The sequence below is a fragment of the Conger conger genome, chromosome 4, assembly GCF_963514075.1.
Source record: "Conger conger chromosome 4, fConCon1.1, whole genome shotgun sequence".
NCBI classification, from domain to species: domain Eukaryota; kingdom Metazoa; phylum Chordata; class Actinopteri; order Anguilliformes; family Congridae; genus Conger; species Conger conger.
The window spans coordinates 21,567,107-21,711,285 of record NC_083763.1 but is presented as its reverse complement, the minus strand read 5'-3'; the positions used below and the strand labels follow the sequence as shown (position 1 = coordinate 21,711,285).

Genomic DNA, 144,179 nt, shown 5'->3' with positions numbered 1-144,179 from the left:
CCAGTTATTATTAAAAAGCAATTATCTGTATACAGCAGCTGTTGTGGTTGTGTAGTAAACATCTGATGTTGATTTGTTCTTTTTTTATCTGAACAGTACCAGATGAAGAATTTATGAGTGGTGATGGTTCTATTGATCTGTTGATTGAAGATCAGCTCCTCAAGCACAAAGCCCCACGCCCCAGGACCAATGGGAGGGTGAGGTCTGTGTCTCCTCCACTCACAGCGGCCAGAACAGAGAGAGGCGGGACTTCCGGCCCACGGTTTGTCCAGGTGCCCAAAACAAAACCTCCGACTCCGGAAACTGCCACCACACCTACAACGAGCGTCCCTGAGATGTTTTCAGGGACTACCGTAATTAATGGCACAGGGTCTACCATGGGGAATACCACCCCGGAAACATCCAGGACCACAGTGGTGCCCACCAGCAAGGAACCCATTCCCATGAGTACAGCGGCCCTGAATGCGATGACAGCGACTGTTTCCAGGGGCTTACCAGTTATTCCTGAGTCTACATCAGCCATTCCCGAGAGAACAGCAACCATTCTTAAGACCACAGAATCCAGTCTGGACACCACAGCACTCATTCCAGAAATTCCTATAAACAAAACAGACATTACCATGACAACCATAACCACTTCCAAAACCACAACAACAAGTCCAGAACTCACCACGTCCGTACCAGAAATCACAACTGTTATTCCTACAATCCCACTGACATTTCCCACAACCACAGTGGCCAATACTATTACCGCTACCGCTCACACCACCACTACACCGACACTCACCACCTCTCCCAACCCCACCACATCGCCCACTCCACAAACAGCCAGAATACAAAGAGAATCTACCACCTTGTCCCTGTTGACCACATTCCCAACATTAACAGAAAGACAAACCTCCACCTCTGCTGCTCCAACTACTGCAATCACCAACCAGAGAACAACAGCTAGACGAAAGTACCGAATCAGCTGGACTGAGAGAATGTCTGAGGAAAAGATTCAGGGGGTACTGCAGAGCAGCATTCCTGGTATGTTAAAACCCTGTGCTCACGCCGTTAGTTAATTTGATATACGAATAGCTTTAGTTAAATTAATACTTATTTATGGTGCTTATAGATTAACAGTTTCATAGTGTAGTCCACACACATACTAAGAAAGTATCAGCCAAAGAGCTGGGAGAAAATCCTCAACACAATTGTATGTATAAGTGGCCCATGCATGAAAAATACACTCAGCAAGCACTTATTTTTTAGACTTAAATGTTCTGCTGCTTTTTCCTATGCACTTAAAAGGTTTGATGCGTGGTGTGTTCAGACATGCTCTTCTGTATACCACTGTTGTAATGTGTGGTTATTTGCGTTACTGTCACCTTCCTGTCAGCTTTGACCAGTCGGCTTCGATCTCCTCTGGCCTCTCTCATTAAGAATACGCTTTTGCCTGCACAACTGCTGAACACTGGATGTTTTTTGTTTCTCTGCAAACTCTAGAGAATGCTGTGCATGAATATCCCAGGAGATCAGCTGTTTCTGATACTCAAACTACCCTGTCTGGCACCAACAATCATTCCACGGTCACTTAGATCACATTTCTTCCCCATTCTGACATTTGGTCTGAAAAACAGCTGAACCACTTGACCACGTCTGAATGCTTTTATGCATTGAGTTGCTGCCACATGATTGGCTGATTGAATATTTGCATAAACAAGCTGGTGTACAGGTCTACCTAATAAAGTGGACACTGAGTGTATATGAATCTCTCTTTTGTCTCTTATTGTGCAACACAGCAAATAGATGTTTTTGTTCAGGATTCCCTATGCAATCTTGAAAACAGAAACTTTATAGACATCAGCAGGGAGAGGTTGTACGCATGTCACACAGGAGCATTTTAAGTAAACCTTTGATGCGATCATAGTTCTGTACTGGGGTTCAAGTACACCTCCCCCTTGAAAACTGAAGTGTACCAGAATCCAGCTGTAAGCAGTGTTTTGTAAAGTGTAAATTTCCAAAGCATCAGCTCAATGACATAAAACCATTGTACATAGCTGTGTGTACAAAAAAACATGTTATATGTTGTTTGACAGATTATGGGACACGCTTTTTTAACAGAAGCAGTTTAAGATCAGCTACCTACAAGCTTCCTTCTCATTGTAACCATCACTCCTGACAGAAATATAGATAGTACTATATATATAAAATATATATATAAAAGCTCCTAACTATACAGTCAGGAGCTTTCAAAGGGTCTCACTAAATTGGTTTTGTTGTTCACAGAGGAATGTAAAGATACCTTGGCCACAATATCTGACCCCATCACGCAAAATACATATGGCCGAAACGAGGGTGCATGGATGAAGGACCCCAAGGCACTCAACGACAAGATCTATGTCACAAATTACTACTACGGGAACAATCTGCTGGAATTCCGCAATATGGAGATTTTCAAACAAGGTATTTCCATCTTCAATTAATATTTTTTTGATTGAAAAAGTAAAAATACTGAAGTTAGTCATTTCAAATGATATCTTGTGGGTCTTGGTGTAATCTTTATTTTGCACACCCCCCCCCCCTCCCCCTCCCCTTCCCTTCCTCTGCCCTCACCTCTAGGACGCTTTACCAACTCCTACAAACTGCCATACAGCTGGTTTGGCACCGGCCATGTGGTGTATAATGGTGCCTTCTACTACAACCGGGCCCACTCCCGTGACATCATCAAGTTTGACCTGCGGAAGCGGTACGTGGCAGCGTGGACCATGCTACACGACGCCTTGTTTGAGGAGACCACACCCTGGAGGTGGAATGGGCATTCCAACGTGGACTTTGCAGTGGATGAGAGTGGGCTGTGGGTGGTCTATCCGGCGATAGACGACGAGAGCTTCCATCAGGAGGTGATCATCCTGAGCAAGATGAACCCCGGAGACCTGAGCATGCACAGGGAGACATCTTGGAGGACAGGCCTGAGGAAGGACTTCTATGGCAACTGCTTTGTAGTCTGCGGTGTGCTGTACGCGGTCAACAGCTACAACCAGATGAATGCCAACATCCTGTATGCCTACGACACCCACACAAACACGCAGATGGTACCCAGGCTCCCCTTCGTAAACAACTACACTTACACCACGCAAATCGACTACAACCCCAAGGACCGAATTCTGTATGCATGGGACAACGGTCACCAGGTTACATACAATGTTATATTTGCCTACTGAGAAAGGCAGCTGGAAAACTATAGCTATTTGAAATGGTCCCAGCACATTTTTGTACAAAGACTAAAGGGAAAAAAAAGAATAAATTCTATATGTGTGAGTGGATTGTAGATCAGTCTACCCGTTTTATCATGCATCAACCATTTGTATAGCTAACTGTTCTGCCGTAAATGTTTTGTGTTTTCAGCATTTTTCATGAACTATTTAATGTTTGCTTTTTTTACCTCCTTAAGGGCTGGCAAATTAAATCATTCATTGAAGCATGGTAACAGGTTTATGGTATTGATTCTCAGAAATCTATCATAGTATCTATTATATACTGTACTGATATTCCTTAGTTACAAGATGGATTGAGTGACTTATCTGAGTAAAATAGAAAGAATATAACATATGCATAGCTAGAAAAATCTACTGGATTAGGGAGTTTAGAAATTCGATTGAAACAGGAAATCTACACAGTAAATAAACAGGATTAACACATTTTTAGATCAATTTAAATAAGTTGTAAATTATAATTAAATATGAATGACAAAATAGCAAACCGGGAACACATATAAAATACTACCATTACTTCGTTTTAACAAAGTTTGAATCAAAGGATGGCCGGTTTTATATATATAGTACTATCTATATTTCTGTATTTATCTAGTTAACATTGCTCAACGGATCTCTTTTTTAAGTTGTAAAAGCACTTATTCCTTTTGCATTGGGCTATATGTTTTTCAGTGTTTTGAGCAGGCTGCATTAAAAATGTCTCAAATCCTTCTGTAGTTGTTGGGCTCTTTCCTGTCACCGGACACTCTAGAAACAAATATGCATAAATCAGAGGGCGATAGAATTTCCTTGGAGATACTGCAGTCTAATCTGGACCCTGTTATGCTGGGATCACTCTGCATATCCACACAATTTATAAGCACCTCTGAGGCTGAATTAATGCTTTTCTTTGGCTGTGGTTTCAGTTTGGAATTTAATTTTAAGAGTTATTTTCATTTAGCCAAAAAAAATGTAAAGTAAAAGTTTACTTTTCCAAAGCCTGTGTTTTATTTTGAATATTCAGTTACTTTTACATTACATTACATTATTGGCATTTGGCAGACGCTCTTATCCAGAGCGACGTACAACAAAGTGCATACCCATAACCAGGGATAAGTTCGCTGAAAGACCCTAGAGGGAAGTACAATTTCAACTGCTACCTGTACAACAAAGATAAGGACAAGGGCCATTTTTTTTTTTTTTTTGAACAAACAAACAAACAGAGCAAAACTATCCAAACACTGCTTACCTAGCCAACTAAAAATACCGATACACAAAGCAAGTCACAGAGACAACAATTAAGGTTCACAGAGAGGTAGGGAGGGATGGGGAGAGGTGCTGCTCGAAGAGGTGTGTCTTCAGCTTGCGCTTGAAGGTGGGGAGAGATTCTATAGTTCTGACCTCAACGGGGAGTTCGTTCCACCACCGTGGAGCCAGAATAGATAGTAGTCGTGAGCGTGAGGTGGAGGTTCTGAGAGGGGGAGGTGCCAAGCGGCCTGTGGAGGCTGAACGAAGAGGTCTGGCAGGGGTGTAGGGTCTGATGATTTTTTGCAGATAAGCTGGGGAAGACCCTTTAACTGCTTGGAAGGCTAGCACCAATGTTTTGAATTTGATGCGAGCCATGACAGGCAGCCAGTGGAGGGAAGTAAGCAGGGGGGTGACGTGTGAGTATTTGGGAAGGTTGAAGACCAGACGAGCTGCTGCATTCTGGATGAGTTGGAGGGGTCTGATGGCGGACGCTGGGAGGCCAGCCAAGAGGGAATTGCAGTAGTCCAGGCGGGACAGAACCATCGCTTGGACCAGGAGCTGGGTTGAGTAGGGGGTGAGAAAGGGGCGGATTCTCCGTATGTTGTATAGGAAGAACCTGCAAGACCGGGTCACCGCCGCAATGTTCTCGGAAAGGGACAGTCTGCTGTCCATCACCACGCCGAGGTTCCTTGAACTGGGTGACGGCGTGAGTGTGGTATCCCCGAGGGAAATGGAGAGATCCAGATGGGGAGAGGTATTAGCAGGGATGAATATCATTTCAGTTTTACCTGGGTTGAGCTTTAGATGGTGGTTGTCCATCCAGCTCTGGATGTCCCTCAGGCAAGCAGAGATACGGGCTGAAACCTGCGTATCAGACGGCGGGAACGAGACGAAGAGTTGGGTATCGTCCGCGTAGCAGTGGTAGGATAGCCCATGTGCAGTGATCACAGGGCCAAGGGAGCGAGTGTAAAGAGAAAAAAGAAGTGGGCCAAGGACTGAGCCCTGGGGAACTCCTGTGGCGAGGGGCCGAGGTGTCGATACCGAACCAGCCCAGGCAACCTGGAAGGAGCGACCAGAGAGGTAGGACTCAATCCAGTCCAGGGCTGTGCCACAGATGCCCGTTGCTGAGAGGGCAGACAGGAGGATGGAGTGATCCACAGTGTCGAAGGCAGCAGAGAGATCTAGAAGAATGAGGACAGAGGAGAGGGAGGCTGCTCGTGCGGCATGGAGTGACTCACTGACAGAGTGGAGCGCAGTCTCTGTCGAGTGGCCCGATCTGAAGCCAGACTGATGGGGGTCTAGCAGGTTGTTGTTAGAAAAGAAGGAAGAAAGTTGAGTAGAAGCGGCTCGTTCTATAGTTTTAGAAAGGAAAGGAAGAAGAGATACCGGGCGGTAGTTCTGGATGATGGAGGGATCCAGGGTAGGCTTTTTTACTTGTTTGATGAAGTGAAGTGCACACACATGCTCACACGCAGGCGCTCTCACACACGCACGCACGCACGCACGCACGCACACACACACACACAGTTCAGTTTTCTTCCAGTGCTTTATTTCCTTTACTTATATCATTATTTAAAACAATCTGGCCTGAAATTATGTTTATTAAGTATATTTCATTTAGTTATACAGGTTATTTGTGCCCGACTCCCTGAATGTAACAGACAATAATTCTGAATCTCACGCATTTGAATTAAATCAAAGATATTAAGCTCAAAATCCAAACAAACACAGGTAAACAAGTTTAAGTAAAATAATGTAAAGGAAAATAAATAAATAAATAGTTGTTGGAACCTTTTAACAAAAAAATTGTTTACAGGTAACATGAGTTTAGACTGATAATGTTTAGCTTCATCTTCAAAATCCATGAACAAAAAAAAAAACATCCAGTTACAATACCATATTCAGAAAACTGAATTTCACCAAATAAAACTTTACTTGGTCCTGCTTTCAACCCTCCCATCAGCATTGACTGTGGCACAGACTACAGTACTATAACTAACAGTTAGACGACTGAATACAGCGAGCATCTTTAAGGAATACTCCAACATTTTGGGAAATATACCTTTTTACCCACTTACCCAGACCAAGACGAGATGTTCAATTTCATTTTTTTTTTTGCACATTCACTGGCTCGGTTGTGCATGTTAGCATAACGTGTTACCTTAGTATAAAGACTTGAAACCTATAGGAGTCAGTAGCCAACCTCCTTCAAAGTGAAGAAATACACCTTGTAGCAACTCTGAAGCTGTCTTATTTACGCAAGACATAATGTGTATTTGAAATATAACTAACTATAACCGCTGAACACACATGTATCCTTCCGTCTTCCACTGATTGTTTTGTTTACAAGTGAGTGAGTGCGCTTTGTTCTGTATCTAGCTTCACTGTCAGAGGGTGCGCGGATCACTGCGCTCAACCAGTGGAAGACAGAAGGATACATGCATGTTCAGTGGTTATAGTTCCAACCATCTAACTTCTCTAAAAACAACATTTCTCTTTTCTAGTAGTTTTTTTTCCCCCAACACATGTATTTCAAATACACGATACCTTGTGTAAATAAGAAAGCTTCAGATTAAAAAAAAAATGTTATTCCAACATGGAAACCAAGCCAGTGAATGCACAAAAATGAAATCGAACACCTGTTTGATGGTATAGGTGTGAAATCGAACACCTTTACCATCAAACAGGTATATTTCCCCAAATATTGGTGTATTCCTTTAAAAATAGTCAATAAATCATGTGACAATTCTTTTAAAATAAATTTTGTACAGCTCAAATGCATATAGCACAATATGCAAATTCTGTTTCCATTCTGTTGTTTCATTTCATTTAGATGTCCTTGTACACTGAAAGACAATTCCAAATCAAACTTTGTCTTTGCCAATTTGTAAAACACTTTTAATGAATGCCCAAAGCCATGAAGTACAAGTAATTTAACTTCTTGTGTCAATCAAAGTTTTTTTATGCAATAAGAATGCTCCTCACAAGGTGAGGAATATCCTGATTAATCGCTTTTTGAAGTCTGGGAACACTCTTCATGTTTCACGCTCAGAACACCAGTATAGCTCCTGGAGGGTTTCATGGAGGGTGCACCTTTGGACACCATAAGACCAGAGTCTATGAGGACTATGAGTCAGAACATCTGTATATTGGTTCATTTGACTGTAGCTGAAGGCTTTAAAATACATTTTCAATATCACAGGAGAAACGTGTGTGTGAATTGTGCACATAAATCATGCATTGACATTTGCTTTAGAATTTAATTCTTCATAATAACTTCCTAGAATATCTACTGAAGATACAGGCTTTTAAATGTATTAATGCCCATGTTTGCATAAACCTTCCACTGAAATTGAACCCAGAATTATAGTCACAGCTGTAATAAATAAATAACATTGGCAGAAATATTAAATTTTACCTTTCATTAACAAAACACAGTGCAAAAGCTGAAGAGGCGAGGCGATAGTCTCGAACACAAAAAAAACCTCATCACAACATAAATAATCTTTTCTCACTTTCAGGTTTTATACAGAACCCCAAATTATGTTTTAATAAATATTCCAGAAAGTAAAAATGTGGCTCAATACATGATGGCATTCTGAACAGGACGTGGGGGTGAGCAATACATTTAAATTATTTGTGCTTTGAAGGGGTTACTCAGGGTTCAATGCTGGGACCCCCACTGTTATTTACCAATTATCCTGATGAGGAGAGTCTGGGGTCGCAGCCAGGAAATGGCTTGTCCCCAGTAACTGTGATGAAAACAGGAGCTGAAAAGAGCACAGTCAGCTGACAGACCCCATTTCAAATATTCTGGAGGCTTTCAGATTTTTAGATTCCATATCAAGCAAGACTCAAACATTATTTTCACCCAAATAAGTGAAGAGACAACAGAAATTCAGTTCTGGGATTTGGTGCCAATATAAAAATAAAAAAGTCAATGAGCAAAATCCCATTGTTTTTCCAGAGTATTGTCAGTTAAAATAATTGTAAATATCTTCCTTCTTTATTCACTTGTAAATAAATAAATTCTGTGCATCTTGTTTACTTTTCTTAAGGTATCCGAGTCTAAGCAGAGCCTGTCAATACTCCGACTGGAGGTGTGGCCTGGCCATGGACTGGGCCCGAGTGATAGGAGGAGTCGGTGTGATTGACACGCAGGAATGGTGGGATGCTGGAGGACTTTATGTGGAGGATCCTGGTATCCATGACTTCACAGTCGATCTGCATCATTGTTTCATACTCTTTGTCTTTAATCACACTGTCTGTAATGAGAAACAACCATTTCAGATATGCATGCAAACAAATCAGTCACAGTTCATTTCAGATTACCCCCAACGTTATAACATTAATCTGTTGCATTGGTCTCAAATATTACTTTGTTCATTCAACATTCCAGTCCTGATTAGTTTAGGTGAATAAGCATAAAATACAAGCTAGTCAAAAAATCTCTAGTTAAAATTCAACTGAGCCTGAGGAGATGACTGGACTTCGTGGAATTCTTTCTTTAAGAGGCAAGTGAAGGACTGGAGTAATGCTTTTGATTCAAGGTCACTGAATCCACTGTGAAGTGGATTATGAGGGGTTAAACAGCACTGGGAGGATGGAGTAAAAGCAGATGGTGAACAGAAGTGAATCACCTTGGAGCTCCTCCACACAGATAAACAGAATTGCGCATTTAGAACGAGCCTTGTTGCATTAAGACCTTTGGATGATTAACGACATAGTCAGGTTTTTCCATCTCATCGGGCTTTGAACACAGCCTGATGGTCACAGCAAGTATCCAGAGAAACACCCAATTAAATCCGCTGTTCCGCAAAACAAAGATATTTCTCTAGTTTTTGAAGTGAAAAAGACATTCTTATTTGCTGTCCGTGTCCATTAACTGCAGGTCACATGGGAAAACCAAATACATTTGGGAAGCTAGCATCTTATTGTGGTACACGGGGGATCAAACCACGGACCTTGCAGGTCCCAGTCATGTACCTTAACCACTACGCTACAGGCCGCCCTCATTGCTTAACTAATATGACCTACACTATAACACACCTTACAATCATGTTGGATTAGTCACTCTGATACTGGGCTACAGAAGGATACATTTTTTTAAACAGGACTTTTGTCAGTCTTGGCAGAATTCAGAGACTGTGTCCTGTGATTGGTTAGGTAGGAGGCCATCCTGACAGATTGGCTCTGAAATGGCTCAGGCCAAGCCTTGCAGTCCACTGCTGGAAACCACATCACTGGGATTCCCCTAGCCTGACCTGTTGCCAGACTGTCATTCTTGGTGCTGTACATGATAAGTTTAATCAAACATGGTCGCACGACTGCTACTGACCCCACTGTATGAATGCCACTGTGGGGAAAACACTGCCTGTCCAACAGCTGAGGCCTAATCACCATCTGAACCTTGTGCAGCCTTCAGTGTAGCTTCTTAATAATGTCCAAGCCTGACTGGGCTGGGTAAATTCTGGAATACGCCTGGCTCCGTCTTTCAACCCCTGGCCAAGCCACAGCCTGACATTGAACGCAAGAGTTTGCGATAACTGCCAATTCCAAAATTATAAAAATCTGAGCGTCCCACATTTGCCAGAACATTTGCTGTTGTGATGTGGGAACATTCTTTCAAGTTATTGCCCATCAGTTTCTGCTAAAATGCAGTTTTTTAATCAGAGTTTTAATCAGAACTCTGTGAGAATACTGTAACTGCATATAAAAGCCTAAAGCCCATGAATAAAACATGCACATCTACATGCGATGCAATGGGGGGGACCATTAAGGATGACTTGCGGAAAAATGTTTCTGCTACAGCACAGTAGTGTACATTCGCGTATTCAGAAATATAACATGCATTCAAATGAATGTCTGTAATGGAGGTTGTGCTTCATTTGCTCTGACTGCATATGTGAATAATAAAGTATATGTATGGAAATCCAGTAGCCTATATGAAAAATCAACTGCAGGGTGCAATGTTATGTAAGAATTGGCAAGCATCAACATTACACTATTCTGACAGTTTATTTCAAGCAAATATTGAAGCACGATGCTGCAGCGTGAAATACATTTCAGTAAAAAAGAATTAAATAAGAAACCAAGATAATAACCTAGTCCATTTTGAAAAGAAAAATGAATTCCTGAATATTCTAGAAAAACTGAACTAAAGGATTTTGGCTTGATTTTGGCTGGAACAACAGAAAACAGGGACGTTTTTGTTTTGACTGTAATCTCAGGATCTCCGGGACAAGCCCAGATGAAGTTTGCTGTGCTGTACTGTGCTGTGCTTAGTGGCCACGTAGAGCAGAAGGGAATACGCTGGCATTCTTCTCACTGCTGGAAGCTAACTCCTTCTGGAAGATAACTGCCAGGGGAGGAAATAAGAGCAGCATGTGTTGCAATTTCGAAGGAACTAGCTGGATTTGTCAGGCCAGCCCAAAACAAAATAATAATAAACAAAATAAATACCCTAATGGTTCTAATGGCATGCCTTTGATGCACATGTATTCCTTTAATTAAATTGAGAGTGAGAGTCCATGCACTTGTGGACCCAGAACATCTGAATTTACTGATAGGCCAAGTGTAATAAATAAAAAATAAAAAAATAAAAAAATATATTTGGCTGATATTAAGTAATCCGTGAGACAAGATAGTGCTCCTAAGAGACAAATAACTATGATGGTGTTGATCAGCTAGGTGATAAGAACACCGAAAAATCAAAGTAATCAAAATCAAAATCTGTCATCTACTTGTTCTCTACCTATCAGGCATTTTGAATGTCCAAGCCTATGCACTTCCGTATAAACCAATTGTATGTCGCTTTCGATAAAAGCCAAATAAAAAGGCAAATGCAATGCAATGTAATGTAATGTAATGTCAATACTGCATTCTGGATTTTGTTGAAACTGCTGCAATGCAAAACATCATAGAATGCCTTGCATGACAGAATTTGAATTGATCATTTTTAACCTTCAAAAAAATGTATTTACAAAAAAATGATAAGTGGATTTCTATTATGATAAAGTTTTCCTGGAACTTGAGTGAATAGTTCCTTTCAAAGAGCTACTGGAATGGTATTTATTAAAACTACAATCAGCATAGAGATGTACAGGCTAGCAGTCCCAGGTGCTGTCTGTGCACTTGCAGCTAATCCTAATGACAGGGAAAAAGACCAGAGTCATTGGTCATAGATTTTCACTTCACTCATGAAACTGTGCACAGTAACCCGTAACACCTTACCACCAATAGAGCTGCATGGACCTTTGCACTTCTCTCAAATCAAATTTGCACATCTCTCAAATCACAACCCTGAATCTCCAGGAGTTAACAGGTCTTATAACACATACTGAATGAATAATATAACACTTTGCTTGTTTCTTCGGTTGCCTTCAACTTATCATTTCTGTCAGGCTGACTGGGCATAAATCAGGAAACTCAGTGAAAAACAATGTCATCCTTTTCCCATAAAGGTCAACTTTCTCTCGGCTCTCTGTGAGGATCTGTCCAAGATATAAGCAAAACAGATGGACATTGCTAGACAGAAATATCCAAGCAAACCTTTTCAATTAGAAATACCAGAAAAAAAAGGCTCCAGATGGTCTAAATACAGTATTGAACACATGTTGGAGCTAAGAAGGATTAGAATACACTTTGGAATGAGAGAGAAAAAAAAAGAGTTACAAAAGAGTGATTCCAACAAAAGATAATATAAAATTAACTTAGTAAAAACCAAGGTACCTGCATAAAGTTATGATCCAACATTTCTCCTCACTCCAGGGAGTGACTTCACTACATGTGAAGGATTACAATGGAAAGACGGCAATATCAATTTCTCATGTCAAATGCTCAACATTACATAGCAGCATAAATTGGCTTTTTATTATCACCAAGCAAGGAGATAGCAAGAGGGGAAGACCGTGTTCGAAGAGAGAAAGAGACGGTGGTGGATGGTCATGAAAGAAAAGGCTACTGGCTTCCCTGTCATCTAATGATGTTTTCACCAGAAGAAACATACAACTGTAAATAGAACCTTACGTTGGCTATTCATCAAATGCTTATGTCGAAGTATGAAGTCCAAAATACTTGCCAACAGTCAGCTCCATTGTCAGAAATCAGTGGCATGATTGACATGTCAATATACAGTTAAAATTACAGGTTTAAATGATTCAGAGGCATTGTAAATTTTGGTCGGATACAACTGTCATTTAGGAATTGTGCACTACGGCATGTATGCATACATGCTCTTCAGGTCACACTTAGACACGGCAGAAGCAGAAGAACCCCTAACTTGTAAATGTTAATTCACCAGAATATAATGCACAAAAACAAGAACAAAAACTTATTTGACCAGGCTAACGATGCAGGACTCAAATACATATCCACTAGGGTTACAGCAAGACCATATCCGGCGTTTCTGAAATATGGAGCAGCAAATCTCATGGGCTTATAGGAAAACCTCATTATGGTAGGGTCCAGTCTGTGAGGACCTAGCTTTGTGCCCTGGTGGGCTGACCAAACCAGCAAAACCCTAATTACTTGATTTCTCAAGAAAGGTTTGAAATGCACTGGAAAGAAATGCACCATCTACACCCTGTGAAATGTTCATCAGGGTGTAGTTCACTTCTCATGCATAATAATGCATAAGTATTCAGAAGGAAAAAACAGGCAGTAACACAAGTGGTCCAACACATCTGGTATCTGACAAAGTAATGGCCTGTTTTTTACAGAGGGACAGTATGCTCAAACAACCACATATGGATATATTTTAATGTTTTTTTTCTCAATAAACTCATTGTTTGTGATTCAAGACCAATTAGTCGGTTGTGGACGTGGGATTACACTGCTTGTTTAACATGAGCCCATCCCATTCCAGATACAGGCTGAAGACAGCTTTCACCTCTCCACAGTGTTGGCACATCCAACACATCAAGCACAGCTTACAAAATGCGCTATTCTTTCCTTCCTAGATAGAGTATAGAGTATATTCAACTGAGTCACTTGTCCCGGGCTAAATGAAAATCGAATGTTTCAACAATGAGGGCCGGGCCAGAGGAGATGGCATATCAATGAGCAACACCCGAGGGGAAAAACACACAAACGTTCATCCAGCTCCATAGTACAGTCACATCAGATCTCAGCGATCTCTCCTGCACAGCAAACCCTCATTTTATTAGCCTTGGGAAGCAATAACCCAACTGTAGACTGCAGTGAACAGTGAAACATCCTGAAGACCAATGATTTTTCCCTTACAAGGGGGGTGCTGCAAATGATGCATACTCCCTGAAAAAGGCTAACAGCTGAAACATTTACTTACTCCCTCTGTGTTTTCATGTGTCTTCACTGTTGATAAATCACTGGATATTATATTTTTTTAAGTGTGGACCCATGCTTTTTGAGCTACAAATAATGGTTAACAGACATGACATGTTCAAAATGCTCGATGTGCAATACGCAGGCGCTATATTCATCCAAATAATTTATTACTCATTATTATTAACAATAATAAAATGATTCATCCAAAGAATTTCTTGGCAGGCAAAAAAAAACTTTTTTGTCAGAAGGGAACGATACCCAATCACTATTTAGTACACCAACTTACTTTGGTTTTTGTGTTTAAACGGTTCACCAATCACCGGGTTGTGATTTTTCAAACGCCAACTTTTCAATTGGCTTAAAATCCTTTCAAGTCTGAGGCCATCAATTCTACACTCAAGCGATATTTGTACTTTGTATTAAAGGCTTTGAAGCTGCCTGAAATCTTAGTTGACACGTCCCTCAAACACATAGCAACCGAACAAAACATCTAATCAGAAGCTATGCTGCCATATAAGGCATGTTGGGATTTGAGGAACAGCCCTGGCTTTGAGATAGAAAGCCTGTGCAAACACCATACCATGTGTTTAATGGTGGAAAAAATAAATTGCATGAATCCACGTGGAATTTCAAGACAGAGCTACACCACCCTTTTCTAAGTTAGGAATAAAATTCATCTGCTTCCTATTGAGACAGTATCAATTTTCCAACCTGTATTTAAAGCAATGCAAATTCCAGCAGGAACACGCTTAGATTTTGCACTGTGTGGGAAGGGGAGACACTCTATATCATAATTCAGTGGGTGCCTTAAATGTGTCTGAATTCCAGACAGAAATCAATCAATAGAATCTCTGACATCAATAATTTAAAAGCATTTTGTAAAATACATCAGAAGAAGCTAAGATTGGAAAGAAAGATTTGAAAGATTTGAGTACAACAATTTCTTAAATGACAGCCTTTAAAACTTTATATCTAAAGAAATTGATAACTGCCTCATCACTCTGCACAAATCAAAGTTACAGCAGTGACTGAACTGCTTGCAAGTAGCAGACTCTACTCCGTACTGCAGGCCTAGCACTGTGGTCCTCCCAGCATGACCCCAGAGAAAGAAGGGAAATGACCCAATCCTCAGATCAGAGGCTCTCATTATAGGGCCGCAGTGATGACAGCAAAACAGAACTGAAAAGTTCCTTAGGCGGTGGTCATTCATGACGACAGACGAGATGCAAAGAGGAGTAATGTTTAGGCTAGAAAATCTTACCATGAAATATTGTTAATGAAATGTAAGTGGTAGCACATTTTTGTTGTTTATCATTTTCCTACAGTGAAACTATACATGACGTGAATGGTTGTAACCTCTATTATTAATTGAAAAAATATAAAATAAAATGCAAGAAAAAGTGTATAATATATTTTACTTGCCGTTAATGTCCATTGCGGGTAACACCACTGACATCTTGGGCCTGCTCCGCTTGTTGTGGTTTGTAGCAGGAAGCAGAAGGTGATCCTAAGCAAAGAAATTGGAATTAAATGTACATTATGGGTTTTAACTGAGTAATTCACATCACACAAATCAAGAAACACTGGGTTCATAAAATGAATTGCAGTGATACAAAAATGCATGAATGTACCCTAGAACCTTAAAGGCTATATCCAACCATAAATCACACCACTCAGTGTTGAGGACAGAAAGCTACAAGTTTGGTTAATCTCTTGCCGGGAGACCGAAAGCTCAGGTCAAGTCCCAAGATTATAATGTGGATAAGGTCACCCTCTGAACTCCATGGCAACACTGAGTCTAAAGTCTGCCTGACAGAATGAAGCCCAGCAATTTAATCAGGGCCACTCATACAAACAACTGCAAGAGCACAAGGTGTCCAATAGGCTTTCCATGAATCTGTTTTCTGAGTACAATTTGTTGAATTAAATAATTCAAAATAGGGCTTTTCTTATTGTTACACATGCTATGATTTACTTTGTGGCGTTCCATTGGGGAAATAATTACATCCTGTTCTTATAAAATAAAGAGGGGCTACTTTAAAAAAAAAAGAAAAGAAAAGTTAATTACTCACTGGAGCTTGGTACTGGGCCTTTTAAACGAAAGGAAAAGCTACTCTGCTCTAGAATCTTCAAAGGACCAACAGCATTTAATATATGTATTGGCACAAAGCGCCAAAGGGATGACAGGTTTTGGTAAACTTCAGCTCTGCAGAATCCGATTACAAACCCATCGGGTGACCTCACAACCTCGGCTTTACCCTCCAGTGGCATCAGTCAACATGTGCTACCCTTCATTTCACAGCCCTGTGTGTGCACACCAGATTGAGAGAAGCACACAATGCGTTTGTGTGACACCTGTGTTCATGAACTTCCTGTCACATGGCAGAGGTCAACCGAACCAGGAAGTTCAAACAGAGAGAATGCTGATTTGAATTTAGCCCTGAAAAAAGCAGCGGTCTAAAAGGAGCCGACAGAGGCAGAATATCAGTGGTGTGTAAACACGTGCAAGACAGCACTCCACACTAACACACTAAAGGCTCAGCTCATCCAGTCACATCAGGACATGCTGGTCTTCAGAGCACGGTAATTGAATAAGGATGTTTGGCTACATCTGAGGAAGGATTGTCAAGTTGCACATGCTGGCTGCCCACACAGGCCACATCTTGTCAATCTCAGCCAAATATGACGAGCAGAGCGAGTTCACCAACAGTTAAACCAATACCAGGACACTTTTGCTATCGCTAAGAATCTTTGCTTGCCTAAGGCTAGGATCTGTGTACAACAGAGTGGCTTGAATTAAAAATCTCTCAATCATAACTTCATAACTTCAATGTCACTTCATTATTCCAGAACTTCAGCTGAAAAGTGAGAACTGCTAAATACCATTAAACAAAATAAATCAGTTTCACAGATAAAACCGATACGTCTGAGTAAAGAACCTGGCCCACAGTTGAGGACTACAGTTGAGGACTACAGTTCCCAGCAAGCAAGCTCTGTTCAGTAGCTCCTAGGGTAAGCAGGCTGGAGGTATCAGATGATGGGGAGAGGGTTATAAGTCGCACCCACAGATCAGCTAGTGCTGCTCACCAAGAACACTGTTCCCTTAACAAGCAGCAGAGCTGTAACCTGCAATGCTTTTCGATGATCTGCCGCAGCAATCAACGGGAAACTCAACGACACTCAGGATTCAGAGGTCCCAGCAATAAAATGAAGACCAGACGATGGTCACTCATACTCATCCGGAAACAATCGAGGATTCCCGGCAGGCTGAAAAATTGCATTGTAATCAGAAAACACAATGGGAAACACACGCCTCAAAAACCAAAATTCGGCAAGAAACTCGGCAAAATAAGCCGCTGATGGAAGATTAGATGACCGCTGTCATCAAAACAACACAATTTTGGCAGGCGATTACAGTGAAATACTGATGACTCCAACAAGGACAAGAACATTCAAACCTCCCTGTGTAATGATATACCATGTTTGTGTCCAGGCCCTTGAAATGTTAGCAGGCTCACGCACTTTGGGTGTGAAGCGGTTCAATGTCCAGAAAAGCCAGGGTGACTGGATAGGAGCCCTGGAAATGGGAGTCAGAGGGAACACCCGGTGGTGGAAGCCAAAGGCGGACATGCGATCCCGGGACACATGACAGGGCCGGGCATGGGGATGACGGCAGCACAAAGGAATCCTATCAGAGCTGCCAGAGCCGATGGCTGCAATGAAGTGAGGAGGGACGCGTTTGGGATCGCCCGACTGGTGCCTTATCAGAGAAATGGGACTTGCTCTCTCACAATTAGTCAGCGAGCTGGAAGAACACTCAAGATGAGTCCCAAAACCTCAGAAGGGCTGGCCTCAGTGAGTCACTGAAAGGTATACTTATGATCTAGTTAGGGAAGGGGATTGTAAATGCTTTTTCATTTTAGCTCCAGGCAAGAAAATACTAACATATTTCGGTCTGTGGTTCATGAGCTGAACAGAAATGGTTTTCTCTTGACCAAGAAGAAAGTAAAGATCTGGAACATTTGCGGGTTGCGAAGTCACTGGCTTTCAAGCACAGGCGACGCAGGGCTGAATGAAAGAGAAGATGACAAAGGCACAGCTCTATGCTCAGGGCTTTTATAGGCTGCTGCATTAATACTTGACCTCTGGAGGGAGAGCCATTGTTACAGAGTACGCCTGTGGTCACAATGTCACCATTTGGGGTGATGCATGGCCACCATGGGTGTGTGACAATCAGTCAGATACACAAAGGACAATGACGTGAGAAGTGACTGCTAGTTCCGACCTTGCCTTTAGAAAACAGGCTGCTTCTATAGCACCTTTTTGTTAAGTAACACTCTAACTCCTGTCTTCTATAAATGTGACCCCAATGACCCCTTAAAACATGTAGAAATCTTTACATCAGTTTTTAAAACAAAAAATGCTTAATTGGATAAACCTAATTTTTTACTTGAATTTGTTACACCTATATCTTTTTAGTTTCTCTCATTCAAATGAAACTTGAAAATAAAAAATGTGGAATTGAGAGAACCTGAAAAACATGGGTGGCATGTTGAGATCTCTCCACAGATTTTACATAATATTCAAGCCTGGGGACTGTGGTGGCTATTCGTCTTTCCTGGAGATACTTCATGGTTGATTTTGAGGTATGCACCTCTGTTCAACATCAATGTCTGGACTTACCTTTGAACGTTAGCCTCTAGAATGCGTTAATATTTGGTGGAATCCATTCTTCCTACCACTTGCACAATATTTCCTGTGCACCCAGCAGCCACACAACCCCAAAGCATAATGGATCCACCTCCTTGCTTATTAGTTGGTAAGGTGTTCTTCTCTACAAAGGCTTCACCCTTTTTTCTCCAAAAGATACCTTGAGGTCATATGAATGGCTTCTTTCTGGCAACTCTGCCATGCAGGTCTTTTTTGTTTAAAGTACGTTGGATTGTTGTACTGTGAACATCTAGACCTGTGCCTGCTACTCTTTTTTGCAGCTCTTTTGCAGTGATGTGTGGGTTCTTCAGAATTTCTCACCAGGTCTCAGGCCATTCTATCTGAACATTTCTTTGTCTTCCAGACCTTGCATCGACTTAAACTGCTCCATTTATCTTCCCTTTTCTAATAAAACAGCGGAAATTGGCAGTTTGAAACGCTGAGTTTTTTGTAGCCTTCTCCTTCCTGGAGGAAATTAACCATCTTCATTCTGACATCCTTGGGCAACGGTTTAGAGGAACCGATGGTTGTTAACACCAGACACGATAGCCACCGCAGTTGGATACTTTAGAAGTCAATTCAGAATAAAAGGTTCAGCCCAGGAATTGTATTCACCTGACTTATTGAAGCCCTAACAGTACATCACCTGGGTCTGTGCCGTAGTAATAATCTTTTTAAAAAGTAATGAAGAAAAATCTCAGTAATAATAAGGGTTCCCAACTTTAGCACAGGGCCCTTTATCATTTGTAAACAGCAAAATTGAAAATAAAAAGCAATCTTGCTTTAAAATGAGCAGAAAGGTCTTATGTTAAACTATTTTTACAGTTCTAGTTTGCTTCTGTTCACCGAGATATTATTGTAAAAGGTTTTTTGACCAAGGATGCCAAATTCTTTGCATACAACTGTATTTATTACTATCCAATCTTAAAGTGACCCTTTTGAGCATATACAGTATGCTCCATAATGTTTGGGACAAAGATCTTGAACAGGAGCTGGGGGTCTTGGCAAGGCAAGTCAATGTTGACTTGCAAAGACTACTATTTGAGAAATTTAGCAACAACAGAACGACTGGAACTCAATGGTACACAATATCAGTGTAGTAGGTGTTCTTGGATGCAGCGTACAAAGTACAAAATTAAAAAGCCGCTTTCACTTATACCTGTTTTTTTTTTTTTTTTTTACTCAGCAGGCACTGATTCAAATACATTCAATTGAAACTTGCCTGTAATTTCACAAGGCATACATTTAAATTTGGAGCACACAAATGAATATAATGGCAACAAAAAGAACCCATAGAGCCAGAAAATGGCTGAATGACCAGATGCACCAGTTCAGTATCTCTTGGATCAACTGGGCTTGTGACATGAATTGGGCTTAGAATTGGGCTTTCCGAGTGAATGTAAGGATTGGAAAATTGGATGGAATGGGTAATTGGTAGGTCTAAATATTTGTTTCTGTACAATAAAATAGTATACTTAAATTATAGCACAAAACAAATTACAGCCAGCAGGTTCAATGGCATCTACGTATGACCCAGCTTGTACAAACAAATAACTTCTGTCTCTGTTCATTCAAAGAGGGGCACCCTTCTATGGAATATCTGCTCTTTTGCATGCCTAACATGCTGTGTCTTTGTCTTGCAACTAAAGACAGTTGCCATGGTCACTGGCAAGTTTACACATTCTGTGGGGTTTACACAGACTGTGCCTAATCACCAGCAGGTATCAGGATGTCTTAAAATATCCATGCTTTCTGCAAGTAGTAATTTGTGGTCATTTTTGTGAATTGGACACACCCTGTAGAGAGCTTAATTTGCATAAAAATGAGTCACTCTGGAGCACAAATTCATGCAGATAACACAACATAACTTAAATATGCATGACCTAGATGGTGTACTGTGTCACTATTTCCCTGGTTGGGCAATCTAAACCCACTGCAGCTGTTTTGTGAATCCCATATCGTGTTTTTATGGTATGAGCAGCAGTATACTGTAACAGGTGCAAAAGCATTGCAATCCTTTTGAGGATTCACGCTCAGCACTGGGGAAAATGATTCACAGTAGTATTTTTTACCCCCAAACGATACATTTACTAGAGGATATCAAATCCAACTCTATCCCTAATCCAACAAAATGTGGATTAGAGTTTATATTCAGGTTTGGAACCAATACGGGCATATGTCTCCCTGTCTGAACTCTACTCAAAATGTATTTTCTTTGAAATTAATATTGGACATGAACTCCAATATGCTTGGGTTTCACATCAGCCCCAATACTCTCATTCTAGCCAATTAAAGCGTAAATTGGATAGAGTTAATTTGTTATCCCCGATTTCAGGAGTTTACATAGTGCTGAAGACAACAGTAAATCTGAACAGGAATCTGCATTACTTATATTGAATGTTTCACCTTTTGATAATTCTGTACAATATTAATATGCCGCAGTGCATACAATATTACATTATTCAGCAGTATGACCGTATGACCGTATTTGTGCTCAACTTACAACTCTTACCTAGCCCGTTTTGATTTGGCTGCTAATTGGATTTTGCAAGCTTTTGGAAGCAAAATGAATTAATTCCTAATAACTTCTTTAATCTGTACTAGCAAACTGGAAACATAATATAAAGGAACCATGAAGCCCATCTGCTCATGAAGCTATGTTGTCACTTGGACAACATTTGGGTCTGGAATGGTGAATATGGCAATTCAAAGATGGGAATATCAATTAAATACCACATTGCTAGCTCTATTTGGCTGAGCCAAAAGCTGCAGTTAATCTCTACATAAACGGAACAACAATGCGGGAGTCTGAAATAACTGAAATGCATCTTAAATTGACGTAGTTTTTCTGTGGAGTGTTTGTCAAGAATCCATCCATCCATCCATTATCTGAACCCGCTTATCCTGAACAGGGTCGCAGGGGGGCTGGAGCCTATCCCAGCATACATTGGGCGAAAGGCAGGAATACACCCTGGACAGGTCGCCAGTCCATCTCAGGGCTCACACACTCACACACTCACACACTCACACACTCACACACTCACACACTCACACACTCATACCTATGGGCAATTTAGACTCTCCAATCAGCCTAACCTGCATGTCTTTGGACTGTGGGAGGAAACTGGAGTACCCGGAGGAAACCCACACAGACACGGGGAGAACATGCAAACTCCGCACAGAGAGGCCCCGGCCGACGGGGATTCGAACCCAGGACCTCCTTGCTGTGAGGCAGCAGTGCTACCCACTGCACCATCCGTGCCGCCGTTTGTCAAGAATGCCTACCACAAATCACTGTATAGTCTGATTCTGCACACAAATAAACTTAGTGCCTACAAGCTCTGCTCACCCTGCGAAAGGAAACAACGTAGAAGGTGTCCCCCCGACGGTGGATCTCCTCGAAGAAGTCGTAGTGACTGCGGTGTGGGGCGTAGTAGACCTGAAGTTCACTACCCTGACTCCTTGGGGAGAAGAGGAAATGGCTGTCAATAACCAAGCCACAATGGTCAAAACCCTTTAAAATCAACTGATACCAATTTATATCATGCCTGATCAGAAAGATGTGGAAATTACAAAGATCTTCTTCCTATCTACGAGTTCAATGCTGTGAAATGATCTGTAAGCTGTGAAACTTAGCAAATTAACATTTTCAATTAAAGGAAAAAATATATGTACAACATTATTTTACTACTAATTGATTAATTGCATGGATACTATGGTCCTGTTACTTCACACTGCATTTGAGCCATTTAAAAAGGTGGCACAATATCCCTTCCTATCTATCCTCTCCATTAAAACACAAAACACTATCGGCAGAGCTAAATGCCGACTGTAGCCAGAGGGAAATAATGAGGAGGAATACAATGTCGCAGGACCACAAGCAAGCCAGAGCAGGGGTCTAGAGCATTACTGGCACTCAGAAGAAGTGTCTGTTCACCCAAAAGCAAAAAGGGCACCATTTTGGGTTTACAGCAGGATTAAAACATAGAAGTGTTGGCAGGGTCCATTGCCCGAGGCACATAATTGAGGCCAGGAGCAAATGAAATCCACGCAAACACAGATTTTGGGGCGGACCAGAGCACAGCACACCTACAGGCATTGTAAGAATATGGAAGGTTAAAAACAAACTATATGAAACCCAAATATCAACAGTCATTGATATACACACCTATAACAGCAAGGCACATGAGACATACTTTGCCTGGAAGACATTACTGCGGGGCTTGAATAAGAACATACATTGATTTCATTTATTTATGCACTGGTTTGTTTGCGTGTATGTTTAATGGCATTGGAGCAGGTAGAAGACTCACTTTTCAGACATATCCGTGTACTGAACACTCACGATCTGAGCAACTTCAGCCTTCTCGTCTGGCGATTTCTGTGGAAGAGGAGAGAAGGTTTGGTGAGAACTGAGAATGGCCTGCTCGCAGAATGGAGAGGCGTTACGACCTCTGTCATAAGCGTTTGTATCTGGATGCACAAGTATCTTCATCTTACTTCCGGTTTGCCACAAATTGGCAATTTCCGCTCATTTCTTTTAAAAGGCCACCAATCCTACTGTTCTGGGCAGACCCTTTGCATTTGTGACTGATTAGTGATTGCTTCGACTTGACTTGCGTATGACCGTATTTGTGCTCAACTTACAACTCTTACCTAGCCTGTTTTGATTTGGCTGCTAATTGGATTTTGACCCTTGCCTCCCTTATGACTCTAATTTCTGCCCAGCCCTTTTTGATCTGTTCGCCCCAGTGCCTCACTCATGCTCGACCCTGTTAGCCCACCCTTACTGTGCCTTTGATTTGCCCTTCTGCTTGCCGTATACTGGCTCCGGTAAAGTTAGAGTGTCTCCAGCTGGATTGCATCCTTCCAACGGGACACTTTATTATTTTTCTTTGTTTTCTTTCCTTTATTATTTTTGAAGGCGATCCTGGGAGGAGACTTGATCTCTGTTGGGGGTTGGCTACATGCCACTTTGAGCCTGGTAAGCTTTTGAAGACTTGCCAAAGTTTATTGAGATTGGTTTAGGCAGACAGGACCAGAGTTACTCGTCGGTCTGCAGTGTTTGTTTCATTCCCCCCTCCCCATTCTACACTCCATCTCCCTATCCTTTACCCTGCCACGGCCTGACCCAAGACCTGGGTCGTAACAAGAGGACAGACTCACACTATGCAAATCTGTTATTAATGTATCACTTTCCAGCAAAAGGCAACCAACGGAGCAGCAGATTCAGAATAAAAATGAATTTAAATCTGCCAGTCTTATCCAAAGAAAAATAAGTGTGTTTTATAAAATATGCTTTGAATTCCACTTTAGCACATGTGGTCATAGAAATCTAATTTGAAAAAAGAACACATGCAGATCAACTGTCTTACTTTCATTGCATTGTGAATTCTATGAAACTGACAATGGGCATCACAGATCAGAAAAAAAACCTCTGCTCTCAGCATGTGTGACAGAAGGACAGCTGAACACACATTGCAAGGCCAACTTCCAAAAATCTTGCTTGCATATGCGACTGATGGAATCATTATCCCACACGTCTTGTAATATGCTTAATGTAGGCTTCCAGTGCACTGTTTTGGCTGGCTGGGTGAGAAAGTAGTCATACTCAAGTGGTCAGCTCAGAATGACGTCATAATATGTGAGCAGAGAGCTAGGGTTGTGCTCTCACTTTGCAGGGCTCTTGGGCTTGAAAAAGAAAAAAACATGTTCTCAATGGCCCTCCCCATGATTAAAGAACAGATGGGGAACATGGAACAGACTATTATTTTTTCTATACATAAAACTGAATATTCTTAGGGAATCAAGACAATAACTACTGAAAAACTGTCATAATGGCCAGACCATACACCATCCTTGGCGAGCTCTGAATAATGAGGGATCGGATCGGGAGAAAAGGAACTGGTCCCTGGAAAACGTCATCCCAATCCACAGCTGGAGATGAGGAAGCAAACTGCAAACTGTTTGATCCACCTGTTCCCCAGTCCACAAGGGCTTACATCCTCTCACAAACACATTACTCAAATCAGCAGAAATGTGTGATGGAGTGAGACCTTTCAGAACATCTCCTCTGCAATGAGGAGAGCCAAATGGAATCTTCCCCTAAGAGCGCAGAGCTTCAAAATCAACAGTTCAAAGGGAGAAGGTGTAATAGAGCTAATTGTCAGAGAGGGGCAATAACGGAGTCACACACCAATCAGCCGTAAAGTCCCAGAGTACACTCCAATCTACACATATACCATGAGCAATAATGACAGGAAACGTTCAGACTGCCTTCAATGTAACACCTGCTACAGCTATAAACATCTGCTGACGAATCTTCCCCCTAGTTAAAAGCACTTTTCCCAGGGTCTTCCCAGCAGAATAGCAAGCCTGTGAGATGAACTCAAGCACCATCTGGGAAAATGGCCATCAATGTTGACTTGACCCAACAAATTCATCATTATTTATTATATTAAGTTCAAAAATAATCCAGAACAACAGTTTTTGGTGCAGTGCATGGTTGCCATATGTGGTGCGGAGTAGGAGCGTATCTCGATGCTAAACTTGGGTAACAGCTAGCTCTCACAAACAAGTCATTTTTCAAAACGGTGTGTTTATGTAAGCCAATCAACAATAATGTGGACTAATGCTCACACCAAAGCATTCTCATTGACCGATACTACAAACATTTGAAATATACATTCATATTTGGAAGGAAGTTGTTAGTTATGAAAGATGTACATGCGTGTGTTCTTGTCTAATGGTAAAGCAAAAAAAAAAAAAAAAAAGACTCAAATGAGGTTTCAATCAAAATATTCAAGCAGTCTGCATTTTAAAATGCACCGAACATTTTAAAATTCACTTCATTTTAGCTGGTTTGTGTTGTTAAGAAAACAGAACACTAGACTGAAACAATGGCCAGTTACCCACATAATAAAGGCAGATGACTCCGTTTTGTTTCTGTTGATGCTCAATTAACAGTTAACATTTCCAATAACAATACGTTTGAAAGGGTCATGAGATGTTTACGGTTGAAATGTGTTACAAATGCATCTCTATAATAACTATAACAATCCAATTAAATTATTTGTTACATTTTTATTAGAATATTAAATAAACCACTGTTACACTTCCACTTCCAGCAAATGCCCCCCCACATCACCCCATGAAGTTGTGAGTTTGAAGTTCTGAAGTTGTGAGTTTAATTTAGACCAGGGAAAGCCCCGCCACAGACTGTAGGAAGTCTGGAATTTCAGGCTTTCAACAAGCTTTCTCTCAGCCTGTGTTTATCATTTTTTCACTACACATTACTGACAAACACTGCATAAGCCCAGAGTCCTGAGACCAGTGGGAACAGTCAATGATGACAACATTTTCTTTGAACCTACTTTGTGTGTGTGTGTGTGTGTGTGTGTGTGTATGCACATCTATGGCTGTCTGGATTTTAACAATTTCATGGGACAAAAATTAAGAGAGTTCACAATGTTGGTCTGAATCTGAAGAAAGATGGACTACATCAAAAACCTGCGGGGTCTAAAGCATAGAGCGGAAGATACAAACACCCCTTGGCAGCATACAAAAAAAAGATTTTTTTTTTAAACCTACTGAGATGCTCGTCACTGCTAAGCTGAAATATGGAATAACGTTTGGAATAACTTCCCATTGGCACATAAGTAGTGCAAATACAGTATATGCCAGCACTGAGAAAACCAAAAAATGCTTACTCTACTGAATCTAGAGACAAAATTATGCACCGAAAGCTCTGTTGAAAAAAAAATCTGTTGAAGCTGGTCTTCAAACTGTTATCCAAACATTTATCATAAACAATAAGGTTTCAGCTGTCCATTTATATCTAGGAAAGACCACCAATGTATTTTATTACCACTACAAACCAGTTCACCTCATTCTAAATATAGTGTTCATTTAGTATTCAGAGGCCAGTCAAATGCAAACACAAGGACAGACTCTTTTCCCTGCTGCCCCTGAGAATACTACAGACATGCAGTGCCTGTTCATAAACTCAATCTAAAAACAGGGCAATGCAAAGTGTTTACATCTGCTCGTTAAAAGGTTTTGCCTTTGAGCTCAAAGGCCACTTAATTCCAGTGAAACAAAATATACGAAGCAAGCATGGCCAAAGACCCTACTGGAGTTGCTATTCAATCCAACTTGGCCACCCTATTTCTGACAAACGCCTTGAAGCTTAAGGGGCCCTATGCTGACATGATCCACTTGGGACCAAATGACTCCCCAAATGACTGACTTCCTTCAGAGAACAGGATACCAGCAGCCTTGAGGGCAGGAACTGCATCAGAGATCAAAGCATTTCCTGTGCAAAGCTCCTGAAGCTCTTAAAACATGGATTCCCAATCTAGGGCAACCTATAAGAGGTGGATTTCAGTTTGGTAGCACCTTGAAACACGATGATGGGAGATCTTTCTACACAGATGTGGAATACTTTGGCATGTGCTTCAGTCTCGTGTGATTGCTGAAACACATTAGTTTTAAAACAGCATATTCCTCGATCATTGGTTTCCATTTGCCTCCACAACAACTATGACAAATGATAGTATTCATGAAAACTAAATACCTCCAAAATACTAAATGCAAAAAAGAGGGGGAAAAACTACCAAAAAAACTACCAAATTACCTACTGTCACTCATGGAGATCCTTTAATAACAGATCGTGTTTTACAGCCCCCTAACTGACATAGACAAATCTTCTCTTTCACCGGACACATTCTTCAGCTGAAACTCAATAGAGCCAAGAGGAGAGCTCTCCATGACAAATTAGATTAATCTATATCAGCAAAATATTCTATGGCAGCCCCATTAGCATCAATCTGTCAGTGTCGCGGCAGACACTGAAAGCTTTCAGATGATTCCAGGCAGCTGAAACAAAGCAGGAGAATCTAAAGGCAAAAATGTTTTTCACCGGCTGTTTATACTTTCCCAGGGCAGCTGGATCACTTTCAAACTCGCAGACAGCTATCCGCACGCTGTCCATGCATTGTCAGGCTAAATGTAAACAGACTTTGAAATCTATTTAGAGACACCAAGCAGTGCCAAGACCCAAAGAGCTTAATACACTTAGTAAGTATCATTCAATAAACATAAAGAACCCTGCGAGAAGCCAAAACACTTCAACAGTGTAGAAACTTTGTGAGTAGCATGGACTTGGTGGTGCTTCACAGTGGCTTTTCCAGCACAAACGAAGGTGTGAGGAGCAGTCGAGGCAGAGCCTTGTTCTGAACGAGTCCTTCGGTTGTTTTCACCAGCTTACCAGGATTGTTTTGATTTTGGGCTGGCTGTTGGTCATCCGTCTGGTCTTCGTCCTCTCCACTTCGTGCCGATGGACCCACCCCCGCAGCTCATGGGCCATCCTGCAGTGGACAAGAGCAGTCACTCAAACAGACTGTGCAGTGCACAAAGTATTATTGAGGTCTCACTGGTGACTAGTTCTTGTGAAGGGGAGATTATTGTAAATGAAAGCTAATACAAATAAAACATTTTTTATAAAGATAGACTGAAATGAATTTGCTTAATGGACAACAACATTAAAGTGATTAGATACGAAGGAATTAACTGATGTTGCTCCAAAAACTCTCCGACTTGTTTTTTCACTTAACTAAGGAAAAATGCACTGGGACAAATGATGGCTTTGATGTAACAAGTAGCCACAAGGCTTTGACATGTTTGTCCTGGCCATATGTGAGCCACCTGAAGAGGAGTGGGCAGTGGTAGAGGAATTATCTAACAAGTGATTGGCCAGCAGGAGGGGAGAGTCAGCACAGATGCTGGGAACAGGTTCAAAGGGAAGTCAATCAAGGGGGTACTGACTTGATAGACTTGGTCCTGTTTATGGAGGGCTGGCATGGTGGTGGGGGCCCAAGGAAGAGGGGCTCCTTCTTTACCACCATCAGGGCCTTCTTCTCTGGGGCCACATATCTGAGAAGAGGGAGAGAGGGAAGAAGAGATTGAGGAATGGAGGGAGAAGAAGCCAAGACAATAAACCCATTGTCTTGAAAGGAGCCACTGTGTGAACCCTGCCTACATTCCTCCTGATCGGTACTGTAGTATTAAATAGTCCAGCATGTTCACAGGACAGGGCAGAACAGAGCGAGTACAGCATCCGTTCAGCAGAGTGATCAAGTGGCTGCTCTAAAGCAATGCCATGCTGCTTATGAGACCTTCTTCTCCAAACTGTGGAACCAGCACCTCCAAGAACAGCTGCTCTCACAGGCTATGTCATGAATGCTAATTTTGCAGGAAGCTGAAAATGCATGGAACCAACAGCTTTTCATTTTAGCAATCATGCTTTTGACATGCAGTCTGGTTAAGTCTGAATCTGTACACATTTAATTTACTTTTATTTAGAACGATAAATGACTTTTAATATTACTTAGTTGCCATCAACTTATTTTAATCGAAAAGCCACCTCTGTGGAAATTACAGGGCTACCTGCTTATAAACTATATTCATGCTGATTTTACCCTGTTATACACAGCCCGGATATGGAGACAATGAACTGTGTTAATTCCCCACATGGATTTGAGAACATCTCAACATACCAGACACATGGGAGGACCATTGAATTCATTACAGCGGACTTGGAGCCAAACACAGTTTCTCCAGAGTCAATACTGGGTCTTAAACTGTATTGTACAGGCCTTTCTCGAAGTAAGCCCAAAATGTAGGGAGTTTCTAGCAGTGACATACACATGGGCCCAGAAGGAGAGGTTGACAACAGCAGAGGTTTAATGGTGTGTGATTTGAGTCTAAATAGGGGGAGTAAATGCAAGCCACAGACTAAACGCTCTGAAAATACTATCACCATGTAACACACAAATATTGGAAACAGATGCATTTGCAACATTGACAGAAACAATGTGGGTGCACTTGCTCCAGTGTGCCGTGTGATTCCCGATCGGGTTTACTCAAAACCATTATTCACTCAGCTTTACACAGAGCTTTTGCGGTCAAATAATGTCACTCTGCCACCAACAGACGTGCACTCCCGGTCAGTAGCAGTATTGCTATGTAAAAATAATAAATGTTATTCATGTACCATAAGAATGAGTGCTCAGATGTCTAAACAGCTTTTCATTAGTAAGGAAACAGACCCCAGTATCAGAATCTGGCAGAATATAGAAGCTGAGCCACGTCTCAGAGTGAAAACAGAGAAGAAACGGACACAGTGTCCCCTCCCACCAGCTTTAGTCAATATGCACGATGGTCTGCTGTGCTCATTTCATTGGGCCTTGTTACGCATTGACCTGTTTAAATGCTATAAATTAAACTGAAAGAGCCACTGATATTTAACATTTGACAAATGATTGTTAAATGACACATAGCTAAGGATATTAATTCAGAACACATTCTAACTGCAGCACACCATAAATCCAAATTACACATGAGAAATAAAATGCGTAGCACGTTTTAAGGACCATTTGGCCTTCCAGTGGGTTGAGCACAGCACACGCACAAGCATCACATAATTACCTGTTAGGGGCTTGGGGAATGGTGGTTTCAGGTGTTTCCCGGCCTATGAGGTTCTCTCCGTCAGGGGAGACGCCCAGCAGATGTCTGCCACTGTTCATGGTCCCGGCTGACAGCTTAGAACTGGAGTTCCCACGCAACAGCCTGGGGGAAACACAAAAAACCTCCAGACCGAATCTCAACCAGCTGCATGCAGTCTAACTCCCACAAAAGCCACGTTCAATAAAGACATATTCAGGAATTGTCAAATCTGGAATAAGGTAAATAGGAGGCACCCTATCACTCAAGCAATTGAAGCAAACTTGTTTTGCCCATATGATTGAACAAAGCAACACAATTTTGAACCAGGCCCAAATATACAATCAGTGAGCAATTTGTTAGGTAGATCTGTACACCAGCCTGATAATGCAAATATTTAATGTGGCAGCAACTAAATGCATAAAATCATGCAGATGTGGTCAATATGTTCAGCTGTTGTTCAGACCAAATGTCAGAATGGGGAAGAAATGTGATCAAAGTGACTTTGACCGTGGAATGATTATTGGTGCCAGACAAGGTGATTTGAATATCTCAGAGACGGCTGATCTCCTGTGATTGTCATGCACCAAAGTCTCTCAAAGAGTTGGCAGAGAATGGTGTGAAAAACAAAAAACATGTGAGCAGCCGTTCCGTGGGTCAGAGAAGGGCCACACGGTTGAAGCTGACAGGAAGGTGACAGTAATGCAAATAACCAAACATTACAACAGTGGTATGCAGAAGAGCATCTCTGAACACAGAACACATCAAACCACTTAAGTGGAGAGGCTACAGCGGCAGAAGACCAATAAGTAAAAAAATAAAATAAAATAAAAAATTAAGCCTAATAAATACCTAATATAAAGTGCTCACTGAGTGAACATGATTAAACTATTGTTTGAGGTGATACCTGTCCTTCCAAATATTGTAGATATCAAGTCTGGTGACAATACAAGTATTATATATGAAATATATGGGCCTCCAACAGATTTAAAAAGAGCTCAGGAAAGTGTCAAAGTATGCAAATCCAAGGATAAACTTGCAAAAGCTTACAAACTGACATGGGGTCCTGAACTACCCTGAACTATTATCAAACTAATATTATTTTAAAAAACATTCACAGGGCACAGTTGACTTGAGTGTAGTTCAGCAGTACCAGTGAAACACACCCACAATGACTTGATTAGAAAAATGAATGTATTTCTACAGCTTGAAAGTAAAGCTGCACATTTTGAGTCCTTCAAAGACTGAGAGCATGGAAAAGTCAAAGCTGCACTGCTCTCATCCAACTTTCCAGTCCTGCGCTTAATCAGCTCCATTTGAGTCAAGCCTGGCTTCCATTAAAATTAAAAGCCAATCAAACAGCATGCTGGGGAAATTATTAGACAACTGCAAAATGTATGCACTGTACACAAGCAACAAGTAATATGCAGTAAACTGTCATTAACTAGGTTAATGAAAATAGGTTTTAATTAATTTGCCATCCACATGAACCTACATCCCCAAACATTAGCATAAATGTCTGAAAACAACGAAAGGCGATACCCACACAGCCCACACAAGCTGTTCAGGCATGTACTTCATTGGTGGCTTTAGAGCCTCCCATCCACACCACCAATATTAGCTGTTAGGGAATGTTCATTCATGTAGACAGAGAACTCACAACAACAACAAAAATAAAATAAAAAATAAATAAATAAAACCTTGGTTGCATAGCACATAATTTTGACAGAATACATTCACACTGACTGAACTATCATTTGGAGATCAACAGAACAAAACTTAGTGCTTGACATTTGTCCATTACATCAAATTAAAAATGTATCGTGCTGCAATTACATGTAAGACTCACTTTAGAAATGTCATGATTAACTCCATCTGAGGAGCAACGACAGCGTCAAAGAATACACTTCCCCTTCATCGCTAGGTGCTACCTGGACTATGGTCTGTTGAAGACACAACAGTTAGCCCATTTGGTCTACAGTCACCGAAAATGGATTGAAAATTAGCATCATCACCGCAAGGTACCTGTAAGATTTGCGGGCTTTTTTTACATTGAGAAGTAAAATGTAGCGGTCACAGAGTTTCTGCTTATTATTCAATGCCTCTTAGTGCCTAATCTGACTTATCCAATCTCTGCCTAATGACCTTGGTCCAATTGTGCGGACAATGAATTCAGCATTCAGCACTGCTAAGAGGAGATTCATGCAAGCAGGAAACAATTTGCATTAGTGACCCCTAAGGTCACTAATCCAGACAGTTCTCTGTTAACACATGACTTTTCTAATTACCTCAGTGGGCCAGCATTCATCATGAGGAACACCAGGACCACCAGGAGGCACACAGTTCTCCTTTTGGGGGCTGTAGCTTTCAGAACACCGTTCTAGAAGGTTAAAAAAGGGAGACAATCCATCACATTGATTGATTTCTGTTTGAGACTGGCTGTCAAATGAACATTCTACAGACCACTCTCTTAGATTTTGGTCAACATTTACATCCTATACATTAACTCGTACGTCAACCACATGAATTAAGGAGAAACTCCGAAAAACAACTGACAGATCTCAGGCCCGTGTTTACAGAGCAGTGTCGTGCTGTTGGGTCAGTATTCCTTACCTCCGTCACCAGACCCTCCAGCTGCTTCTTTAGCGAGCCGTTCTCACACTTAAGCTTTTCGTTCTCAGACAGCGCCACCTTCAGCCTGGCCTCCAGGGTCAGCAAGTATTCCTTCTTCTTCTTCCGGGACTGCGAAGCTGACTCGCGGTTCTTTATCATGCGCTGCTGCCTCTGCTCAACGTTTGTCTGGAAGAACAAGGGCTTTTTAAGGATTTATGAAGGTCCTTGCGCAATGGTTATGCATGCAGAACAAGGACTGGTTCATGTTTTCTGCTTAGAGTCTAAGCTGGCGTCATAAACAAGGAGGGACTGAAGAATTGGGAGAGAATCTGCGAAAGATAAAAGAGTGAAAGACAGATAGAGATAGGGTGACAGAGATAAGAGAGCAGAGGAAAAGTACACAAGAACACATGAACTCAACATTTCTGGGAAACCACAATGTATACACATTTTACTTAATCTGGATTGATTCAGTAGTATTCTCCTATCGACTGCTTTTGGTTGGCCAACATCTCTGAATCATCCATAAAGTGGCAATCTACAATTTTTTATATGAACAAATACCATATTTGAGACATAATCCCACTGGCATTTCTCTAATTGAAACCCTTTGCTTTCTTTAATTTCATTTTTATAGTTTTTATATAAACTCCCACCCTGTATGTAAATGTACACAGGGAAACCAGCACCATGGAATGGGTGAAACAAGTGAGTACGGAGAAGCGTAGATTGAATGGCACAAACGTCTGGCAGTAACGCAGGACAGTTTGAGCGGCATAAACACAAGAGAAGGTGTTTGAGCACAGTTGTCTTTGTTTGAAGTAACTTTACAACAATAATTGAAAGTCGTAAAGTGAAAACGTGTGAGATAGCTTTATGTCGCGAGGAACTATGGGAATTAAAACATATAATGGACCCGTTATGATCATCATGGGTTTGCACTAAATCCACCAAAACCAAGGAAATCATAGGTTGCCACTTTAATATAGGAAATGCGCATGTTGGCGTGTATCAAGTTCTGGCAACATCAGTGAGGTTGTGCTTATATTTTTGGTTGCAAATGAAATTGGCATTGGTCCGGCTTCATATCATTCTCCATCAAAATTACTGACATTACTTAATCAAAGCAACCCTGTAAATGTTCTTCTTTTTTCACATACGGAAACAACAACACAATCAATTATTGAACCTCACTTACCAGCATACACAATAATGTGGAGAGCAGAACAAATGTGGCAAAACAAATTTGGACATGGTATTAGAAGCTGGATCATTATGCCTAAGAATCGGAATTATCAGCATCTAAAAAAGCACAATGACTGCAGCTCTTGGCCTCTACTAGTATAACTGTGATGAGGTAAATTGAGGGATTAGCCCAAATCTGGGAAAATCCAGGCCACATTCTCTGGCACCTCAGTACCACCCACTTCCCACAGATGTTGCATGTTGGCATCCATAGCAGCATGTCCAGCTGCACCTTAATAGGTAGGGCTTATGAGGTAGGGAGTATGGCACTCCGTAACAGATGCACATCCATAGAGATTCAGGGCTAATAATAGTGACAACATGGCATGTCTAAATGCCTATTATTTTATCATTTTCAAATTACTTTTACACCTTGACCTGAGACAGGAAAGAATTTCATTTTAAAAATACCAAAGACAAAATTAAAATCTCAGAGTTAACAAACTAAACTAACTAGACATGCCAGTATCAATATCCTATAGAGTCATTCCACACCAAGTCAACCAATAGCTCCCACCATATGTTCTCTGATTTAACTCTAAATGGGCATACACATTGTTTTAAATGAGTTCTGAAAGACTTCTTGAATTTTAAATATTGAGTTTTGCCTCTTTAAAAAACATAAATAATAGCAAAAAATACACTCTCAAATGAGCATTTCATTATAGAGCATTTTCAATAGCACGTAAATCATGTTCTAATAAAGATATAATCAGATAGTGGGTGAAGATTTTCAAGCTGTCCTTTTAAGACTGAAATTTACACCTAGAGACAGCCCTACTATAACTTTATAAAATATAATATCGCTTCCAAATTGGAGATTATGAGGTGGGAGGTTTTTCTAAAATTGCCCGTTTTCACATGGAATGACTCTAAAGTAACTTATCAGTCACCAGAGGAATGGAGTGACGAGAATAATAGACAGACTCACTGCTTGCACAATGTAACTGTTTTACAATTTTACAAGCCAATGATTACAACTTTACAGGCCAATGATATGTGTGCACAGTGCGCACAGGCTTGCTTGAGTGAAATTAAGGAACGGAGGGAGTGTCAGCAGGAAGACATCGGCGCCTTGTGTGAAACAAAGACTTCTTTTGAAGTACCAGAGACAACAACCCAAAGCAAGGACCTGGCACACTACACCAATGAATAACACTCACAGACTGAGGCACAGTGAAGACAAAAGGGAGAGGAAAGGCAATGTTCTGATTATCTTTGTGGGTCGTGTGCACTTCAGATCTTATATTGTCTTTGAACTGTGCAAACTATTTTCTGCATCTCTTTATATTCACGCTCTAACAAAGCCACCATGCTGTACACAAACACACAATATATACATGGATGTGGGGGGGGACAAAAAACTCAAAACAAACTACAAACACTGAAAAAGTGAAGCAATCTGATTTAACATGTTAGCCAAAACCCAATAGTGCGGCACAAGTATACATTTCCTCTCAGTCCTGGGGGACCTCATAAAAACATATATTTTTAGCTTTGAAAGAGTTGGCCCATAGATTTCAAAAGTTTAGCCATTTTTCTTTATTATTTTCGGTATTGTGGATAAATGACTTTTTCATCCAAGGTAAGGCTTTCCATAGGCCCTAAGCTTTGCAGACAAACTGTAAATGATTTATTTCTATATCTCCATCAGTTGAACCCTCCGGCTTCCGTGAAGTCCGGCATTAGCCATGTTTAGAGGCCTATGTGTAAGAAGAGTTTTAAAGCATGCAATAGCCCTAGTGATCACTGGGATTCTGAGCACAGTGTTTAATTCTGTCTCCTAGAAACCTTTTCTGGGAGCCCTGCCATTGTGAGGTCCTGGGAACAAGAAGACTGTTTAGTTACCATACTCTAGAGGTTTTACGGGCGCTGGGGTCCGGTAATGGGAAAGTGGCACCTTGTGAAATTACAGAAAAACATCCCACACTCCACTCTAACAGCCCCAATAGAGTCAGCAAAAAAAACATCCCACACTCCACTCTAACAGCCCCAATAGAGTCAGCAAAAAAAACATCCCACACTCCACTCTAGCAGCCCCAATAGAGTCAGCAAAAAAAACATCCCACACTCCACTCTAACAGCCTCAATAGAGTCAGCAAAAAACATCCCACACTCCACTCTAACAGCCTCAATAGAGTCAGCAAAAAAAATATCCCACACTCCACTCTAACAGCCCCAATAGTCAGCAAAAAAACATCCCACACTCCACTCTAACAGCCCCAATAGAGTCAGCAAAAAAAACATCCCACACTCCACTCTAACAGACCCAATAGAGTCAGCAAACAAACATCCCACACTCCACTGTAACAGCCTCAATAGTCAGCAAAAAAACATCCCACACTCCACTCTAACAGCCTCAATAGAGTAAGCAAAAAAACAACCCACACTCCACTCTAACAGCCCCAACAGAGTCAGCAAAAAAACATCACAATACAGCCTCAAGGCCGTTCGCCTGATGAGCAGACAAACAGGCTCTCAGCTCCCTCTCTCTACATCTACTCATTAGCACTGTCTTTTACTGCACTCACACGGTAAGTTCCAGTATGGCTTGATTCTATGCAATGGCAATTGACTTAATGACATAAAAAAATAGGATTTATGTCATACAATTGCTTTTGCAAAATATTTCAAATTGCTTTTGCAAAAGAGCTTTTACTTCTATAAAGCGGTCACTGTACTATGCACCAGTTTGGCCCATTATGCTAGAGCAGCACTATTCTACACCCTCCAGATTGCCTTCCTATACCACTCACCCATTACTGTTGGTTCTCTACAAATTCCTCAAAAGTAAGACTCTTCACCACCTGCTGAATCTAACTGCATTTTACATCCCCACTGGTGTGCTTTGGTGACACAGATCCAGCCCACACAAAACTGCAGCTGGGTTTCTGGAGATTAATCCTGTAAACTGAATCGATCAAGCAGCCTTGCAGAGCTCTCCAATGAAATTGTACCAAAACTTCAGTGTGCAAATAATTGTATTTAAGATTATTATTTCAAGACCTAGAACAAGCTTCAAGATGTGCGCATTTCACAAGATAATTTCTGCATTTGGCAAGAGCTCCATTCACTGCATTGAGAAGTGATATCCCACAGTTTTTAACAAGTTTTAACGAGTGTAGCCAATGAAGTACAGCAATATCTAGAAGACAGCACATAAAATAATAATCAACTGGTGTTTGGACCAGCCCATTTTAGCCAATCCAATCCAATTCCAATACCTCAATACACCACCAATGTGTCATAGACTGACATAGCACATTCAATTCAAGTACCTCCAGGCTTACTCCTTTAAAATTGCACAAGCCACTATTACAACTATTCCATGACCACAAGTAATTATGGTTAGCGGTCATCCATTCAGAATGCAAACTAGATACCTGTGTAAATAATAAATGATATTACAGATATTTGTGGATGAATACCCAGCAAAACCGTTAAACAACCTTTTCATTCCATGGCATCCATTTAACTTTTTATCACTTTCCCATAAATACAGTTAGGTCCGGAAATATTTGGACAGTGACACAATTTTCATAATTCTGGCCCTGTACGCTACCACAATGGATTTGAAATTAAATAATCGAGATGCAATTGAAGTGCAGACTTTCAGCTTTAATTTGAGGGTATTTACATCAAAGTTGAAGGAAGGGTTTAGGAATTGCAACAATTTTCATACATAGTCCCTTCATTTCAAGGGACCTAAAGTAATTGGACAAATGAATATAATCATAAATAAAATGTTCATTCTTAATACTTTGTTGAGAATCCTTTGCAGGCGATGACTGCCTGAAGTCTGGAACCCATGGACATCACCAAACGTTGGGTTTCCTCCTTTGTGATGCTTTGCCAGGCCTTGACTGCAGCTGTCTTCAGTTGTTGTTTGTTTGCAGGTCTTTCTGCCTTAAGATTTGTCTTAAGCAAGTGGAATGCATGCTCAATCGGATTGAGATCAGGTGATTGACTCGGCCATTGTAGAATATTCCACTTCCTTACCTTGAAAAACTCCTGGGTTGCTTTCGCAGTATGTTTTGGGTCATTGTCCATCTGTACTGTGAAGCGCCGTCCAATCAACTTTGCTGAATTTGGCTGAATGTGAGCAGACAGAATGTTCCTATAGGCTTCAGAATTCATGCGGCTGCTTCCGTCTTCTGTCATATCATCAATAAACACTAGTGACCCAGTGCCATTGGAAGCCATGCATGCCCATGCCATCACTCTGCCTCCACCATGTTTTACAGATGATGTGGTGTGCTTCGGATCATGAGCCGTTCCAAGCCTTCTCCATACTTTTCTCTTCCCATCATTCTGGTACAGGTTGATCTTAGTTTCATCTGTCCAAAGAATGCTGTTCCAGAACTGGGCTGGCTTTTTTAGATGTGTTCTGGCAAACTCTAATCTGGCCTTTCTATTCTTGTGGCTTATGAATGGTTTGCACCTTGTGGTGAACCCTCTGTATTTGCTCTCGTGAAGTCTTCTCTTTATGGTAGACTTGGATAATGATACGCCTACTTCCTGGAGAGTCTTCTTCACTTCACTAGATGTTGTGAAAGGGTTCTTCTTTACCATGGAAAGGATCCTGCGATCATCAACCGCTGTTGTCTTCCGTGGACGTCCGGGCCTTGTTGTGTTGCCGAGTTCACCAGTGCGTTCCTTTTTTCTCAGAATGTACCAAACTGTTGATTTGGCCACTCCTGATGTTTCTGCTATCTCTCTGATGGATTTTTTCTTTTTTCGCAGCCTAAGGATGGCCTGTTTCACTTGCATTGAGAGCTCCTTTGACCGCATGTTGTGGATTCACAGCAACAGCTTCCAAATGAAAATGCCACACCTGAAATCAACTCCAGACCTTTTACCTGCTTAATTGATGATGAAATAACAAGGGAATAGCCCACACCTGCTCATGAAACAGCTTTTGAGTCAATTGTCCAATTACTTTAGGTCCCTTGAAATGAGGGGACTATGTATGAAAATTGCTGCAATTCCTAAACCCTTCCTCCAATTTTGATGTAAATACCGTCAAATTAAAACTGAAAGTCTACTTCAATTGCGTCAAATTGTGTCACTGTCCAAATATTTCCGGACCTAACTGTATTAGGCAGAAAAATCTGAATTCCATATTAATTTTTGCATTTACCTCACCACATTAGCCAATGTTTAAGGTATTTGGCAGAAATCATCTTTTTCACTTGCTCTCACTCTTGACAGTTTATCAATCTAACCTTCATTGGGCATTAGGCCCATTAAGCCAGCCTCTAAATGTTTTATAATAATGTCTTTCTTAAAGCCAAATTTAGATGTAACACATGACAGAAAGTTAAAACTCATCTGTGTAGGATCACTAGACCTTCAGCAGCGATGTTTGTAAGGCGATGGTACAATTGTACTTCTGGCTCTGAGCCTTTTGAATAAACATGTTTCTTGGAAGTCTTTGAGAGACACCAACACAAAAAATCCGTACACAGTTTTAACTAAATCTACTAGGTCTTTTTGGCCAGCTGACGTCAGGAGAATCTGCCCTCTCCCACTGTGATATACTTCATCACATGGCCAGAATGAATCTGCTTCTCTGCCACGTTTGCACAAAGCCTTCACTATGAAGTCTTAAAACAAAGGGCCCTTTCAAATCCACAAGAGGATGCTCTTGAAACATAACAGACAGAGCATATGCTCCAAAAACTGTCAACTGGAAAGAGAAACAAGCCACAAGGAAAAACTCAATTATTATTGAACTTAAATGAATTTGCAAACAGAAAAGCGTTCCAAGGCTGGTTTAATAAAATAAATAAATAAATAAATAAATAAAATAAAAACATATTTACTTACTTCTGAGAATCAACATTAAGGCTTTTTATAGTAAAACTTTATTCAAAGGTCATATGAAACCAACATATATGAGAAGGACCATCAAATGCAGAAAACAAATTGTCTAAGTTATAAAGCAAACATGAAAACTACATTCAATTTACATAATGCTATGGCTCTTGGACTTAATGGTACAATAGGTAAGATTTTTGTGTTCACTGTAAATCCCTTCCTATCATTGAAAAATATGTTGACTTACCCTCTGCCTGTGTTTATAGTCGGGTTTCAAAATATACACTTGACGGGCCGACACTGTACCAAACCACTGTATAACTGTACAATACTTCAAGCTCACTGGTTGAAAATTGCCACAGCCAATGGCGTTTCAACGTCAGCGTGTTTACAGAGGAGGAGGAGGGATAAAGTGCTGTGGTTTGAAAGCTTTGTTGCTGCTATTCATCTGTTGACCATTACAATGACCTATCATACCTTCAACTGACCCTTTGGTAATGTTTATTTAGGTGGATGACCACATTTCTGTGGAACCAAAAATTTATGGTGAAATCGGAATGGAAATTTCCCCAGCAGCTCAGTTCTAATTGAAAACCTATTCATTTACAAAATACAATAAATATCCTGTCCAAAACACTGATTTTACCACAAATTCATACCACTGTAATTCTTGACAAAGGACAGAAAAACATTCCTTCACAAACAGGTCAGCACACATGAGAGATTTTAGCATGCTGAGAAAATGACTTGTGTAAACAAAAAAAGGCCCTTCATAATTGCGTTTTTTTTTTCTTCTTGTTTTTCTTTTCACTTTCTTGGTTTTTTGGACAGTAACTTAGTTATATAATCCTTTCCCAGACCAGTACACTGGTTTCATATATGCTATTACGTTGCAACAATTATGTAAGCCTAGCAGACAAGTAATGAAGGAAAAAACATCAGTCTCTGCAGCTGCCCTTACATCACCCTAGTACAGAGCTGCGGACACACCCCCCCCCCCCCCGTCACTACAGCTTTTCTTCAAAATCACTGCACATGGCCGCTCCACCTCCAGTGAACTGTTGTATCCACGGTAAATACATTTTGCTCTATGAAAACACATGAATCATTTATTTTAAAGGCATTGTTCATCAAATGACTCATGACTCAGCCATTAAACATGGTGTTTCTTGAAAGGCAATTCTATATTTATAGTTGTAAAATAGCTGGTTCTTTATAAATAAATCATTTACGAAATAGCACTTATATAGTTACCTTTACATAACAATCAATTCAAACTAAAATAAAATAAAAAACTTTATATAGAAGATGAAATAATGAAAATGTGCCAGTATAGTCGCAGTGCAGCAAAAATGTAGCAAAAAATCCAAATCCTTTTTCAAATGGAAAGTTAGCTATCAGGTTCTCTCTACAGGAGCTTGCAACCAAACCTGCTCTGAGCAGGTGGGCTGGAAAGATAAAATGTAGAGAAAAATAAAATACAATTCTTCAACAACAGACAATGTCTAATCCCTCCAGACACAATTTCACAGGGAGGGCCAGTGGTCTTTGCACCGATGAGGGAGAAATGTTGCCTGGCACGTGAAATAATAAGAGGCGTGCCCTTTTGTCTTTCCTGTATTATTTCAACAAAATATGAAAGCCAATAGTTTGAGCTGTGCTGAATTTGGAGAGTTAGAGAGTGTTTATATCACACAGACGAGACAACAACTTCCTCACTCCCAGCCACTGGGGTGCACCGTTACTTTATGAGAACATATGAGGGGAATGGAACTGTTTTTTATTAGGACAGTTGGATGATTGCAGACCGTTAAACTGGGAATTCATTGGCTCTGTTTTTTTGACAGATGCCAAAGGGAACATACAGTATTAGTGTTTAAGGTTGTATGATAATCCCTTGCCTAAGAACACTGTTGGACAGGAGAAGACTTTCGACAGGGCACAGTCAACCTACCTCTTCATAAGCACTTTCTGGACAACAGCGTTATGACTGGATGACATTATAATAGTCGGTTCTTGCTTTCATATATTCCCATTGTCAGGGATTCCAAAATGACTAAACATCAAAATAGTACATCATCACATTAACATGGAATGAATACTGATTCTAATATTCTTCAGATAATGGTCTATTGGCCACAAATTGGATGTCAATTAATATATTTATAGGATATTCACAACCAACTTCTCTCAGAACGAGACAGACCTTCATATTTCACAGCTTAAACTCAATCCAGACGGACTGCATTGAACCACTGAATATAAGAAATGGACTATATGAGGCTTGTGGTAGTCCCAGTTATTAATGACAGCAACAATCCAACAAGAAAAATGCTCTGCAGTTCCTGGTTAAGATTATAAATGGGCACCTGTAGATGTTTTAGAAGTTAAATTGCTAGCTTTGGTCCACTCACTGAATCACTGAATCACACACTTCATTAGAGTGGATGAGAAGACCCATATTGTTCAAGTACATCCAACACACCTCAACTCAAGCCCATTTTAACCAGGCAGCACATGACAAATGGAACATTTACATTTGTACATTTTTTGAAACTGGGTAGACAGACAATATTACTGTGCACTGTGCTGTTTATAACCTTCCTGGAAATAATCCATATTTAATCATGTTTTGAAAAGCCACCACTGAAAGCTGAAAATATACCCATTCCCTTGGAAGGAGATTTGTTCACAGAACTGGACAAAGCTAACCGTTTTCATGACTGAAACTCAACTTGGATCACATAAAAGCCATAATGAGGAATGGAATCTGCAGTGGGTACTCGGTGGGGGATAAATGCTCAGCTCGGAGAGCTTTTATTATGAAGCAATCACTGTTGGGAACAAATCAGCACAAGATGGAAAAGGCTGCCCTTTCCCAGCATACAAACACATGCAGATAGGAGTCTGACTCATTTAACCAAGAGGAACTGAACAACAATTAACACAGAGACAGCAGTAAGCCCGCATTTTACAGGTCTGACCGCAACATTAGACAAACAGAGCCTAACGCACTACTACCTCATAAATGAAGCATGTCTGAGAGAAAAATATGTGCGTGTGGTTTATGTACAGCAGAGGGCGGCCGTGATTGCGTGCTGGCATCCGACCTACCTCAGCGCCTTACAGCAGGGAGTTGTGCTTCATATCCACAGCGGTGCTTTGCTCTAACTCAATTAGGGAATACCACTGGTGATTTGAACTCCCTTAGGCCTGGCTATGCGTAGTCTCACACATGGACTCCACAGTGAGAGCCAGAAATCTTCCAAACAGCAGGTGGCAACCAGAGTTCAAAGCAGGAAGTATGCACATCCAAAGTAATGACAGGTGGACGGTAGACTAAGGGGAAATGGCACCAGACAAGAGTTGCTACTGACCGTGAGATTGTATTGTTCAATCGGCAATGTGTGCGGGGGCTAATTCTCCTCATCACAAGCTCACAAGCGACAGCTGCAGTCGACTAAAGAGCACCATGGAGGACCCGGGTGGCTGAGAGAACAGAGCAAGGTGTAGACAGAGAGACCCCCCACAAGGTGGCGCTGACACTTACGTCTCCGTCCATCGCGGTGTTGCAGATTACAGGCCGTGTGGCGGTCACCGCAGGGGCACGTCCGTCCTGGGAGAGCGTCGGCACGGCGACCAAGCAGTCGGGGAACGTCAGGATGGGCTGGGCCATCTGGGGGCTCCGCAGGTGCAGCATGTTGGCCGGCTGCGGCAACACCAACGGACGTCCTGTGAAAAGGAGGAAGTGGTCAAGCAACAGCAGGACAGCCTCAGGCTCCACAGCCAAAGTACAACTTACATTGCTTTTATTTAGCAGACACTTTCATCCAAAGCAATGTACAGTAAGTGCATACCGAAAGCCATTGCAACAGCTACAGAACACGGGTTGGATAAGGTACAAGTATCAGTTATCCATAGCCATGAACATCAATTCTAGTTCACACCGTAAGCATAGGCTTAGCATAGGCAGCTCACAGGTAGGCCGTTTCAGATGGGGCCCAGTTCAACAACACAAAAAACATTTTCCTTGACGAAACAGGACTGTCCTCTGACCTGCTCAAACCCAATCCAAAATTTCTTTACAAAACCACAGAAATCTTCAGAGCAGAATGCACACAAAAAGGGAAGGGGACACACCATTTGAGTTATACTTAACTCAGGGCTGCACAACCCAGTTTCTGGAGCTGTATTGTCCTGTAGCCTTTCACTCCAACCCTAACAAAATGCACCTCATTCGACAGCTACCGATCTCATGGAGCTGCCAATTAGTAGAAGCAGGTGTGCTTTGTTAGGTTGAAATGAAAATCTACAGGACGGTAGATCTCCAGGAGCTGGGCTGGGCAGCACTGATGTAACTCAATTATTTACACAACATATCAAACAAATGATTAAATACGAAGAGTTCATTATTATACGATATAAAAAAGCAACCTTTTGCAGTGAAGAAATAAAAATTCACCTTTACAGTAGAAAGCCCTTGACACATAAATGTAAGGGATACAGTGGGCCTCCTGTAGTGTATTGTATAGAGCACCAGTACAGTGCAGTTCAGAGGAGCAGGGAGCAGTGCGCCACTGAAAGGGGTCCTCCCACTCCTCTGTGGGAACAGGCCGGGGGCACAAAGAGTGCGGCGCGCAGGGTATGCCACCGTCCCCATGGCGATGGAAGGCATGTCATCTCCCAGATGGCCCTGAGTGGAAGTGGCTTTTTGAGAAGGAGCGCTGAGAAAGTTTACTTGGATCAAAAGCAAAGATTCCTTCCTTTCTGGGAACAGAAGAGAAGGCTCGCACTGGGAGCGGAGAAGGATTCGCGTCATTAAAACAGCGCGAGCGCGATCTCTTCAGTCAGTCTGCTTGCCTCACCAAAGCACTCATTCCCACTGCTTTCCCCTCACTGCTAGACCGGAGCAATGGCTGACTGTTTGCACTTTGGGGTACCGAGTGGGAAGGAATTAAGAAATCGCTCAAAGCCAGACAGATGTTAATGTGAAGGTGAAGGCAGTTACATAAGCGCGGTGCATATCTTCTGCCACCCATCTGCTTAAACCTGACTTCCCTAACCACAGTGAGAGCCGTGACAGAATATGGCTTTTTGCATTCCATAGGGCAAGCCTGCTGTCGGCTTCCCGGCACATGCAGAGCCATTAGCCCAGGCTGCTAACTCCCATGCTCAAATGAACTGTCCATGCTAACAGGACGCCGCTGCGCTATCGATCAGGGTGAGGGAAAGCAGCCTGCGCTGAACCCGTGGCCATGGTTACGCACCCCTCCCTCCCGACCCAATTCCCCGCGTCCCCAGCAGCTGTGGCCATCATGTGACTGGTGGCCTTTCCCAGCCTCCCCTCGGTCGAACGCTGCCGGTCGCCCGCCACAGGAAGCCCCGGGGCTGCTGGGAGTGCGGTAATTAGGCGCAGAGATGCGCCGGACCCTCTGGCACACCCGGAGACACAAGCTGCTATACGCTCAAGTTTAAGCGCTCCATTTTCTTCTCTGTCTCCAGGACCGAGAGCAGCACATTTGGCTGGTATTACAGGAGGCTATACAAGGGATTAGCCCCTTAAATATAGGCCTGACCCTCCGTACAAACTGCATAATTTGCCTCCCAGTGAAGATTACCAATATGCAGGATGAAAAGCAAATAGTTTCTAAGTATTAGAAAAGCACAATATAAAAGCTACTGTAATTGAAGCATGTGGGGAAATGGGAAGGGAAATGACTGCATTTTCACATGTAGCCTCAAGAGATACATTTTGTAAGATCCATTTTCAGTCATTTAAAGTCTTATTGTGGCCGATTCCTTGCTATATAGATAGGTGAGATAGGTGTGTTTAAGATAAGTTTCAGCTGTAAATGTGGACAGAGAATCAGATAATAATTTTATTTCCTGTAACAAGATTAACTCTATTTCCACAGATTGGAGACAATTTGATTCAATCTATGAAAGGCATGTTTTTCCTTGGTCATACATTTTGATAACCATGTGAAGTGTCAAAAACAACAGCTGGAAGAGACACTTTTTATTTTACTTAATTTTTTCATGACCAATGCCCTGGTCACTCAGATTAAAGGCATTCAGCACCATTAGAAGGAATAAAAGTGCCTGGAAAAGCACTGCACTGTATGTCAAGGGTGGTCTCACTTCCATCACACAATTTATTTTACACTAGTGGACAATTATAGGAGCTCTGTGGGCATATTTTCTTTCACTGCCGAGAGCAAACCTAATCGATGGAAAAGTACCCCTGGGAAAGGAATAGAGCCAAGCAAAGATCGCTTTCAAGTGCCATTCCACCCGTATTTATACAGCAACATGACATTAACCCAAATATGACATGATATTAAGCATCTCAGATGAGCCGAATCTAAGGGAATTACCACACAGGAATTGTTTCGTCACACTGGCAGGAGCAATATAAATATATTTGGCATATCATGTCTGAAAAATACCATTTTCTATGAATGCTATAAAAATGGATAATTGAATCTGTTATTTTTCATTATTGGTAAAAGGCGACACAACCTTTATCCTTTTTTTTTTTTTTTTTTTTCTTTTTTTTTTAAGATGTTTGGGTGACATCTTCTGGTCATGACATTAGGTGCACTCACATTGTTCATTTCCTCCACCTACCAGTAGGTGGTGTAGTGGCTTTGGGAACAAGTTCTCACTCTATGGTCATGACGATTGAAAATTATTACAGCATAACTTTCATGAAACGTACGGTACTGCCAGAGGGAAAAGCTAAAATGTTTTGAACTTCCAAGTGTCATAATAAGGGAAGTGCAGTATGAAAGTAATAAGGTTTGGCAAGCTACTCATTCCATAGCAGAATGTCTTTTAACCTCCTAAGACCTGGCGTACACATGCGTGGACTCCACATTTTGGGCTGTACAACCATAATACTTAATTCTTAAGACCGAGAGTCCACATATGTGGACATAATTTTTCTCAAAAACTACATCATGTCAAAAGATGATGCTTAGTTTTTATACTTATCAGGTCCCAATGAGCCCAAATAGCAAAGAGAAATTAAAAATGCATACCAAAAAACAGTGCGGGTCTTAGGAGGTTAAGGATGTTATGGAGACCTCAAGCAAACAAAATCAAAAGGCTTTGACTCCATGGAAATGGTTTTCATGGGTCAACAGAAGATCATACAGAATAACATATAGTAATAACACACATGATTATTACTTGTCAAGATCATAGACGGTAGAAAATATCTGATCTACAAAACAAGAAATCACTGTATCCCTTTTAACAATTTGCAAGCCACTAAAATATTTTTCACACTACCTTTTTCCAGGATAGAGAAGGACTCAATCCGTTAATTCAATGCCGTTAGTTTGAAAAGAGTCTTTTTAGAGCAATATGCATTTAGATTTATTTTAGTATAAAATTGCAGGAAAAAGGGTAAACATGCTAACAAGCTAAGATAATAATTAAAACAGACACCAGTGACAAAATCTAAATTTCACAAAGGAAATAAGCAAAATTGTTTGACTTCTTAAACTAATCCGTTTTCAGCTGAAATAAATTAAGCAATGGATGAACCTTCTCCATTTTCTTATGGTAAACTGTTCCAAAGTTCTGTTGCAAACTACTGTGTGACAATACCCAAATATACTGGTAAATCAGATAAATACTGTTTTGCAGACAATTCTAATTACTGTAAACTGAGCACAAAGTTTGTATTAATGAGGGCAGGTCAGTTTATAAATATTTACTGTCAAAACACCATACACAGAGGCAGAAGATTCAAATAATTTTCTTAATAAGGTGTACATTACATTTTCCATTATCAGGTGCATCCACAAGAAACAGGAGAACAAAATATGGAGATAAGGGAGGCCGAGTAAACATGAGATTCTCCAACAAAGCAGCATTAGATAAACAGCAGTATGTAATATACAGTGCTTCATTTCTCTTTCCAAAGACATTGCAAACCGGGAGCAGTGCAAGTGCAAGCTCTTACCAGCAGGAGGCGCTGGATGGATGGTGACAGGAGGCGGTTTGGTGCCAGGTAACACAGCCTGCAGGGGCTGGATGATGATGGTCTTGGCCTGGAGAGGGGCAGTGGAGTGGGGGATGGGCATGGCTGTGATGACTGGTTTGGGCTGGATGGACACCTTGGGGGTCAGCTGAATGGGCCGTTTCAGAGGCTGTGAGGATTTCACTGCAACAGAAAAAAACATTTAAAATAATCAATCATGAGTTTGTGAGAGGAGAAATAGAAGGTACTCTCTGCGTTCTGAGTAGTTTTGAGATATTGAGCTTGCAAGACTCCAAAGTGAAGGGGCTCCAAACAGATACCACCTTTTTAATTTTGCATTTTTCCATACCTTTAAACAGTATTTATGTATACAACTTTACACATGCATTTAGTGCCCTATAAACAACATATTCATGACACATTTGTCAGACATGTCAGTTAGAACTTTAAAATTCCTAACACATGATTTGACTCCTGAAGAATACAGCTAACAAACATATCTGATGGTCAAATACTTGGAGATGCATGTATCGGGAAATGAGGATACACTCACATTAAGGTGCACACTTATTTGTACCGACATATTTCAAACAACTTGCATGTTAAAATTCATATTGCACAAACAATTAGAATGAAGGTAACGGAGATGGTTCTGGAAGGTTCCATTTCAAATTGCAGTGATGGAGCAGACTAGGCTCAGTTGCCGATGGGAGAACATCATGTCCCTGACCTCTGGACTGATTAGCTCTTCTCTGAGGCTTCCTCCCCAGGGTGACTTTGGAGGAAATGAAACGCTCGGGGGACCTGGACGCCGGGGACGGCTGAGACTCAGGGGACAACGGCTGGGACTGGGGGGACAACAGCTCGTCCTGTGGGAACATGACACACAGCACACTGAGCGTGAGGAGTGTTCCCCGCTTCCAGAGCCTTGCTGCGGCACCTTAAACACACACATTCAGTCTACGGCCATTATTCGGGTTTGTCTAAAATTTCCCTTGCAAAGGCATTTACAGACCGCCGTCATTGTGTGCTCACTGTTGAGGAAGTTCGGACTGTGTGGGAAGAAGAAACCGTGCATTCGGCCGGGTCTCCTTTTTTTGGACGGGCTGCGAATCCAGCCGGTCGGCAAATTATGCAAATATTGTCCAATGTTGTCAAAGGCCTTTTATTAATGAGGAGGCACATCTCAAATGGCCTGTGGTTAATTAGTTTGACGATATGTTGAGGAGATATTAAGACGTTAATCAACGCGCAAAGACTTTTAATTACCCACTCTGGCCAAGTGGGTATTGTAACAGATTCTGCCTGCCTTCCGTGCGGAGGAGCAGCTGGCAGAGGCCTACGCATCCTGGGCAGACTCCATCTGGGAGGGCCCCTGAAGGAGGCCAGCCTTGCCGCTGCGCGGCGACATGAGGGGAGCCGGGCTGTACCTACTGACAGGCCGTAAGGGGACGGAGCTTCCACCGAGCCGGGAGAAGACACGGAGCTCAGCGTGGGGTTCGGGGAGAAGGAGTCCACGCTCATATCGGCTTCTGCACAAACGAGACCAAGGAAATCGTCGCAACAAATATGTGAGGAGGGGTAAACGTTCATTGGACAGCAAATGAGGCTCTTTTCTTGCAATGCACTCCGACACGTATATTCACGTAAAAACACTGCAAGATAACCATGTTTTGTGTATCTTCGCAGGTCAGCTTCCCTAAACAAAAAAGGGATGTGAAATGTATTATATGCAGTGTGTTTTCACCGGCGCCCATGTATTTAGCTGAAACATTTAGTTCCAATTACTCCAGTAACTAAAGTGTGGACAGCCACTAGAATTGCTTTCCCATGTCCTAAATGTCTGCCTGCTTTAAATGACACAGTAAAGCTTCAGTACTCACCACTAATCTAGAAATCTGAGAGTCCACAACAAGCACACTGTCTACTTATTATGCTACAGGATAATCACCCAATAATAGACTAGAAGCGCTCAACACAGAGCAGGTTCACAACACCACCCTCTGTGGACAGGTGCAATACTGGAATGAGCTTACAGATCACCTTTCCTCAGCTCTTCCTGTGTCACACTAACAGGTTGCTTTTAAAACACTGGACAATAGCCTGCACCTCTCCTCCACACAGGTGCAGCTCTGTGTGTCTGAGGCAGCTGTCTGGAGTCCAGTCAATCAGCCACTTCTCTGACGATCAGGTTTAACACTGGTGGGGGTTGAGTTACCTGTGCAGCTGCTGCTGGTGTCTCCACAAGCTTCCGAGTTCCAGGGAGGAAAACCCAGGTCCAGGTCCAGGTCCAGGTCCAGGACCTCTCCAACCTGAGGGGCAAGCAAATCCTTGTCCTAATCCACTCCTGCTATGATAGAGCTCACAAACTGATGTATCCCCTGCATCTTAGTTGTTCATGCCACCAACACAAGACATATTCTATCATAAAGGCAAGGGTAACTTTGTGGTAGATTCTTTAAAAATGATTCTCCCATTTCTATGTTGAAGCATTTCATTCAACAATAATACTTTATAATAATATTTGTTTTTCTTTGGAGGTTTATTGCTTATGTCATGCTCTCTAAAATCCTACATTGCACCGATTCTGATGTCATATAGAAATCCATACAGTGTTTCCTTGCCAGTTGTAACCATCATCACCAGAGCTTAAAGAAGACCAGCAAAGTTTCATTTTACACTTAAAAGCATCTGAGATGCTTAATCTATTGTTCCAACTCTTTCTGGCTGGCTTGCTGGCATTCCTAACATCCAAATAAAGTATATTTATCTTAAGTTGCTCGTACAATGCATCTGAAATTGAAAACTGAGAGAAATATCCTTAATTGTGGATTTGAGAACACTCCAAGAATGTGGGCCCAGATTGTGGCTGTTAAACTCACATAGGGTACATCCTCCAAGGCACGTAGCAGCTCATCAGCATCCCCCATGTCCTCCAGCTCATCAAAAAGGCTGATGTCTGCACCAAGAAACACCCATAGATCACACAGGGCCACATGTGTAGCCATTTCCAATGTCATGATAAAGATTGCATTACAAAGGCCATCGGTCAAGGTTTCCAGTAGCAACTTGCACTTGATAGATTCAATTACCATACAAATCTTACAACACTCTCGAAAATGGGTTAATAATGTTAATGTACACAAAAATCTTAACAGAAGGGATGCAAAAGAAAAGAACCACTTGAATGAACCTTGAATTAATCTTTTGAGAACAAAGTAATTTTCAGTAATATATAGGCTATATTAAAACAATTCTGTTATCACAATCCCAAATCACATTATGAACCTCCCTTCAGTAACCTCCTGACATTTCAGCTCCTGAGCCATCCACGCTCCCTCAGTCATCTGCCAGTACCGGGTACTCAATCCACAACCTCCTCCTCCTCCTCAACACTTTTGAACACTATCGTATTCAAACAGGCCCATCAGCTGATGCCAGGTCTTAAAACCACTCCTTGGATGTATTGATGGATTATAAAGTCCGGTGATCCGGTTTAAGAACCAAGTTATAAATTAACATGGGAACTAAGATTGCATTACTATTTTACTTCAGAAACAGCTGGAGAAGTACGGGATATCAGTATGCGGGTATAAAACATGCGCAGGTCTACGATTGCCTGTAGCACGTGAGTTCGCCAATACATTTCTCACAGGAAACGTAATTTGTCCACTTTTTTACTTCACAGTATAGGTGATCAAACTTACAATAACTAAGTGCTAGCGTGTTCTAAACCTTTACTGGTCCCTGTACGAGGTTAGCATGATGTAGCTAACATACGCGAATAGCACAAAGCCATACAATTTCTTTTTAACGGCACTTGGTCATTCGAACGATATAAATAAAAGCATTCGATTACGTTCAACGGCACCGAAAATCTCTGTCGCACCGTCCATAAATGGCAAAAGTCCCACCATAGGATTGTTTTAAACCTTTAAATGTTATACATTTTCTGAATCGTCATTAATTTCTCTTGGCCGCTACCGGTGATTCCGCGTGATGTGAGAGTTCAGTTGCTATGTAAATTACGTTAGAAGGATACAACACGGTTATTTGCTACTTAAACGTAGACACACGCTCGAGAGCGTTAACATGATTGACATGTCTGTTGTCAAAATCCATTGAAACTATTAAAAAATAACCAGGGACTTTGGACTTATAAGGCTGGACATACCGAGTATCCAGCGAAAATATTGACCTGGCAATTTTGACAGTTCGAACTACCACCAACTGCCATGTATGAGCGCGTGAAGTAGACCATTTTCTATTGTTGCATCACCATTTTCGAACTCCAAAAATGTAAACAATGGAATGAATGGTCAGTGAAATCTGCCTGTTTTTCGGTGCCGTCGGCGTCCAGCATTTAACATTGATGGAATGCTGGTAAAATTACCGCTTAAAAGCCACAAAAACAGTATTTTCATCACATTAAAATTCCACCTAAGCAGAATTATTGTCTTCAACACGTTAATTTAAGGTTAAACTGAGATTTTAATCATAATATTCATGTTGATTTCATGTTGACTGTAAAGGCCAACTAACAATGTAAGATAGCTAGCAATCTAGTTATATTACACCGTTAACTATAACGTTATATAACTTACCCCATTCGCCGTCTTGGTCGATACAGATATCTCCTGTATCGTTATTCATCCCAGTGCGGTGTTGGTTTAAGTGGTTTTCTAAGTCGAACATTAAATCTGACGCCATTCTCTCTTGAATACATCAGTTACAAATAAAATTTCTGTATACTTTTCAGTTACTCGTAAAATTAAATATCCTCAACAACCAGAGTTACCATATCCGTGTCACACGCTGTTTATGATAAATAATACACGTCATACTTTCCCGTAAACTACGGAAAGCTCGGATGGACAAACAGTGATTTTTGAAAGTATGATGAAAGAAAGAGAAATAAATTTGCGAGCATGCAATGCTCCGAACACCACTTTTTTATTTGAGTGAGCGTTTGGACGACTGACAAGCCACCATGTGTGTTTGTCTGTCAGTGCGCTAATGTGCAGTTTTCCGACTTTGCAAACAAGCATCTTTCAACAGTGGGCGTGACAGTGACTTCATTTTGCGTATTTGAACAGTTCTGTAGCATTTGCCCTCTGTTGCCAGGACCATATCTTGCTGGGTCCAGGCAACTGGATTATGAGAGCGATATTAAGACGTTTGCACAATAACTGTCAACTGTCGCAGCGCTGTGCTACTTCATTTTCCTTGAATTAAATTGGTCTCTATTTAAAATACCCAAAGACAATTTAACTGAATTGAAAAAGCTTAACTGCACCATGCCCGAGCATCTGGCACGTCGACGCTGATAAGAAAGCCTGCTGTGAAGAAACATAACTGCTAATTAAGTATATGTCTAGGAAGGCCTATGAGTTGCGGACGGACCGAATCCCAAGACGCACCAGACAGATGGCAAGAATGTAGCTCCGAACTTCACCCGCTGTGCCAGACTGATTGGACCAGTCTTGTGCGGCGTGATATCACCGATCAAATTGCAGTTCGTTTTTCCGAAGGTAACATACTTTACAGGCTATCAGAAGTGAAATATTGAAATCAAAAGAATGGGCATTAATGCCAGCACTAATACTAGTTTTCCTTATGTCCCTATTTCCCTTTCGATGAAATTTAAGGAGCTCTACACCTAGCTAGCCAAAATATAGGCTAGCAGAACAGTGGGTGGCAACATTTGCAGCTTTTGCGATAGGCCTACCACATAGGCGGTGGGCTGTTGTTATTCAACATACCATTCATTCATCTGTAACTAAGTCATCTGAACAAAAGTGGCTTCTTTATTTGCCAACGCGCAAGAGCAACACGCTAATTATTAACTCCAAGCAAACAGAGATTGAGCCTGAGTACGAACTGAATATGTTATGTATAGTTCCCACAAGGTGGTAGTAAAGTATCTGGTCAGGATGCGTTTTGTTCTCCGGAACTATTCTTGCATTTTAATGATTAAATCAAGTCAAAGAAAGTTTTCATGATTCACAACATCGTTGTGCTGGGTGTTTTATCCCAGAGACCATAAACCTAGAATTATGTTAAAAGAGGTATTTTTATTTTTATTTTTCTCCTCCCACACACACACACACACACACACACACACACATGCACAACAACACACAACATGCACAACAACACAAGGGTTGAAGTGAACTCAGTAGGAATTATTTCTTTCAAAATGAGAAAATGGGAGCTACTGTAGCACTTCAATTCTCCCCAGAATTGACCTTGGACCTCTGTTGGGCTGGTGCAATCCACAATGTGGAACTCATTCAGACTTTAGCAAAACTATAAAATGCACAGCACTGCCATTAGTGAAGCATATAATTTCAGTTTAAAACCCATGTGTGAACTATATTTCATTAGGATCAGTTATTCTAACTCTACCTAAAGTTGATGACATTGAATATATCTATCCATTAAGTATTTTCAATTATATATTGCAACTGCAGTGTAAATAGCAGTGAGAACACTGCTCCTTTCTCCTTTCTGATTAAAATATAATCCTGTAGGTATCCTCAGGACAGGTTCATCTCTACCTCGGAAGGTCTTCCAGAATGCTTCATGGACTGATCCACAAACATGTTCTGTAAATGTTTCTTTAAGGCTGTACTTGAGATTGTCCAAAGCAAACATTCCTTGTGAAATACATTTAATATATGGATTTTACACTTTGACATTGACAGTGGGAAATTGTGTGTGCACGTACATGTGTGTTCAGTTCTTACTTATGTCATTGTCAAAGGCATGGTTCATTTAGATGTGCAAAAAGGTAGATAGAGATCATCATTTTTTTGTCCTTGGATGGTGATTTGCTTTTCACATGTACTTAAATGTTATACAGTTTCAGCAAACAATGAAGTCAAATGTATTCTTCTGTATGTAACAGGATGTGTAGAATGAATTTGCCTTGAAAAATAAAGAACTTATAGAATAACTCTAAAGCACATTTGAATAATTGCTGGAGGTTTAGTGTAATATGTAAAATATGTCTCAAGCTACCAGACAAAATAGGGAATTAAAAGGTTAATGCAAAGCAGAGACGGTTTTTTTGAATGTCTGTTAATTAACATCTGTATGAAGTGGAATAGAGCCCTGAAATTGACTCTGACATTGCGATAGGTAATGATAAAGAACTGTATAAGTTCTTTATCAGAAGAAGAGCTAATAGTGGTATTGCAGTACATGTGAAAGTGCATCACTCCTGTAATGCAGTGTCAGTGTCACGCAAAAGCCGTCTATAGTTTCAGTGCTGCAATGATAAAATTCACTCTGCCATTCACTCAGTCAAATTTCAGCAAGGTGAAAGATTGGATTTGAGGATTAAAATAACTCAAGGAGTATTAGAGGGGAGAGCAGGCTCCACAATACAACCAAAGAGACTGACTGAAACAAATTGTTGTACAGTAGATTATGGCTACTCTTCCTGATCAAATTACCAATAATCATACACATACACCTCAGCTCATAGGGATTGCTTTTACTGACTGAACCACTTTGGAGCCCAACCAAATACCTATTTGGTTACAAAAGTAAAACAGTCTTGAACAACATTCCTGTCGATCTGTGTGTGGATTGTCTTGTTGTAATTTTCCACTAGGCTATTCTGGTGTCAGTAATAGACAGTGTTAAAATATTTCTTTATGTTATATCCTGTATTCCGTTTTTATTAATTGTTCCCATGGGGTGACTTAACATCTTGTAAGATTAAATGACTATAATCATTGTGTGTAACCTCACATTGAAATTGAGGTTCTGTCATGGTTTCAGATGATGCTGACATGGTGATTTTTTATATATATTTTTGATAAAACCATTTGTACTGGCTGTATATTGTTGATTAAGGGTTGATTAGGGTCTTTCAGCGCACTTATCCCTGGTTATGGGTATGCACTTTGTTGTACGTCGCTCTGGATAAGAGCGTCTGCCAAATGCCATTAATGTAATGTAATGTAAAAAAAAAATTTTAAAGAAGCAAATGTAGTGCAAAGCCAAAAAACAATTTACATAACATCAGCCATATAATCCTCAACCATTATCACATTTAACACATCACATTTAAAAAAAGAAAAATCTGGTTTATTTACTTAAATGAAGAACATGTGGTCATGGTGTGGTGCATTGTTTTTTCATATAAAACATATTAACATATAAAATGTGTCCAAAGCTGATTTCTCATAATTCCTATATTACCTGTTTTGGAAGAATTTCATAATGTTCTACATATTTAATCATTAATGTATCAGTTGCTTGCCATTGAGTCGCACATCTCTTGTGATATAGTTTGCCTAATTCAAGAAGAACTAAACAAATGTGTCTTTTCAATAATGAGCATATGTGATGTTCTGTGTTCATCAATTGGTGTTTTAGTTTACTGGCTTGCTGCTTCACCTTGCTGTATATTAGCTGAATATTGGCACAGGAGCATTTCATTCACAATATCATGTAAATGTAACCAGAAGGTATCAGAAATAAAGCTCTTTTTGCCACTTATTCACCGCCTTTCTCAGGAAAATAAATAAGTTACTTTTAGCTAACAATTACTTCTTTGTTTGGCTGGTCATTGGTCTTCTATGGATTGCAGATGATCTGATCAGAATGTCAGAGGTCAGGTCCCTGGAGTTTGACTGTCAGTTCTGTTGAGTATGATTTACGATTCTCTTCCTGCGGCAGCAAACCAATACAAAGCAAATGAAGATTTTCCAAGAGAAAAGCAAGCCTGTTGACTAACAAAATATGCTTGTCTTTTACAATCCCATAAAGTTATATATAGTTAACTACTTAAGCTCAACAACTTAGAAAACACACAAATAGCTTGCATAATTGTTTCTTCTGGGGGTCGAACATTATGTATGCTATTTAGTTTCTCATTTTGTTGGAATTTGGAAATAGATTCTGAGGATTTATAAGAAGGTGTCATATTCAGTGATTTCTTTTCAGACAAAATAACAAGGGTTTTCCATATGGTTTTGCATGTGATTGCAGGTCTAAATGAGATGACCGCTACCAGTTGGTCTAACCAAATCTGTTTGAATTCTCAGAACAAGGCTTTTAGCAAAATGTGTTGTGGATGTAGAGACCCGGCCTTACAACTTTCTGTTTGAGATCAGCCAATGTTTAACCATGGTGTGTTCTTTAGGGATAATCCCCTAATTGTTCTGTGTCCTGCAAGAAAATGAACCCTGCTCAGCCATCCCCAGTCACAGCACTGCTTGTGTGAAAGCCATCTTCAGCGGACTGCTGTCAGGACTCAAATGAAAGATAGATTCTCTTCCCAGGAAAGAGAGGGGGAAAAAAGAATGAAATTGGGATGTGAACCAGCCTGTCATCACAATTCCATGACAACACTCCTTACTGTAATGAGCCCTCTTTCCGGAATGGACGACAGAGGAATCTTTTGTCCTCTCTCACCTTCTATGAGAAAATAAAAATAAGAAAGACAAAAATGTATACGAGCAAACAAAGATCTCTCAATGCAGGCCTTAACATGTTTCATCTTTTGTGTTGAAGACTGATGACTGCAAAGATTGATGATTCACAACATCGTTGTGCTGGGTGTCTCATCCGAGAGACCATAAAGCAGAGATTCACTTATCATCTTGGCTTTTGCAGAGGCTTGATAATGCATGACGGGCCTAAATAATGAGTGGATAGCAGATGGAGAAAATGGTTTCTGCCCAGAGCCAACTGCATGTGTGCGAGAGAGAGAGAGAGAGGGAGAGAGAGAGAGGGCATAAGGCTTAAACATACTGCCATACAATGTGTATCTTTATGAAATGACAAAAAATAACAAAATTGCTTTTACAATGAGACGGCACAAATCTGGATTGTAAAGTTGATTTAATTATGGATGTAGGATAATTTCCTTTTGTTACATTCTGTAAAGTGTATGTAAATTCCTGTGATTTCACCAGGCAGGATATACATATATGAACATGTTATGTAATTTAAACTGTAATATGTAGTATTTAAGTATAAAATCAATAAAATTATATTCTCTGAAAGTGGCTAAATTAACCTGTACTCATACCTTTACCTTTTATGAAGATGACGTTAAAAAACAAGTTAAGCCACTATGGTGACATATCAGAAGTGTGGGAAAGCACTACTGCCTGAAAGAAAATAAGTCAATTGCATTACACACACAACCAAAAAATGTGAATAAAATATTCCTTGCAAAATAAAGGGAAAATGTTTCAAGTAACAAATATTGATATTGTTTAGATATTGCTTGTATCTTGTTTTGGAGGAAGACACAGAAGGGACCCAGGCAAGTGAGACTTTTTAGTATTGCATAGCCTACAGTCCCAGCAGCCATGTGTGTGTGTATGTGTGTGCGTGTGTGTGTGTGCATGCATGTGTGTGTGTGTGTGTGTGTGTGTGTGTGTGTGTGTGTGTGTGTGTGCATGCACATGCAGGGACCAGTGCAGCATTGTGCTGTGGCCAGCTCCACATGGCAAGCCTCTGGCAGGTGGTTCAGGTTTGTTGTGCTGGATGAGGGATTAGGGTTGTGGTCATTGTTTGTTGGGGATGGTGTTGTGAATACAAAGGGATTACTGCAGGAGGTTCACCTCATTGACTATGGTGTGGGGGATGGTTTTTTGGATTTTAGGTGATGATAGATGCTGTGAGGGAGGGGTAAAAGACAGTATATTGAATCATTCATCAGCTATTGTGGTCAAATGGCAAAGCTATTCTAATTGCTTTTTGTTTATTTTTATTTTCAAAATGCAAAGTCAATATTGTTGGTGGCCTTGCTCATATCACTGAATATTCAATAAATTGTTGTTTTTATTTTATATAAATTAAAAAATAATTTTAAATACAAGAAAATGCTTCTATTTAAATTGATAAATGTGCAGTTGTGCATTATCAAAAAGGCCACATTTTTTCCCAAGCTTTGTTGTATAATCTTTTTTAGATTATCATTTTTTTCTCTTTTCAGCAGTTAAGAGATGTTCATGCACCTTTTAAATACTTTCTTCTGAAATATTGTGAGAAAATTAAAACAATACTACTGCCCAGAACCATGTGTCTCCATTAGTGCAATACAAAGAAGTGGTTGATAAATTGCCATTTTAGTCCTTTTCTTTGACTTTAATGAATTTACATTATCTAATGGGGGCTCAAATGAAAAGCGCTTATTAGTGTGGAATGAGTTGGAAAAAAATCCATTCATCTTTGTTAGCATCCTCCTGTGTTCTTTTATGGGCCGTTTTTACAAGGAGGGGAGCCAGGGGAAGCCTTTCCCATTAGATTGGAGAGCGGGGAGACTCATTGAGTGGTCATCCCCAACACTAACCGAGTGTCTGCCGCAACAAGAGTTCAAGACTGTGAATGCTGGTGACTCCTGTGTAACCTCCTGAGGTACTGAGAGCTCACCCTTAAATGACCCCTTACTCTGAAGAAAGATTTGGGGGGCTTCCAGGGGGTCTTCAGACCTACAAACTGAAATCCACTAAACTCTAGGAATAGATAAACTTTTACCCTGAAGCAAACGCACAGGGATTAATCTAAGGCGACGTGTGTTTGTTTGTGGTGCTTATATTATATATAAATATTGTGTGTGTGCGTGTCACACTCAAGCAAACGCACACATCGTCGATAATTAAATTACATCTATTAAATATAACAAAGCGCTTCTCTGTCTTTTAAATATTTAGACCTTCTAAACTGGCATGGCAAACTGGCCAAAAAAGATACATACATTGCATCCGAAAATGGACTGCCGAAACCGGTTTTAATATAAGGCCAGTTAATTGTTCACACCGTAAGCAGCAGGCTTTCGATGAGGTGCTATAACTTGCGGAGAACTTGAGAGATAAAAGTGCAGCCGATTTTTATGATAGAAGACCGTTCGAAGAAAACTGGCCCAGGTTTTATAACACCTTCAAAATATACACAAGAATAATCCCCGTGGTTGCGCTACTACTGCAGTTTCTAACAGGGAAAATAAAGAGGTTGGCGCATATCTACGTCATTTTACAGTGATAGGCTAAAAAGTGTATTTGTGAGACGGATTACGAACGCCATTTTGGATTTTGTTTTTTGTTTCTTTGCAAAAATTGTTTATTTTCTATGTTTTGTTCATGATCGGGATCACAGACTGTAATTGTCGTCGTCTGCTGACACACACACTCTGATACTGAATAATGTTGTCATTGGGAGAATCTGAGCTATCGCCACCCCCTTAGCGGGGCCCCAGTGTATGCCAGCGTTGTTGCAGTAGGGAAAGTTCAGTCGGCCCGAGAAGAGGAATTCAGAGAGATGCTGCTGTCTTGGACAGCGCAGCAACAGCAACCATAGGAAAGCGACACGGCAATAATTCACACACTATGGATAATAATGACCCATATCTACATCTGAGTGAGTGTTTCCTGTTTTTAAATGTTATTTCTAACGCGCATTGTTGTTATTGCTTTTTATGATTACATTTACGCACATGGATTAACGTAGGCTACATGGCGTATTTCTTGTTGTTGCAATGCCTAGAAATGCCAGCGAACTTTAGACTGAATGTAAATCCAATGGGAACGTTATCTGTTTAGTTTGCACTTGTCTTGCAGTAATGTTTATTGACAAGAAGGCTGTGCCAATGCTAAAGTCAGGTGATCACAGTTCTGTCTCTCAGACAGGGTCAGGGGTTGGCACTTTAATTGCGCTTATGTAATTTATGGCCTTTCTAGTCCGTCTCTTGCTTAAGTCCTTGCATCCGAACGACTATTTATTAGTCTGGAATGGTAATCCACAAAGGACAACATATACTTGTAGATTTTGGCTTGCTCAGTCGAAGGACTTCAACGTGTGTAGGCTACTACCGATCGGGAGTGGGACCGAAAGGATCGAAGCAGATCCTATCCAGCAAGCTAGCTGGCTAATTAACCCCCTTTTTTGTCTAGTTTCCGTTTAAATCGCGTTAATGAAAACAACATCACTTGCATCACTTCTGCATGCACTTCCGTCTTTTACGCTAAGCAATTCGATGGGGATTGAAGTCTTTTTTAAAAATCTGTTGACTCTAATTTCGAAATTGATCGTATGATAATTAAAACAACTCTTCTTCTGTTATTGAATTTTCTTCTGTTAAATGCTGCTTTTCTTATGTTATCACACTGAAACTTATTTTTCAAAGCTCGAAGCATGGGCTAGTCTTGCCTACGTGTTTGAACATGTTGCATTCAGAGGGACAAATGATAGTTGAAATTCTTTGCACTACTACTAAAGGAAGCGTAAAACACAACCTGATCGAACTAGTTTCTTTTAGAATTATAGGCTACTCCTTTAAAAGCCGAAATGAAGAAACAAGATCCACATTTATTAAAATAGATTGAGGAATTCTCTGCATCTTATATGTTTATTTTCTCTGTACAGAGACGCAATTTTAGGTTACAGTGTTGTATGCAGCAATTGCGTATAACTTTGACGTAATAAGACTTCTTTGTGTGGATAATATGGGTGCTGTACCTATACATTTTATTTATGGAGCGCTTTTCATACAATCTGACGAAAATTCTTTCAAAAAAAAGGACACAGAGGAGCAACTGCATGTTCTTCTCTGTTGTTGATGTTGGTGTGTCTTAATATTTATTTGTAATAACCTAGTGAATCTGATTGCACTGTCGCCAGACTTAATTGATATGAAATACATTAAATATTGTGATTTTATCATCTTAATTTCCATTGTTCTCTACTCAACTATTGAGTGCAAAGATAAATATGATCCTCCTGCTCCATGCTGTGCTGGAGACTGAAGAGACTATAGGAATTCATTTATTGGGTTAATCTCCAGAGTTTGGCAGCAATTCTCTGGACTTTGGCCTCTAGTGTCAATAATTTCCCTGCTTTTGTTTGAAGATCTGGAGCACTGTGCAGTCTGCACTGATTTTCTGAGGATTGTTTATTTTTTATTTATTTATTTTTTTTAAACCTTGTTCTTTGATGGATTTTGCTAAGATATGGTACAAAAAAAATTTGATCTGGGAAGAAGAACCAGGTCTACTGTGATTTTAAACTCTGTTCGCATTATGTTAGTGAGACAATCTTGGAGGTTTGCATTACACGATACTGTGACATAGAATTGGCATGTTTTGCTTTTAATTACTTTTCAGTGTGTAGGCCTTGGTTACTTGCTTCAAATGTAAGGCTTTGTTTGACTTCATTATTGTGTTTTAATTGCTGTATTTTTTATCATTTTAGAGAGTCGCTTAATCTGAATGAATCTGCTTAATTCACATTTTTGTCATTCCTATAGTTGTACTGTATCTGAGGAGCCCATAGTCAATTTACAGTTTTCTTTAAACACTGTGGATTTTAGTAGAATTGCTCATAGAGGTCCTACAAGTAACCCATTACCTTTATTTCGGTCATAATACCTGAAATATTGTAAAATTATACCGTACTCTTGTGTGGAAGAAAAAAATCCACTCAGGTACTTTCCTTCAACATCATAAATTGTGGTGGTCCCATGGTGGTTACTTGGTCAAATGAGCACATTTATTATTTACTGTAAGTAAAATAAGCTTGGTCAGCAAAAAAAAGGAGGTAGAATGTTCCTGTGGTTTATACTGTATTTTTAAAGTAGCCATAGGGATTGGTTTTCTTGGTCAGCAAGTATAACAACAATTTAAGATGGATGCTATCATGGGATACACTGGATTGATGTTATGTAAATTCTCACTGGGTTTCTGTCAGATTGTGCATTGTGCTGGCATTTAATGTTTTGTATTCCAAGTGATACCCCTATTTTTATTTTTTTAAATACAGTTTGGTCTAGAAGGGTGTATAGGAAATGTGGGGTAAGCTAATGTTCTGTAATTACTGATTAGTGTCTAGGTCAACATCTTGATTTAATTCCAGCTTTGGTCTTGCAAATTGCTTGAATCTTGGCTCCTGCTGTGTCTTGGATCAATTGTGAGCAAAAACAACTCCCATTAGGCTAGGAGGGTCACAACCAGCCTCACAAGCAAAGAGCAGTAGCCTTGATGTTTGTTAAATTCAAAAACATAATACAATACACATTTTGTGTCGTCTTTGTTTCCTTGGGTGCATTTATCATGGAAATTTACGATTTTAAGAATTTGTTATTAAGAGGATTGAGGCCTGAGTTTGCAGATTGAGGCCTGTGTGTGCAGATTGAGGCCTGTGTGTGATTTTAAACCTATCATTTTCAGAATGATAGGTTTTCGGAGCTCTTGGAATCTTTGTGTTAATGTGTAAGGTATTATGCAGTATCAGAGTGGTGGGTTGTTTTGTGTGAGATGGTCACAATCTTTATGCACCGCAGTATTGGATTGGTCTCATTTTTATGTTATGTTAATGGCTCATGTGACAAAAGTTTATTTCACTCCACATAGTGTGCTTAATCTATAGCCTAATGAATGTCATGGCTGGTACTTTGTCAATAACATGCAAAACTATATATATAACTGTCTTTTTACCCTTTTGTGACATATTGACAATATTACAAGTACTACACTTTATCACAAATAATTACTTGCTCTGTGGTGGATGTAGTAAACCAAGATTCATATCAGTATTTAACCATTTTCAAAAGGACAACAGAACTGATTGTAATCAAATGTAATTTAATTATCTATGTTAGCTGGCAAAAATAGCAACTTAAAGAGATTGCTTGGGACAGTATTTAAATTTTTCATAATTTTCAGTCTTTAAAACCTTGTTGGTCATTGTACCGTGTGACACTTGGTGAAGGGGAAGCCTTGGTGACAGAATGACCACAGCTGGGATTACACAGGTACATCATGTTCACTAAACCGCTGAATTCTTAGCTGTATTGCAGCCATATCTGCATTGTGTTGATCATTTGTAATTCTCATAAATGCCACCCACATTGTTTTCCCTTTTGCCCTTTTTACTACAAACAGAGTGCCAAAGACTGATGTCTCATTTAGGACTCCGTATGTCCTTTTGGTGCACTTAACCTCGTTGTGCAGTCTCTGTTCCTCTTTCATGTCACAATTAGCCTTCAGGCTTATGGATGTCAGTAAATTAATTTTGTTCTGTTCTTTTCATCATAGACATAGTAGAGCCATTATCTCTCTCTCTCTTCCATTCTATTTGTGGCTACTATTTTCTTTCTTTTTTCTCCTTTTTAATGCAGTGCAATTGTTGCCTGGTTTAAGTAGGGATGTGCTACAGATTTGGAATTCTTGCATAGTGGCTATTATTCTGCGGACTTGTGTGCTCTGAAAATTAGCGCTAATGCCCTTTTATGTGGCCCTGTGTTATTGTACTGATAAGCAAGTGATACTGTGGTTTTAAAATACTCTCAATGATGTTTTAACAGTGGGAGTTAGGGACAGATGTAGGCTAAGCCTGAATTGAGCCTGTGTGAGGCCCCCTGCTTTTGCCGTGCTCTCCAGAGGCCTAATCACAAAGTGCTCAGGTAATACTACTGTCTTTGAAACAGTATCTCATGTTTCATTAACAGTTGTTTAATGATGTCCTTTAACAGGACCCACAAAGCCTGTGTTGTCTTCCTGGCATTGAAAGCTCCTTTCTGCGTGCGGTTAATAAAGGGATTCAGCAGGGAGATTGTGTTGCACCTTGAAACAGCCTCAGCGCATTTGTTTGTTCCTGGCTAGCGTCCACATGACACCTTGCTTGCTGTCAATGAATGTGCAGGCACCTTGTGTACATGTGTAAAAAATGTTTTTATAATATCACATGGATTGATTTGAAGCTTTGAAATACTAGGATGTATCTTGTTATTCATCTTTGTGACGTAAACATTGCAAACAGCCTCTAGCCCTTGCAATGTCCTTCATCCCTTTTTTAATTTGGAATAAGACAATAGCTTTGTCCTGTTTATATCTTACTCATTTGTAAACTTACAGCATGCTCTAAGCTTATGAAGGCTCATACTTGTGGTTTCTTTTTTGAGGGTGGGAGCATTATTACTTTGTGTCTGTCTAAGTGACCAAAATAGACAGGCCTTGCAATCTGTGCCCCATTAGGTAACATGCACACAATACGCACTGAGGTTCAGAACTACTGCACTAGACAAAGAACGCACTTTGATTCGGTTCTTTTAACAGCCGATTTGTCTGCTCCAATTAAAGCCGGCCAGCTTGGGGATATCCGAAACAAACAGGACCCCCTCATGTCTACAACAGAGGGTCTAGATTCAGTTATAGCTCATCTAATCCATTCTCCAAATAACACTATTTACACTTCAGCGCCCATGTCCCAGAGAGACAAAATCCATGAAGTCTGTGATTGTTGGTATATTTGGCAATCTGTCCATTTGGAGCTTTTAATCATATGCGCGGTACACAGCAGACTCCTTTAGCCTCTTACAGACTCATGCCCCTGCCACAACAGGTGTTCCTCAGCAGATAGTTTTACTGACACCCTTAGCCTGCTGAAAAATAAGCTGATCCAGGGCAATGCACAGTTCCTCCAGGACTGATCTGAAGATAATCTCCCTAATCCAGCAACGGGCGGCGTTCTCCACCCACCTCCTGCCTCCTCCCTCATGTGTGTCCATCGACGGGTGTCGCAGAGTCTGTCTGCTGGAGCTGTCGGGCTTTGAGGGGTTATGTGGCACCCAGGCGAGCCCCCAACCGGTAATAGTGCCCCCGAAGATGCCAGCTACAGGCACTGTGAGTAGCATACTCATGCCAGACTGGAGGCTTTTCTCTACCTTGAAAATAAGGCAGAAAATTGTTGGGTTGTCAAATCTATGCTTAGTTTTTTCATTTTCCTAATAGTATTGCATTGCTGTCCCGCCACTCTAGTTTGTCTTTCTGTTCCTATTTACTTTAGTGTGCTTTTTCCTTTCTGTTTTGTATTTTAACAAATATATGACAATACTGGTATTTATGAGTGGAACTGAGGGGCGGTTGAAGTGGTGTGTTGTGCTGGTTTTCTGAAAGCAAATGGGCCACTTTCATCATAGCATGTGGAAAAGCAAGTTTACCAGTTTGCGATTTGTCATGTCCGTGTCCTACTCATGGTCCTTGTGCCATTTTGCAAATGCAGCTCTCTCTAGAAAGCCATTTTACCCTTTATTCTCTCTCTGCCTCTGATGCGCACTTAATTCGCCATATTCCCCCCTGCTGATAATTAATACGCGAAAAGCTTATAATTTCCCAGAACTGTGGTGTTTACAGGGATAGTGGCCATGTCCCTGGCTGTGTACCCAGTGCCCTGCCTGGAATAGGTTCTAGTGAATGGTATGGTCTCCAGCTCTGATTGTAATCAGGGATACAAATGACAGAGGCGCCCAGGTGAAGGCTAATCTTTGGGACAGTCTTCCTTTCTGTGCCCCTCTTGGTTTTACATTAAATGGGGGACCATTGAACCAGGAAACCGTAGTCCGCTGTCCCACATTTACACTGTGCAGGTGCTGTGTCTGCTTTGAAAGGCCTTTTCTCATTAATAATGATGTCCTCGCCATGTCCACCCCACAGCACGAGTTCATCTGCCGCAAGCACAATACAGCTGTTGAAGGATGTGCTTGTGTTTTAGCAATCTGAATGCGTGTCCTTGCCAGTAATGAAAATAGGGGCCTATGTGATGTTTTCTTTGAAGCAGGAAGTGGATGTCTGGACCTGTCCCTTCTGTTCCAACCCTGTTGTATATGAATATGGGCGAATCCGTCGTGACTGAAATTACAAATTGGAGAGTTTTGTGACAAGTTAGGATTAGGGTTATATTGTATTTATTATTATGTTTCAAGGTTTTTGGCTAACTATACTAGGCCCTTGTTTGACATGGATATATTGTCAATTCATCTTTAGCTATGTGCTTCTTTGTGCTGTCGTGTGACTGCCATTACAAAAAAATGGACATGCTAAAATCTAGTCGGCTTTGATTCAATATTGTCTTCTCTACTGGAAGTAGAAAATTGCATCTAACACAATGTAAAGACTATATCTCAGTAATAAACACATAATAATAATAAATAATAATCTGGTAATTACATGAATTTAGCATGACTGACGTTACTGTGACTGAAGTTGCAACTTGTCCACTTACAATAAGCTGTCCACAAGCCGACACTTTGCATATCTCTGTTTGCAGCTTGGGTTGGCAGAGTTAAGTATAAGAGTTCTAAATGGCATGGAATGACTAATGTTGCTTACCGTAAATCCTCAAATTGTGTCCGGGGTCTTTTATTTACTTAGGCTGCACAAAGCACAGGCCTTTATTTGGGGCAGGCTTGTATTTGAGGCAGGCCTTTCTTATTAGGCTTCTGTTGTAGAATTTTATTCTTAGAAATAAAGTAAAAGGCTACACTTAAAGTGGGCCAACACTGTTCCACACTTCCTGTAACCGTTCAGAAATCAATTAGTGTAGGCTAATCGGGAAACACCGTTTGGTAAGTCATAGTGTCAGTCTTAACAGACTTAGTTTATTGCAAATATTCTCAAACACAATAGATCACATAGAAGTCCAGAATCCATAAAATAACAACTTGCCAGACACGCCTTCATGAACAATAACAAATTAGCATAGATAACAGCACGTTAAGGATCTTTTTTTCCTAAAGTGCGTTTTATTGTGAGGCATGCGTTTCGTTTGGAGCAGTATACCGGTAGGCTATCAAAAGATTTTCGCTTTGGTTTGGGATTCATTTTACTTTTGGACTGTTTGGTACTATTGCTAAATGTTGGGACTGATGGGCACTGAAATCTGGGGGGTATTTGATGGTTCACTGTTAAGTTTTATGTAGTTGAAAGAGTGTCAGGATTTCCACCCGTCTGTTTATTGTGAGCCAAGGAAGCTAACACTACATGGAAACCTTATTGCGTAGCCAAGTAGCCTAAATTGAGTTAATTTTTTATTTTGCCTGATTTACTTTTTATTAAATTCGTAGGCTGGAATGCCTTGCGGCAACAATTGTGTTTAAATGTATACTGCTTCAGCCTTTGGCAAGCTACTTAGAAGCGGGCGGCAAGCGACTGGTAGCTTGAGAGCAACGTGTTGGAGACCCATGGTGTAGGACAATGACTTTTCATTGGCAACAGTATTAAACCAACCAACAATATAAAATATTAAGAAGAGCTCTTTTATTTAATTGAGTTAAATTGAAACAACAATGTCTTCTAGTGCTCATGGACTGATAGCCCTACTTGTAGGGAATATTACCCCGGCTTGTATTTGGGGGCCGGCCTTTATTTCTTCGAATCGCCCACGCCCCCGGCTATTATCCGAGGCCCGGCTTCAAATAGAATCCCGGACACAATTTGAGGATTTACTGTAAATTGTAAACAATTATATTATTCCAAACACTAATTTCACTGTATGGCACAGCTCCACTGCAGGCATCAACTTCAGTGATTGCCATCAGACATCGCTGAGGGAACGAATCCATTGCAATTAATGACAGAAGATCCACTGTAGCCATCCCGTCACGTTCAATGGCTGCGTCAAAGTTAGATAATCGCCAAAGTTAATTTCTCGATGGTTGACGCCTGCGTTCATTCCATATAGGGAATTGATTTCAATGAGACATGTAGTTGTTCTGTTGTTTTTTCTTATTTAACTCCATACAGATTCAGTGAGTGGCTATTCACATCGGCTATGTGATCTTGCACATATTACATGTGTCGTGAATGTGCACAGGTACCTTTAACATATTTGCTCCCTGCCAAAAGCACAAATGGATGACGAGCACCTTCTTATTGAGGTAGAAAAATTAAAATCTTCTGTACAACCTGGCCGATTGTCTGTACATTGACAAATTAGCTGAAGTTCGATGGCTACAGTGGAGCCGGTAGAATATCAAAATTATGGCTGATGGCGATGGGATGGTGGAGCCGTGCTGTTAATGACGAAGTACTTAGAACTAAAAATTTCAGCACATGTATGTTGGAATAGAACACATAATAATTATGAATAGCAGGCAACAAGCAATATGAACATAACAGAAAATTTTGGCATGTCACTATTGGAATACAATTTCCAACATCCAGATGAGGTTGTATCTACTGATTTAACGTTTGTCTTTGTATATAGAGCTTTAATTAAATTGTGATTCTTTTTAATAACTTCAAATAAATTGCGTGACTGACATTACATATTTCAGCTCCGTCCCTGTCAGCACAAATAGTTGACCTGGACTTTTGTTTGCTATGGATAAGTTCCTTATAACCTCTAGTAAGAGAATTATGAAAGGCACAAAAAAATCTTGATGCAAGGCTATGCAATAAAATAAATTGATGTTTTTTGTGACTGATGTTACATGTGGACTAGACCAATCTTTGGGGCCATGTACTGCAAAATTTAATTCAAACTTTATCTTGACAGATGTAATTGTCGTAAAATAATCAATTTACTGTGATCTTTAGGAAAAATTTCATACTAAAGGCCAGTGTGTTTGTGTGTTTCTAAGGACCGTTCAAATATATGGACAATTCCATTCTTTGTGATGACATTTAAGTGGCACTTATTTGTAGGAGCCACAAAAATCTATCAAAGCATGTTGGATCAAATCTATCATTTCCAGTAACTTTTAGGTCTTAGTGCACCAGTTAAATATTTTCTCCAATAAATGTTTGTTTTTTTGGTACATGTCCACCTTTTGATGGATTTGCCCATACTTCACTGGAGGCATTTCACTAGCACCCTTCAATACTCTGTTTCTCTCTCCTTACGCATGTGTGGTCACGTGACCTCATCGAGAGAGGGGGGCGTAGAGGCTGGCGTGCGCAGACAGGAAGTGACCGGAGGCCCTGTGCCCGATGTCGCCGTCAGAGGTATCTGAAGGAAGGGGCAGCAGGTGAAGGCCAACAGTGCATATCATCACTCAGCTTAATATGGGTGACATGGAGCCTTTCCCTCCGTTTCATCGGGTGCTGATGAATGCTGTCAGCTCCATCTCGTGTTCCTCATGTTTACCGCCCCTCCCCCCTGCCAGTTGTGGTGTGAAACCCTACTGCCGGCTTTGCGGCGCTCCCAACATCTGACCTATTTAATCTGTGGGCCCAATTAGAGGGCTCTGCATTCCCCCTGTCTTCACAGTACTTCTCACTCCCTTGAAATCATTTTTGGAAGCATTGGGGCTCATGCAAGAACCACTCGTATGAACAGATTTGTTCTTAAATCGCTTTTATTTAAGTGATTCACCAATTTTCTCATACTTTCTTAGGTAGGAACCAAATTTACAAGTGGTCTTACCCTGTTGTACGAATCAAGACAATAATGCCTGTTGGGCCTATATGTTTGTGTATTTTTTGAAAATGGTTCCAAAGAACCCTTGAACTAGATAGTTTGACAGGGACAATGGTTCTTTGAGAGCTTTCACACTTCACACCTACGACAGAGGGTTCCATAAAGAACTGAAAAGGGTTCCTCAATGGAGATGAGCTAAAGAACCTTTTTTTTTCTGAGCGTGTATTTCATATCTAGCTGCAGATTTCTGTCCACACTAAAAAAATTGACCAGAGAGCATGGAAAAACCTGACCTTCACTGGCAGGACTCCGAATGGATGTCTTCACAGGCTTGATCCATGGATGGTCCTGTGCCTGATCCCTCCACTGCTGCTTCTGTTTCCGTGAGCTTCTGGAAAATACGACTAAGGGAATTCAGAAGATGTTTTGAATTGTAGATCGAAAGATCATTGCATTTACATAGCACTTTTCTGGACATCCAAAGTGCTTGACCGAGATGAGGACAAAACCTGCCTTACCCACCACCAATGTGTAGCGCCCACCTGGGTGATGCACGGCTGCCATTTTGCGACCGAACACTCACCACACCCTAGCTGAGGTGGAGAGAGAGAGAACAATGTTTTTGCCAATTCAATCGTGGGATGATTAAGTGGCAGGTTGAAAGAGCCAGGTTTGAATTTTACCTAGGCCCTGGGGAATCCCCTACTCATTACATTACTGTACATTACATTGCATCTAATTTGGCTGATGCTTTTATCCAGAGCGACTTACAGTTGATTAGACTAAGCAGGAAACAATCCTTCCCTGGAGCAATGCAGGGTCAAAGGCCTTGCTCAAGGACCCAACGGCTGTGCCTTGTGGGTCCCAGTCATGTACCTTCACCACTACACTACACTCTTTGCAGAGAGTGTCATGGGATCTTTAATAGTACAGTCCATCAGGACCTTGTCTCATCTGCAAGGCATCTCCTATAGCACAGTATCCCCTTCACTGTGCTGGTGCATTGGGGGCATTTCAATCCGAGGGAAGCTCGCTCCCTACTGGCCCACCAACAGAACTTCAAACAGCAACTTAGTTTTCCCAGGTCTCCCATCCAAGTACTAACCAAGCCCACACCCTTTTAACTTCAGCCATGTGGCAGGGGCAGGGCACGTAATGTTATGGTTGCTGGATGGACCTCTACAAGGCACAGGTTTGACCCTTGGAGGCACACTTGGTGATGTCTCCAGTTCACCAGGTTGTCCAGGGACTTAAGTGGTCTCGGGAATGCATAATGGATTTTCTGTAAATAACAATGCCCATGGCTTTGCTAAATACTGTACATGAGCATGCCAGTGGGGTAATGCGCATTAGACAGTATTTCTGTATTGTGTGAGCTGACTTACCCTTTTGCATTGTGGAGAATGGTGTTGGTATGGAAAGATTAGTCCGAACCTGTCTTCCAGCTTCAGCCATGGGTATTCCATGGGCTATAACCGGATCCATAATAATGGCTCTGATATCATTTGGTATGACTGGTACGCTTGCATCCCTGCTGAAGTGCCTGTCCCACTTCGGGTTGCCACACATTCTGGTTTTCCCAGGATTGTTCTCTTTTTTTTGAGCGACTGCCCCAGAAAATGACTATTCTTTCCTGGAACGATTCGTATTTTTTGTACTACTAAATGTCAGAGTTCCAAATAAAACCGGATTCTTCTACTGCTATTCTGTTTTTTCCTCTTTACGTTTAGACATCCAATCCCGTGTCTGTAAACAGGTAAAAATGAGTAAAACACAGATGATTGGCTATATGCCTACACTTCTTTTTAATTGGTAGCAGAAATACGAAAGTTTACCTTATCACCTAGCAAATGCTGCACGGGCTGTCAGTCTGGCTGCATTCACTTCAACGACCCCACCGTGGGAAAGTTCAGGTAGCTACTAGCCTAGAGGTAATCGCCTAATACTTCTGATTATTTTATTTTTTTCATTTTGTCGGTTTTATAAAATGCATAGGTGCGGTAATACCCTCAGAAGAGGGGAAGAACCTATGTTTTTTTATTTTAGTTTGAGCCTCCTTTTTATGAATAAACGCACCCTTGATTGCTTAAAACTGGTTGCCACAGAGTGCATCTACGTCAGGACAAACTGTTAACATAGTATATTTGCAAATATAGTTTAATGCCCCGCGTCGCACGTCAAATGTCCCGGTTTTTCACAAATCAAATGGCAACTCTCCCACTAGTCCCACTCTTTGTCTCAAGTGCAGCCTCTTCATTTGGTTCCACTGTCATTGCCTGATGAAGAATGTATGCCACCTTTATGTGTGATTTAGGACTGACTGGTCAATTTAGGATTTTGCAATCATACATAATTTTTGAACCAAGCACAATGAAGTCAATGTTGTTCACTGATGACATATACAATTCTGCGAAACAGTGCAGTGGATTTGCTATTTGTGGACAGAGTTGAAATTGATTTGGCTCAGAGTTCTGCAAACAAGCTTGGTGATAATGAGGGCAGTTTTTCGGTTTAGATGTCTGACTGCCGTTTCTAAAAATGCCTTCATTTTAGAAATACTGCAGTGTGCACTCAGGTGGCTCATACTAACTAACTGAGTATGAGGAGTCGGAATCCTCCTCGCTTTTGAAGTTAATGGCATTTGCTCAGGCTTTTATATCTGAATTCAGAAAGCCTATGAATCCAATTACACTGCTTGCCTTATTGCATTATTTCAGCTCTCAGTACTTTTACTTAGTGTGGTAATCCCTTAAAGCCAGGAGCATCAGGTTTATAGTACATTGCCTTGAGAATTTTTAATTATGGGAGTAATGCAGCTTTTTGTGAAAAGACCTGTGAGAATTTCTGTGACTTCCTTAACAGCTAAGCAGGATTCTTGGTTTCGTTGCCAATTAGCGCCAGCATGTTCCGTAGCTGAAACACACCGCAACATACTCGCGCATGTCCTCTCATTTTAGTAACCTTGTACAGTGCTGCGGATGCACCACAAGGCCAGGTCACTGATGGGCAGTGGAGCAGGGCGGCCCTCTGTGTGCGTACAGGGGTGGGGGGAGGGCGACAGCAGGGCTGGTTTGTCTCCTGTGTTCTTCCAGCCGTGGCTCATGCTGTTTTACCTGCCAATCGATCGTCTCTCTTCCCCCAGCCCCCTGGTAAACATCAACCTTCAGCCTTTCTGAGAACTGCAACAAGAGGCTTCCACAGCTGCTGGTACAGACCGTTTGGATTGCAGCGTTTGTTTTCGCCATTATTTGTGGTGAGCCTTATCTTTGGGCTGAAATGTTTGTGCCTCTCTGACATGTTGGGAACAGCCCACAGCCCAGTCTTTTCAGAAACGGATGGATGATCACCACAAGCTGGAGTGCATCTTGTCTGCTGTTGAAGCAATCATTAGATTAAAAAAAGAAGCCTTTTGGCTATTTGGAGTGGCCAGTCGCTCTGCAGCACTCTTTCCCATTTGGGAGGGCTGAACCGTGTGCTCTTCTGTAAATAGCATGATGTCCCCCCGCTGCTTCTTTGTACACTGTGGTCGACAAGTGGGGCTCACACAGGGCTCATTCCAATCACTTATGTTTTGTCTCCTTCTTCCTTTTTGTGTCCTTTCCTTGCTCCTAGCTCTGTCCCATCAGGGGAGGCATGGAAATGAAGAAAGATGAGAGGTGGATCCACAGGTCGATTGTTTATACGTTGCACATTCTGAAAAAATACTCATGCTTCCTTGCTCAACAAATCTTCTGGAACCTTCTGGCTCCTGGTCCCTAGCTCCTCGAAGGAACATTTCATGGATTGGAATGTCCTTAAAGGTGGTGGTCCTTGGTTGATTTCTGAGTTAGGCAAGGAACAAGGAGACAAGGAAGGATAAAATAAGCAATTGGAATGGGCTCACAGATATGAGATGGAAAAAGACCCTTCATGTGCAGCTCAACCACTGAAATATGACCACCTTATTGACCAACAGGGGTCGCTGGTGGACGATAAGAAATTGTTATCACAGCCGGCTGAACCCTCCCTCTCAATGCTAATCCAAGCCACAGATTGGATACCAGACCAGGGCTCATCTATACACTGGAACAGTGCCTTAACCGAATGAGCCACCCAGCAGCCCTTGATTTCTTTTTAAAAATGTTTTCTCAACCAGAAGGCTTTTGTGGAAGGGTAATGGCAACCCGCCTGTGGTCCCACTTACAACAGAGAATTAACTGTAAAGCTGGAATTAATTTCGTTTGACTCTAGGAAAATTAAAATTTTCTGTATCCTTGGTTTCCATGGAGACTATTAAAATAATATCTAGTAAATTGGAAGAATTAAGCCTTATACTGTTGTTATTCTGAGTTTTAATCACATTATCTGATTTGTCACGCTAGCATGTGACTGCTTGGCTATATTCCAGACAAGTTAATTCCAAGTCTTCTTAACTGATATACAGCTGTTACAAAGGTGCATTAAGGACACGGCAGTCTACTGGGCCAGGGGAAACCATGTGACCACTGCCAAGAGAACACAGACAAATTACACATTGTGTTTTCATTATATACCAGTCAAATTCAGTACTAAAAATTGTTGCGTACAATCACACATGCACTAAAATAACAATGCAGTGTAGTCGATAGATAATTTTTATTGGCAGGCACAGTTATCAAGACTAATTTGCTTTGAAGACCGGTGATAATAATAGTAATCCTTTTTAGAATAGACGCCCTGATTAGATTTTTCCATGCTATGATGCTATGAAAGCTATGATAACCAAACATGAACAATGTCCATTACATAACAGAAGTCATAGCTAATATATATATATAATATAATTAATTTCCCTACTAGCCATACAACAGTGTTTGAAACTTTAATTATTTAATTGTCAAGCAGATGCCCCTTCCCCAACAACATACATGTCCTACATTTGCATTTAATTATTTAGGCTAGGCTTTTACTTAAGCAATTTAGAAATTACTTTGCTTTAGGTTATTACAGTGTGGCATCCCACATTGGATTTGAATCCCTAACCTCCTGGTTCAAAGTCATTTCCTTCACTATAATGCTTTGTTTTGTCCCGAAGACCTTTGGCACAGCCAGCCAGACTGGCCGTGACCTTATATAGCATCTGGTAAGACAAACAATGGGGACAGTCGTTCAGCTCTGAACCTTGCATATTGAGTTGCTTCAAGTATAAAACCGAGCGTTTCTGTACGTCTGCAGTGTGCATTTCACATGCGTGCACAATAGAAGTACCACGCTCAGCCTTTTTGCTGGAGAGGAGCAGTGTGAGAGAACACAAGCTGCAGTCGTGTTTTATGATATAATGTTACCGGCTTGTCGGGGGGATTAGAGGCACATGTGTAATCAGGTCTGGTTTAATGTCTTCATTCCCGGGACTTAGGGAGGAGGCAGTATCTGACTGGGACAATGGCTTCCCCCCAGCGTGAGACAGCTGGCCTGCCGGCAGATAAACTCGTTGGCGATACTTACCAGGGATAAGAAGATTTACTGCCACGATTGATCAGACATCAACCTCATTTGGGGAAGAAATTAATGCACATTTTGTGGGTGTGGGGTAGGAGGGGCTTGGTGGGGGGGGGGGGGGGGTGTGTATGGGGGGAGGGGAACGGTGGGCCAGACCTGCCCCATAGCACGAGTGATGTTGTCTATGATAATCACAGTTCTAAGTATCTAAGTACTTCTGTCTATGGTTTCTTAATTGCTTTAAAATATACGTAAAAAAAATATTATTATTATTTATTTTTTTTTTTTTACTGTCGGCAGCGTCCAGGCTTTTATGGTGAATGTGGGCATTTCTTAGGATTCGCACCTCCCTGGCTGAGGAAGCTGGGTACATTTCCCACAAGGCTGTGCTGCCTGCTGCTGCTGCTCTTTTTCCCTGCTAGGCTACAGTCACTGGATATTATTAGTTTCTGGGGCACAGGCTTATTGTATTACAGCACGCTGGTGAGCTCCTTATATTCAGTGATCAACAAATAAAGAAAGGGTGTTTTTCTCATTCATCTTTTTTAACCTATTTAAATAATTTAGTTGTCTTTGCATTTATTGTGCCATTACCATTGAGGGGGTGGTGTTCCATGTGAACGCTCGAGAGGGCTATCTTAGAACCAGGCTGACTCCTCTGTGAGTGTTGCCTTGCTTGGCAGTTTCTGTCCTCTCACAGAAGCGCCATTGTTTTTGCTCATGTGATGCTCAGGAACCTCCAATGTGCCAACAAGAATACCAGTGGTCTATTAGTTATTATTTAATGTCATTCAAGGGCAATTTTTCCATATTTAATGTGTGCAACATAAGAAATGTGAAGATAGGTCTACTCAGTGCTATAGTGGCTTATGACGGCGTTCATTTATTGTTTTTGGCACCACCAGCTATGCGTTGACTGGATAATTTTTTTTGGGGGGGGGGGGGGGGGTCCTGTTTTTCTGGAATTGTTCTAATTAATTTGAAGCTCCATGTCAATATTTATTTTTAGTGATAAGGGAAAATATTGATGGGAGAAGCTTCCCCTTGAATGCTGATATGGCTTTCTTTGAGGTACGTGGCATAACTGACTCTTCAGGTAGGACCTGTTGGTCAAAGGACCCCAGTGTGGTTCCAGTGTTAGGAAATCATGGTCATACGGAACAGAAAGTTGGATACAGATCGTTACTTCAAACATGAGCCTGTATCCTTGCCATTAAGTTAATAATAACTTGAGTCTCTTAACCACCACACCAGCTGATGAAACAAGAGCTTCCTGACTCTATTCCCTAAGACAGCTGAAATAATTGTTTGATGAGGGTATCAGTGAAAAGAAGGACTTCTTAAACCGTAGTATTAATGATCATGTTTGTATCGCCCGTGCTATTGTTAGCCCTTCACATTCGCTTGTGACAGTCTTGGACTGTTACCGTGGAAATTCTCTCTCCATCTAGGCCACGCACCCTCTATCCTGTGACCTCGGCTACCACCACAAGAATTTAGCCCGCAGAATTTCAGCCCACACGTTTGTGTTTCTCTGGGCTGACGGTCAGCAGCTTTCGCCTCTGAGCTGGCCTGACGCCCGAGCAGAGAGCTGTCCGTCGCCATGGCCTGTTCAGCGGAGGGTCCTGTTTCCTGCTCTGTCCACGCAGCGACCGTGAAAGCCAGGCCAGACACTCTCTTTTTTTTGGCGTAGCTCTCACCAAGGCCTGGCTGGGAAGTTTAGAGCTTGTTGTCTGCTCACTGGGAGGACTGTTCACCAACTTTCAGCTGTGTTTTTGGGCCATGCATGTGCACGCAGTAGGACATTGCTTAAAGAAAATCAAGTGACTAAGTGCTGAAAAACCAGGTTGTACTTTTCTGCCAAATGCAATAGATACTTTAATGGCAATGACAGTCAGGGAAGACCATTCTCATCGCAAGTATTAATAATGGCATCAAAATATGTTATTATAAAGGAGTAAATGGCCTCAATCTGTGGTGTAAATAAAATTGTGTCGAATGCAGCTAATATAGCATGTGGACTATCAGGCCAAATAACCCTGACAGGAACATCTACAAGAGTAATTGTTATTCCCCTGGCCAAATACAATGTTGTCATCAATATTTCATTATGAGTGCTGTAGCTGTGGAGTGCTGAAATGTATCGGGGTCTTTCCATGCAGTGATCACAATACTTGTAGCTCATTCATTTCAGAATTTTCTAGAATTGCATGTTTAAAATTTATTTAAAAACTTGCTTAAACAAGCGCTATTTTAAATATCAAAATCCACCTTTGAGCTCTGACCTGGCAAAGGTCAACCCAAAGGGGAAATGTGACCTTCAGAAGGAAAGCTGCACAGCGAGCTTGGTTTCTATGCTGCTGTGCATGCTGCAGATTAAGCACATTATGTGCGGGGCCCTCTGACCGCTGCAATGGCTGAGGAAGTGAGGAGTCACATGGCAGGCCTGCGGATGTCAGGGGAGCTGCGGTTGGCAGTTGGCACAGTGTGTTTTGTGCTGGGAGGGTGACTGGGCTGTTTGGTTAAAGAGCAGACTGAACACAGAGGGTTAAGCTGCTGCCTGGCCCCTGCTGTTCTCTCTCTCCCACCATTTTATGTGCTGCTGTTTGAGGCGCAGGTGTTTCTCCTCGCTGGAATGTCGGAATGTGACATTTAGTGGGGAGCAGTGGCAGGTTATGGCTGTATGTCTAGTGAGTGAGTGTGTGTGTGTAATGTATATGTGCGTGTGTCTGTGCTTTCAGGTTCCCTTACTACTGTGTAGGGCTGCTCCACTGTGCATGCATGCGCGCACGCACACGCGTACACCATAGGCACACATTCACTCATAATCACTAGCTGCTTGTGTTTCCCCATTTAACTAGTGCCTGTACCCTCACCGAAGGGGGCCATGGGTGTAGTAACTTGAGCTCTGGACCCAGAATGAAAAGAATGCAAGGGTGAGCTGTGTGTGAATCCAACATGTGCAGAAGTAACATGTATGCTAGCCACCACAATTAGTGCAATTGGCCTGGATAGGGAGTACAGAGCACATATTTCCTGTTTATCTAAAATGCCATGAATCATCCAGTGCTGTGAAAAAGTATGTGCCCCTTCCTGATGTCTTCTATTATTGCATATTAGTCACACTGAATGGTTTCAGATGTTTTGACAAAAGGGAACCTGAGTAAACACTAAGCATTTTTTACTATTATTATTTCATTTATTTAATGAAAAATGTTATCAAACACCCACCCATTTGAAGAAGTAATTGCCCCCTTACACTCAATAACTGGTTCTAGCATTCAGCATTACATTACACTACATCACATTTACTTGGTGACGCTTTTATCCCAAGCGACTACAAAACTTGGCGTCCCCTGATGTCACTGGTCACTTAGGGTGCCATCATCCAGGCCAGCGCACTGAGGAACATGCTGTGTAATGTGAGAAAGCTCTGGGTGGCTGCAAGCCATTAGGATGAGTTCACTCTGCTTTGTGTAAACGCCACATTCCATTACCTCTCTGATGGACAGATCACCTAAATGTGTTTTTCCATATAAATGCCAGACTGACATTTTACATTTGAAGGGGGCGTGTGCATGCGTGCATGCATGCACGCGTGTAACACTTGAGAATTAGCAAACAATTTTTCATTCAGCACCAGTAACTTACGTCAGGGATAGCCTGAACAAGTACTTGCCTTTTACTTGACCAATGACCATATGACCTATGTGGATAAAATAAAATAAATAAATAAATAAAATAGTACTTAAATAATCATGCAAAATATTTCACCACTGCTCTGATTGCATTGTGTATCATCGGCAATAATTTATTCATAATATTCTGCTATCAAGTATACACTGTCCGAGCACTTTATTAGACTTATTTTTAGACTTCTACTGCTGTAGCTTATCCACTTAGAGTTATGATGCGTTCTGTGTTCAGAGATCCATCTCACTGTTGCAATGTGTGGTTATTTGCGTTACTGTCACCTTCCTATCAGTTTTGATCAGTCTGGCGTCTCATTAACAAGCTGTTTCTGTCTGCTGAACTGCTGCTCAGTGGATTTTTTTGTTAGTTTTTTTGCACCATTTTTTGCAAACTCTAGAGACTAATGTGCATGAAAATCCAAGGAGGTCAGCAGATTCTGTGATACTCAAACCACCAACTGCCACCAATAATCATTCCACAGTCAAAGTCACTTAGATCACGTTTTTTCTTCATTCTGATGGTTGACGTGAACATTAACTGAAGCTCCTGTCCTGTATCTACATGATTGTATGCATTGCACTGCTGCCATAATTGCATGAATAAGTAGGTGTGTAAAAAAAATGTTCCTAATAAAGTGCTCGGTGAGTGTATGTTATAGATGAACCTCTATTAGTATAAAGGCTTTGTTATGGCCTGGCTGATACTCTGATCGAGTTTAAAGTAGGGGTGTGACTTCTAAAGGTTACTTCGCTAAATGTTTTGAAAAATTAAAAACCTTTAGGAAAATCTCCACACAGTTAAGCACATTTTTTAAGCACCAACGTAATTAAAATAATTTATAACCACATCATTTTACAGTGTCATGTTTTCACTGTAATTTTCATAGGTTTGTGTTTAAAAGTATTAGTGCTGATCTGGTGTCTGTTTTGACAAGTTTCATAATAAAATTATGTGCAACATAAATGTATTGTGTTATTGTCAGTTGGCATATTTGTGGCAAGCAGTTATTTTTTATCAGAATGCAAGTAAGTTAGTGTAAAACACTGATTTTGTAATGTTCTGCATTCCAAAGACACAACATTCAGCATTACAGTAGTGTGCAAAAATGGGGGCTGTTAGTACTTTGTAACTCCTCCTCGGGCAACTATAACAGCTTGTAACCAGCTAAGAGTCTTTCAATTCTTGCTTTTGGAGTTTTTCCCCATTCTTCTGGCAGAACACCTCTAGCTCAGAAATATTCTTTGGTCTCCTTGCATGTTTGAGATCTCTCCACAGATTTTCAATAATGTTCAAGTCTGGGGACTGTGGTGGCCATTCCTTCAGCAGTTCTTATTTACAAAGGCTTCACCCTTTTTTTTCCCAAACATACCTTCTTTGGTGGTGGCCAAAATGTTAAATTTTGGTTTCATCAGTCCAAAGCACATTGTTCCAAAAGGCTTCAGGCTTCTCAATATTTTCTTTTGCATACTTCAGACACTTAATTTTGTTCTTTCTTGCATCTCTGCCATGTAGGTCTTTGTTGTTGAAAGTACATTATATTGTTGTCCTGTGAACTGTTAGACCTGTGTTTGCTACTCTTTTTTGCAGCTCTTTTGCAGGGATTTGTGGGTTCTTCTTAGCCGTAACGAGTAAATTACCTGGGTCTGGGCCTTAGTAATACATTTTTTAAATAAAAAAAAGAATAATCCTAAAGCATTCCCAAACTTTTGCACAGGGCCCTTTTCCTTTTTTTAAATAATTTATAAACAGTAAATAATGTAAATAAAAAGCCGTCTTGCTTTAAAATTTGCAGAAAGGTCTCATGTTTAGAGTTCATGTTTGCTTTCGATCACATACAGATGTTCCTGCACAAAAAAAGGACAAATGTTCCTTGATCAGCTCTCAAGTGATAACATGTCAACTTGTGTGCGTGGCAAAAAAATCAAACTGGCATTCCTTGAAATGCTTTGCAATGAATGTAAGAGAAAATTTATCATATGACACAGAGCAGATTTCCGAAAGTAAAGTGAAATGCGGGACAATGGGACAATGAAATCATGTAAGGTATAAACATCTCACTGTGTCTGTGAGTGACAAGCCGTGTAGTAGCCTTGCTATCAGCTCAAGCCCAACAGGATTAGGTTCTTGGCAAACATTGAAAATGTGCAAAAAAAAAAAAAAAGCTTTGAAATGTGACCACAGGAAAACATTTTTTGACTTCCTTATTCACTTCATATTTTAACAGTTTTTTATCTTGTAGAATATACACTCAGTGACTGCTTTATTAGCTATTTATTAGACCTATTTTTTTCCTCACTTTTGCTGCTCCCATCAATTTCAAGGTTCGAAGTGTTGTGTGTTCAGAGATGCTCTTCAACATACCACTTTTGTAACGTGGTTATTTGAGTCATTGTCCCCTTCCTGTCAGCCTGAACCAGTCCAGGCCTTTCTCCTCTGACCTCTGGCATTTTTCCCACAGAACTGCTGCTCACTGGATGTATTTTCTTTTGATTGCTCTGATTGGGCATACAGCTTTTACTTTAGCTGCTACTTTGAGTAAAAAAGGCTTTGTCATGGCTGATTAATTAAGCGTCAGGACTGTGTTACAAGTTGCTATGTGTTGACATGAGATTCGCACAGCTCTATCACCCTAGGCCAGCTCTACTTGTTGGACCATGATCACAGAATTAATTTCTCCCCTGGTGGGATAGTAGGATCCCCTGTGCAGCATGGCAGAAACCAGGCAAGCCTGGGCCCAGTCACGCAGCGGGGAGAAGGTGATAGTGGGAGATGGGCTGGAAAACACCCTCGGCCATAACGGAATGCAACTGTTTTATTTGAACCCCGTGGTGTTGAAAGGGCTGTCGCTGCTGTCTATCCTAACCTGCTGTGCTGCCTTGCCTTCGCAGATTCCTCGGGTTCCATGAATTTGCCTCAGCCTCAGATGAACTCCATAGCGCGACACCCCTCCGTCATCAGCACTTCAATCAACCCCTCCCGACCCCTCCACTCCCCAATGAGCACAATGGGCTCCCCCATGAACGGCCTGTCCTCTCCCTACTCCGTCATCTCCTCCTCTCTGGGGTCCCCCCCCATCTCCATGTCCTCCACGCCAGGAATCAACTTTGGAGCGCTCAACAGTCCGCAGGTAGGCGTTCGTCCTTCAGGCTGCTAACGGTGTCGGTGCGTATTTTCCATTCGTCCCTATAGGTTTTGCAGTTGCGGATTTGCACGCTGTGGATTTTCCGCCCTCTCTCTCCCCTTGAGTCAGTGCGCAATATCAAGCGCGGCTATGCTAAGGAACAACGTTTTTTTCCCCTCAGCTAAGTATAATGAGGAAATGAGCTGCAGATGTGGAATGAGCAGGCTTGTTTACATATATGCAGCTTTCCAAGTGTTTGGAATTCCACCAGTTTGTCTGTGTACCACTGCTCTGAAAACAAGCTTCTACCCCTCTGTGAACTCCGTGCCGAGGATCTGATTGGCTCCCGCCGGAGCGCGGTCCGCCTCAGGCCAGACTTAAGCCTTTAATTGATATCAGAAGCCGCCATTAACGTGGTGTTAAAACCCAGGTTACGTGGACTCACCCTACACCCCCTGAACAAGGAAGAGAGGCGGGTCTGAGAATCCCCAGCAATGAGCAGTGGCAGGGAGCACCAATGGGACAATGCCCCCCCCAACTAATGGACCTGTGTCCTGATTCAGCTCTTCAATACCTTGCTGTGCTGCTTGTTCCATGAATTATCTCTTTCTATACTGGGCTTCACAGACTGCCAGATTCGTGAACTGCCCCAAGCAGTATAAACACTGAATCTTTGGTATTTCTGGCCCCTTTTGTAGATCTCTGCTTTCTACTTGTCTGCCATGGTAAATAATAAAATGGGCTGTGTTTTTTTGTCCATGGGTGGGTCACTCACATACGCAACATTGCCTCACTGGAGCCACACCAGGGAAATGGGATGCTCATTTAATGGTGACGGCGACCCACCCCCTAGCCTTTGCCCAGAGGGTTGTAGTTCCTTCAATTCAATCTTAAGAATGGAGAGAGACTTCACTGAGCTTTCAGCTACAGCTATCTCATGCGGTGTCTTAGCTGTGACACTATGGCTATCTCATATAGTATCTATGCTCTATAGTTCTCAGCTACAGCTTTTCCGTGTGGTGTCTTTGCCATAGCATTTGCAGCTGCAGCTATCTCATATGATATCTTTGCCGTCGTGGGATTTTAACCTAACATACCATGGGGAATTCAGTCCACAGGAATGTAAATGAACTATATGAAGTATTCAGCAGAGCATCCACAACGTACCGCTGATGTGCTTGGTATGAAACACGTGGCCCGGAGAGTGGCAATATGTAGGTCACTGGTGTTCAAGGCCACTGCCTCCCCCTTTTTCGCTGCTGTTCCATGTACTGCAACACTCACCTTTTCCAAGCAGAGCTGGAAAAAGACCCAAAGAATCCGTCTGCCAACCTTGAGATAGAAATATGGGAACACAAACGCACGGACATTGTTTTTGGCACGGTGCTGCTTGCATTCAGCTGCTCATTTTCCACTTTAACAGGATGCTGGTGTTTTCCTGCTGTGATAAAAAAATGTTGATATTTAGCTGTGTGTGAATGTACGTGTGATCGGAAACAAACAAATTTCCGCCTGATTTATCAAACGCACGTAAACACAGCTTTTTTTCGTATCCACATGTCTATGTTGATAAATACGAATCAATCGTTAACAAAAAGCGCATGCATAGAACTTATGATTAGCAAAAACGTATGCCCTAAAATACCTTATATGGATCATGGAAATTAAATTTCAGGCAATTTACAGAGATGGCCGAGAAAAGATGAAAGAACTTCTGAACTTTCTGAAATTCTGTGTGGCCTACACATGATTTACACATGATACACATGACTATGTCCTACAGTGACTTCGTAGCCTCTTGTCTTTGCGAACATTAAAATGTATATTAAAACCTATTTCGGATTTGTGTGGTTCGCCCTTATTGTTTGTTGTTTATTGTGTTGGACGAGAAAAAACTGATTGTCCTGTTGGAGGGACATAAAGAGCTGTGACCCACACAACGGGCACACATAACCCACAGAACCGGCTGTACAAAGACAACATCGAAAAATATATATTCTATTTGGAGTGCCGTCACCATCACAACATCTAAACGTGGTTTGACCCTAATTAGCCTACTAGTGTTTACACTCACTGAGCACTTTATCAGGTAGACCTGTACAGCAGCTTGTTAATGCAAATATTTAATCAGTCAATCATGTGGCATGAACTAAACGCATTAAAGCATGCAGATATGGTCAAGAGGTTCAGCTGTTTTTCAGACCATATGTCAGAATGGGGAAGAAACGTGATCTAAGTGACTTTGACTGTTGAATGATAGTTGGTGTCTCTAGAGTTTGCAGAGAATGGTGCGAAAAACAAAAAACATCCAGTGAGCAGCAGTTCTGCAGGCAAAAATGCCTTGTTAATGAGAGAGGTCAGTAGAGAAGGGCCAAAGCTGACAGGAAGGTGACAGTAATACAAATAACCACACATTACGACAGTGGTATGCTGAAGAGCATCTCTGAACACAGAACACCTCAAACCTTCTACAGCAGCAGAATACCAATAAGTCTAAAAAAGAAGTCTAGTAAATACCTAATAAAGTGCTCACTGAGTGTATATAGGCTATGCAAATGACCGGTGTAAAATGTGGTGTGTTGTCCTGCTCCTACGTGCTGTGAACACACGGGAGCCTGCATGCAGAGTAAAATGGGGGAAAGCCGTGGAATGTCAAGGCCAGGGAAGACCAAAGCTTGGGGAGATATTGCAAGTTCCACATAACCTGTGGTTTAATTTAACCTGTGGTTGTTTGTAATGTAGATTTAACATCAGCATATCTATATTGTCAATTTAAACTAAACACAGACTTGTTGAGATGGATTTAACCTGAGCATTTTCCTCATTTAAATATGACCAAGGCTTTTTAGAATGTAGATTTAACCTGGAAATATTTTCAATGTAGATTTAAGCCATACATTTTATGTGGATTTAACCTGCATATGCTTATAATGTGGACTTAACCTCAACATTTTTATAAAGTAGGTGTAACCTGGGCAGTTTAAATTGTATAATAAACCTGGAGTGTCTTATAAACAGTATGAATCGTGGATAACTGCTTTTATGTTCAAAAAGAGTTTAAACAAGCAAAGTGTTTCCACCAGTTCAGTGGGAAATTAGGCTGGAAGCTGCTTTCTCCATAATGAAGCTGATGCCATCTACTGGCCCTGAGCAGCAGTACAACCTGTTTGAGGGTGAACCTACTTAACACACTAATTTCTGCAAACATTCAAGCATAGCAGAGACCGTCACACAGAGAGTAAATGATCAATGCCACAGTCACTTGTGAATCCACCAAATGAGGGAACGACCATGGCTTGTCAGCTTGTCTAACTTCTGAATCGGCAGGAGGTAAGGTGGAAAAGTGGAGGTCTTTCAGTGCTCTGCTCTCCTGTCCACCAGATGAATTCCATGAACAATGTGAGCAGCACAGAGGACATCAAGCCTCCCCCTGGGCTCACGGGCCTCTGCAACATGAGCAACTACCAGTGCACCAGCCCTGGGTCCATGTCCAAACACCTCTGCGCTATCTGTGGGGACCGTTCCTCAGGTAACGGGACTTCTTTCCTCAGCGACTCCACTGCCTTCTAAAAGTGAAAACACTCATAGAATTTCCTGTACGTTTAATGCATTATATTTGTGCAGTCTAGACCTATGCACTCAGTGAGCACGTTATTGGGTCTTTATTAGACTTGGTCTTCTGCTGCTGTAGCCTATCCACTTAAGTTTGATGTGTTGTGTGTTCAGAGATGCTCTTCTGCATACCACTGTTGTAATGTGTGGTTATTTGCATTACTGTCATCTTCCTATCATTTTTGACCAGTCTGGCCATTCTGCTCTGACCTCTCTCATTAACAAGGCATTTTTGCCTGCAGAACTGCAGTTTCTGATATACTCAAACCACCCTGTCTGGAACCAACAATAATTCCATGGTCAAAGTCACATTTCTTCCACATTCTGAAATTTTGTCTGAAAAACAGCTGAACGTCCTGACCATGACTTTGTGTTTATGCATTTAGTTGCTGTCACATGATTTTCTGATTAAATATTTGCATAAACGAGCTTGTTTACAGGTTTATCTAATAAAGTGCTCAGTGAGTGTATTATACTACAGTGCAGTCCTTAAGTATTTGGACAGTGGTACAGTTTTTGTTGTTTTGGTTCTGTATTCCAGCACATTGGATGTGACATGAAACAATGAATAAGAGGTTAAAGTGCAGACTGATATCTTCTAATTTGAGGATATTTACAGCCATATCAGGTGATCCGTGTAGGATAGGTCTTTTTTTTATTTAAAAAAAAAAAATGTTTAGTATGTTTTTGTAAAGTAATGTTTGAATGCGTAGTCCCCCATATGCCCCCATTTCAGGGCGCCATAACATTTGAGACAAATGGCTTCACTGTTTCTGTCTGATTAGTCAGGCTTGCTTCATTGGTGAAGTTACTTTCAGTCTTGATTCTAGGCTTTTACTAGTCTGCTACTGGTCTTTGTCAATACAAGGACTGGAGTTGTGCCTATGAAAGCCAAGGAAGCCATTATGAGGCTGAGAGATAAGAAGAAAAAAAACTGCCAGGCCGCTGTTTGTTTATTTTGGTAGGCCTAGATTAATTAAATTGTAATACATGTATTGTAAGGTAAGCTAGTCAGTGTATTCATTACAGTTGTGTTACTTTAGTATCACTAGCCTGTGGGTAAGTGGTAGGGTAGTGAAAGAAAGTGCTGTTGTCTTTCTGTGGCAGGGAAGCACTATGGCGTGTACAGCTGTGAGGGCTGTAAGGGGTTCTTCAAGCGGACCATCAGGAAAGACCTCACCTACACGTGTAGGGACAGCAAGGAGTGCCTGATCGACAAACGGCAACGCAACCGCTGCCAGTACTGCCGCTACCAGAAGTGTCTGGCCATGGGCATGAAGAGAGAAGGTGAGCTGTTGAGAGTTTGAGGGAGCTGATCAATGCCAGGCTCGATGCCTCAGCTAATAGCAACAGAACCACTGTAAACATTGAAAAGAGCAGCCACGCTTCTGCAGAATGTGCAAATTTTTGTTAATTTCTATTAACAACCACCACGGGTACAAGCTTGTGTTCATAAAGCTCCTTTCACTTAACATCCTATGATTGCTTTGCTGATCCTTTTATTAAAGATCCCTCCTCTGTGATGTCTCTGCTCTACACTGCCCCCCAGTGGTGGAATGAGCTCCCCACTACAATAAGGACAGCCCAGTCACTTTCCCTGCGATACTCTGCCATAGACAGAAATACTCCTGTTTACAACTTTATGCTGCCTCTTGGTTCCAACGAAGCTGAACTCTGAGCCTTTAGGGCTTAGTATCCTACATTTAACACTATGTTCTGAAACCCTGCTGCACAAATGTGTTTCAAAGTATGCAGTCCATATAAGTCTTGATTGATTTAAAGCCTCAGCATTGGCATGAGTGGAAATGTGCTGTCTCTGTGTCTGATACTCAAGAACCGGTTCAGTAATTTGCCTTTCCATTGTCAGATAGGGCTAGGCTTTAAAAGCCAGTTCTTCGACTTTGACACACACGGCTGCCAAACCCATTACAATTAATGCTAGGTCACACAAAGGTTATTTATTAAAAGTAACGCTATGAGACAGGTCATACAAAGGTTATTTATTAAAAGTAGCGTTATGAGACAGGTCACACCAAGGTTGTTTATTAAATGAGTGCTATGAGACAGGTCACACCAAGGTAGTTATTACATACATATGATTATTATTATTTAGGCCTTTTGTGAATGTAATTCACGGTGGTTGTTTTTATCAACGCTGCTGAGTTCACAGTGAGGGCAGTGACCTGTGGGCCCTGTGTTTTGAAGCGACATGTTGACATGGTGTGTGTCTTCAGCTGTGCAGGAGGAGAGGCAGAGAGGGAAGGAGAGGGGTGAGAACGAGGTGGAGTCCACCAGCAGCTTCAATGAGGAAATGCCGGTGGATAAGATCCTGGGACGCTGAGCTGGCCGTGGAGCCAAAGACTGAGACCTATGTCGACGGCAGGCACCCAGCAACTCGGTGTGAGCGTCTTGCGCATTACAGCTCTCTCTGAATGTTATGATGGCTAGCACTACACCTGGGCATGTGAGCTGTGAAACAGACACAACAAACTGGCCACTTTACTGAGCCCCTGTATGCGGTGCTAGAGCTGCAATTGGGTGTGTGTCGAAAGATGAGACACAGCACACTATGAGCTGTATTATTGATCCTACTGAACACTGGCGTGGTCAGAATATATAGCTGGCAACGGTACAGTGCCAGCTATATATTATCAACATTACCGAACCCCTGAGTACTGAATCTACACTGACACAACGCGGCATACTATGTATCGTCAATATCCTTGACACTTTAAAGATCTGACAAAATCAATACCTCAACTCAACATATAATAAATTAAATTAGTCAAGCACCAGTCTAGAAATATTTACCACTGAAACAAATGAGTTAACTATGTTAGTGTACCATCACATTTTACATTATTACTGTTATCTGTTATATTCGAAGTACCAATTGAAGTCACAATCAGTAAGACACATCTCTCACAGTATGTTTAAGCCTTATGCTCTCTCTCTCTCTCTCTCTCTCTCTCTCTCTCTCTCTCTCTCTCTCTCTCTCTCTCTCTCTCTCTCTCTCTCTCTCTCTCTCTCTCTCTCTCTCTCTCTCTCTCTCTCTCTCTCTCTCTCTCTCTCTCTCTCTCTCTCTCTCTCTCTCTCTCTCTCTCTCTCTCTCTCTCACTCTCTCTGGCAGACTAATGACCCCGTCACTAATATTTGCCAAGCAGCAGACAAGCAGCTTTTCACCTTGGTGGAATGGGCAAAGAGGATCCCACATTTCTCTGAACTCCCACTGGATGATCAGGTCATTCTCCTACGGGCAGGTACGCTAAACCACGCACTCAGTGGGTGATCAAAAAAGCTGCATGAAGTAAATACGACCACCTTTATCCCACTGCTATCTTCATTTTCCAATAGTGAAATAGTGGGCTCCAGAAGTGGACAGGATTATGTTTTGTGCTATGAAATGTTCACAGTGGATTCTAAATGAGCAAGTAAAAAACTTGTTCCAGTGATCTCTTCATGTTAAAGGCTCCTATGCTGCAGAAAAGGTGTTACGGGAATGGTTTTGGTCTCCGTTGTGCATAACCGTAAGGGACCGGGTCTGACCGCAGGGCGCGCGTGTGTGTGTGTGTGTGTGTGCATGTGTGTGTGCGTGTGTGTATGTGTGTGTGTGTGTGTGTGTGTGCTTTTCAGGCTGGAACGAGCTGCTCATAGCCTCGTTCTCGCACCGCTCGGTCACGGTGAAAGATGGGATCCTCCTGGCCACCGGCCTGCACGTCCATCGAAGCAGCGCCCACAGCGCAGGGGTGGGCTCCATCTTCGACAGGTCAGCCTGGCCCCTCCCCTCTGCCAGTTCCCTGGGTCATGTGACTCTTCTCTTTTTTTTACATAAAGGTCTATTGTTCCCTTTCCTCCCAACCAGAAAACCACATACAACCAGACGAGCACACATGACTAAACACACACACGTGATGATTTGGCACAGGGCTAACATACAAGGGATTGTCAGGGCCCTCATATTTTGGATTTAGACAATCAAGACAGTATGATCTTAAACTCATTTTAAACATTTAACCAGACCATGTGTGAATTTTAAAATAGTGAAATTTGTCCACATAGAGGAGCTATACTTCTCCTTTATATACACTCCTGTCTACCCCTGTCAGTAAACCTTTTAGCTGTTTTGCAAAGTGATACCCTCAGGCTGCTTTTCAGTGACACAGTGAAAGTCCAGGCTTTACAAAACTACAATAGGGTCAGGATAACTTTAGTGATAGGAATATTACAGTTGTTGTGAACAGCAGCCACAGGATAGATATAGACTATTTTTATCTACTAAATCAAATAATAATAAAAATCATGGGAAAATGGGCAAACAAAGTGAATCTGTGGCAGAGATGGAGATGGTGAAGGCCTGTACACAGATATACTGTAAGAACAATTTCTCTATTACCTAGAGTAATGGAGAAAAAAATTATGGAGTCACAGGAATTAGTGAACTTTGCTAGCCAATATCTCCCAGATTAACAATCTGAGACGAGCATAATTCCAGGGGCTTCTTATTAGGCCAGATCAGTTTGCTAAATTTAATTGTAATCTGTGACAAAAGTGTGTTGAGTTCACTTGGAATTACCAACTGGCATGGTCTGGATTCTATTTATGGATAATATTTTTTAAAGGATATAAAAGATTGATAAAATGCATGCAGATTGTAGTGCCTATGTTAAAAAGAATATTTTCCCATTGGTTCCTTGGCAGAGTCCTCACAGAGCTGGTGTCCAAGATGAAAGACATGCAGATGGATAAGACGGAACTGGGCTGTCTCCGGGCGATCGTCCTCTTCAACCCAGGTCAGCTTGTAGAGGCCTTCCCATTCCCAGTGTTCAGTGTGCTCACACTCCTGTTGGATGAATATGCTACTGTATGATCTCTCTCGCTGTTGCTTCATAATGACTACCCTTAACTGTATCTTAATGGTGTAAATCTATGTTCTTTGCAGATGCAAAGGGTCTATCGAACCCACCTGAGGTGGAGGGCTTGAGGGAAAAGGTTTATGCATCCTTAGAGTCTTACACGAAGCAGAAATATCCTGATCAACCAGGCAGGTGGGTGTTGTATACTCACATTCCCCGATCTTTTAAACCACTTGCTGTTTTCACCCTTCATACAGGTAATTCCATGACTGCTCTGAGTACAGTATTAATTGGTGACATTGGTGGTTTCTTCCTTTTTCCTCAGATTTGCCAAACTCTTGCTCCGCCTGCCGGCCCTCCGCTCCATCGGGTTGAAGTGTCTGGAACACCTCTTCTTCTTCAAGCTGATTGGAGACACTCCCATCGATACCTTCCTGATGGAAATGCTTGAGGCTCCGCACCAGATCACATGACACAAACTCGCGCTCTTTGTAAATAATCCCAACCCCATGTAATTGATATAAAGATAAAAAATTACGTTGTAAACTACATATTTTGTACCAAGCACAATTATTAATGTGAAAATTTGTATGGGAGAGGGGATGGGGTGGGGTGGGTGGGTGCAGGGGGGTTAAAAGTACACTGTCAAAATGAATTTAATAGAAATGTAAAAGATTATTTTCTCTTTTTTGATGTAAATAGATCATTCCAAATATTCAATTTAACAGCTCCCTTATACAAGATAAAATCTAATTTTATTAATTGGTAAATGCAGAAACTGTCACCACCTTTGAAAATATACAAAATAATTCTGTCAAAATAAAGTAATTTAAAAAAATATATATATATTTTTTTCTGCATTATTTTTCCCTGCTTCGAATACGATGCATAAAAGAAAATGCTTCAATATCCACACTTTCGTAATTTGACCACTAGATGGCACAGTTTGGAAAACAATAAAAACGTACTTCTACTAGTTATTATACTAATTACCGTCTTTGTAAACCCGAAGGATGGCAAGATTATACATGTTGAAAAGATTGAGAGATCATCCATTCTATATAATTATGAAAAAACAAATAAAAGTTGCAGTTGACGGTAGAAAAGACTCATGTACCACAAGTTTCACAAGCTATGCCTGCATTAAGTAAACGGTAGGCTATAGACGTGGCAGTACTGTAGGAGTCCCATCCAGAAGCCTATCCGTCTGTAACAACGGTTTTTTTTGCAGAAAGTTTATGTTCCGGCTTTCTCCATGACGACATGAATGGTACCAGTAACACCAGATTGGTGGTGTAACAATAGTGAAACTGGTCCCATCCATCAGAATGGCATCTGTCAATGAGGCTTGCTTAACCTCCCATGGCGAGCCTGTTCCCCATTCTCATGCACGCACTTAGGCTTCTCACAAGTATTTTCATGCGTGAATCTCATAAATTACACCGCAAAACTAACCTCTTTATTTTGGCCAGCTATAAGATAATTCACCCTGTTTTGTCATTACGCTTACAGCACCATGTTTCATTTGGGAGAGTTCAGGTATCTAGTCACATTGACTATTATAATAGGCCCAAGTAAGGGCCCGTATGCTTTTGTCACGAGTGGTTCAGTCAGTCGTTGAGGTTTACATTCTCCTATGGTATAGGCTACATCGACCTGTGTAAGTAGGTTACTGAACTGTCGATGTTTTGGTGAGGGGGAAAATCCATATTTCAGCTACAAATAATGAAACATCTTTACCTAGTTATTTTTACTTACTAAAACAACTCGCGAGGAGATTTCAGAAAAAACGAGCATTTAAAGTAAGTGCTGAAGTGTCATATTTGAATGGGGCGCGATAGCTACTTTTAAATTGCATCAGATTAAAAACTGGCTATATAACTTTATCTCTCAATTCATTACACTGGCTATATGCAATATTTGTGCTGTGTCTGCAATACTGTACTTCAGAGCACTGCAGTTAGTTTTTACCCATAGGCCCTGGAAGAAGGATGCGGCCTGCTATAATCTTTTATATTCTATATGTAGGCTAGGCCTATACATCAACGATTGAAATTTGAGTCAATATAAGAGTAAACTAGGCCTAGACCGGGGAACCAACCTTACACTTTTTGGTTTTCGCTTAATGAATATATATGCACATATCAGAGAACATATATTTAATCCGCAAAGACGATACATGTCTCTGCTATGATTATAGAGCATTCGTACTACAGTTCTAGGACATTCCAGGTGATTACTGTTCAATCGAAAGAAGCCAAAGTTAAATCCCCCCCGACTACGGGGCAAGTTGTAACAGCTCTGTGACACGTTGTAACAGTGCGCGAAATGTTGGAAAACGGACTGGAATTGCTTTTTTAAATGGGCAAAGGTCAGTCAACGATTTCTTATCCTTTACATTTTTTTTAACCTGATAATTGTCCTGTAGAAATGGTCTATATTTTGTTTTTGCCTAACTAACCGCATTTATCACCGTTAATAGCCTATGCCATGCATGTCTCGGACGAAATCGATAAGAGCGAGTGCTATATAACACATAATAAGTGCATGGTATTGGCAACATGGTATAGCCCAATACAATGTTACATGAAAAGTTATTGGTGATGCGTAATAGGCAAGGGCATGTTTCAACACACCGTCCGTGCAGCACTCCTGCATGACTCAGTTTCTGTTAGCTCGTGTGTCAAACATATAGCCTACTATCTTATAACCGACAAGACAGTGATTTACATGATGTAGCCTACGTATATTTTGAGTCACTGTCATTCACACATCATTGGTTAATCGAAAAATACTTACATTGTTCTAAAATACATATTTGCCACTCTCGCAGGAGAACCGCGACACTTTACACAAGTGAAAACAAACACGTAATTCTTGCTCAAATGCAAGAAGCAAAATTCAGTGTTTGAACATGCCCCGTGTTAGTTTGTTCCCCGGTCTCCCCTACACAAAATTAGGGTATTTAGTATTAGACATACAATACGCTTGCTAAAAAATGTTACTAAGTTGTTGGCAAAAAGTACAAGCAGAATTATGAACATATTAACTGCCAATTACGTATGAACTTTTTTCTTCTTTTCATCTGATGGCTTGAAACCTCTGTGTCATAGCTAGTACTTTGCCCTTTAGATTCAACAATATACGGTAGACTGTAATACACTGATACCACATGTGTTTTATACTTGTGGTTTACTTAAAAAAAAAAAAAAAAATGTTTTACTTGCCTTGATATTACATTTTCACAAATAACATTTGGAGGAAATCTGTCTTAGATAACAGTCGTAGGCTACACACAATATTCCTTTAAAAAAATCATTCAATTCATTTTAAAGATGCGGACTTTATGTGTGGTCGAGCGTGTTATCTGAAGTTTTAGCCTGAACTGGCAGAGCGCACGATGGCTGGAGCAGAGATGGGAGGGGAACGCAGCAGCGGAGAAGTACTGGTGTTATGAAGAAAAGCCCTCAAACTACTTCTAGGTGGGGACGCGGGCACTCACCGCTCTGGTAGACTAAAGGGTTAATTGATAGATGGTCAATAAATAACTATGCGAGGACCAGAAAGTGCATCGCATCGGTAAAAGGCAGAACCTTTTCATGAATTTCATCTTTTCGCCAAAAACAATCCTCACCATTGAGTTAATTCGGCAATGCATCTCAATAATTGTTTCTAAACAAATTTGGAGAACTTGGATCGTTCACAGGTATGACAAAACGCTTTCTTGAGCATGAACAAAACGCGGCGAATGCAGTGTATGCAAGGCTACGTGTGATGTCTTTTCCAGTATTGCTCAGTTATTGTTACTGCATGTAAAATCATGTGAAAACGTAGCTTCATTATATAGTTGTATTTGATTCAATAATCGTTAAACGGAAGTTATTATGTGTGATTTCACAGATGTTGGGTTGTAAAATGGACGACAGTATGCCAACATCTATTGTCGGTGAGTACAAATATTAATATATAGACTAATAACGTTTGATTGTTTTACATACCTATTTCATGCTCTATTACGCAGCGTTGATGTATTTAGTTTTTTTCATTAAACTTGTTCTAATAAAAAAACACAGAACTTTTAGCTGGATAAGTTTTGGTTTAACACAACTTTTGGTTACTTAAAATTTCCTTTAAATTGCCTATATTCTAAACCAATGGTGCGGCAATGCTTGGGTCATAGCCTATTACGCATAATACATAATTTCTATATTTTACTCACAAATGAGCTTCGTTAAAGTGTTAAAGTGCCAATGCATTAATAATTTTGCGTGCGTGGGCGCGCGCGCGCGCACACACACACACATACACAAAATAGCAAGTTTCCTCAAAGTAAAGTTTTTCCGCATTTCCTGCTCGCAGATTTGACGGAGAAAGCTGTGTGTGAGGGATGTCACCGTCTCATTCGTGATAAGTACCTGCTCCGCGTCAATGACGGCTTCTGGCACGAGCGATGCGTTCATTGTGCGGCTTGCAGAGAACCACTCCAAAACACTTGCTTCCTGAAAGAGAAGAAACTTTACTGCAAACGCGACTATGCGAAGTAAGTAGTCTACCAACGTAAATATGTATTCTTTTAGAACTGTTTAATTGTTAAACATGAGCCAGTTGTTGGCCTATTTCAGAGAGTGTGATGTAGCCTAGTCAACCGGAATAGGCATTCTGACTCAAATTATGATTAGATTTTTGAAATGTATTTTTCAGTTAGACACGCATTTAGCAAGGACGCAAATTTATCTAAAACGAACGGGGGGTTATAGCCTACTTGGAAGAGGTTGTGAAAATTATTTCAGGCGTTGTTTTAGAATGGCTATGGCATAATTTTCTATAGGTTGTAACAAGAACAATCGTCACGATACAGCTAATATATATATCCATTACTGAATATTGATAAGATCATTTATGTAAAAATAATTTGATGTACTATTTCTTTAGTCTTAGAAAATAATAATATGGGCTTACATGTTTTGTTGTATTTTAAAAATTAATTGTATTTTTTAAATAGAATTAAATGATTGTGCTTCTGTATTCTCACACATACTGCAAAAAAGGCTAAGTTAGTGTTGGATCACAGCTGGCCCCTAAAACTGACAGTCACTAATCCCTATTGTTCTGTCAAGGGGTCTGCACCACATGAGCTCTTCTGGGAAGGTGGAGGATCACTTTCTATAAATTCCTTTATATTTGCAAATTAAGCATTATTCCGCCACAAGGATGAAATGCCTTAGCCTATATAATCATTACTTGGGGAACTGCGAATCATGCTTATTGGACAGATACTTGTTTTTTCATATGTGTTCATCTGTAAGTGCTGCTTAACATGTTTTTTGAATTTCCCAAATTTTCATTAATATTTTGATTATAATCAGTTCAGTTTACAAAATATGGTGCATATTTTTTGTGTGTAAGCATGAAATATGCTTACATGTCAAAATATGCCATTTGCTATAGAGACCAAATCTTTTTGAAGGTTCTGAGAAAGACCTTTGCTGGCAAAGTATTGTGTATCGACTATATATAATGTTTACACCAATTTTGAGATTGTAGTAAATCTTTTGCTTATTATTATTATACATTTACTTCAGAGTGCTTTTCACAATCGCATAACTTTCATTTTTTATTTCCACTTGCAACTACAATGAAAAGTTTTCCAATTATTATCATTTTTTTTATTGTTGCCCAGTGGCGCATATGGGCACTTTGACATGGCACCTGTCCTGACATTGAGGAGGCTTCTTTTGTCTTTTCATCAAAAGCTGCATCTTTTGTCCTTGACACGTACAGGATGACTGTGTGTGTGTGTGTGTGTGTGTGTGTGTGTGTATGCACGCATGTGTGTGTGTGTGTGTGTGTGTGTGTGCGTGCATGTGTGTGTGTGTGTGTGTGTGCGTGCATGTGTGTGTGTGTGTTGTGTGGGATGGGATGTTGGGAGGAAGTGGATATGTGTACTGTAGTCCGGGGAACTTGGCAGAGTTTCTGGAGTCAGAGCGTGGAGAAGACAAGGTGACTGCAGGAGGAAGGGGCGCACTGGGCCCAAGAATGTGAGAATGCTACCACAGACAGGGAGAGATCTGGGGGAGAGCTCAACTGACACGTTGTCAAGATGTGTTAAATTAGTGAAATCCACCGGCGTGGCAACAGCAAGCTGGGGACAGCATATGGCCATGTCAGCATGGGTCCCTTTCCCCCTCATACTGAAAATACAGCACAGAGTGGAAACAAAATTACCAAAGGATGCAGCTCCCATCATTTCTGAACGATTTAGTGACCGCCTCTGCCAAGTCCCACACCTTAGACCGGTCTCATATACAGTAGACCTTCCAAAGGCTCTTTCCGCCATCATGGCCAAGCTGTGTGGTCATGGGGGCTTGTCCATTCAGAACTGCGCCAGAGTGAAACACTCCAAGAGGTGGAAGAAAAAGCTGCATGATGACCAAGCTGTTTCATTTCCCGGACCTCAGAGGCTCTGTTGGCTTGAACGACAATAATCAAAAATGACCACTGAGTTCTTAATAAGTGCCGAGAGCCTGGCCACATGGCGGGTGGAGGGGGTGTGGAAACGCTGGGCTCCCATAGGCCCGGTACTGGGGGGGGGGGGGGTGGTGACCAGTCAGGGAAGGAGAGTGGGCCATATGTTCTGACTGGTGCTGGACCCTGCAGAAGGGGAGCTGAATGAGGCTACGGAGAGCTGGGTGTGCTGTGGCATCTGGATGGCCCAGTACCCTGGAGCCCCTTGTTCTGCAGTGGGAATGCTGCTCGCCCGACCATGAGTTATCTGACCTGACCAATTAGCCGTGTGCCCGTTGCCAAAGCCGCCTGCCCGGTAGCCACCGTGGCCCTCCTGCGAGGCTCTGGCTGCGCCTGGCACTCTGCTGCTGGCTGCGGCTCCTTAAGCAGGGTCAGCGTTCTCACCCCTCGCCCCCAGCCTCGCCTGTCTGAGAGAGGAGTGAGTGATGAACGGGCCCCGTCAGGGCTCGGCTCCTGCAGAGAGTACAGCGTGTTTACAGTGGCCGCCACTTACTGCCCATTGGTCATTCGCTAGAGCCGTGTCAATCAGAGACCCGCGTGCGCTGTACCGTCCAGCTATGTTCCATCCCGCTGTTTAAGCAGAAACGGAGCGTATTGAACATCCCGCAACTCAGAAACTAAGATGGGGAATTGAATATCGGGTTTTCCTTTGCTTCGCTCACCTAGCAAAGTGTAATGAAAAGCAATCGGCCCGTGATTTCGGCGCTGGACGTTTCGGCGTGCGTATTGCTGCCGAAGGGCTGATAAAACATGATACGGGAACAGGATCCTCGGCCGGTTACCAGACTCCCCTCCAACGGAGGCAAAAATGTAGTGCGCAACAATGGAAGCAGCGCTTGCTCTGATGTGCAGTGCGTGTATCAACCTTGAAATCAGATTGACCTTGCTTAAGCGTTCAAACTGATAAAGTCCCGTCCTCATTAAAATTTAAAGTGTAATGCCGTCGTTTGAAAGCCTCCCGTAAGTGCTCCATAGTAGAGTAGCGAGAACTGAATTCTCACAGATTTTCTTGTTAATACTCAACCACTAATGGATCTTATTTAAATTCACCATGTCCTTTTGAGTGTTTCTAGTTCAGCTCTGACTTCCTATATATCAATAACGTGAGCGGAGATATTTGAATTATTTAATATCTGGCTTCATTATGCTACGGTGGAATATTTTTAGTTTTACTGTACTTCATATAGGCCTATGACGTGCACCCTTTGACAGTGAAGCTGTAGGTAGGTAAGATATGAAATTGATAAGTCACCATGATACTGTAGTCACTCCAATTGCATCACAAAAAGATTTCTGATGAATAAATGACAGTACGAATGATCTTAATCATATCTGAGAATTAAAGGGAATTCAGGCTTCAATGTTACAGATGTATCTGTGAAGTGGGTGATTTTTCTAGAAAGCCATGCACATTTCGGTCCACTGGTCAAACCTTTTGTTAAAAATACACATACCATAAATGCTCTCGAGCAGACAACTTCAGTCAGTCAGTCTGTCTGCCGAATAGGAGCTCTTCTGGATGATTTTGGTTTCCTTGGTGTCTCTACAGCGACACTAATAAGTCAGAACAATGCTTGTCTATGGGATGTAACGTTTAACAGTCTTAGACATCTTCAATCACTTTTCAGCTTTGTATTTGATAAACATAGTTTTTATTGTACTGTGCTGTGTTTCTTATCAGAATTATATCTTGTCACCATGTATTACATAAACTATGTTCCAAACAATGTAGTTTACTTTTTAATACATATACCCTAAATATTTTCCCATTTCAGTGTGATAAACATCATGTTTTGAATATTATTTATTTTCTCACACAAAAATTGTCATTATAATCAATTAGAACAAGCATTCAGTTTCACGAAAATCTGTGGGTTTCACCCGTGTTAAAACAAACACCATTTTGAACCATGAAGGAATGGCAGAGAAGCTAGAATGAGATAAACAAATGTGAAACTATTGAAGAGAGGACAATGAACATGAGGCTGTGTTGGCTCCTTTTGTTTTTGTTTAGTTAAGTAGAGTTAAGATAATACCGTGGATCAGCCGGCCCCACAGGACGCTTAATTCTTCCCCTGACTGGAGCCATGACATGCAGAGTTTCATTCTCCCGACTCCGTGGGGCTGCAGCCCCGGACACGGCAGCCAGAAATCACTCATAGTTTTGGGGGCTTAGTCCAACTTTGGTTGCCAGGTGCTAAAACGTACACTTGCCTCTCACTAAGGGGCCGGAGGGAGGCAGAGGGCCCTGTCAGAAACTCAAATGAAAGAGCACAACTCAGCAACATTCCAGACACTGCCAATATACTGCCACCAGCACTGCAATGGGGAGCACCAGCAGAGCACAGGTCTGCAGTCCGTCAACTTTGACGTATAATTAATGCGCTCATGTTTATTTTCAGAGATTGATTTAAGCAAACGTGAAAATGAAAGAAACAATGTTTCAGTAGAAAAATACTAACTCTTAATTTTGTGGTGAATCAAAGTTAAAGGCAAATGTTGATGAAATCTAGGTCACAGTCTCCGTTAATGTGCTTTGACTGTTCACATACGGTACTGTACCACTGCCACGTCAACACTTAAAGACTCACATCCTATTACAATTGACATTTGTTACGGTAATAAAAAAAAAATTACCTACGAATATTAGATTTGTAAAATACAACCTCTTTTGTTGTTTTCTGATTTGGGAAAATAATCCAAAGCTTACGGTGACATTGTTAAAGTGCTAATGAAAAGGCTGAATAATAGGACAATGTTAAACTGAACAGTAACTTTATGTCTTTTATGTAATGTACACAAAATCCAAATTGGTCTGGAATTTAACGTTATCCTTTTTTTAAAGTAGGTTCTTCAGTGGTGTAGCTCTAATAGAACCTCCACATGATTAGACCCTCCACACTTGAATGTATTCCCTATAGTAATTTGATTCACTCCATCACACAATGATGTTTCCCTTATAGTAATTCAGTTTGATTAAACCCATCACACAATGTTTCTCCTATAGTAGTCCAATCTGATTAAACCCTTCACTCAGTGATGTTTTCCCTACAGTAATCCAGACTGATTAAACCTTTCACACAGCGGTATAGCCCCTATAGAGAACTAGCTTAATTACTCTCTTCACGCTGTGCTATGGCATCTGTAGTAGTCTGGTTTGATTTAACCCGTCAGACAGTGGTGTGGCTGCTATACATTAGTTGTCCAGTTCTATTAGACCCTCAACACAGTGCACTAGCCCCAACAGAATCACAGCCTGCTTAGACTTTTCATGTGGTGGTGTATCTTAGCTCCTCACTGAATATGTTCAGTCCCCTCACGCGGTAGCTCTGACACGTCTTGTCCTTCCTGTTCCAGCTTGATCGCGGTGCGGTGTCACGGGTGTGCGGAGGTCATTGCGCCGGCGGAGCTGGTGATGCGTGCTCGCGAGGCGGTGTACCACCTGCGCTGCTTTCGCTGCTGCGTGTGCGCATGCCAGCTGCAGAAGGGAGACCACTGCGTGCTGAGAGAGGGGCAGCTGCTCTGCGCCAGGGACTACGAGGGACTGGCCAGCCCCACCAGCTCCGACTCAGGTACCCCACCACCCTCATCACTGCTGTCAGCACCTGCTGGGCAAGCCAAAGGTCATCAACTGCTGAACTGAACTTTGAAGGCCCACTACACTGCACGCAAACTGCCTGGTGCGCACTGCGCTTAAGGTGCCTACTGCAGTGGCTTCACTTAGATGTGTTGCCTTGTAAGGCCTAACCAAATCCTGGTACATTACTTGGAAACCTGTGAATTTATGAGAATAGCAATTATGCAATAATATGAGGTATTTATGTTGTCAGTGCATTTGTCCTCCATTATATACCACAAGTTCCTTTCAAGTTATTATCATGGGCTTCACATACGGTTATGTAGGTTGTCCGTATCAGGTGGCCAGCTCGCTCACTGCAGTCCCTATCTCTCAGGTAAAAGTGATGAAGAAGAGGATGAGCCAGAGAAGACAGCCAGCGGGGGTAACGGGGTGGAAGACGCAGACCATAAGCGCCCCAAACGTCCCCGCACTATCCTGACCACCCAGCAGAGACGTGCCTTCAAAGCCTCTTTTGAGGTCTCCTCCAAGCCCTGTCGAAAGGTGGGAACAATTGCCTGTGGAAGTTAGATGGGTATTATGGATACCGTGTGCAGCATTGTGGATTTTGTGCACTTATTAATTATTTCCAGAGTAGATGAATTGGTTTTGTGTGTAACGTTATTGGAATCAGTTGAACTCATGTAAATGGAAAGCACAAGAAGTTGGGAAAGGTAAGAAGTAATTGTTCTACAGGCTGGAAATTTGCTTGCAATGTCAAACCATGAAGGTCACATTTCTCTCTGATTTTGAAGGTAAGGGAGACTTTGGCAGCAGAGACTGGCCTAAGTGTACGAGTGGTGCAGGTTTGGTTCCAGAATCAAAGAGCTAAGGTAAGGTGATGCCTTATCATGTTACTCCTTCCCATTAATACAATATACAAAGGAACTCATTTTACAGCATGTGACACAGCCATATTCTATTATTGACTAAAAGTATGAGACATTCACTGATTCACTAAATATAAAGGACATCGGTGCCTGAGTATTTTTTCATTTTTACTATCAATAGTATACTGTTTTGAAATGAGCATTGAGCATTCCGTGGCAGTGTTTATGTAAAAAACACTGCCATGTTAGCCCACTAAACATCTGTCCTATTTCTTCTTTAGAGACTAAAGAAAGTGTGTTACTGAGTTTTTATCTTGTTTTAATTTTTGCAGATGAAGAAACTGGCCAGGCGACAGCAGCAGCAGCAGCAACAGCAGCAACAACCACAGGATCCACACAATCCCCAAAATCTGCATGCAGGTATCCAAATGTTTCATACAGTGTCAGGGGTTGGAAACTGTTTTTATTCCACAACTATAGTCAAGCAACTAAATAAATTGTGAGGTAAAATAGAGGAAAATCTATAAATGCAATAAATGAGGTGAAATGCGGGTGGCTATCTGCTGAAGGTATCCACTGTTTTCATTCTACTGCATAAAAAACTCTATGAGAGCTCTTATTTTATAAACCCTCCAAAGGTCCATTAGTGTTGAGAAGAGCCTGCTTCATGGTCTGTTTAAGCAGCATTTACGTGTGACAGCAAGTTCTCTAAAAACCATTGGTAGACCCAGTGTTCCAAGGTTGTGGATTGTAGTGTACATGTTACTATGCCTCGTCCCCAAGTGTCCTCGTGTGGCAGTCTAAACCCTGAGATGGATGGTCTGAGCTCGTACCCAGGGCTGCAGCCACAGCAGCAGATCATCACCCTGGAACAGCAAGTTTATAAGATGGACCCCTTTCGACAGGGCCTCACCCCACCTCAGATGCCAGGGGACCACATGCATCCATACGGTAATAGATTTCAAAGGCTATTTCACCCTGCTGAATTGTTAATCTATTTGCAGTGTACTGGAGGTGTGTCGTCATCTTCTAGAGTTCATCTACAGAAGGAACGACCGATTCGGTCGACTGTCTCTAACACTGTGTCATGCTTATTGGACAGGCCACCATATAGAGTGTTACAGTGATGATGTATTTTTGTAGGCCAACCCAACAGTTTTGTCCACCATGGGTACCCACGGTAGGATTCCCATGCTTTTTTTAAATATAAGGTTTGTGGTTAACATAGGATTAAGAGTATTTCATGTTTCGTTCTACGAGTTCCATTACATCCATTTATGTCTCAACCGAGTTTTTCTATGCTGTTATGTGTTTTAAAAAAGCAAGTTGCTAACAAGTTGCTACATTACAACAACCATTATATTTCGCTTGCCAAAACATTTGATAGATAACATGTCACAGTTTTATATTTTCAATTTGGCTGGATACCAGAGTACTAATTCAGTCTGCAGTCACTAGTGCTGCGATCTGAGATCTAGTCCTTGAGTGTGAGGACAAATCCTGGTAAAAGTAGAAGGTGACAGTTCAGAAGGTCTGCTGCTCTAACTGCAGCTGGTGCAGTGTCTTATTCAACCACTGTGGGCACAGACTGAGGACAGTCAAAAACAGACCCAAGTCCTTTCTGTTATTGTGAGACCATTGTATATGGCACAATGGTGTGATAAACCCAGTGCACTGAAATCTTTGTGTTCACAGGCAGTGAAGGCCTTTACGGCGAGATGGATGGGAACTCGATCTGCCATCTTGGAGATTGCTTGTCATCCACAGATGCCTCTCGTCTCAACCCCATTGACCGTCTCTACTCAATGCAAGACTCTTACTTTACCTCCTGAGTCAGTTCCATAGCAAGTGCAGAACATCTCCTGAGCCTTAGTACATAGCACTAAAGGAGGCAGCCATTTTGCCTGTAAACTGAACACTACTTCCAATCTATAGCACAAACATGCATGTATGCACATACACACATTCACAAATTCAAACGCACACATACAGTGAGCTCCAAAAAGCCATAATGTTTGGTACGATATGGGTCTGTACTCCACTTTTTTAGACTTGTAATCAGTCAATTCACATGTGGTTAAAGTGCAGATTCGTAGCTTTTATAAAGGGTTTTTGAATACACTTTAGTTTCATCATGTGGAAATTGCAGTACTTTTATACATAGACCCCCCCCCCCCCCTTCCTTTTGGGCGATGTTTGGGGACAAGTGGCTTCATATGAATTTCTTAGTCTGGTGTGTTTGACTGCTTATTGCTGTTAATATCTTGATTCTAGGCTTTTGATTACCTTTGGATTCTGTTACTGGTGTTTGTCAAGATGAGGACCATGGTTGTGCCAGAGAGATTCAAGGAAGCCATTATGAGGCTTAGAAATAAGAAAAAAACTGTCAGCGACATAGGCCAAACAATAGACTTGCCAAAAGAAGCAGTTTGAAGCATTATTAAGAAAGAGAGCACTGGTGATCTCAGTAAGTGATCGCACAGGGACTGGTAGGTCAAGGAAGACCTCTACAGTTAAGGACAAAAGTATTCTCACTGTAATGAAGAAAAACAGATCCAACAGATCAGTGACTACGGACCGTAGAAGACTCAACAAACGAACTATAGGAGATATACTGTAAGACGCAAACCACCAGTTAGCTGCAAAAACAGGATGGCCAGGTTATAGTTTGATAAGAAGTACCTCATAGAGTCTGCAGAGTTCTGTAAAAAGGTCATGTGGACAGATGAGACAAAGATTCACTTGTATCAGATTGATGGCAAGAGCAAAATGTGGAGGCCAAAAGGAACTGGCCAATATCCAAAGCATCCCCCTCATCTGTGAAATGTGGTGGGGGTGTTATGGTTTCGGCATGTATGGCTGCCACAGGTACTAGCTCACTTGTCTTCATTCAGTTCAACTGCTGATGGTACAGAAGCTCACCTTCAAGCAAATGCCTCTAAACTCCTTGGATGAGGCAGTGATCCCAAACACTGCGAAAGCAATAACTCATTTTTCAAAGTCAAAAACTGGAAAATTCTTGACTGGCCATGCCATTCACCTGAACTGAATCTAACTGAACATGCATTTCCTCTGCTTAAGATGGCCACAGTACAGACCTGGCAGAGCCCCGCCAATGAAGATAATCAACACCTGGTGATGTCTATGGGCCGCAGACTTCAAACAGTCCTTACATGCAAAGGATATGTCCCAAATATTATGTTGCCCTGAAATGGGGGGGGGGGAGTATAAAAAAGTGCTGTCGTTTTCTGCATGGTGAAACCAAATTATAAAAAATACTTTTAAATAAAGACTGAGAATATGCACTTTAACCACATGTGAACGGTTTGCTTACAAATCTAAATTTTTGGAATAGAGAGCTCAATCAGGAAAAACTATACCATTTGCCCAAATATTATGGATCTCACTGTACAAATGCATATCTACATGCAGACCCAGAAACACAGAGGCACACACACACACATATACTCACAGATTCACTGTTTCCACAGCTGTGTTAAAAGATCAAGGCAAAAGCCACTGCACTGCTAAAAGACAGTTGAAGAAAAATATTCAGGCTGAAGAAAAAAATACTATTAACAAGAGCAATACATGGTTTATTCCTCATTTTTCAGTACAGGGTTAATACACATACAACATTGGTGAAAATTCTTTAGTAATGCTATACTTTAACAAATGAAAAAATAATAGCTGAATAATATTTGTATTGTCCTCATGAAAAACAATATGAGCTTGTTCTTTCTTGAAATTCTGTTTCAGTAATAACCTGTGATTCAAAGGGGCCAGGATTACTTAAGCCTTAAAATATGCCCGTCAATTCACCTGTTTTCTCTTTGACCACTGTGCAGCAAGCTCCGCATGTCCGGAACACAACAGAAAATGTACCATGGTGTAAATAAGTTGTGTATTTATTAACTTTGTTGTGGGATGTTGGCGAAAAGCACTCAAAAACAAATAAATGACTGACACGAATAGAGATCATGAATGGCGCTATTCTTTTGAAACTGCTGCTGGGCTGCGTCCATACTGGCTTCCTGAATTTCCCCAGTCGGCTGTGCCGTCTGCGAGACAGCTGACCTGTTACCGACAGTCGGGCATTCCATCCTGCGAGAGCACATGAGTCAGGCGACGTCCCGCGCTGTCACCTGAGAGCGAGGTCCGTCACAGTCGGAGAGGCAGCCGCACGCTCAAGCCCTGTCCCGCAGGTAACCCAACGCCGACGCGGTAATGCGCAGAGCAGCCGTCTGTGACTGAGAGGGGACAGCAGAGATGCTGGCCAGATAGGAGGCCAAGGTCAGGTCAGAACACAGACGTCCTGCTCCCTGGGGCTTTGCTGCATCCTGGCGGGAAGATCGTCGAGCGCCAATTACATGTCGTCCTGTGTTACTTGATTTAAACGCGTCAATCCAGGAAACACGTCAACGTGCCAACCCTCCCATAGGTTTAAAATGTGTTTTATACTTCACTGTGGTTGTCCGGGAGTTGTGTGTGCGTTGCCAGTGTTTGGGGAATAAATGGACGTCTAAGCCTGAGCCTCTGTGTGGAGCAGTCTAGAAACTGAGAAATAGCAACAGCCTCTTCTGGTGTAGGCTGGTGCGGACACCATTTTATCAGCACAGTCTCAAAGCTGTTATCAAAAAAGTTTCCTGTATACTAAAGTCGAAAAGGAGAGGTACTTCTCTTCAGATGAAAAGTTCAAAGGGCCCAACAGGAATATTACTGCCATGTCGATAGAGCATCGGTGAAGATCACATCCGGCCGGCCATCATGAAGGGTAACATTGTACTTGCGGCGGTCAAAGGGCGGAGCCGCATTTTTGAGCACTCCCTCCGCAGGGACCACCCAGGCACGGGGGGCCGGATCGCGCTGCTGGAATGCTGTTCTGATACTGGGCTTCAGAGGCAGGGACTGAAAGCTGTGGCAGAGTAAATGCTTGGTATGACACTCAAATATGAAGCTCATAATCAGCATTGCCTCCCTGCCCTGGCTGTGAACCCATTCGTTTCATCTCACGTTTCTGAGCCTGAAATCAGACCTTACAGGTAAGACTGCAATTCATTGGTCAGGAACAATCTGACTGTCTGTCGCTGCGGTATGTCGCTGCCAGGCAGGGTCACAGTACAGCAGTCTGGTGGAGCAGCTCCACTTAAACACAATGGCTTCTCATATTATGGAAACACATACATTTTTATCCATGGACAAGCTGATATTTGTGTACAATCTGTAGCTATGAAGAGTGTTTTTTCCTTAGTGTTTTGAGTTTGTTACCACACTTCAGAATGTATCACCTCACGTGCAGGTCGGTGAAGAAGTTTCCAATAAATCAACAGTACACTGACACAGCAGGGACCAATAACCTCATTATTATTTTGAAAATAACCAAGCAGCCTCCCGTCTGTTGATCAGTTATTTATTGCACTTCCTGTGCCAGCCGTGGGCCACAAACCCTCTGTCTTGTAACTGGTGTAATTGGCATCACGCTGCTTCAGAGCAGAGACAGATGAGCCCATTTTGTAAAAGCATCCCAACAGGATATTTTCATAATTATACATTAGTAGCCAGATACTTATGAATATTTCAGCCCCATATCATTTGTTGAATCGGTCATTTCGAAATGTTGCTTCCTTAGGGCAGGTATAGGAATCTATTCAACATATAGTATGCAGTTGATTGCCTTTGGAGACTATTATTGTCGTTTGTCAACATGAGGACCACAGTTGTGCCAATGACTGTCAAAGAAGCCATTATAAGGCTAAGAAGTACTCACAGTCTGTCTTGATCAAAACAACACCATTTTGGCAGTAAAATGCTATTGATTCATCTCCACTCGTTTTACAGTAGGACACAATCCTGGTCTCGGCAAATGCCGGAAAAAGAATGACCTAATATGAGTAAAAATATTGTTGCTTTAAATATCAACAAAAACTTTACATTGTGAGGGTGCTCACTGAAGTATCTACTGGAGCAAGCAGGTGCAGGATAAAAAAAACTGTTGTGCAGTATCTGTAACCCTGCTGAAAAAACTATCAGCTATCCTAACGGCTTTAAAAGTGCTTCAAAGAGCTAAGATAAATATGTCACAAACATATTCAAAGAGAGAACAGGAGTAATAATTGGACAAAATTGGGGATGCTATGCTGCAGTTTCTATTGTTGTTCGACAGTGAATAAACAAAGTGTCAAACAACCAGATAGCTATTTTGGGAATTCACATTTAAGGTTATTGTAGCTACAGAATGGTAGTATAAGGTCAGACATTGACAGCAGCATCAGAATAGCCTACATTGTATTCTACTTGGCAAAAGGTGTGCAGAAGCATTGGACGGTGCTTCATCCCACAGCAAGACAATAATCCAAAACATACACCATCTCTTTCTTCTTAATGATGTTTTTTATTTCTCAGCCTCATAATGACTTCCCTGACTTTCATTGGTGCAACTCTGATCCTCCTGTTGTCCTTTTGACAATTGCCAATAATAGACTCCATAGCAATCAAAAGCCAAGAATCAAGAGGAGATACTAAAATCTGTCTTATGCCTGCACTAAGGACTCGATCAAATACACACGGATAATCAGAAACAGATGAGAAGTCCAATTATTTTTGGTCCCATAAAATGGGGGACTATGTATAAAATGGAATGTAATTCTTACACAGATCACCCAATATGAATGTCCAGTAAATACCCTCAAATTAAAGGTGACAGTCTGCTTTAACCTCATATTCATCACTTCATTTCAAATCCAATGTACAGTAGTACAGAGCCAAGAGAACAATTTGTACCAATATCCAAATACTTATGGACTGCACTGTATATAGCCAGGTCAGCTGGTTGACCAGCTAAAATACTCAGAAACACAGTTTAAGCCAGCTTGACCCACTTAGGCTGATTTAAGAGGGACGTCAGCTGGGCAGTAACATGTTTTGTTGGAAAATCTCCATTATGGCAATGGAAGTGACCTGCCCGGGTGACCATTGACATGAAGTTGGTGCAGACCTGAAACAACTGACTATATCTTCAGTTCTCCATGAAGGTAGGCAGTCACTACTTGACCGAGTCCTCAGTGGCGACTAGCCAGAAATATGATTCATGGCAAAGACAGGGTACAGGAGGCCAGCAGGCAGCCTGCCCAGAGCACCCCCTTATCCTGCAAAAAGGGATGCATGGATCTGAGCCCCTCTTTGGATAAAAAAAACTAATGCTGAAAAATACTTTGCTCTCTAAGTCACAAGCTAAAAAGTTTAATTAAATATTTTCACAGTACGTTTTGTTCCGTGTGACTTGGACTTGACCCATAAACCAAATGCATGTCCCTGTTATGTGTAACCACTCATGAATACATTTAAGTTGCTCAACACAAGGTACAGATTTGTCAAATCATATACTGAAGAACAATGAAGTGCATTTACTTTATTTAATGTCAGCAAACACATCAAGATTTCAATGATTCACATTTTCATCTGCAAACTCTACCATGCGCAGAATATACATTTAATTGACTTACAGTACATCATTTTCTTTTAATTTCATTATTCACAGTGATCAACATTATTATTTTCAGATCAGATCATAGCCTACATGTTTATTACAATCCATAGCTAATTAGGCAGTGCATATGCTATATTTCTATTGAATAATTTCCCGATTTACTTGTGATTGCTTGTAATTTGCTGCCATCTATCTACTTGTTCTATTAACTAAAGCACTTTTACTAGCTGAACTAACTTGCTGCCATTTTTCTAATCAATGCTGGCATGCCCATTCATTCTTATACACTCACCAAACACTTTATTAGGAAAATGTTTACTTTAATACACCTACTTATTCATGTGATTACCTAATCAGTCAATTGTGTGGCAGCAGTGCAATGCATACAATCACATACATACAGGTCAGTTAATGTTCACATCAACCATCAGAATGGGGAAATAAGCAAAGTCTAAGCTAACTGTGAACATGTACATTACATGTATGTTTATATCCTTCAGCAAAAACACCTCCCATTTGCAAAGTTTTTTGAATATCTTAAATATTCCTTTTAAATGACTTTATACGATAACAATTTCCATGGGCACAATTGTTAATACACACTTAGTTAACAAGAAATTCGAATTAGAAATTAGTTCATTAGAAATATTAACCAGACAGATTAATATTTGGAAAAACTGAAATATTGGCATTAATATAAGGGAAGGTTATTGAATTATATTATCATGAATTATTATATATTTCAGGGGTATCATCTTAGGCCCATGGCTATTGGGGACCTTTTTTTTTTACTTTAGGTGGTCTTACTAGGTGCTCCTTATTCAGCTGAAAGTTGAAACTGATCATTTAATATAACAATAACAATAAGTAATAACAAATGTCAGATAGCAGTGTTTCCCATTATTCTGGGCCCAGGTTGTTTGGAGCTTTTTAATACAGACTGCACAGTGCATACAGGAATATTCATTCATCCATTTTATTTTCCTGTAAATCTTCATATTTACTTAATCTTATAGGCCCCAATAAAGATAATCACATATTATTTGATAGTTAAAATAGGATCTGCTGTGACTAAACAGTGACATATATGTATTTTGAGGATAAACTATTTACCATAAGGGAATGTCATATGATCCTCTAATGTTCTTCTTCAAATGCAGGGTTTTCTAGTTCTTCCCAAATAGCAATATCCCTGAAATAGAAAATGAAATCTTTCAAGAACTCAAATGAGGTTTTGTCTAAAATCAAATTATTACCAATAAAACTGCTGGGGTTAATTTATTTGACAATGTGTGACATGACAAAGTCTTGCGAGAGGCACAAACTGTACTTGGGTTCTGTTTTATAATTACATATCTACACAAGGTGCTAATGGCTCAAAGAGTGGGACTTACCTCGCTTCCAGATAATCTTTTCGAGCTGCTAAAGAAGGGAAAGTGTCAGCATAAGGGCAAGGGCCTGAATCAATTTTTGACTCACAACGAATATAAGTACATTTACTATGTTATGTGTACTATCTCACCTCTCTTGGAAAGATGAGAAACAATGAAAAACCCCAGTCCGCCCAGAAGAAGCAAAGCGATGGCCGAAGCAAACCCCACCGCGGTGGAGATCATCATACCTGTCCCAACTGTCATCTCTGGTTCTGAAACACACCACACAGTCATAAAATGACACAGTCATCAATGGAACAGAATGTAGCTGGAATATTTTTCAATGATTTGACAGGGAAGAAAGACAACCAAAATACACCAAAAGTAACACTAAGCAGTGCCTGTACCTGTGCACGAGGGCGGAGGTGCAGTCCACATCCCATTGGAGGTGCAGGACAGTTTATATGTCCCATTGAGCGAAGAACCATTCCCACAGTGGAAGAAGCACTGAGACCTGAAGCTGAAGATCCCCAGTGGGTTAGAGCACTTCATGGAGAGGAATGGGGGTAGAAGGTCACTCAGAGCCGGACACTGCACAACTGCAAAGGAAATACAACAGCACTTTGGGTTGACATGACGTCTCAACAAAGCTTCCTGAAAATGCAACATCAGCTTTATCATATGGGGCGATAGCATAGTGCATTGTAGGGGTTAAGAAGTTGAACTTGCACCTCAACCTGCAGTTTCTAATTCCATTTGAACCGCTGTTGTTGTACCCTTGAGGATGGTACTTAACCATTTCTCCAGTAAAATGCCTTGCTGAGTAAGTGGACAGTATGTAAAAGATGGTTTTGCAAGTTGCTCTGAATAAGGGTATTTGCTTAGCATATATAAAAGCCCTCAGGTTTCTGTTTTTGTGCCTCCATGGACAGTGAGAGGTAGGGGTCTCATCTCGACATGTGGAGGTAGTGTGGCTGTTCCTATTCCTGAAACTCATGGCACAGGGTTGAATAATTCCTCTTAATAAAGGCAACATTCCCAAATTATCTCACTTACATTATACTTCAAGACTATTTATATTTTTACTCAAAGACAATGTAGTAGCTAAACAGGATTTTAGGACTACAATGCTGTCCTCCTGCATGTTATCTACTTGTATTTTATATAGGTGACTAGAACCTGTTCACTCTGTGCCCAGCAGGGGGAAATATTTACTCACTCATCATCCCACTATCCCCTGAATATGGGCAGTGAGTTGGGGAGTAGTTACCCTGACAAAGTGGAGGAGACTCAGTCCACACCCCCAAGGAGGCGCACTGAGTGGAGGCTGTCCCATTGAGCAGGAACCCCTCCTCACAGCTCACGTTGCAGCTGGTGCTGAAGCTAAACTCCTCATGTGGGTTGAAGCAGTGCAGGGACCCGTGGAGGGGAGCAGTTAGTTTGTTGCACTGTCGAGCTGGAACAACAGGAAACAAGCCCTCAGCTTCACTGCAGCCACCAGCATCAGACATGTAATAGCTGAGACAGTGATGTAGTGTTGCCCCCAGTGGTGAGAACTGAAGATAGTGATTTCAAGTCTACTTGAAGACTTAGTGTAATCAAACAAAAAGTTCCTTTCTTCAGACAATATGGGAGTGAGATAGATAGACAATGTACTTTAATGCCAATTAAAACAAGTTACTCTCCAGACTGAAAAAGTAGTGGAACTGTGGTTTTCACCTGCCAACTCCAGTTTTTCACCACCCTATTTCCACATCTCAGTCTCTCTCTCTGAACCCCTGTGTGCAGTGAGATATGGGGGTCTCACCTTGGCAGTAGGGAACAGTGTGGCTCCAGAGCCCAGACTCAGTGCACTGCAGAGTGGGGGCTCCTCTCAGCACAAAGCCCTCCTCACAGCCCAGCTCACAGCTGGAGCCGAAGCTGAAGTTGGAGTGAGGGTGAGAGCAGTTCATCTGCCCTCTGCCGGGAACCACCAGGGGGAGACACTGCCGAGCTGAGAGGATAGGAATAGGAGACAAGGTGTCTTTCTCATACTGATAAATACATATCAATAAGCTGCACCCAGTGATCACTTGATTAGATACACATGCTTTTTAATGCAAATACATTAGCCTGCTCTGCTAAACATTGAATCATGTATATACAACTGGTTCCAGCATCTCTGAAACAGCTGCCCTCTTTGGATTTTCCTGCACAACAATATCTAGCAATAAACAAAAAAAACAAAAGCATCTAGGGACTGGCAATTCTGTTGGCAAAAATATGTTGTTAATGAGAGTGGTGAAAGGAGAATGGGCAGACTCGTTCACACAGAGATTAGGAATCATTATAACCCATCACATACTGTTAAATCCTCCCCAGTATCTTATTGCAATCACATTGATCATGACAGGACTGTTAAGTTAAGTTAAGTAGCAAATGTATTTCAGGATAACTGTAGCTAAAGTTGATTTGATTGAGACATGATGCAGTTTAAACACTAGATGTGATTTTTAGTGTTCAAGCAGTTATTGATGGAAAGTTACCCAGACAGAGTGGAGGAGGCTCAGTCCACACCCCCAAGGAGGTGCACTGAGTGGAGGCTGCCCCATTGAGCAGGAACCCCTCCACACAGCTCATGTTGCAGGTAGAGTTGAAGCTGAACTCTTTATGTGGGTGAGAGCAGTGCAGGGAGCCATGGAGGGGAGCAGTTAGTACATCACACCGTCGAGCTGGAACAGCAGGAAACAAACCCTCAGACCCCGAGAACAGGGTGGTATTCAACAGTCCCAGATGAATATACATTTTTATGACATTTTAAACCTTTTAATTAAAATGATGTGCTTTCTCTTTTAATTTTTCAATACTACCAACAGCTCTCTAAATATTATGATCAATAAAGAAAGCAAATGTCAGTCACTGAAGGACAATTGGCTCAACAAAACAGGAGTCATTATTTTGTTGTGGTTCAAGTCTGGGTCATCACCCATTGTAATCTTAAAGACCTTAGATTATCTTTGTTTATAGACCACTGTGTATTTTGTCTATAAAACCGCAGAATCCTGCATTAGCACAACCACTGTTTAAGATCTTTTGATGGTGGTCTGCTGGGTGTCTGCTAGGTGGCTTGTCCTGTTAAGGCACTGTTCTACTGCATGAATGGCTTTGAATCTAGACCATTCCAATGCCACCTGTAGCTGGTAGCACAGGACACCATACAGTTGGTTCTAATGTTGCTCAGTGAGTAGAGGGTTTCTGCTGATTGAGGGAAAAAGTGATCACAGTACTTTAAGTAGCAAATGTATTTCAGTATATAGTCTAGCTATAGCTAAAGAAAAGGTAGCAATCCCACAGTAAATGTTCACAGTTTAGTTTGTTGGCTCATGGTTCAGTTTAATCAGGTGTATTTTCAGTCTGCATTTATTAGTCAAAAGTTATTAAGATGAAGTTACCCTGACAGAGTGGACGAGGCTCAGTCCACACCCCCAAGGAGGTGCACTGAGTGGAGTCTGTCCCGTTCAGCAGGAACCCCTCCACACAGCTCACATTGCAGCTGGAGCTGAAGCTGAACTCCTCATGTGGGTGGGAGCAGTACAGGAAGCCATGGAGGGGAGCAGTTAGTGTGTCACACCGTCGAGCTGGAACAGCAGGTGGGAGGACAGTGTTTAGGAGTCATTATAACCCATCACATACTGTTAAGTCCTCCCCAGTATCTTATTGCAGTCACATTGATCATGACAGGACTTTTAATTTCTGACCCCAGGACTTTCCAAATCTGGTTAAGTGCCATAGTAGGTGCAGGAGGGAACTTTAGGTTTTACATAGTGCTTTAAGTTAAGTAGCAAATGTATTTCAGGGTATAGTGTTAACTGTCGCTCAAGTAGGTTTTATTGAGACTTGATGCAGTTTAAACACCAAATGTGATTTTTAGTGTTCAAGCTGTTTTTAAGAGAAAGTACCCAGACAGAGTGGAGGAGGCTCAGTCCACACCCCCAAGGAGGTGCACTGAGTGGAGGCTGTCCCATTGAGCAGGAACCCCTCCACACAGCTCATGTTGCAGGTAGAGTTGAAGCTGAACTCTTTATGTGGGTGGGAACAGTGCAGGGAGCCATGGAGGGGAGCAGTTAGTACATTGCACCCTCGAGCTGGAACAGCAGGAAACAAACCCTCAGACCCCAAGAACAGGGTGGTATTCAACAGTCCCAGATGAATGTAAATTTTCATTACATTTTCAAACGTTTAATTAAAATGATGTGCTTTCTCTTTTAATTTTTCAATACTACCAACAGCTCTCTAAATATTATGATCAATAAAGAAAGCAAATGTCAGTCACTGAAAGACAATTGGCTCAACAAAACAGGAGTCATTAATTTGTTGTGGTTCAAGTCTGGGTCATCACCCATTGTAATCTTAAAGACCTTAGATTATCTTTGTTTATAGACCACAGTTTATTTTGTCTATAAAACCGCAGAATCCTGCATTAGCACAACCACTGTTTAAGATCTTTTGATGGTGGTCTGCTGGGTGTCTGCTAGGTGGCTTGTCCTGTTAAGGCACTGTTCTACTGCATGAATGGCTTTGAATCTAGACCATGCCAATGCCACCTGTGGCTGGTAGCACAGGACACCATACAGTTGGTTCTAATGTTGCTCAGTGAGTAGAGGGTTTCTGCTGATTGAGGGAAAAAGAGATCACAGTACTTTAAGTAGCAAATGTATTTCAGTATATAGTCTAGCTATAGCTAAAGAAAAGGTAGCAATCCCAGAGTAAATGTTCACAGTTTAGTTTGTTGGCTCATGGTTCAGTTTAATCAGGTGTATTTTCAGTCTGCATTTATTAGTCAAAAGTTATTAAGATGAAGTTACCCTGACAGAGTGGACGAGGCTCAGTCCACACCCCCAAGGAGGTGCACTGAGTGGAGTCTGTCCCGTTCAGCAGGAACCCCTCCACACAGCTCACGTTGCAGCTGGAGCTGAAGCTGAACTCCTCATGTGGGTGGGAGCAGTGCAGGAAGCCATGGAGGGGAGCAGTTAGTGTGTCACACCGTCGAGCTGGAACAGCAGGTGGGAGGACAGTGTTTAGGAGTCATTATAACCCATCACATACTATTAAGTGGAAAATCCAGGTTCAGAAATGAAAAGTCCCCCCACCGGATCTTATCGCAATCACGTTGATCATGACTGGACTTTTCATTTCTGACCCCAGGACTTTCCAAGTCTGGTAAAGTGCCATAGTAGGTGCAGGAGGGAACTTTAGGTTCCACACAGTGCTTTAAGTTAAGTAGCAAATGTATTTCAGGGTATAGTGTTAACTGTAGCTAAAGTAGATTTGATTGAGACATGATGCAGCTTAAACACAAGATGTGATTTTTTGACTGTTCAAGCAGTTATTGAGAGAAAGTACCCAGACAGAGTGGAGGAGGCTCAGTCCACACCCCCATGGAGGTGCACTGAGTGGAGGCTGTCCCATTGAGCAGGAACCCCTCCACACAGCTCATGTTGCAGGTAGAGTTGAAGCTGAACTCTTTATGTGGGTGGGAGCAGTGCAGGGAACCATGGATGGGAGCTGTTAGTACATCACACCGTCGAGCTGGAACAGCAGGAAACAGACCCTCAGACCCCGAGAACAGGGTGGTATTCAACAGTCCCAGATAAATGAAGATTTTCATTACGTTTTGAAACTTTTAATTAAAATGATGTGCTTTTTCTTTTAATTTCTCAATGCTACCAACAGCTCTCTAAATATTATGATCAATAAAGAAGACAATTGGTTCTGCGTTAACACGGCGACTATTTAAGATCTTTTGATCGTGGTCTGCTGGGTATCTGCAAGGTGGCTTGTCCTGTTAAGGCACTGTTCTACTGCATGCATGGTCTCCACAGTTTGGTTTTGAACCTAGACGATTCCAATGCCATCTGTGGCTGGCAGCACAGGGCACCATACAATTGGTTCTAATGTTGCTCAGTGAGTAGAGGGTTTCTGCTGATTGAAGGAAAAGTAGATCATAGTACTTTAAGTAGCAAATGTATTTCAGTATATAGTTTAGCTGTAGCTAAAGAAAAGGTTGCAATCCCAGAGTAAATGCTCACAGTTTAGTTTGTTGGCTCTTGGTTCAGTTTAATCAGGTGTATTTTCAGTCTGCATTTATTAGTCAAAAGTTATTGAGAGAAAGTTACCCTGACAGAGTGGAGGAGGTTCAGTCCACACCCCCAAGGATGTGCATTGAGGGGAGGCTGCCCCATTGAGCAGGAACCCCTCCTCACAGCTCACGTTGCAGCTGGAGCTGAAGCTAAACTCCTCATGTAGGTGGAAGCAGTGCAGGGAGCCATGGAGGGGAGCAGTTAGTGTGTCACACCGTTGAGCTGGAACAGCAGGAAACAAACCCTCAGACCCCAAGAACAGGGTGGTATTCAACAGTCCCAGATGAATGTAAATTGTCATTACATTTTCAAACGTTTCATTAAAATGATGTGCTTTCTCTTTTAATTTTTCAATACTACCAACAGCTCTGTAAATATTATGATCAATAAAGAAAGCAAATGTCAGTCACTGAAAGACAATTGGCTCAACAAAACAGGAGTCATTATTTTGTTGTGGTTCAAGTCTGGGTCATCACCCATTGTAATCTTAAAGACCTTAGATTATCTTTGTTTATAGACCACAGTTTATTTTGTCTATAAAACCGCAGAATCCTGCATTAGCACAACCACTGTTTAAGATCTTTTGATGGTGGTCTGCTGGGTGTCTGCTAGGTGGCTTGTCCTGTTAAGGCACTGTTCTACTGCATGAATGGCTTTGAATCTAGACCATTCCAATGCCACCTGTAGCTGGTAGCACAGGACACCATACAGTTGGTTCTAATGTTGCTCAGTGAGTAGAGGGTTTCTGCTGATTGAGGGAAAAAGAGATCACAGTACTTTAAGTAGCAAATGTATTTCAGTATATAGTTTAGCTATAGCTAAAGAAAAGGTAGCAATCCCAGAGTAAATGTTCACAGTTTAGTTTGTTGGCTCATGGTTCAGTTTAATCAGGTGTATTTTCAGTCTGCATTTATTAGTCAAAAGTTATTAAGATGAAGTTACCCTGACAGAGTGGACGAGGCTCAGTCCACACCCCCAAGGAGGTGCACTGAGTGGAGTCTGTCCCGTTCAGCAGGAACCCCTCCACACAGCTCACGTTGCAGCTGGAGCTGAAGCTGAACTCCTCATGTGGGTGGGAGCAGTGCAGGAAGCCATGGAGGGGAGCAGTTAGTGTGTCACACCGTCGAGCTGGAACAGCAGGTGGGAGGACAGTGTTTAGGAGTCATTATAACCCATCACATACTATTAAGTGGAAAATCCAGGTTCAAAAATGAAAAGTCCCCCCACCGGATCTTATTGCAATCACGTTGATCATGACAGGACTTTTCATTTCTGACCCCAGGACTTTCCAAGTCTGGTTAAGTGCCATAGTAGGTGCAGGAGGGAACTTTAGGTTCCACATAGTGCTTTAAGTTAAGTAGCAAATGTATTTCAGGGTATAGTGTTAACTGTAGCTAAAGTAGATTTGATTGAGACATGATGCAGCTTAAACACAAGATGTGATTTTTTGACTGTTCAAGCAGTTATTGAGAGAAAGTACCCAGACAGAGTGGAGGAGGCTCAGTCCACACCCCCATGGAGGTGCACTGAGTGGAGGCTGCCCCATTGAGCAGGAACCCCTCCACACAGCTCATGTTGCAGGTAGAGTTGAAGCTGAACTCTTTATGTGGGTGGGAGCAGTGCAGGGAACCATGGATGGGAGCTGTTAGTACATCACACCGTCGAGCTGGAACAGCAGGAAACAGACCCTCAGACCCCAAGAACAGGGTGACACTCAACAGTCCCAGATAAATTAAGATTTTCATTAGGTTTTGAAACTTTTAATTAAAATGATGTGCTTTTTCTTTTAATTTCTCAATGCTACCAACAGCTCTCTAAATATTATGATCAATAAAGAAAGCAAATGTCAGACACTGAAAGACAATTGGTTCTGCATTAATACGGCCACTGTTTAAGATATTATAATGGTGGTCTGCTGGGTATCTGCTAGGTGGCTTGTCCTGTTAAGGCACTGTTCTACTGTATGAATGGTCTCCACAGTTTGGTTTTGAATCTAGACCATTTCAATGGCATCTGTGGCTGGTAGCACAGGACACCATACAATTGGTTCTAATGTTGCTCAGTGAGTAGTGGGTTTCTGCTGATTGAGGGGAAAAGAGATCACAGACTTTAAGTAGCAAATGTATTTCAGTGTGTAGTTAAGCTGCTGCTAAAGAAAAGGTAGCAACCCCAGAGTAAATGTTCACAGTTTAGTTTGTTGGCTTATGGTTGAGTTTATTGAGGTGTATTTTCAGCCTGCATTTATCACTCAAAGTTATTGAGGGAAAGTTACCCTGACAGAGTGGAGGAGGCTCAGTCCACACCCCCAAGGAGGTGCACAGAGTGGAGGCTGTCCCATTGAGCAGGAACCCCTCCTCACAGCTCACGTTGCAGCTGGAGCTGAAGCTAAACTCCTCATGTGGGTGGAAGCAGTGCAGGGAGCCATGGAGGGGAGCAGTTAGTGTGTCACACCGTTGAGCTGGAACAGCAGGAAACAAACCCTCAGTTCCACTGCAGCCACCAGCTTCAGACATGTGACATCTGAGCACATGAGGATGTTAAACTGTGGTGTGGTTTCATCCTCCGAGGTGGAAGGCCTGTGGTTTTCAGATTTCTGTCCACTGTATGCACAAAAGAGTCACGCACCGCACAAATTGCTGCCATTTCCTCATTCTGCCATTTGGATTTATAGAAAGTTTTATTCATAGGAGTAACATGGTTGTTGAATGTCATATTTGGCAGTTGTCTTTAGGCAACAACAAAACAAATGTGTATATATATTTTTTATTATTCTGTCATTTAAATGTATTTTAAAACTTTGTTTTCTAAGCCTAAATTTCTCACTATAAGAGTTCACCCAAACTGTCTGGGCGTGGTAATGAGAACTGTAAATTAGCTATGATTCACAGACCGTGTTCCCACTTTCCACACATTGCTGTTTGTTACCATAGCTACCTGCATGATATGCGCTCATCTTGGGAGACTGAATTTTGACAAGCTAGCTAACTTAGTATATCAATTATCAATAGCTAAGGTAAGGACGCTGACTTACCCAATGATAATTTTTGCTAGCTAACTTGCCAAGTTAAGATAAAAGCACAAATGTAACTTCTATTAGCAAACTAGCTAGCTAAAGCTAGCTAGCTGAATGAATATAACCAGAAATAGTCAAACTACAGTAGGTAACTAGTGAAGTGCCATTGTTCAGTTTTTGACCGTGGCAATATTTGTTACCTATCTAGATGGCTAGTGAACTCCTAGCCCAATCATCAAGGAAATAATGTGAATATATCATTCATATATCATTCAGGCTATAACATTCATAGCCTGGTAGGCTACTAAGCTACTTTTAATATTACTAGGCTACGTGAGCTGTGGCCGTGCCAAGCCGTGCCTCTTTTCTGGGCATTTTGGTTAGATTTGTTGTGTATAGCAATTTGAGATGTTGTTTGTTTCAGTGACCATCTGTTAAAGATGTTTACTTTGACATACATTCCCAATAACTTAGTGTCGACTGTAAATCCTCCCACCACCCTACTTTGAGATTGCTACCCTCCCCTAACCTGTCCCAATTCTTTTCTTAGATATTCTAAGGACATAATCTGCTCACAACAATGTTGAAATTGATGCATGAAGTGTGCTCATTACATGTGAAAAGGAAGCCCAACTGATATTTAAAAATGCCCACCCTGTCAATGCATTCTAGAACAGCCCCTGCTCCATATTATGAGTGGCTATATGTGTACTCTATTCAGTAGACCAATAGGCTATGATGCAAATGCATTTTATTGAGGCTGATTAAAATCACTTTTACTCTGTGCCCAGTGGGGGAAAATATTTACTCGCCCATACATTCAATATTCCCTGAATGTGCACTGTTATTTGGGGAGTAGTTACCCTGACAATGTGGAGGAGGCTCAGTCCACAACCCCAAGGAGGTGCATTGAGTGGAGGCTGTCCCATTGAGCAGGAACCCCTCCTCACAGCTCACGTTGCAGCTGGAGCTGAAGCTAAACCCCTCATATGGGTGGAAGCAGTGCAGGGAGCCATGGGGGGGAACAGTTTGTCTGTCACACCGTCGAGCTGGAACAGCAGGAAACAGACCCTCAGCTCCATAGAGATGTATTACAGGACAATTAAAGTCATTTTTTAAAAAAACCTACTGACAACATGTGCTGCTGTAATTCATGTTTTTCAGCCTTGACTCAAGAGTGGGAAGTGCTGTGTTCCTCACTTTTCCTACAGATGAGCACTTCATCATCCAAAAATGAAAGAAGGAGGGCCATGGACAGCAATGGCCATACATTGTCACTGTACGACATTGTGTCTTCTACATGAGACTTAGTGGTACTATGCAATGAACTGATTCTGAATATAACCGTTGCATAAACCTAGGGCCTTAAGGATGTTCTGGCAAGTCATAATTTCCTTGGGTGGGGTGTGAATGTGCACCCACAGCAGTTCAATTTATTGTGGTTTGGAGAATCTAGTGTACCGGAAGAGTGGTCTAGGGTGTTGGCCATTGCTGGTGTTGCATCAATTCCCTATATTTCACAAGAAAGAATATGCACACTTCACTAATAGTTTAATACAATATTTGAGTTTAGAACATGTACTGTGCTATGGCTAATTGAACAGAATTATATGAAAATGCAGTAATAAATTATACCTTCACATATTGGCATGGCATCACTCCACGACCCGCTGGAGTTACACCAAGTACTGCTGGGGCCGTTGAGCTCAAATCCCTCTTCACAGCTGAATTCACACGTGGAATTATAACTGTCTGGCCCTATGGCATGGGTGCACTTCATGCGTCTTCTTGTAGGAGCACTGGAGAGCTCTGGGCATTTCACAGCTGTAGTGAGGGCAGAGAAAGAAGTCATCTCACCTGACTGACTGCACTTATCCTGCACTCTGGTCCAGCCTTACTGTTCATCATATCTTAAGGTTCTGTTCCACTGAAAAAATCTCATTTAAAAGTCAAATTGACCTTTTTCTATTTACTGCTGCAAATCATCCCTCAACTATTTGACTTTCAGACTTAGTTCATAGTCATCCTATCATCATGAAACCTTTCCAGCATCTCCATATCCTGTTAGTATTTCTTGTTAGTGTTAGGGGCGGGTACAGCAACACAAATCTCATTGTTAGATCCTGAAATTTCATAATGTTTCTTCATGAAAAATCAGAAATTTCTACAAAAATGACTATTGAGTACTGGTGATAAACAAAATAGAATCGTATTTAGAATCTGAAAGAATTATAATTATAATCTTACTTGGTTCAGATTATAAACTGCTCAATCTTTCAATTTGTAATTTCCGCCATCTTGAGTAAAGTATGCAAATGAGCTCCTTTATATATTTCGTTGGAATTCCATACCTCATGATAATTGAAGTATGAGTTTGCTGGCTAACTGAGTAGAAACCTGGAACAGCTCTTTTTTTACTTCAGTCCATGTTCCAGATTTAGGAGGGTTTTCAGGTTTTACTGAGTGTACTTATCCAGCTAACTCAATTATCCTGCTTCATGAAGCGGGGCCGTGATTAATTTCTCTGCTAGATGCGAGCACACCCATAGCAGAGGAATTGACACAGATAGTGTGTGCCTGGGGATCTGTAGTCCCGAGGTGAAGGTGTAAGAGGTGTATACCTTGGCACAAGGGAGGATCGGCGTCCCAGTGGCCGGAAGCCTGGCACTGCAGATGTGGCGCTCCCATGAGTGAGAACCCCTGGGCGCAGTGAAGTGTGCAGGATGAGTTGAACTGGAAGGAGCCGTAGGCATGAGAGCACTGCATCGAGCCGTATTGTGGAGCCTTCAGGATGCCACACGTAACAGCTGAGGAGTTAATACAAAATTAAAATATGAAATGTATTCTTCTTTAGTTCTGACCCAGGTTACCCACTTGATGTGCAGATTTCCTGCAATCTAACCAGCTACAATCTTTTAGCTAATACCTTTATTAGTTTATATGAATAGAGACAACACTGCTAATATCATTTAGAGACAAAAGTTAAGAAATAAATGGTTGGATAAAACATTGTAGTTCTATCAGTTGTTGCCTGGACTGGAAATTGGCCGCCCATGCATTAGCATGCACTCTTGAGAAGAAGCCCTTCTTGGAGACTGAAACTCTAGGCATGCAGCAGTTATAGTCTGTGGAAATTACACCTGGATGCAAGTCATCTGTGATCATCTTGAGTCTGATGAACACAATTTTTCATATCTGACCTTCCTGGCAGCGTGGTCCCTGGAAGCCGGGGTGACATTTGCAGGTGTAGTTCCCAATGGTCTCCACACATTCCGCCTGGGTGCTGCAGGACTCTTCACTGCAGGAAGCTGAACACAGGAAATGATCACACACAATTCCCGATTTGCCCACATTTCTCATTGATAGACACCGATACAAGATGGACTGGATGACTATTCATTTCAATAAATCAGTCAAATCAGATTTTGGTCAACTGTAATAATTCTGTAATAATAAATGTATTATTTATGAAATATCCATACATACTGTATTGTGCGATCATGTAACATTGTCCTCTCTGAAAAACCCTCTTTGAATTGATCACATTCAAGTTCTTTGTAACCACATACCATGATAACAAAGCGTCCCCTTTTTATTTCTGCAGCTTTGATCATTCCACTTCCCAGACTCCTGATATCTCTTAATGTAAATCTCAACACAGTCCTCCTGTCCTTTGTTATTGGGCTCCCCTTTGGCCCAGTTCTCAGCTTCCTGGGTCAGTGTCTTGTTGGTTCCGACCCATGTCCATTCACCGCCGATTTTCCTGATGCCGATCCAGTAGTAATATTTATTCTTGGGCAGGGTCTTATTGAGGTATGCGATTTCTTTCTGGTTCTGTATGGCTACCATATCCGTGTAGTGCTGACGACACCACTCCCTTGCAGAATTCCAGTTCCTATTGGGGCTTATATTGTAATGGTATGTCCAGGCATGTACTCCTGTTTCAGCTGACAGATCTGCATGAAGCAGTGGAAAGATTATGCATGTTGTCAGATCGAGTGAGGTGACCATTCCTGTTTATTCCTAATGAGTTGATAAGTTATATCTCTGTATGAATGTGAAATTTAGTGCGCAATGGTGTAGTAATATCACTTATATCAATTATAATACTGGAACATGTGCTGTATGTCTCAGTTAAAGTGTTAAATTCACATGACCACTTTAATGTAATAATGTGTAAGCTTGGTAACATTCCTGTAAACTCATTTTCTTTCAGTACATCTCTCCCATTTCTGTTACACTCATTCACACAGGTGTTTTTCTTATTTCACTGATTCTTCACATACAAATCACATTAGAAACGCTGCATTAAGATATATTGAAATGTACACAAAATGTTATTAACCATATTGCTTTAAGATCAGCCTATGATTCGGACACTAGGTATGTATTTATTTATTGGATGTGTAGTATCATGATCTTACCGTAGCCAAGGGCAAAAAGGCCAATAAGAAGCCCAAAATGGCATTTTTGACTCATACAGTGTCCCCAGAGCAGCATCTGCCAAACATCAAGATATAAAACATGCATTTTAAATGTATTATCATTTAATATGCACTATGTTTCTAGCACTGTAGTGTAATGTAATGAAACATTCATAAAGGAACTGCACTGATGCATACTGTGGTTATGAGAATATTAGCCATATTTAAATACAATACATAAAGGTCACAAAATGTGATACCATATCATATTTTTATATCATAGTTTTTGTTGTGGAAAAGTAGAGAATTGCAATAAAATTATTAGGATAATGAAAATTGTGTTGTTATTTAGGAGAAAAGAGGTCTTACCTTTTCATGCATGAGAATGCATTGACAACTCTTTCAGTTCAAGATTAGGCAATTAGTGTGCTTGCACATAAAGTCCTTCCCTATAATAGTATTTAGAAATGGAGTGTTGCAATTCCACACTTGCAGATAAAAATAGACCAACAGCATTGTGTGTCATCAACCAAAGAAAGCAGACCAGGTTTCAGTATTTTATATTAGCTCACATTTTTATTTGACATCTAACCTTGGTGTTCATTTTGGAGTTATGCACTTCTTCACATCAAACGTTATGTTTTCATGACTACATACATATAATGAAAACTTTAGTGTTATGTTGATGATGTGGGTCTCATGTAGACTGTAATACAATCATTTTCAGACAAGGAAGAACATGATCATAAAAAATCCATAAATATTAATGATTACAGTTTGATAATACAGACATAATAAATACAAATAGGCAATCCACACATCAGCATCTAAGCCACTTCTAAGACTAGGATACAAAAACCTGCAACTAAATTGTGATTCAAATCCTGTGCACTGGACATTTTGTATCAAATAAGCATATTAAAACTGTTCAGTTTCCATCCTTCTGTTGAAATGCATTGCAGGAAGAATGAGTGAGATCCTCTCTTGGTCTGAAGTGCAAGACCGTACACACTGTACTTTTGGCGAGGGGCCCCACCAGGGATTTTGGCCCCCATGAACAGATGTCAGTTTGGGCCCCATCACCCCTGAAAATCCCATGTTGTAATATTTTACAGTGCTCCTATAAGTCAGGGCACTGTGACATTCCTTCCCTTGCCTTCTCTGGACCACCGAGTCTTTCTATCTGCATATGTGGCCTCACACTTCACCAAAGAAATTACATTTCTAAGCTAAACACTACTAAGACAGGGGTCAGGAACACTGGTCCTGGAGAACCACAGACCCATGAAACAAGGTGAAGTTAACTGTAATCAACTGCTTTCATTGATCAATTAATGCTCAGTAACAATGACAACTAGCCCTTGTAAGACATAATAAAGTGGGATACCTCTACAAATGGTACCTATATAAGCTTTAATAAAAACATTTTATCAACATGTTTTCATCAAGTATAATTTTTTCCAACACTACCACCAAGTTTTTCCATTGATGTGTTTGTACAGATTGTTTAAATTTGCGTCTATGTATGCAATCAGTAGTAGAGCACCATAAAACAAGTTCTATGTCCAGTATATGAAAAAAATCTGCCTTTGCGCTCTGTCCAGCAGGTCTTAGTCTTCCTCCCAATTCTCCAATTTCATGCAGTGAGACTCCTGAAGATAGATCAACTTGAATAAATAACATTAAAAAATAACATTAAGGAATAATAATAATAATAATAATAATAATAATAATAATAATAATAATAATAATACATTGCTTTTGCAGGTGTCCAATAATATTTTATAAATTGAATAAACAACTGTAAACTAAGCTGAGAATTTCATTAATTTGTTCTGAGTGCACAATGTACAATAACAAATGAAATACATTCTCATACAGAAGCTAATGCCCTGGTGCAGTGAAGTTGATGTTTTACTGCAAGATTGGCTGTTTTTCTCCTGCAGGAAGTAAAGTGATGACCTTGTACACTGTGGCACTCAGAGAACCTATTGAGCTTTCCTTCCTGCAAATTTCCTACATATTGGAAAGAAGTTATATGTATACTTCACTCAATTGTAAATAACCATATGATAGTTATTAGTGCTCAGGGGTTCTAGATAACAATGAAGGGGTACCAATGGCAGGAAGTGGGGAACAGCATGTATGGATAAAATGATATAAACTGATGTTTGTCATGTCTATTGGATGATAATACTATGTATGCAGCCATAAGAAGCCCATTACATTTGTTTGCTTACAGAGGTACACCTTCAGGTTCATCGCCAGGTTGTGTTCTGTCCTCTTCTGGAAGTCTGTATGAGAAAAATGATTAGTAAACCAAAACCATAAAATAAAACAAAAGTACAATGATGGTGCAACACCGAGTAGTGCAGTCTCTCACCCTGTTTGTACAGTGTTCTTTCCTATAAAATAAATGAGAAGTTAATTGCAATACCGTATTTCAACATAAAATATGTTGTCATGATGCAATGTGGAATGGTAATCTCACGACTCTCTTCATTCCCATGTGTTGTTTTTTTTTGTGTTTATTGCTGAATAATGTCACTTACTTTTTCTGCAATGCATCAAACAGAAACATATGAAACAGGATGTTGAAAGGATGGTGGTCCCAGCAAGAGCTGCTGCGACATACATAAAGCCTGTAGGCAGAAATTTCACATGAAAATACATTTGTTTTATAACTGAACAAACTGGGACATTTTTGGCTGTTATTATTTCTGATTTCCCAATAACTTTACACAGTATATTACTTCATTATGAAAATTAATTAGAGAGGATGGTGCACTAAATCATCAGTGTGACTGTTTTTTGAAAACTGGTTGTGATCAATATGAGATGACTGCATGAACTACATGGCAATGTAGAAATGTAATTTTAAAAAGCATTTGATTCTTTACTTGCACAAAATGGCCTCCTTCCCGTCCAGATGCCTGCGGCATTACATGTAACCTTGTTTGGTCCCAGTAAAAGAAAGCCCTTAGAACAGCGGAATTCACAGGTTGAACTGAAGGTGGTAGATGGTCCAGAGCAGTTCACATATCCATCCTCAGGTTCAGAAAAATCTATGCAGTCCACACCTAGAATAAGAAAAACAACACTATATCTGTTAAGTGCCTCCTAATGGGTAAAGCATCAATCTTCCTGTCAACGTGTGTTGAAAACAGAGGTGAAAGTGAATGCCTGTGAAGAACTCAAACACAGTAAACAGGAAAAGGAAGGTCATAGTGGAAGCAGGCGTTAGGAAAATTATGAAGATGAAAGAGGAGCTGGGAAGTAGGCAGTATCAGACTGCAGGGGAAAAGATAAGAAGCCAAGCCAGAAGAATAAAACATCAGCCAGCAGACGTTTTCTGAGAGTGCGCTAGACTATTAATGTAAGATATACTGCAGTGCTTGTCCAGTAGGAGCTCTGGCTGCTTATCCTCCGCCAAGAATCAGCAGTACTCAGATATATTTACATACCTATTTGCTTATTGTAAGGACTTGCTTTTAACACAGTGCTGCCTTGTTTTTGTATAGGCTGTGGAAAGTGTGCCTCTGATGAGGAGAGTTAGCAGTGATTCAAATGTAAAATGGCACCTTTACACACTGGTGTGGTTCCTGTCCATTCTCCCGAGGCAGTGCAGTTGCTTTCCTGCTGACCCTCCAGAGAGAAGCCCTTGGCACACCGAAACGTGCATGTTGACCTGTAGCCATGGTTTCCGTGGGGACCGTGGCACTTCACCCATCCGTGCTGGAGTATTGTAGGGCTTTCACACCGAACGGCTGAAAACAGGAAGAGAAGTCGAGAAAAAGGATGTTTGTACAGTATGTAAGGTGTTTACTGAACAACTATTGAAAAATAACTATACCGTAAGATGGACAAAAAAGCCAACAGTTTTGGCATACAAAATGGTCTTGTCATTTTAGGAGTTCCTAAATCATTATCTTTCACAATAATCACACATCCAAAAATATCTGCATGATTGTTGAAATACAGCAATGAGGACAGCATTTTCCCTGCTGAAGTCTATGAGCTAATGTAAGACAATATTGACTTACCATCTTGGCAACGAGGTCCTTCGAACCCTAGGGCACATTTGCATGTGTAGTTGTTAATAGTTTCTGTGCATTCCCCTCTATTGCTGCATGATGTTGCATTGCACTGAGCTAGGAAGGTAATATATCATGATGATTACTGACTGTTATTTCCCCTGAATATCCAATGCTGTTAATGTACACATCAAACTAAAGGCAATAGGAGAATATATATAATTTCCCGTTCTTCTATTAATTCCAGTGTGTTTAAAGGTACAATAGGTAAATGTATTAAAACATTGTTACAAGACCATTATAAATCCCTTCCTATCATTGAAAAAGGCTCACTGACATGTTATAGTGCTTAAATTCAGGTTTCAAAATATGCAGTTGATGGACTGGCACTCGGTACCAAAACATCATATAGCTGTACAAAAATTAAAACTCATTGGTTGAAAATTGGTTCTAATTGCCACAGCCAATGGCGTTTCAGCGTCAGTGCATTCACAGAGAAGGGGTGGAATAAACAGTGTTGTGGTTAGAGCGTGTTTGTTGCTGCAATTCCTCTCTTGACTGTTAGAAGTCCGAAATTGTTCCTATTGTACCTTTAACTTTATTATTAAATTTACTGTCAGGTATTATATTTGCACAATTATTAGAATTTTCTAGTCATATACTGAAATGTATGTAATTGATAAATTACATTAATAATAATAATAATAATAATAATAATAATAATAATAATAATAATAATAATAATAATAACCTTTGAAGCACAAGGGATGTTTTAAATTTCCACACTTCTCATCATTCCAGTTACCCCCATCCTTGTTTCTTTTGATGTATATTTCCACACAGTCTTCATCCTCTTGCTTATTGTTGGGTTCCTGTTGAGCCCAGAACCCATCTTTTTCCTCCATCGTCTCATTTGTTCCAACCCAAGTCCAAGTGCCATTTATCTTCCGAATTCCAATCCAGTAATAGTCTTTTTTTTGGGGTAAAGTTTTATTTAGGTAACTCATTTCCTCCCAATTCTGAATGGCAACCAGGTCTGTGTATGTATCTTGGCACCATTTCCTTGCTTTGACCCAGTTCATGTGCTCATTACTGTGATGATAGGTCCATCCCAGTGCATATCCAGTCATCAAAATATCTAACATTGCAGTATGCATTCATTGATCAATAAGCTGACAAATATTTAGGCATCAGAACATAATTCAGATGGTCAAGCACAAATTTGCAGCATAAAATTAAAAATCTTTATTTAAAAAATAATAATTATGTGCAGAATACTGTGGTCTGTGAATAAATTTAATCACAACTTACCACAGATAATAATAAGAATCCATTTCACTTTCACTTGCTTAGATCCTTGTCTGAGAGACGCCTTGTAGTTTCTCTATTTCATTCGTAAAGCAGAGGATAGGTTAGTGTATATTTGATGTCTCAAAAACATATTTTAAAAAATATGACATAACAAACAAAATCCATGGGAAAAGATCCTATGCTAAACTATGCTGTAAAATAGTTGTTTTATATCACCTGCAGTTGTACATTATTCAGTGTAATTGCTGTCTTTCTTATAATCCTCAATGTTTTTTAATTAATTGATACATACTGTATGATAATGTGACTAAAATAGTCACCATAGTAGTCTGTAATAGAATTTTCCACCAACCCACAAATTTCCATGCATTTCCTAGTAATACCTGGTAAAAAGAATTCAAAAGAATTCAAAACCAAATATTGTATCAATATATTGTATTTAATATATTGAAATGTATTGTTATTGTTAATATCCTTACATATAAGCCAAACTTATATTTTCCTAACCCAGATATATTCTGCAACCTGTTTATTCATAATTTTCCCGTGAAAAAGGGGATGTCTCGGACAATGAATGTAAATCTTACCAAAAATCTAATAGCATACCATGATTTGGGTTCCTCTTGAAAGTAAACTATTTGATTCCTGTTTTGGGTCGACAGTATGATCTTCTGTACACCCGTCTTGATCTCAGTTAGTTTCTGGACTACAGTGAATGCTGTATATCTTGCACCGCATGCTTCTCTCAATTGGTTCTGAATTAACATAAAATGTCAGGAAATTTCATGTGCTAGCTTTGTTTTTTTTTATGATGAATAATGGTGGTGGTACAGTTTGTTCCAGATGGGCAATTGATGTTTATCTACAGCTCAGTTAACAGGAAGTTCCTTTTACAGAGAGAATTCATGTAGGCAGACCACTATCATCAAGAACATGTTTGTTTCTCACATACTCTCTGAAATGTATTTCAAATTAAATAAAATTTTGTTGGTCATACTGTTATTTGAATGCTATCCTCAGTGAAATTTATCTTATTAATTCATCACAAAAAATTATGTTTTAAGTGAAATGTTTGTATTTGCTGAAAGCCTCAGCCCACTGAATGATTGACAGATTAAAACTATAGACCACTTCTCAATGAAATCTATCACCTACCTATGTGGAATAAAGGATTAAATAACCATATAGCAATGAACCAAGACTGTATTCTGTGTAAATCAAATACAGAAACTTGCATTATGTTCTCAATTAATTTAATTCGGTAGAAAGCACAAATCAGCTTACAGGTCTCCCTCAGAGTTCAGGAAGTTGTGACATTGAATTACTTTCAAACACAAGCCTATATTGTTACAATATTTTGCCATAGAAGGATATTTGTGAATGGGACCTCTTCAAAAAGTGAAAAAAATCTTTATAATAAAAATACATTTAAAAAATATTGTGAAAAGGAAGTCTGACTCCAAAATAAATCAGAACATTACCTTCTGTCTACTGCTGACTGAAAGAAAGGAAATGGTCAGTGTTTTCATAATGTGTGTACCATTGTGCAAGCCTGTCAAGATATGACCTGGCCAGAATTAATTACCTTCCCTTAAGGCAACTTTGCCTATTTTATATAATACCATTTCACCAACTAAAATAAGGGCACAGGGCTGTGTGAAACACAGTCATCACAATTATGTGGCTGAGAACTAAATGAATACATGCCATTTACCAACAAAAAGTGCTTTTCTTCTGATAGCAACCCATATGGCCCATTATAGTGAATTTACTGGTTGGCATTGACCAGTGACATCATTAAAATACACCTCACAAAACCTGTTAGTAATTAGGCCTTGCAATGAATACATGATTTCTTTGTTTGGTCCATTAGAATAAGTTCCAATATGACAGAGAACTGACCTTTATGCTCAAAGTAAAACTATGTTTTTCCCAAAAACCCATGTTTATTTATCTACAGTGTAGTGTAAACTATGTAATCTTCACAGTCCCAGTCACTGTTTGTGACCCTTTAATTATACTGTATAATACCCCCAAGGACTGATTGCTGAGTACAATGTACAGTAGTTGAAAGTTAATCATATTTGACACATTATCTGGTTGTCCTACTGACATTGGGCACTTTTAATAATAATACGGAACAAGACATGTAAATAACATACAGTGCAACTGTGGTGAATTTGAAAAATATTTATTATAAAACATTTGAATTTGTCCACACAACCAGAACTGATAACAGATACAAAAAAATAAATAAGCATTTATTTACAAAATGAATAATTATTTCCCATTGTTCAGCATGACAAAATATGGAATACTGCAACTTACAAACTTAACCTGTGTGATGTAATATATTCTGATATCTGATTTTCTGAAAATTGTGTAAAGCAAAAAAGTGTGTACGCAGAAGAACAATGTGCACTTTATTTACAAGTTTTGAATTATACCTCCCATAGGAAGGAAAAGTAATGGAAAATCTGATAAATATTCACATTAACAGAAGTCATTCTTCAGCCCATTTCATAACACATATCTCATATGGTAAATGGTTGGCATTTATATAGCGCCTTTATCCAAAGCGCTGTACAATTGATGCTTCTCATCCACCCATTCATACACACACACTCACACACCAACGGCAATTGGCTGCCATGCAAGGCGCTGACCAGCTTGTCAGGAGCATTTAGGGGGTTAGGTGTCTTGCTCAGGGACACTTCGACACAGCCCGGGCGGGGGATCGAACCGGCAACCCTCCGACCGCCAGACAACTGCTCTTACTGCCTGAGCCATGTCGCCCCCATATCTCACACAATTGCTCTTCACAGTCACAAAATAGTTGGGGCAATGTAGGTTTTTCGCAGACAGGACCAGTGTACTCATTTAGTTATCTATATTTTTCCAGACGTATTCTCACGGTACAATCTCCTCATTGTTCCAAATTCCTGCAATAAAATGGATGCATAAAATATATTTATTACACATTTTCTTGGGAGATATAAACAGTCATATCAATGACAAGAACAATTTTATCATAACCACCAGTACTGAAGTCATTGTGATGAAAATATATGAGGAATATTTACCTGCTTTTATGATTATCTTTAAATAAGGCTGTCAATGCTGTTCTTGTACACTTGAGGAGGAATGTCTTCGTCTATAGAGCTAGGAAAGGCAAATAGAAATGTTAGCAAAAATATATACCAGACATGTGCTGTTGAGACTACTGTTACATTGACTAAAGAACTGAATATCTACACATTTAAGTGTAACGAGTGAAATTTAAATGAGTGAATTCAAAGTTCTCTTGTAATAAGCAGCATTTTCAATAGTAAATAAATATAGTACTCACCTATTCAGTTCAAAATGTTTTGCTGTAAGGAGAAAAAGGAAATTAATTAATGATGATGTGTTCTAGTGAAACCCTCAAATAATTTATCCTAAATTATCCTTCCATCTCTACATAAATATTAGTGTACTCATAGACTAAGCCTGACAAAATTTTATAAAAACTATATAAAATACTTTTATTTCAAAATAGATGTCATATTTTATGTGAAAGTCAGCTTAATGTGGCAATTTAAAGCTCATGTGAATAGGTCATGTGATGGATTTAGGTTACGTGATGGATTTGGGTGCAAGCGATCAATGTGTGGACTGATGTTTGATAGCATTCCTTTAAACTCTGCATGCAGAAAAATGAACAATCTCTTGCCTTTACCTCTCTGCTGAAATCGCTTCACAAGCCACAAGAGAATGGACAGGGCAATGGACCCCATAGCGCCCGCTGCTGCCACAACCAATGACGTGGTGCTCAAAAACGGCTCGGGTCTGGCTGTGGAGCAAAAGATAAAAGACTGGCATCACAATCTGACTTCTGCCTGACAGAAGAGAACAGTTGCACAATGGTAAAAAAAAATAGCTTGCCTTCATACTGAATGGCTGGGACTTGACATGTGGGTATTTGACAATAATGATGTACCTTGACATGTGGGTATTTCTCCAGTCCAGTTTCCATATATGTTACAGGTCAGGGTTTCAGATCCTTGGAGGTCAAAGCCCTCATGGCAGGTGAAGTTACAGTTGGAGCCATAGCTGTAGGCATAACTGAACTCTTTGGCGATGTAGGAACAGACCATGTTTCCACCAATGGGCTTCTCTATTGAGGGGCATATCACTGCTGCAAAAGAGACACCATTTTAGTTCACAAGTACAACTAATTATCAGTCCTCCCTAGTCAACCCCCTACTCCAGGACAACTACAATGTTGGGTGGTGCATCTCCCCGGGTGATTCAGGCAGAGGCTTACCTGTACAGGTGGGTATATCAGCGCTCCACTCTCCTGTCCCAGAGCACTGCACACTCTCTGCTCCCTGGAGAATAAAACCCTCATCGCAGCTGAAGGTGCATCTGGAGTCCAGCCTCAGACTGTCCAAAGATTCGGTGCATTCCATCGCCATGTGAGCGCCCATCTCTGGACTCTGACACTCGATAGCTGAGGGAGAGACAGAGAGAGACAGTTTTGGGTTAGCCAGCATAACTGGTGGTGCACCACTAAAAGCACAGTCTCCTCTACATGTAACATCTTGAGTATCTTAGGAACTATAGCGCCAGTATTCACTAAAACATTGTGAAAATTTAACCGTAGTCATTTGGTGTGTACCTTCACAACGTGGCGCCTCCTGGCTCCACTGCGCAGACTCTGTGCAGGTGAGGCTGGGGGCTCCGTGCAGCTGGAAGCCGGCTGCGCAGCTGAAGTTGCAGATGGAGCCGAAGCTGAACTCATCAGAAGCGCAGATCATACCGCCGTCAACGGGCTCCTCCAGCGATGGGCATTTCTTAGCTATAATAAGAAGACGTAATTTTAATTCACAGCGAAAGTTGTAAGACTAACCTGCTTCCTATTTAACTATATACTCGTCATTGAGTCCCTCAAGAGTTCCCTACCCCTGGTCAAGCAAACTGAGAATGTGTTGGGTGGTGCATCTCCCCGGGTGGTTCAGGCAGAGACTTACCTGTACAAGTGGGTATATCAGCGCTCCACTCTCCTGTTCCAGAGCACTGCACACTCTCTGCTCCCTGGAGAATAAAACCCTCATCGCAGCTGAAGGTGCATCTGGAGTCCAGCCTCAGACTGTCCAAAGATTCGGTGCATTTCATCGCCATGTGAGCGCCCATCTCTGGACTCTGACACTCGATAGCTGAGGGAGAGACAGAGAGAGACAGTTTTGGGTTAGCCAGCATAATTGGTGGTGCACCACTGAAAGCACAGTCTTTTATACATGTAACATCTGAAGAGCTTTGAAAGTCTAATGCAGGCTTAAATTGTGAGTCAGCTCATTGTGATATATTTGCTGTGGTCATCCGGTGTGTGAGGCTACCTTCACAACGTGGCGCCTCCTGGCTCCACTGCGCAGACTCTGTGCAGGTGAGGCTGGGGGCTCCGTGCAGCTGGAAGCCGGCTGCGCAGCTGAAGTTGCAGATGGAGCCGAAGCTGAACTCATCAGAAGCGCAGATCATACCGCCGTCAACGGGCTCCTCCAGCGATGGGCATTTCTTAGCTATAATAAGAAGACGTAATTTTAATTCACAGCGAAAGTCGTAAGACTAACCTGCTTCCTATTTAACTATATACTCGTCATTGAGTCCCTCAAGAGTTCCCTACCCCTGGTCAAGCAAACTGAGAATGTGTTGGGTGGTGCATCTCCCCGGGTGGTTCAGGCAGAGACTTACCTGTACAAGTGGGTATATCAGCGCTCCACTCTCCTGTTCCAGAGCACTGCACACTCTCTGCTCCCTGGAGAATAAAACCCTCATCGCAGCTGAAGGTGCATCTGGAGTCCAGCCTCAGACTGTCCAAAGAGTGCGTGCATTCCATCGCCATGTGAGCGCCCATCTCTGGACTCTGACACTCGATAGCTGAGGGAGAGACAGAGAGAGACAGTTTTGGGTTAGCCAGCATAACTGGTGGTGCAACACTAAAAGCAGTCTCCTCTACATGTAACATCTTGAGTATCTTAGGAACTATAGCACCAGTATTCGCTAAAACATTGTGAAAATGTAACCGTAATCATTTGGTATGTACCTTCACAACGTGGCGCCTCCTGGCTCCACTGCGCAGACTCTGTGCAGGTGAGGCTGGGGGCTCCATGCAGCTGGAAGCCAGCTGCACAGCTGAAGCTGCAGATGGAGCCATAGCTCAGCTCTGTAGAGGGGTCTGCACTGCAGCTCATGTTGCCCTCCTGGGGAGCCTGCAGTAAGGGGCAGCGCACAGCTGCAAGGCAGGAGAACAAGCTAAGTGTCTATCTAAAGGCCCGCACACAACAAACCGACGTCAAAGAACTAGCAACAAACAAGGCTGACTGTTACATCGCTTAGCATCGCCTCGAGTTTCCTCACATTGCCTCAGGTCACCTGTAGAAATAACACCCACTACTATTCTGCAGATGCTTGCTCTTGTCCAGAACAACTTTACACTATTACATAGTATACATTTATACAGCTGGATATATACAGAAGCAATTCAGTTTGCTACTTTGCTCAAGGGTACAACCACGGTATCATATAGGGAAGATGAACTTGAAGTCCAGTTCCCTTAGCATTGCATTACACTGCCACCCATAATTTACCTTACAGTACCATTTGGATGAACTGAAGTGATCAAAGAATAGATACATCACAAACTGTAGCCAGTGATATACCTCTGACATGATGATACGCTGTTGAGATTGAGATGCTTAAAAAAACAAATGTGTCAATATAGGTAAAAATGATAACTCAAACGCTCTTACCTTCGCAGTGCGGCTGATTGTCATTCCACTGTCCGGCAGATCCACATGTTAGTTTGTTGGAAGCTATTAATCTGTGCCCTTTATCACATGAGAATGTACAAGTAGAGGTATAGCTGAAGTTGCCAAGTGGATGTGCGCAGTCCATATAACCATTTGTGGGGGAGACCAGCTCATTGCACTGAATAGCTAAAGAAATATCAGAAGACAAAAAATGTTTGCACACAGTGCTACGAGGGAAAATGTCCAGTACACATGAAATTAGACCAGTAGGTCCTACATAATATTTTCAATTAGAGATATTGGCTGGCTCTGACATTTGTTTCATAGCTTGTATTTGAAAATAAAAAAGCTGAAAGATGGCTTCCCAAAATTATTATCATATGCTAGCTGGCTGACGAAAATGTCCAAATGTTGAATTTACTAATCTCAAGTATAACAACAAGAAATAATTACCTTCACAAAGAGGTGGCTCTGCAGACCATTTCCCAGATGCTGTACACCTTAATGGTCGTGAGTCACTCAGCTGATATCCATCTTCACAGGTGAACTGGCAGGCAGAGTCGTAGGAGAAATTCCCAAAACGGTGAGAACAGGACCCTAGTCTGGAGTTGTCTATCACCTCACAGGTAACAACTGCAAATAAAATAACATGATTAATTCAAAACATATTTTACAGCAAACATCCTTTGTGTAAGCATAATCCACAATTCATTGACACATACCATGTTCACATTTTTCTCCAAAGAAGCCTTCTTGGCATTTACATTCATGACTGTTGATGGTTTCAACACATTCTCCATGACCACAGGAGTCCTTCTGACAAGATGCTAGAGGATAAAAAAGAGTTACATTTCATGTATTTCTTTTCAGAAGTTTGGAGATTTGCAATAATTTTGTAAGATGATTTGTTCCCTCTCTTTAGTAACTCGTGTCACAGTACAACATCAAATCTTATTGAGGTAAATAAGCTAATTTATCTGTAATTCTTCTGCTTCAACAAAACAATTCTCAATAGAAATGCATTGGTAAAATAAAATTTCATAAAAACACAAGCAAGTGCTCAAACACAAAATGTATGCTATTTTACTTTAACAATATAGTCCTACTAAGATTAATAGTAGGACATTTTATAAATAAACATGTATCTCAAACTAAGCACATACCTGTGTAGCACAAAGCCGTTTTCTTTTTCTTGCAGGATTCATCATTCCATTTCCCGGCATCTTTATCCCGCTTTATGTAAATTTCCACACAGTCCTCATTGTTCTTCCCATTGTTTGGTTCTCCGACAGCCCAATTTTTAGCTTCTTCCGTTAGTGTTTTTTGAGTTCCAACCCAGGTCCACACATTGTTGATTTTACGGATCCCAATCCAGTAGTAATACCTTTGCCTTGGCAAATATTCATTGAGATGCGAAATTTCTCCCTGATTCTGAATGGCCACCATGTCTGTGTAGTGCTCCTTGCACCACTTTCTTGCGTTTTCCCAGATCATAGTTGTGTCAGAGTAATGATATGACCAACCATCTACTCTTTTCCATGAGACTACAACATGGAAATGCAACAAAAAACGTGTTACTCTTGCATGCACTTTCATACAAATAAAAAACAATTCCCAAAAATAAAATGAATAAAATAAAAAATGAAATGAATTCAATAAAATATTGAAAACAACAATTCAAACAACAATGAATAATTAATGTATTCTTACAAAAATGAAGAAAGGTGATGAGGGCCAAGCAATTCAACATCCTGACACTGCTCTTCTGTTTTCCATAGGTATATTCCTAAAAAGTAAAAAGACAAGTAAAATACAAATGTTTATATAAATAAATATTATAAACATAGTATGATTATTAATTAAAATCAATGCATCATTATTAGTAATAATATAATAATTATTAATTTAGTTGTAATATAGTTATTATTGAATAAATACCATGGCAAATTCTTTTTTTAAATCACTGATGTGCTCCTGTTTGTATTATTTGATTAAATGGTACCCTTCTCTTATCCCTGACAAATATATACATACATCCAGGCAGCCATTTCCATATTCATCCTGTGACGTAGGAGTTTTCAGTAATGGAATTTCCCTGCTGGAAATTCTGTCTTCCTGTGTCCCTGCTCTCCATTCAATTGTTATCAGCCTATTTTTCTGAGGGAAAGTGTGATCATTTCACGGCCAAGGGACAGAAAGGAAATCCAAAGCTTTTTTTCAGGAAATTCATCAAGAGACTTTAAAGTCAATGCACTTAAATAAATAAATGAAGTCTGGCGACTTGTGTTTTGGCATCTGTGGGGACATTCCCAGAAACAGAAAAATCCCAGCTTTCCTTCATATCCAGTAATAATACTTATTTGCCCATTAAATTGCCACACAATCATTCATATGATGTATGGTGAATGTTCATACTGAATTACACAGAATCTACAAAATGATACAAAATTCTTATTGTCACAATATGGATTAAAACTGCTTGCCTTGAAATAAAGGTTCAACTCACAATACATTTTTGAAACAGATTTACATGCTTATATACAAATTGCCAGTCACTACTATAGTTACTTTAACTTAAATATACATAAATGATATATCCTGGTACGATCTTACATAACAATTTACATTTGTATCTTAACCTTTTGTTGAAATAGTATAAATTATGGCTACTTCTACAAGTGCCAAGTCAACAGTCAATGAACTATGTCATGTGAACTATGTTTAAACAGGAAGGAAATGAATGAAATGTAACAAAGCCCTTGTGTTCTGCAATAATCCAGAGTAGAGAGCTTTCATAACTTTCATAAATTAATAGATTTTTATTAAAAGTCAATTTCATATATTTTAATGTATTTTAGTTGAATGTTAAACATATATTATAATGTACTCTATATGAAATAATAATGTAATATATAATGTACAGTGCCATGAAAAATTATTTGCCGCCTTCCTGATTCCCTCTGTTATTGCATATTTGTCACACTGAATGGTTTCAGATATTTAGACTAAACATAATATTAGACAATTAAGGAACAAATGTGGGCACAAAATACATTTTAATTATTCTTTATTTATTTAATGAAAAAGGTTGTCAAACACCCATATCACCCCTGTGTTACCCCCTTAAACCTAATACCTGGTTTCACCACCTTTAGCAGCAATAGTTGCAATCAAACACTTCCTCTAATTTGATATCAGTCTTTCCCAAAGTCACTTTGGGTAAAAACATCAGCTAAATAACTGCAATGTAATGTAATGACAAAGCATTGCTGTAACAAATGTGGTGTTTACTTTTGTTTTTATATTTTAATTTTACTTTTCATATAATGGAGCAAAAATAGTAGGGACTCCTCAGTACAGCATTAAATCTGGACAATATAAAAAAGGTTTCACATCCTTTGAAAAAGGGAAGTGGCTTTGCATGTCTCTGCACACCTAAACAGTTTTAAGTAAAAAAAAAAAAAAGGCCCCAGGGATGAAAATAGTAATTAAGTTCTTTCGAGTTATTTGTAACAAAACCAATCAGGCAAGTCAGTGTGGCCCCCTTTATTTTCAGATATCCTTATCCCTTATGTGTTTTTTTAAAGGAGGTACCATCACATGACAAACAATGAGAAACCGTTTTCCTGGATTGCATTTGGTGGACTTTTTGTGGAGTCATGAACATTTTGTCAGGAAAGATCTTATCAGTCTACCAGGCATACCTCTCTAACCTTTAGTTCCGACTATTGTAGTCTGCTTACTCCTCGAACATAGCTACAGTGCGCCAGGGACCATTTCATTAGAAGCATTTTGGCAGAGGTTTTTAAGAGCTTTCACAAGAAACCCATATAAGTGATTTCCCCGGTGTGTTTGTAAAATTATGTCTTTTTCACACCCTTAAAAAAATCCATATTATTTCCACACTCATGCAGATAATTCCTAAAACCATGGGATACCAAACATGACACATACAAGTCTATGTAGGTAGGTCTATTATAAAAATCATGGAACTTTTGTATATACACTCATTAGGTACAACTGCTCATTAACACAAACAAGGAATCATGTACCTCCAACTCAATATACACTCACCGAGCACTTTATTAGGAACTTTATTACACCTACCAATTATCTAACCAGCCAATTGTGTGACAGCAGTGCAATGCACACAATCATGTAGGTATGGGTCAGGAGCTTCAGAATGGTTCAAAAAACAAAATGTCAGAGGAGATGTCAGAGGAGAATGGCCAGACTGGTCAAAGCTGACAGGAAAGGGACAGTAACGCAAATAACCACACATTACAACAGTGGTATGCAGAAGAGCATCTCTGAACACACAAAGCATCATATCTCTAAGTGGATAGGCTACAACAGTAGAAGTCTAAAAAATAAGTTTAATAAATGCCTAATAAAGTGCTCACTGACTGTATATAACATGCAGATATGGTGAAGAGGTTTAGTTGTTGTTCAACCAAACATTAAAATGGGCAATCTCAATGTTATCTACGCATGGAGTGTAACTGGTGGTGCCAGACAGCATCTCAGAAGTAGCTGCCCTCCTGGCATTTTCACAGTTCTGTGGCCACACGTTGTTAATGAGATATGGCACAGGAGTACAGGCAGACTTGTTCAAGCTATCAGAAAGGCATCAAATGCATAAATAATAGCTGCCTACCACAATAGTATGCAGAAGGGCTTCTATGAATGCATAACATGTCAAACATTGAAGTGGATGGGCTACAGACATTACATTACATTACATTACATTACAGGCATTTGGCAGACGCTCTTATCCAGAGTGACGTACAGTTGATTAGACTAAGCAGGAGACAATCCTCCCCTGGAGCAATGCAGGGTTAAGGGCCTTGCTCAAGGGCCCGGATCTTATTGTGGCTACACCAGGATTAGAACTACCAACCTTGCGTGTCCCAGTCATTTACCTTAACCACTGCGCTACAGGCCGCTACAGCAGTAGAAGACCATGCCAGGTTCTAGTCCTGTCAGCTAAGAACAGACAGATGCGGCCACACACACACACACACACACACACACACACACACACACACACACACACACACACACACACACACACACACACACACACACACGTTTAGAATAGACCATCATACACATTAGACTGTTCACCGTTTCTTCAAATAATCTCAGATTATCCCCCTTCAAATAATATGGTCTATGATAAGTATTTCTGCAGACATACAGACTTGTGCGTCATTGTTGTATTGGCTGCACTGTGTTTATATAAGAGACCAATGCAGCTCAGTGGAAGTGACTCATTTAGCAGCCAAGTGCATGGTGACTAACTTCTTGTTCACCTTTTGATCTTAGCTCTATTAGTGGCGCCCGGCGCACGACTAATAGCTACAGTATGTAGATGCTAAAATTAGGCTTTTTATGGACTAGGTTCTGTCAATAAAAATGTATCATGTAGGTGATTTCACGTTCCTTTCCCGTTCTCTTCTTGTTTTCCTTTAGACGATTAACACAACCACATGCAACACATGATTCCCTGAAAGATATGAAATATATCTAGATTCATGACTGCGCAATATAAAGCGATATAGCAATTTGTTTATGCAAAGCTCTAGCTCTTTAAATTTTAAATAGATTCGAGAGGGCATAAGCCACTCCTTCCACCCACCCCTCTCCTCTCCACCAAAGGTTGTGTTTGAAAGGGGATTGCCTGGTCTGGCAGATCAGTGAAACGCAATGGCCGCAGACGTACTGTGCAAAGTTTCTGATGTTGAAATCGACCCTGACGGAGTGTTCAAATACATTTTGGTGAGGGTGAAGGTGAAAGATCGAACAGAGTACAAAGACATAGTGAGAGGCACAAAGAATGCTCAGTATCACAGTAAGTTCACCCTGAAAATGAGCTGAACTGCGTAGGCAATTTTGTAATGCAGGATAGAGACACGCCTCCGTAAACTTCCAAAAGTGGGAATTCGTTCAATTATTTAGCAAGATGAATGGCACGTTTCATAGTGAGTTACATCAAGTGAACCATCGCAAATTTCTGGTTTCACCACACGAAGAATGTTGCGTGACTGCTTGTATGCTGTAACTGTGTAGTTTTCCAGTCAAACATTGTGTGACCATGATCAGCGCAGCTTGAATGCAAGCTAGCAAACGGGTGCGTAATGGCAGCTAGCTAAGTACAGTATTGGATTTCATTTAAGGCCAAATGTTTTACTAAAATTGTGCCTGTTGACTATTCACAGCAAAGGAATTTAGCTAGCTATGTAGCCTTAATGAATGAACAGAGGCGATTTTATAAAATACTTTTCTTTTTTTTTAAACCTATGTTTTTTACTTGGACAACCAATGGTAGCTAATAAAGAAAATTAACTCATTTCACATTACACATCGATTACGCATGTAACGGGTTATTCCGTTTTCTAATTTCTAAAAATTTGTCTAATTATGACGTGACAATATTTAATATTTGAAATATTAATGTAGAATTTTAATCAGGCCTATGTTTATTTGCAATTCATGGGCATTTTTCCAGCCAAAGCTTTTTCATGAAATTTTACCATGTAGATTAAACATCCGTTCCAGAATACAGAACAAAAGCATTTGACTTCTCTCCGTAGGTTATTTTACCGGAGTATCCTCACAAGGTAATAACATAATGTTAATTTCAATGTAATCTGCCCAGATCACATATTTGAGAAGGTCAGTCCTGAGATGGAGAACTTGGGACTAGACTGCACCTGTTCGGGAGGTGGCAAGATTGAGCACAACAGTAAGGAGAAGACGATTCGAGTGTTTGGTGAATCTACAGTAAGTTAGCATCCACTACATTTTTTGCTCACAGTACTATTTCCATGCTTGACAGCTCACATGGTGTTTTTATTTGAATTTGTCATGTAATTATGTTGTTCTGACAGACCCCTTTTTTCTATACTATTAGGGCTATGGCAAAGCAGAGCATTCAGTGACTGCTGAAAAGTTGAAGTCCACCTTCCAAGACTACAATATCACCTGGTCTGATGACAAAAAGTAGACTGTATTTAATTAGGCAGTTTTTTTATCTGATATCAATTTCATATGCTAATATTCAGCCCCATTACTAAAACATGTCAAGGCTAGCATAGTAAGAGCACAATTTGGTATTTCAAACATCAGCCAATGTATATAAACAGTTGTTAGAGCACTAAATCAGGTGAGATATATTAAATATCCTGTCCGCATTATACCTGCTATAATTTAATTTTGTATTTCCTTTGCTATGCCATTGATACCCTTGTGAGAATCCTAAATAAAAGAGTACAGCAATAATCTTGTGTTTTGATATTAAATGTAGATTGTTGTACAATCTACATTTACATAGTGTGGGTACAGTCCAGACTGTCTTGTCTCTTATTTGCTTTTTAATTGTCCCACCAGCAATCTTGTTTTTTGGGGGGGTTTTTTACTGATTCTAAAATGAAGCGCATGCTGGTTGCAAAATATTTTTTCTGTGGCTGCAAGGCAAAGCCAACTCCTTTAGCTGATCTTTTTTAATTTCATTTTAATTTCATACCAATATGTTTTCAATTATCCTGTGCCAACTTCCTTTTTTTAGTGAAAAAGGATTAAAGGATGTGAACCCCATTATCAACTCAAAAGAGGTCAGCAGTCAAAAAGGAAGGGCTGGCTATTTCCAGTCTACTTCTTAGAAGTGTAAAAGGGGCTTTTTTGGTAATAGCTGTTGAAAGTTTGGCTTATTCAGAATATAACAGATTTGGGATTGAGTCCAATGAAGTATACCATCTGCCTTTTACACAAAACAAACAACAAATGGGGTTGTACTTTATTTCACAGTAGGGTTATATTCATTCATATATTGCAGAGTGTACTGTGTATACAGAACATAAAGAAACTGTAAAGAGATTTACACTATTCCAGGAAGGGCGAGTAGCCTGTTCATGGCAAAAGAGGGTGGATAGTGTGCTAGTTCACAGGAATAATTGAAGGAGGTGGGGCTGTGGCATGCTCTCTGGCGCCAGCCACTGATCTGATTGCTTTAATTCAATTGCCTTATGAAAGATGGGAGGAAGCAAATGTTTGTGTTCTTCATCATTTACATTTTTAAATCTACAACT

At 40.9% G+C, this 144,179-nt stretch overlaps 8 protein-coding genes and 1 long non-coding RNA gene across 16 annotated transcripts in view; 5 read left to right on the top strand and 4 right to left on the bottom strand.

Moving 5' to 3' along the window:
* olfml2ba (olfactomedin-like 2Ba) overlaps positions 1-3,966 on the top strand; it is an 8,320-nt gene extending 4,354 nt beyond the window's left edge. For both annotated transcript variants that reach the window (XM_061238227.1, XM_061238228.1), the window contains exons 6-8: positions 97-1,029; positions 2,272-2,448; positions 2,605-3,966. In XM_061238227.1, the coding sequence (XP_061094211.1) occupies positions 97-1,029; positions 2,272-2,448; positions 2,605-3,206 (1,712 nt within the window). In that variant the 3' untranslated portion in view covers positions 3,207-3,966. The remainder of the gene's footprint in view (positions 1-96; positions 1,030-2,271; positions 2,449-2,604) is intronic.
* A 2,050-nt stretch (positions 3,967-6,016) lies between these two features.
* atf6 (activating transcription factor 6) lies at positions 6,017-52,650 on the bottom strand. Its single transcript, XM_061238229.1, has 16 exons — positions 52,278-52,650; positions 50,556-50,632; positions 49,892-49,985; positions 49,108-49,205; positions 48,404-48,542; positions 47,656-47,856; positions 43,231-43,412; positions 32,616-32,801; positions 32,291-32,382; positions 29,988-30,128; positions 28,326-28,433; positions 27,769-27,868; positions 22,814-22,881; positions 21,850-21,961; positions 15,213-15,297; positions 6,017-8,749 (listed from the first exon to the last, which is right to left on the bottom strand). The coding sequence occupies exons 1-16, from the start codon at positions 52,381-52,383 to the stop codon at positions 8,553-8,555; spliced, it is 1,986 nt and encodes a 661-aa protein (XP_061094213.1). The 5' UTR covers positions 52,384-52,650; the 3' UTR covers positions 6,017-8,552.
* On the top strand, positions 52,552-54,631 carry LOC133126239 (uncharacterized). The gene is made up of 2 exons (XR_009708517.1): positions 52,552-53,204; positions 54,207-54,631. It is a non-coding gene; the product is annotated as an uncharacterized LOC133126239 (long non-coding RNA).
* Positions 54,632-65,161: 10,530 nt separating this feature from the next.
* Positions 65,162-91,166, top strand: rxrgb (retinoid X receptor, gamma b). Its single transcript, XM_061238609.1, is given in 12 exon segments — positions 65,162-65,318; positions 81,873-82,111; positions 85,487-85,634; positions 86,825-87,004; positions 87,952-88,049; positions 88,051-88,096; positions 88,099-88,115; positions 88,848-88,977; positions 89,351-89,483; positions 90,416-90,507; positions 90,657-90,762; positions 90,896-91,166. Coding segments are annotated over 12 exon segments (1,401 nt in total). The 5' UTR covers positions 65,162-65,254; the 3' UTR covers positions 91,044-91,166.
* Positions 91,167-94,485: 3,319 nt separating this feature from the next.
* On the top strand, positions 94,486-103,373 carry lmx1a (LIM homeobox transcription factor 1, alpha). The gene is made up of 8 exons (XM_061238920.1): positions 94,486-94,516; positions 94,906-95,110; positions 100,453-100,667; positions 101,049-101,215; positions 101,467-101,544; positions 101,874-101,961; positions 102,325-102,492; positions 103,237-103,373. The coding sequence occupies exons 1-8, from the start codon at positions 94,486-94,488 to the stop codon at positions 103,371-103,373; spliced, it is 1,089 nt and encodes a 362-aa protein (XP_061094904.1).
* A 6,338-nt stretch (positions 103,374-109,711) lies between these two features.
* Positions 109,712-124,399, bottom strand: LOC133125736 (P-selectin-like). Of its 2 annotated transcripts, none has more exons than XM_061237293.1 (20): positions 124,326-124,399; positions 123,957-124,032; positions 123,102-123,488; positions 122,733-122,840; positions 122,154-122,339; positions 121,168-121,356; positions 120,396-120,581; positions 118,792-118,977; positions 118,000-118,185; positions 117,462-117,647; positions 116,556-116,741; positions 114,339-114,524; positions 113,832-114,017; positions 112,926-113,111; positions 112,208-112,393; positions 111,671-111,856; positions 110,808-110,999; positions 110,550-110,672; positions 110,422-110,449; positions 109,712-110,219 (listed from the first exon to the last, which is right to left on the bottom strand). In XM_061237293.1, the coding sequence occupies exons 1-20, from the start codon at positions 124,335-124,337 to the stop codon at positions 110,165-110,167; spliced, it is 3,216 nt and encodes a 1,071-aa protein (XP_061093277.1). In that variant the 5' UTR covers positions 124,338-124,399; the 3' UTR covers positions 109,712-110,164. The 2 variants fall into 2 exon arrangements, with proteins under 2 accessions (XP_061093277.1, XP_061093278.1); XM_061237294.1 differs by having other exon boundaries at positions 110,422-110,446.
* Positions 124,400-124,536: 137 nt separating this feature from the next.
* Positions 124,537-130,046, bottom strand: LOC133127603 (E-selectin-like). Of its 4 annotated transcripts, none has more exons than XM_061240613.1 (10): positions 129,908-130,046; positions 129,302-129,374; positions 128,742-129,128; positions 128,000-128,107; positions 127,538-127,723; positions 126,857-127,036; positions 126,509-126,598; positions 126,340-126,361; positions 126,183-126,250; positions 124,537-125,608 (listed from the first exon to the last, which is right to left on the bottom strand). In XM_061240613.1, exons 1-9 carry the CDS (start codon positions 129,908-129,910, stop codon positions 126,193-126,195), a joined length of 1,107 nt encoding a protein of 368 aa, XP_061096597.1. In that variant the 5' UTR covers positions 129,911-130,046; the 3' UTR covers positions 124,537-125,608; positions 126,183-126,192. The 4 variants fall into 4 exon arrangements, with proteins under 4 accessions (XP_061096597.1, XP_061096598.1, XP_061096596.1 ...); XM_061240614.1 differs by having other exon boundaries at positions 124,537-125,623; positions 126,197-126,250; XM_061240612.1 differs by having other exon boundaries at positions 126,197-126,250.
* A 1,430-nt stretch (positions 130,047-131,476) lies between these two features.
* On the bottom strand, positions 131,477-138,134 carry sele (selectin E). 3 transcript variants are annotated; one of them, XM_061239648.1, is made up of 17 exons: positions 138,028-138,134; positions 137,800-137,875; positions 137,253-137,633; positions 136,812-136,916; positions 136,543-136,722; positions 136,090-136,275; positions 135,384-135,572; positions 135,032-135,217; positions 134,680-134,859; positions 134,314-134,499; positions 133,962-134,141; positions 133,608-133,793; positions 133,281-133,478; positions 133,014-133,133; positions 132,651-132,672; positions 132,385-132,463; positions 131,477-132,243 (listed from the first exon to the last, which is right to left on the bottom strand). In XM_061239648.1, the coding sequence occupies exons 1-16, from the start codon at positions 138,028-138,030 to the stop codon at positions 132,403-132,405; spliced, it is 2,439 nt and encodes an 812-aa protein (XP_061095632.1). In that variant the 5' UTR covers positions 138,031-138,134; the 3' UTR covers positions 131,477-132,243; positions 132,385-132,402. The 3 variants fall into 3 exon arrangements, with proteins under 3 accessions (XP_061095632.1, XP_061095634.1, XP_061095633.1); XM_061239650.1 differs by having other exon boundaries at positions 133,020-133,133; XM_061239649.1 differs by having other exon boundaries at positions 133,281-133,475.
* Positions 138,135-141,736: 3,602 nt separating this feature from the next.
* Positions 141,737-143,373, top strand: si:dkey-51e6.1. The gene is made up of 3 exons (XM_061240385.1): positions 141,737-141,943; positions 142,751-142,875; positions 143,006-143,373. The coding sequence occupies exons 1-3, from the start codon at positions 141,799-141,801 to the stop codon at positions 143,096-143,098; spliced, it is 363 nt and encodes a 120-aa protein (XP_061096369.1). The 5' UTR covers positions 141,737-141,798; the 3' UTR covers positions 143,099-143,373.
* Positions 143,374-144,179: the final 806 nt, after the last annotated feature.

Excerpts from the sequence above, each read along its gene's own strand:
- lmx1a (XM_061238920.1), top strand. The coding sequence starts at position 94,486 with ATGGACGACAGTATGCCAACATCTATTGTCG. Across the intron at positions 101,545-101,873 it reads TCCAGAATCAAAGAGCTAAG|ATGAAGAAACTGGCCAGGCG; the intron begins GTAAGGTGATGC and ends TAATTTTTGCAG. Across the intron at positions 101,962-102,324 it reads TCCCCAAAATCTGCATGCAG|TGTCCTCGTGTGGCAGTCTA; the intron begins GTATCCAAATGT and ends CTCGTCCCCAAG.
- si:dkey-51e6.1 (XM_061240385.1), top strand. The coding sequence starts at position 141,799 with ATGGCCGCAGACGTACTGTGCAAAGTTTCTGATGTTGAAATCGACCCT. Across the intron at positions 141,944-142,750 it reads AAAGAATGCTCAGTATCACA|ATCACATATTTGAGAAGGTC; the intron begins GTAAGTTCACCC and ends TAATCTGCCCAG. Across the intron at positions 142,876-143,005 it reads GAGTGTTTGGTGAATCTACA|GGCTATGGCAAAGCAGAGCA; the intron begins GTAAGTTAGCAT and ends CTATACTATTAG.
- LOC133125736 (XM_061237293.1), bottom strand. Across the intron at positions 116,742-117,461 it reads GCCTCGTCCACTCTGTCAGG|CTCAACGGTGTGACACACTA; the intron begins GTAACTTCATCT and ends CTGCTGTTCCAG. Across the intron at positions 110,220-110,421 it reads AAAGATTATCTGGAAGCGAG|GGATATTGCTATTTGGGAAG; the intron begins GTAAGTCCCACT and ends TTTCTATTTCAG.
- LOC133127603 (XM_061240612.1), bottom strand. Across the intron at positions 127,037-127,537 it reads AACCACACCAGTGTGTAAAG|GTGTGGACTGCATAGATTTT; the intron begins GTGCCATTTTAC and ends TTCTTATTCTAG. Across the intron at positions 126,599-126,856 it reads AAGGAGGCCATTTTGTGCAA|GCTTTATGTATGTCGCAGCA; the intron begins GTAAAGAATCAA and ends TTCTGCCTACAG.
- atf6 (XM_061238229.1), bottom strand. The coding sequence starts at position 52,383 with ATGGCGTCAGATTTAATGTTCGACTTAGAAAACCACTTAAACCAACAC. Across the intron at positions 49,986-50,555 it reads CCTTGGAGGATGTACCCTAT|GTTGGAGAGGTCCTGGACCT; the intron begins GTGAGTTTAACA and ends CTTGCCCCTCAG. Across the intron at positions 48,543-49,107 it reads CGTCCCCTTACGGCCTGTCA|GACGAGCTGTTGTCCCCCCA; the intron begins GTAGGTACAGCC and ends ATGTTCCCACAG.
- sele (XM_061239648.1), bottom strand. Across the intron at positions 137,634-137,799 it reads CATCACCTTTCTTCATTTTT|TCTCATGGAAAAGAGTAGAT; the intron begins GTAAGAATACAT and ends TCCATGTTGTAG. Across the intron at positions 136,276-136,542 it reads AGAGCCACCTCTTTGTGAAG|CTATTCAGTGCAATGAGCTG; the intron begins GTAATTATTTCT and ends ATATTTCTTTAG.